The sequence below is a fragment of the Sinohyriopsis cumingii genome, chromosome 3, assembly GCF_028554795.1.
Source record: "Sinohyriopsis cumingii isolate HCF-2022 chromosome 3, ASM2855479v2, whole genome shotgun sequence".
Taxonomy (NCBI): domain Eukaryota; kingdom Metazoa; phylum Mollusca; class Bivalvia; order Unionida; family Unionidae; genus Sinohyriopsis; species Sinohyriopsis cumingii.
In genome coordinates, this window is record NC_142963.1 from 11,387,872 (window position 1) to 11,532,050 (window position 144,179).

Consider the following 144,179-nt stretch of genomic DNA (forward strand, 5'->3'; position numbering starts at 1 on the left):
ACTCCAGATGTGTACCTTTCAAAAAACCGCTATTATCACTTGGTCATTTTCATTTGGAACCAGAACACAATTGCATTCACTATATATTCTCTACATTTGTTTATCATCACTGAACTTTCCACTGTTTGAAAATCAATACAGATCATACGTTAATCTAAAATACCTTCAAAGATGGCTCCACGGTGAAGTTCTTGTCATAGGTTCACCGGCATTTTGTTTTGAGAGACTAGACTGTAAACAAAGCAACATGCAATGGAACACATATTTCACTTCCGGATCATCACCAAGGCCCTGTCGCCGAAATTCATACAGACAACTACACCTTAAGCTCATATTCTCAAGAATAAACAATTATCTTAAAATTCCTACCCAAAAAATGCATAAATATAACTCTTCTATTTCCACCAGAATGAGAGAGGGGAAAATGCTGTAAAAATAGACTAGAACTACATTCATGGACACTGAACTGGAAGTACTAATTGTGATCCGATTCCACTTCCTGGACTTCTGAGGTAAATTGTAAAATAAAAAGAGCCGATAATTTCTTTGTTTTATTTTTGTTTTTTGTTGTTTTTTATATATATATATTAGGTAACTCATCCATTGCACATTCAGAAACTGGTATTGTCTAACTGAGCAAAATTCATTTTCACTTTTTTAATAGGTGCTAATGATAGTGTATTTTAGACTAATTCATAATGATTTTTTTAGCACAAGGGAGCAGTCATTACACTTTAGTAGTGTGCTTAGAGCCTGTACAATTTCTATAAGTACAATATCTAAAGAAATATCAGCCATATTACATCAAAGCAGCATAGAGGTATGATGAAATGTCAGCTACATTACAACAAAGTAGCATAGAGGTATGCCAACATTCTCTCCACTGTGCATGTTTCAAATGCAAACGACTTCACCTTATATATGTAACTCTCTCAAAACAACTGGTGGACACACTTTCCTAATCATATGGAAAAATGGGAACCAGCCTGGAAATTATATTAACATTGCGCAAAATAGGCATTATAAAGCATCAGGGGACCAGACTATGCTCTCTTCGCGTGATCCTTATCACATGATAAACAAGATGGAGTGTTTCACGAAAACGTCGTCTGTCATTATTCTCATTGTTTCTGTTACGATGATTCATGCATCAAATGCAGGTAATTTTGACTTTGTTTCCTTATAATATTTCTAAAAAATTATTTCTCCCTGTTCTGTGGGTCCTGGGTGGCCTACCGTAGTGGTCTAAAGCGCCTCTCTTTACAGATAATATATGTGTACAAATTTTTAGTCGGTTATGAAAGGTTCGAAGGCGCTAATGTTTCTTATTATACAATGCAATTTCGACTTAAGATAAAAAATTTCTGTGTCAATGTCTGTTTGTCTAGATCATTATCATCTCAGCTCTGTCCGCATGGGGTTGAGTCTTGGAGTATTTTCCAGGACTCCGCAACAAATATGCTAGCCGCCATTGAATCTATTTTGTGTGTCAAATCCACACAAAATACCAAACACTCTGTACTGTACGTCTTGTTCATTTTTGAAATCATCATCCGCGTTTGCTTTCCTCATAATTTATCCCTTTTCCCTAAAGGACCGAAGACGGTGCTGTAGAGAGAAATAAAGCTTGAATTAATTATGTTACAATCGCTAATAATACCCTTTCTTTAAATACTGTAATTTACTTTTGCTTGGCCAGTTTACACTGGTATGTTTGTAAATGAGGACTTTCACAGGCTTGTGGCAGGGGAAAAAAGAAACCTAAAACTCTTAATCAATCCTGACAATCCCGCAAGGTCAGTGAAAATTTGGGTCCCAAAACTATTTTGAGAAAAGTTTATGAATCCCTTAAACAATGATATTATTAGACTATCACAACCACTGCTCAAAAACTTGATGTGCTCTGGGCCAAAACTTTTGTTCAAATTTTTTCATTGTTTCAATTTTTCTATCGTTGCAGAAAAAATAAAACTTTATACTGGGACCACACCATACATTGAGTAATTGATGTTTTAATCATCAAAGTTTATTGTACATTGCATACATTGCAGTGGATGGTTTAAGTTTTATTTTCCCAGTAGGAACATTACAGCAATGGTATTATGTAATAGTGAATGTCAACTTCATTGTGCAGAACTTACCTGTCAGCTGGCTACAACAGAAAGTGCAGAATGGTCTAATTAAACCAGTGTCATTTACTATCTAAAGAAATGCCGTCTAAATGCATTGACATATATAATGTGAGAGATGAAAGATACATTTCTGGTATATCAATCCCCCCCCCCCAATCTATGATGATACTGATAGATGAAAAATTTAAATGACCACAGTACAGAGGGATGTGTTACTCCATGTGGATTTACATGTCACCAAACATAGGATTTACTTAGGAAATATAATGTATATGTCACTGAAAGAACCCCTCAGGCACAAGAAATCACAGTACATGTATAAAATGTACACTGATGTATGCAGGCAAGATTGGCTGCTGATTTTTGCAGATTTTAATGAATAGGTGAAATCATCCCTAAAACCACTAGTCAATATTTTCATGGGTTGAGTGGCTGATTTATTGGACTTGTCCAGCCTCTGTTTAGGACTTCTGTGCACCAAAGATACATCAAGGCAAGTAAAAATTGAGAAAGAACAGTGCTTTTTCATTTTGTGAAGTTCATGTTCTGCGATCTCACCACAATATACATGTATGTACATATATTGTAGGTACAGGTGGTATAGCCTACATTAAGGAATTGGCAGTAGTGCAAAGAAACTTATGGTGTCTAGCCACATTTAATTACTACCCTTAACGGGACTAATGCTACTGAAAGCTAATGCTGCACTCATATGAATCAAGCTAGTGGACTTCACAGAACATATCCTAATATCATGTTTTTGTTATGTATGTCTGTATTGTGTTTTGAACTTTTGGTTGTAGGTTATAGTTTACACTAATGGTCATTAATGAACAACATTTTTAGATAGCTAACTTTTGTTAATGATGGTAGATTTTATTTTAATGGTAATTTATAATTTTGTAAACATGTTGACATTACCTTTTGAACTTTGAAGATTCTGGAAGCACTTGTTTACAGTTGTGAGTAATTTTTCATTAAGATGATTATGGGCTGTTCTTTTTTTCTCAAAAAAATGCTGTTATGTCATAAGGTCAGGGGGGAGATGTAGGTTGAGATCAAATAGATTATTCATTCATATCTTTGTGGAATCACTTTTAGTTTGGTTCAGTTATCATTTGAGAGGAATTTTTTATTTAAAATACTCATTGGAATCACTAAGTACTAATTAATTTTTGAACAAAACACTTTTGGGATTATTGTGAATTCATTGAATGACATCTAGATTATATCATTGTGATACATCAATACTTGCTACATCAAATTATTCAAGACTATTGTGTTATGTCTATGGGCTTAAATTAAGTACCAGTAACCAGACAACTTAAAATCCATTCAGTTGTCTAAAATGTAAATTTATTTCCTTAAAATCTAAAATTAAACAAAGTGAAAGAATTTAAAATAACTTAGTGTATGAAATCCTAGTACATTATCCTAAATTGTACCAACAATATCACATAAGTCTGGAAATTGTCCCAAGGTATTCTGAATGAATATTCTTATGTGTTTATGTCTTAACGTGCTAGCACCACTGAAGAATCAGTTCTAAATCCATATGTCTTACTTTAAGGTAATCCCATGAAAGTAGAATAGCACTAAAGTCCTTGAAAGTTTCATGTAATCCAACTGAATTATTTAAATATTCAAGTCCATGAATAATTTTACATAATCCTCAAAGGTCCTGTCTGTTTTAGAATAAATGTGTTTTCACTCTGCTGGTCTGATAAACAATTATAAATAAATCAGTTTCTTGTCACAGCTCTTATAAAAGCTGCATATAACTGAAGAATCCCAATATGGTGCTTTCATTCTCTTATACAGACTCTTTGGGGACACCAAATTAACAAAAGCTGAATCGCTAAAATTACACTCAAACATTTAAATCATTAAATTCTGAAATACTCAACAGTCGTGTTCTTGACTCTATCAAATTATTGAGCTATTCAACAACTAGGGCATGCATGGTAACTCTGCAGGACAAATGCATTCCTATTTTCATGTGATGTTTTTGTGTCCTCCATTCAAACTAATACACTTTTCTAAAATAGTTGTTGGTTTGATCTTAGCAATCAGTCTTGATTTATTAATGAAATTTTACACGTACACATACTTTGACTATAACACAAGCCAACCACTGATTTGAAAGAATTAAAAATGGAGATGTAATAAACCCAAATGACTTAAATAAAACTAAATTGTATTTTAATATCTAATACATATATCAGTAACAATTGGTACATCAGCGCATACAAGATTCTTGGAATTCATTCAGAACAATCTCTACTTTTGTACTTGTGATAGAACTTTTAGGATTACACTGTATTTGGGACTTAATTCATAATGCGGTAGTTTACTCTTAAATGTTCATTTATAATTTTGAGATTAAAATTATTTGTTGGGTTTTATTTTTAAAAAATTGTTTTGCTTTTTTGGTTACTGAGTTTAAGACTATGGAGTCATAACATTTCTTCAACTATCTTGAGTACTTCTGATATAGAAATTTGTGTTTCTGCTACATATATTTAATTTGTGTTGGGTGTGTGTGTCCAAAATCTAGTTAATGGTGTACCTGACCAGTGACATTTATTTTTTAAACAGCATAATACATAGCTAATATTTTTCTATCATTGTGGGTTAAATATTTAGATCATGATATGTAGTAAACATGTTTACTTCAATCTGAGTTAAATATATGGTCTTGGTTCTGACCTTAGAACCTATTACCGGTAAGTTTATAGTGTATTTTCTGACAATGGTCATTGTGACCTAGGTCAAGTAGAGGGTTATATGATCCTGTTTACCTAAGAATTATTCATTGTTGCCTTAACATCTGAAGCAAAATCAGTCTTATTGTTGGGTTCAGTTTTTAATTTGGTTGGATTTATTTATTCAGATTGTTATTCACTGGAATTACAAAGTGCTCAATAATATACTTGGACTAAAACATTAATTTGGAATTATAGTGAATTCAGTCAAGGACGCTTCAAACCATTAGCACATCTGAGACTAAATGTACTTCAGCACATTAAGTATTCAAAATTTGTTTGGAATACCACTGGAATTCAATTGGAACTTTACACATTTAGATTTGTGATAGAACTTTAAGGACTGTTGGGGATTTAGTTCACAATACTGTAAGTTCTTTTTAAATTTTAATTTTTTGTTCTTGGGAAATAAATTATTAAAATGGTACTTACAGCTGCCTCGCTTGGCACTCAGCATTAAGATGTTAGGACTGGTCTGCCTGGTGTCAGGATGTGACTGGGTGGGACATCATGCTACATGTCTGCGGCATGATGCCTCAGTGCTAGACATCACAATAAACTAACACATTGCAGACATCTTAGCGATACAACTGATTTTTTAAAAAAAAGCTACATTAAAAATCCAAATCACACACACACATACACAGACTTTCAGTCATAACCTAGCCACTTACAGTTTGTGAGCTACAAATGTACCAAGATTGCTGACTCTGAACAATAGATTCTTTTGATGCCAGTTCCCTATTTTGTGGTGACTGGATGATAATTGTCTAATTTAAATCATGATATTATTTTCTGGACAGTTTTGTTTGGAAATAAAAAGGCACTCATCTCTGTTAACCGCCTGGAAATCTAGTACTCACACTGAGCAATGTTAACATGTTGGCAAATAATTAAATGGAAAAAAAGTGTTCTCAAATCATTCTCCAAGGTTGGCATGTCATAAATGCTTTGGGATTATCCAGGACTCGTTCAAAGATACTATGGACTACATCATTGCAGTGTGTCAAGAAAACTGTTACATCAGCACATTCAAAATTCTTGGAATTCATTCAGAATATTGTTTACATTCAGACTTATGATAGAACATTTAGGATTATTTGGTATTTAATTCACAATACTGCATGTTCCAGTTAAATTTTCAATTTTTGTAATTCAAGAATTAAATTATTTGTTGATCTTACTTAACTTTGCTTGTTTCTGTTTCTTGGTTTAAGACCATATAATTGCAACACTGCAATAAAATCAGTGAGAGAGTTTCACTAGATTGAGCATATTTCCACCAGACCTGTGTCAGATACATGCTTGACACATAATCCCTTTCCCCCTGTATCTAGGTCCAAGGTATTGAGTGGACAATCCACCATACATACTGGACACATAATCCCTTTCCCCCTATATCTAGGTCCATGGTATTGAGTGGACAATCCCCTATACATACTGGACACATGATCCCTTTCCCCCTGTACTGCATCTAGGTCCATGGTATTGAGTGGACAATCCACTATACATACTGGACACATAATCCCTTTCCCCCTATATCTAGGTCCATGGTATTGAGTGGACAATCCACTATACATACTGGACACATACTCCCTTTCCCCCTGTACTGTATCTAGGTCCATGGTATTGAGTGGACAATCCACTATACATACTGTACACATAATCCCTTTCCACCATATCTAGGTCCATGGTATTGAGTGGACAATCCACTATACATATTGGACACATAATCCCTTTCCCCCTGTACTGTATCTAGGTCCATGGTATTGAGTGGGCAATCCACTATACATACTGGACACATAATCCCTTTCCCCCTGTATCTAGGTCCATGGTATTTTGTGGACAATCCACTATACATACTGTACACATAATCCCTTTCACCCCCGTATCAAGGTCCATGGTATTGAGTGGACAATCCACTATACATACTGGACACATAATCCCTTTCCCCCTGTATCTAGGTCCATGGTATTGAGTGGACAATCCGTTATTCATACTGGACACATGATCCCTTTCCCCCTGTATCTAGGTCCATGGTGTTGAGTGGACAATCCACTATACATACTAGACACATAATCCCAGTTTCTCCCTGTATCTAGGTCCATGGTATTGATTAGACAATTCAGTGTCCATGATTTATGTAGCATATTTAAAATTCAGTAAAGATAACAGCAGAAACAGTACGCAAAAGAAAGTTAAACCTGCATCATTACAAAAGAAAATATTTGTCATAGATGAGACGGGTGATAAAAATAGAGAAGTGTTAAATTATAGGGAAAGGAACCTGCCACAAAGACATCTGTTGATGAGACTAAACTTTTAGCTAGGCTGACAGATATTTATATCAAGGCTTATACTGATGCGATAAATCAAAACACCTTGCAACTTTTCAACCCAAATCAACCTTGAAGATACTTACATGGAGAGAAACAGTGTAAAATGGAGGAAAATATTGGAGAATTCAGTTGCACGTGGAAGTCTGCTTGTCAGATTAGAACCATCTTAAAAGCATTATTCTGTCTTATTGGAATTATTTGCACAAATTCCGTAATTAAAGTTCTTTATTAAGCTCATTTAAAAAAAAAAAGAAACTTGGTAATATTTTATCCCCCCCACCAAACTTCACTGTAATGAATACTATGAAGGTTTTGAGATGTTGCAGTTGTGTAATAAAGGAACATGTATATGCAGTGGCAGCTACTGTATTATTTCTGACATCTTTTCCGATCATTGGATGAACGGCCAGAGCATATTCCATTTGGAGTGTACCATATATGTGGCTGAGCGTGGTAAATCTGTATGTCAGAAAATACATTTATATAAGAGATTTTTATCATTTCAGACACACTGAGGTATTTGAAACACAAGCATAGTGCTGATGAACCAAAGCAGGAATGGGACTATGTTGAAGTTCGCAGCTATGCACACATGTTTTATTGGTTGTATTACACAACAGATCCAACAGGATATGAACATGTGCCACTTGTTATGTGGCTTCAGGTGATTTGCATACTACACAACTTCATAGTGTACAACACATATCTAAAAATAGTATAGTATATTAGGAAGTACTTTGTAAATAAACAATGTACACTCATGTAGTACAGATGTAGGCAGATGTGCTCGTAATTGCTGTAGACTTGTAGAAATTTTTACTCGTAATTGCTGTAGACATGTAGAAATTTGTACTCGTATTGATACATGCATTTTTTTAAATCCCCCAAAACTATATAAACAATATATTTGATAGGAAATTCCACGTGCAACCCAGTTTTAAAAAAAAATGCATGATCAAATGTTCTTATCTGCATGTATATTTGCAGTCATATCATTTTTAAAATAAGCATGAACCATAGGTTCACATCACAACATCGAGAGATGGGGGCAATAGGTTGTGAGTGGTAACTTACAAAATGCACTGCAGGAGCCCTGAATGGCCGAGTGGTCTAAAGCACCTTTCGTTACGGATCACTGCCATCTCACCTCAGTCTGCGTGGGTTCGAGTCTCGGATTCGGCTAATGTGGGTATGTGAGTAAGCTTGCCAGTAGCTTCCTGTGGGTTGGTGGTTCTTTCTGGGGTTTTCCTGATTTTTTCCTCCACCATTAATACTGGCTGCCATGTATAGCCTATCGTGTGCTGAAAAATGGCATTAAACCGTACAACAACAACAACAACAACAGCAGGACACCAAGTTACATCTAAATGCAAATGTCATTATTTTAAATTAACCATAATTGTAAAAAAGGGGTAAAATTAAACAGAAAGAATAGCATCCAAAGAGAGAGCAAATGAAAGGATTAAAGTCAGGGGCTAAAGGAACATGCATGCTTTGTCTTAACACCATAAATATAGATATCAAAACCTTGATTTCATTATCAGCTGAAAGGGAATTGAAAACATAATTTATAGAATCCTAAATTATTTTTTGATAGAGACCTGCATGCAGAATTATCAAAGACTGATGACTACATGACTGCACATATTTTAAGGAAAACTGGATCCACAGTACAGAAAACAATCCAGAATTTTTGTTCTTTGTTTGAAGAATCAAAAGGTTTACATGATTTTGATGTGCATTTAATTTGGTTGGGGTTTGTATGGTGCAACAACACATGAAATCAAGTTATGATTGAACTGGTGGTTGGCCCCATCCTGTCCAAAATTGCTGACATTTTCAGGTACCAAGGCAGTTAGAGACGGTTTGCCTACCATGGTGTGCCCCTGCTCAAGGCACTTCACGTATTTCAATAAATAACATGAACAGATTCAAATTTTAATATCTACAGCAGCTTGTGTACAATAACCTAAATCGCTATTCATATAAATAAGTAAACTAAATAGACTGGATTGATTGACTTAACACTAAACAAAATAGAGATATTTTAGATACTGAGATATGGTGGTCTTAATTTTCATGTCACGTATGCCAAAACACGAAATGCAAGGAAACAACTAAAGTTGGTAATGTGAGGTGTTTCTTCTTTGTTGAAAAATAAAATCTGAAAATCTGTGATTGCAGTTTAATTAAGACAGAGATGGATTAATCTTGGAATCATGGCAAGTTTTACACATTATTGTTTAATTCAGTTTAATTGTAGACAATAAACAAACTTTTGTTAATTGCTGGGTAATAATTGAGGCTGTTAAATGACACTCCAAGTGTAATATAAGTTATACCTTCCCAAGCCAAAATGGACATATTCATTTATTGAAGCCACAGTTGACATATTCATTTAATGAAGCCACAGTTGACACATTCATTTAATGAAGCCACATTTTACATTAATTTAATGAAGCCACAGTTGACACATTCATTTAATGAAGCCAGAGTTGACATATTCATTTAATGAGGCCACAGTTGACACATTCGTTTAATGAAGCCACATTTGACATATTCATTTAACGAAGCCACATTTGACATATTCATTTAATGAAGCCACATTTGACATATTCATTTAAAGAAGCCACAGTTGACATATTCATTTAATGAAGCCACAATGGATATATTCATTTAATGAAGGCACATTTGACATATTCATTTAATGAAGCCACAGTTGACATATTCATTTAATGAGGCCACAATGGATGTATTAATTTAATGAAGCCACAATTGACATTCATTTAATGAAGCCACAATGGACATATTCATTTAATGAAGCCATAATTGACATATTGATTTAATGAAGCCACAGTTGACATATTCATTTAGTGAAGCCACAGTTGACATATTCATTTAATGAAGCCATAGTTGACATATTCATTTAATGAAGCCACAGTTGACATATTCATTTAATGAGGCCACAGTTGACATATTCATTTAATGAAGCCACAATTGACATTCATTTAATGCCTAATCCTGTCTATATTTTACTGACAATGGTTACTGCTTTGATTTGATTAGGACATCTGCAGAATTTAAGTCATTCTTAAGGACAGACACATTCATTTTGTAAAGTGGAAGGGTAGCAGGGAGGGATTAGGATTAATTTTGAAAAACTTGACAAAAATTTTCTTGGTCTGATTTGTAAGAAAGGACCTTGCTCTATCACATTATACATACAACAAATTTATCTTGTAATGAAAGAAAAAATATGGTTGGAAAGAAAAATCCCCATCATGCACACACATACACACCAAAAACTAAATGGTTATTCCCTTACCATACATTATTGCATCAGTCTAGCTAGCTCAAAGTTGTGTATATTCAGCTTCATGCATAATTATGTTATTGATAGTGTGTGCGACCATTACTGCTTAAGGTTTAATCATGTGGTTCACATTTCAGTGAGGGGGCCCCGAGTGGCCGAGTGGTCTAAAGCGCTCACTGTTCCAGATCACTGCCATCTCATCTCTGTCTGCGTGGTTTCGAGTCCAAGGCTCGGCTAGCGTGGGTACGTGGGAAAGCCTGCCAGTAGCTTCTCGTGGGTCAGTGGTTCTTCCCTGGGTTTTCCAGGGTTCTTCCTCCACCAGTTATACTGGCCGCCATGTATAGCCTATCTTGTGCTGAAAAATGGCGTTAAACCCTAGAACAACAACACCACGTTTCAGTGTAAATTGTGTTTTCTGTTCCTTTCTTTATTTTTAAATAGCAGTGAATTTCATTTATAATTGAATTGTCTGTATATCTGAGGATTACTTTTTCTTTGTAATGGTCGTATAAATTTACTCTGTTCAAGGGAAGGCAAAAGGTTGGCCAGTGCTTAAGTTTATTAAAACTTCTTTGAATAAAGTAAAACTATAAAATTCCGGAAGGGTCTGTGTTCTACTTTCCATTGATCATGATGTAAACTTCTTGGGAGACATTGTTTAAAATGAATTGGAAATGTACATAAATATTTTACATTCTGAATAACTGCAAACAATAGTATATTGCATAGAAGTTATCAACCTTTTATAGACACATATATTAAAGACTATTTTGAAATGATTTTTTTTTATTGAAAGGCTATTTCAAGAGCTAAGCATCAGTTGGTCTGTCCTCTTATAATGACTACACCTATCTAACTTTAACTAAGCTTTCTTCAACACGCATGCATGTGTGCACACACACACACAAAAACACGCACACACGTTTTCCACACTGAAGTCACTGTGAGCAGCAGATATTGTGATCCTGTGAATGTCAAAAGATTCAATACACATCAACTGGAAACCATTCCTAAACATCATGCATTTTGATTTGCTTTGTTGTAGCTGTTGGCCCCATGCTTAACCAGGGCTCTGTGGCCTTTATTTCAACCAGGGCTCTGTGGCCCTTATTTCAGCCAGGGCTCTGTGGCCCTTATTTCAACCAGGGCTCTGTGGCCCTTATTTCAGCCAGGGCTCTGTGGCCTTTATTTCAGCCAGGGCTCTGTGGCCTTTATTTCAACCACTGGCTCTGTGGTCTTTGGTGTTTATTTTGACCTAGGCTCTGTGACCTTTTTTTTAAATCAGAGGTCTTGTTATATTTCAAAACACTTATCATATGGTAGCCTGGATCCCACTGTCAAAACAAGACTGGGAATAATTAGTGTGTATGACTTACAATACTCAGCATGTGAGATCAAAGCTCTCCATTTGTTCAAATGCACCACAAAGAGCTAACTTCCCCCTATAGCCTTTAGAGGAGAAGTATTTCTAATTGCATTCAATGGCTACCATTCTGTGATTCCCAACACATTTTGCCAAAACTATTCAAACCAAGGGATGGAGGTCTGGTATGACCTATCACCCCAAAGATCTCAATATGACCTGGCGGGATTTATATACACAGTGCAACAAGCTACTTTTTCAGGTCACTCAGTAGCTTTGTAGCAGTGCAAGATATGCATAAATGAACATCTGTTCTCAAGAACAAATTCATCTATCTGTGCTAAGATGGGCCATATTTCACCTGAGACTTGAAGCTTCTTGTATGCTTTAGGAGACTGTAGTCAGGGTTAGCACCAGGTAAAGTGGATGTAACTGCATCTACGTATTTCCCATTCTTCTTATGTATTATGATTGGCTAATGTGTTATGTATATTTAATTTTCATTGCTTGTTTGTTTGTTTCTTTTATTTTTTGTATTTTGTGATATGCTGTGGGTTATATAAAGTTGTATTTTCTTGCTGACCTTGTCCAAAATCAATTTCATTGTGTATCTGACCAAAATCAGTGATTTTTATTTAATTCTGTTAAAAACTGATACATATCTAATACTTTCTATATGAGTATGGGTTTAATATTAGGACCATTATCAATAGAAGTAAACATATTTATTTGGATTTGTTTCCAGGTTATTGGAATTCCCCTACAAATAAATATATACCTGGCCTACCTGATGTATTCCACATTCTGTATTATAATTTTAGTATCATACCTTATGTTATAACTAAGATTTTATATTGTAAACATTTGGAACCCTACAGAATGATTTCTTCATTAGGTAATGGTTTCTTTTATAAATGCTAATTGTGACCTGAGGTCAAGTAGAGGACTATATAATCTTTTTGTTTTCTTTCAAGAAATTTTTCATTCATGCTTTAAGATATGAGCAGAATCAGTTGTATTATTGTTGTTTCCAGAAATTCCTTTGGGATGAAATTTATTTGTCAGTATTTTTTAATTCAGATTATATTATCGTAATTCAATTAAAGACTGTCAGCACATCACCATTTATTCATTGGGATTTGTACTGGTAATTATTGTATGCTCTTTTTTGTTTCTGTTAACTTTACATTGTCAGAATTGTGCAATATTTTATGATATTGCACACCTTCATATTGCACTCACATGCATGACATGTGTGCTCAACAGTGCATTAGGAACTACTTTGTAAGCAAATCATATACACTCATGTAGTAGGTGCTTTACAGTTTGTTTGAATAAATTTGTTTCTGAATCATCTAAAGCAGATGTTTCGTGGACTGCCACATACCAGCTGCTTTGTATATATATATATAGATATTGCTTAGATCATTCATTTTACAAGGTTTTATTTTGAAACTTGAAAAAAATTGTATTTTGTTCTGTATAAGATTGCATATAAGATATTTTTCTTCTTCCCATCTGGCGGTGCTTCTTTTATGCATGTATTCATGGATATCAGGACACAGGAAAACCATTTGTCCTCTATTCCCAATTTAACGGTGCAAAGGAAAACTTGAGTAGGGGGTATTTACTGATCCCTGATCCAAGTAGATGTAGATTCATAACTTTAGAATAAATCTCTTTGCATTTTGTAATAAGCATCAAAGTGAAGCATTGCTTAAAATCTCTTGTGTATCAGCTATCAATTACTTATGCCTACTTTTCCTTCTAGTATGTGATCTCTTATATAAATAAATTATATAGCAATAAATATTTATATACTAAATTGAGAAATTGGCATTTCACACCTAGTTCTTGATTTCTCAATGGCATTTTGTTTACAGTGACATTTTTCAATAATCACTGAATTGCTTTAATGTGAGAAATTTTCCTTTTCAGTGAGCTATCCCATTTCATTGTAGGTTATGTGATAAAGTAAGAACCAGAGAAGGTCAGAATGTTGTAATATTTTAAAAAATCAAATCAGACATCTGTCACTTGCCCTGGCATTTTCAAGACTTTGCTTAATTGAATTAGGTTATGACATTTTTCATTTGAACAGTAACTACATACTTATAGAAACATCCACTGATATCTTTACTTTGGTGTGACAATATATCAATCTAGCCATCTTGAAAATACTAGAGACCTGGAGCAAACTTCACACTGTTGGACCAGAAGAGAAATACAAAAAAAATTGACATTTTATGACTTTTATCTTTAAGTTTCCACATGTCTAACTCATACAGATGCATGATAGCTTTTTGAAAAGCAAAACTTATCATTATAATGACACAGATCAGTGAAAAGAGTTGCTGTATGCATGAAATCCATTGAGAAATCAAAACTTGGTGTGAAACTACAATGTCTCAATTTAGTTACATTGGCTTATATATTTATTTAAGGGGATATATATGAGAGGAGTTTTAAACCCACTGTCTTCACTCCTACATAACATTTCTATGGTTTGGATCCATTATAATAATTACCATACATTGGATACCTGAGTATTTTTACTTATAGTAGTCTATATACGTCCAGAGTTAAGAAATGAGTATCTGCTGTAACTGAGAATGAGTATCTGTTGTAACTGAGAATGAGTATCTGTTGTAACTGAGAATGAGTATCTGTTGTAACTGAGAATGAGCATCTGTTGTAACTGAGAATGAGTATCTGTTGTAACTGAGAATGAGTATCTGTTGTAACTGAGAATGAGTATCTGTTGTAACTGAGAATGAGTATCTGTTGTAACTGAGAATGAGTATCTGTTGTAACCGAGAATGAGTATCTGTTGTAACTGAGACTCCAAAACTGGAGATAGGCAGATTTTGAAAGTTTGATTCACTTCCTGACTGTAGAGCGTGAGTAGATAGGGACACTTATGTAAATGTGCTGTTGGGGGTAGTATTGACTGAGATGGGGACACTTATGTAAATGTGATATTGGGGGTAGTATTGACTGAGATGGGGACACTTATGTAAACGTGATATTGGAGGTAGTATTGACTGAGATGGGGACACTTATGTAAATGTGATGTTGGGGATAGTATCGACTGAGATGGGGACGCTTATGTAAATGGGATGTTGGGGGTAGTATTGACTGAGATAGGGACACTTATGTAAATGTGATGGGGGTAGTTTTGACTGAGATGGGGACACTTATGTAAATGGGATGTTGGGGGTAGTATTGACTGAGATGGGGACACTTATGTAAATGTGATGTTGGGGATAGTATTGACTGAGATGGGGATGCTTATTTAAATGGGATGTTGGGGGTAGTATTGACTGAAGTGGGGACACTTATGTAAATGTGATGTTGGGCGTAGTTTTGACTGAGATGGGGACACTTATGTAAATGTGATATTGGGGGTAGTATTGACTGAGATGGGGACACTTATGTAAATGGGATGTTGGGGGTAGTATTGACTGAGATAGGGACACTTATGTAAATGTGATGTTGGGGGTAGTATTGACTGAGATGGGGACACTTATGTAAATGTGATGTTGGGGGTAGTATTGACTGAGATGGGGACACTTATGTAAATGGGATGTTGGGGGTAGTATTGACTGAGATAGGGACACTTATGTAAATGTGATGTTGGGGGTAGTATTGACTGAGATGGGGACACTTATGTAAATGGGATGTTGGGGGTAGTATTGACTGAGATAGGGACACTTATGTAAATGTGATGTTGGGGGTAGTATTGACTGAGATGGAAACACTAATGTAAATGTGATGTTGGGGGTAGTATTGACTGAGATGGGGACACTTATGTAAATATGATATTGGGAGTAGTATTGACTGAGATGGGTACACTTATGTAAATGGGATGTTGGGGGTAGTATTGACTGAGATAGGGACACTTATGTAAATGTGATGTTGGGGGTAGTATTGACTGAGATGGGGACACTTATGTAAATGTGATATTGGGAGTAGTATTGACTGAGATGGGGACACTTATGTAAATGTGATGTTGGGGATAGTATTGACTGAGATGGGGACGCTTATGTAAATGGGATGTTGGGGGTAGTATTAACTGAGATAGGGACACTTATGTAAATGTGATGTTGGGGGTAGTATTGACTGAGATGGGGACACTTATGTAAATGTGATATTGGGAGTAGTATTGACTGAGATGGGGACACTTATGTAAATGTGATGTTGGGGATAGTATTGACTGAGATGGGGACGCTTATGTAAATGGGATGTTGGGGGTAGTATTAACTGAGATAGGGACACTTATGTAAATGTGATATTGGGGGTAGTTTTGACTGAGATGGGGACACTTATGTAAATGTGATGTTGGGGGTAGTATTGACTGAGATGGGGACGCTTATGCAAATGTGATGTTGGGGATAGTATTGACTGAGATAGGGACACTTATGTAAATGGGATGTTGGGGGTAGTATTGACTGAGATGAGGACACTTATGTAAATGTGATGTTGGGGATAGTATTGACTGAGATGGGGACGCTTATGTAAATGGGATGTTGGGGGTAGTATTGACTGAGATGGGGACACTTATGTAAATGTGATGTTGGGGGTAGTATTGACTGAGATGGGGATGCTTATGTAAATGTGATGTTGGGGGTAGTATTGACTGAGAAAAACATGTGACCATGTGATGTTGGGGGTAGTATTGACTGAGAAATACATGTGACCATGTTTCTTTGCTGCAGACTTGTAGTTTTATGTCATGTTATCGGTGAAACTTTTAATTAAAAGCTTGGTATGTGAAGGAGTTTTGGAGTAATGTTTACCAGCAATACTATGATAACACTTTTATTAATTGATGACAGTTTCTTTTTCCAGGGTGGCCCTGGGGGCTCATCAACAGGATTTGGCAATTTTGCAGAAATTGGACCCTTGGATATCATGCTCAAGCCCAGGAACACCACATGGGTAAACATCAATACTTTTGCACACCCTCCCATTTCTTTTTATCTTCTCTACCGACTTTAAAATCAAGAAGCATCAAGGATATAAAATATACACAAAACTTAATCATTTCATTCCTCAATTCCTAACCCGATTGTTGCAAGGGGTCCCAACCACAGTCAACGTCAACTTGTTGGCATTTCAAAAAGTTTAGGGGTACAACCAAACAGAAGTGTGTGCGAATACTGTACCTAGGAATTTGACTTTTGCCTGTCATTGTTCTTTCACACATACTTTCTGTATGCTTTTTAAAGCCTTCATCTTGTCCCATTTGTACCAAATTATATGAGAACATAAATGTTACATTAAAAACTAAAAATTGTGAATTTCTATAATTTTGCCTGTAGTAAAGTTTGATTCATGAAAATAATAGAATTATCATTTTATACATCTGTATATGCCAATTTTCAATGATAAACATGGTTTTTAATTTTCGCGTTTTGAGCAAAATTTTATGTTGAGACAGTTTCTTGTCTGATGGGTAATGGTTTTGGCTTGGTCACATAACTCTAAAAATAGTTCCTGTATGCTGAGAATTCATTTACTTGTTTATTTTCATCAGACTCATTTTTATGCTGTTTTAAAAAAAATTTGTCATAACTGTTTTTTCTCTGATATATTTCTGATTGGATGGGAATTTCATGCATGGATATACCTCAGATAAAATGGGGACTGCACACATGGATATGCCTCAGATATGATGGGGACTTCACACATGGATATGCCTCAGACAGGATGGTGATGTCACACATGGATATGCCTCAGATAGGATGGGGACTTCACACATTGATATACCTCTGGTAGGATGGGGACTTCCCACATGGATATGCCTCTGAAAGGATGGGGTCTTTGCAAATGGATATGTCTTAGATAGGATGGGGACTTCACACATGGATATGCCGCTGATAGGATGGGGACTTTTGTCATGGCTCAATATTAGTTGGTCTTTAAATTTGTGGCTTGAAGTAGCCACAAGATCCATTTTGTTCTGTTGACAGAATCAGCATTCTTATAAAGTAGTACATTGTTACATTCTCTTTTATCTCCAACTCTAAAAAATTGGAGCAAATTACTCATTACTTCTGGGTATGGTAAGATCATTTGAAAGGGAGGTGTTTTGCATTTATTGACTGAGCTATGTTAAATAATGAATTATGTCTCTGGTTCTATAATTCTCTCAATTAATGTTATCATCTGTCTTGAAGTTGCCATAGTGTGCGTAGTCTTTAAAGGTTAAGGAGGCTGGAGGACTTGGTGGAAACCACCAGTCTTCAGTAGGTAGCTGCTTTCATTTGCATATGTTGGAGCTTGATATTAAACTCTGGACAGCTTGGGTGCAAAGTGAGTGTGTTACCACAGGCCTGTCAAACAAGATAATCCAAAAAATGACAGTTTGTTGAAGAAATTGCAACAAAATGACCATTGTTTTGTAATTCAGCTTTCAGCGGCCAGCCTACTGTTTGTGGACAATCCTGTTGGAGCAGGGTTCAGCTATGTGGACAATGATGATGCCTACACTACAAATGTAGACACGATAGCTAGGGATCTTCTTGTCCTCCTGAAAACTTTCTTCATGGAAAAAGCCACACAATTCCAGGTAAAAACTCAAATGTTTTATGATATATTCCAGCACATCCCAGTTTTGTCTGACTCACCCTTAAAATCTATGCAAAGTTTCCACACACAAGACTAGATCTATGGTCCAAATTCAGTTGCTTACTTTGAATATCTTAAAATCTATGCAAAGTTTCCACACACAAGACTAGATCTATGGTCCAAATTCAGTTGCATACTTTTAATATCTTAAAATCTATGCAAAGTTTCCACACACAAGACTAGATCTATGGTCCAAATTCAGTTGCATACTTTGAATATCTTAAAATCTATGGAAAGTTTCCACACACAAGACTAGATCTATGGTCCAAATTCAGTTGCATACTTTTAATATCTTAAAATCTGTGCAAAGTTTCCACACACAAGATTAGATCTATGGTCCGAATTCAGTTGCATACTTTGAATATCTTAAAATCTATGGAAAGTTTCCACACACAAGACTAGATTTATGGTCCAAATTCAGTTGCATACTTTGAATATCTTAAAATCTATGCCAAGTTTCTGCACACAAAACTGGATCTATGGTCCAAATTCAATCGCATAAAATTTGTTGGGTACCAATTTTCATCGTTGTTGTGCAAGATCATGAATTAAATGTCACAACAACTTAAAGGCAAAGCTGATGTATATAATGTATTAAAACAAAGAAAGAAATGAATGATGCTACCATGACATATATATATTTATTTATTAGTTTATGCATGAACTGATTTCAAACTTTGTTTTTTAAGAGAGAAATCTATACACTTTTTGGTTCATATACGACATGATTCCATGATTCAGATTCTCATTCTTTGAGCACATAATTTCAAGTTCTATCTCATAGCCAAAACACTTTTAAGTCAATAACTGTGATGAGAATGAAGTTAGACTCTTTCACTGTCAGTAACTCAGATGAGTTTAAAGCCAGACTCGTTCAACTTTTAAATTTAATTTAACTTGGGCCCCTTCACCAGAGTTCTTAATTTCAGTGACAGTGTTATATGCACTCCATGTATTGTATCAAATTTTGATCATGAGCTTCAGCATCATACCAAAAATCATTTTTAGAATATAGAGGCCTAGTTAATTCCATGTGAAAATATGGGGTCGGTTAATGCCATGTGAAAATATGGGGTCGGTTAATGCCATGTGGAAATATGGGTCTGGTTAATGCCATGTGAAAATATGGGGTCGGTTAATGCCATGTGGAAATACGGGTATGGTTATTGCCATGTGAAAATATGGGGTATGGTTATTGCCATGTGAAAACTGCTATAACTTTCTTGCATTGTTCTCTGATAAACCAACTTTCAACCATCTGAACCATTTAGATTTGACATACTTTAGTCTCTTAGCGTCATGTCACATCTAATTTTGATATACTTTAGTCTCATAGCATCATGTCACATCAAACTTTGACATACTTTAGTCTCATAGCATCATGTCACATCTAACTTTGACATACTTTAGTATCATAGCATCATGTCACATCTAACCTTTACATACATTAGTATCTTTGCATTATGCCACATTTACCCTTTACATACCTTGATATCAAGTCATGTCACATTTACCCTTTACATACCTTGATATCAAGTCATGTCACATTTACACTTTACATACCTTGATAACAAGTCATGCCACATTTAACCTTTACATACCTTGATATCAATGGTCCGAATTCAGTTGCATACTTTGAATATCTTAAAATCTATGGAAAGTTTCCACACACAAGACTAGATTTATGGTCCAAATTCAGTTGCATACTTTGAATATCTTAAAATCTATGCCAAGTTTCTGCACACAAAACTGGATCTATGGTCCAAATTCAATCGCATAAAATTTGTTGGGTACCAATTTTCATCGTTGTTGTGCAAGATCATGAATTAAATGTCACAACAACTTAAAGGCAAAGCTGATGTATATAATGTATTAAAACAAAGAAAGAAATGAATGATGCTACCATGACATATATATATTTATTTATTAGTTTATGCATGAACTGATTTCAAACTTTGTTTTTTAAGAGAGAAATCTATACACTTTTTGGTTCATATACGACATGATTCCATGATTCAGATTCTCATTCTTTGAGCACATAATTTCAAGTTCTATCTCATAGCCAAAACACTTTTAAGTCAATAACTGTGATGAGAATGAAGTTAGACTCTTTCACTGTCAGTAACTCAGATGAGTTTAAAGCCAGACTCGTTCAACTTTTAAATTTAATTTAACTTGGGCCCCTTCACCAGAGTTCTTAATTTCAGTGACAGTGTTATATGCACTCCATGTATTGTATCAAATTTTGATCATGAGCTTCAGCATCATACCAAAAATCATTTTTAGAATATAGAGGCCTAGTTAATTCCATGTGAAAATATGGGGTCGGTTAATGCCATGTGAAAATATGGGGTCGGTTAATGCCATGTGGAAATATGGGTCTGGTTAATGCCATGTGAAAATATGGGGTCGGTTAATGCCATGTGGAAATACGGGTATGGTTATTGCCATGTGAAAATATGGGGTATGGTTATTGCCATGTGAAAACTGCTATAACTTTCTTGCATTGTTCTCTGATAAACCAACTTTCAACCATCTGAACCATTTAGATTTGACATACTTTAGTCTCTTAGCATCATGTCACATCTAATTTTGATATACTTTAGTCTCATAGCATCATGTCACATCAAACTTTGACATACTTTAGTCTCATAGCATCATGTCACATCTAACTTTGACATACTTTAGTATCATAGCATCATGTCACATCTAACCTTTACATACATTAGTATCTTTGCATTATGCCACATTTACCCTTTACATACCTTGATATCAAGTCATGTCACATTTACCCTTTACATACCTTGATATCAAGTCATGTCACATTTACACTTTACATACCTTGATAACAAGTCATGCCACATTTAACCTTTACATACCTTGATATCAAGTCGTGTCACATTTAAGTTTTACATACTTTAGTATCAAAGCATCATGTCATGCATTTACAAAATATCTCATGACTAGGTAAGAATTAAATTGCAGTTATATTTTAAGACACAAAAACCATTTTGAAGGTGAAGAAATAATATGATCATTTGCATGTCTTCATAGTCTTATTAACATTAATTCTGTAAAATGACTGTATATGCTTGCTTTTAAATAGAATCTAACTGCAAGCAGCCATTGCTTAATGCACTGGTTGAGCAGGGTCTGTGTTTCTTGTTCTGTTGATTGCTTCTAACAAACTCTGTGAACTCAGATCTGCCAGTTCATTATGCAATGGCATATCTGGGCCTATTCAGTTTGCAGTTTGACTTAGTTTCTAAACAAGTAAGAACTGTACATGAAAACTGCTGGAAACAATCAACTGTCAGTGTATCAATATTATAATGAAATTAATAAATAACATAATGATTTATGTTTATAATACAGTGAAACCTGTCTTGGATGATTACCTCATCCGACAACAGAAAATGATCTCTATCGGTAGGTGGCCTTCACAGATGACATCACAAAGTATAACTGTAGAGTAGTATATGGTGGCTGACTGTCCAAACCAAAGGTAATTTAAGTCAGCAGACGTGACACAACAGTAATACAAATCTAACTTTAAAGCAAAGTTTGTTACATGCCATATAAATTTTTAATAATTTTTCAGTCCATCCCATTCTTCATTTTCTCCGAGTCCTATGGAGGAAAGATGACTGCTGCAGTAAGCAATGTTCTGTATGAGGTAAGACTCTTTGTAGATGTTAAGCAAATGTACTGATCTAAAACATGTAATATCTCGCAATGTGAGAAGAAATCTCACATGATTTCAGATCATTTTACATCACTTTCTCCCTAAGATCAGAATATGAGATTTATTATGCTATTATTTGTTCCTAGTGCAGTGGACCTACATGTTCTGGACCAGTGGGTTTTGATTAGTGGCAAGTCCTATATCTAGCATAGCAGGTCCTGAAACTACAGTGAGTTAGTAATTTGGAATATGTAAAAAAAACTGAACATTAATTCACAAGTTCACATGACATCTCACTGTATATAGGGCAGTGTGAGACAATTAGAGCAGACTGGTTGCTTAAATATTACAATACAATAAAACTTTGAAGTGCTCTGTTTGGAAACTATCTTATCATGCATTCAATCAACATGTGAAAATGTTGTAAATGCTGTCAAGTAGTAGGGGTAAAATGACAAACCTGTTCTGCATATCAATACAGTTCATGATACACAACCGTAATATGATGCATATCGATACACTTGATGGTCTTTCTATCTTTGGAAGGTAGGTGGTGCCCCTTTACATATGTTGAGATACTGGTTGTATTTCCAGTATGCAGATTACAGACAGATATATTATCGTATATTTTGTATGCAATTCTCATCGATGACAAGAAAACAAAAATACATTCACACAGACTACCTGTTGGTTGTCAGTGAGTTTCATTCGTCATTTTAGACCATTTCATAGTGGCTCCATTTAACTCACTTTAGCCACCAGGCCCTTTGTTTTGCATGGTATGAATGCTTTGAAAACATCTTATTACCAATTTCATGTCAAACTTAAACTTGGAAGACATTACGATGTTGTCTTCAAAACAGAACGAACAAAGTTGTTTCCACGTGCAAAGAAAATCTCATCTTGAACAAAACTGGGCTTGGGAATGAGAATTAATACCAACAAAATCTATCACATTGTACTTCCTGCAGATGCAAAAGACTGATGTGGCCACAGGTACTTGTATTTGTTAGTGAAGAAGGAAAACTATTGACAACACCCAGTCCTATTCTATTTTACTTTTTTTTCAATTTTACACAAGGTGATAAACTTCAGCTGGTTGAAATCAGCCCCCTTGCTGATTTTGTGGTAATTTTGTATATTCTATCAGCATCCTCATTCACTGGTGAAAAAATCTGCATTAAAAGAAAAATTCCAAATTTGTTCCCCATGTACAATTTAAGGAGAGATGCTGCCCTGATTTTATCTGAAGTGGGACTTAACCCATTGTCACCAAAAGAAGGGTAGAATTAGTGAGGGAGGGGAAGGAGGAAACAGTCATGGTTCAATATTTACCTAACACTTCAAAACTCCACTTTTTTAGAGCTTTACTGAAATCAAAATCTTTAAAAGATGTCACCTCTTTTTGTATAGGTATTAATCTGTTAATTATTTGGGGTGGCTGAGTGGTCTAAAGCGCTCTCCGTTACGGATCACAGCCATCTCACCTCTGTCTGCGTGGGTTTGAGTCTCGGATTCAGCCAATGTGGGTATGTGAGAAGGCTTGCCAGTAGCTTCTCGTGGGTCAGTGGTTCTTTCCGGGGTTTTCCCCGGTTCTTTCTCCACCATTAATACTGGCCGCCATGTATAGCCTATCGTGTGCTGAAAAATGGCATTAACCCAACAACAACAACAACTATTAATTATTTCTGAGCATAGACTGTTCCTTATTTGTGTATGAATATTTTTTTTGCTTCCTTCTGAAAGGGCATATGCATAGCTAGTTTTGTCAGCTTGAAGATTTTGGGAAACTGGTCTTTGTGGCTGTTATTTAGAATTTTACAGCGCTCAGATATTACTTGTTGAATCAGTAGTTTACTGACTACTAGGCCAGATTTCTTATCTGTTCTATGATTCTGTGTTAAAAGTTTGAGTCAGTCAATGTCATAGTCTGCTTGTACAGACAGGGGTATTCAAATAAACATCTTTACTTCATAATTTCATTTTTTTTTCATCCTTATTTAGTTTATCTTAACCCTGATATGGATATATGGTATTGTAGCATATGACTTTCAGGGCTAAATTGATTGATTAAAAAAAAAAGAAAATTGCATTCTGCTTTTAAATTGTCTATATTTTAATTCAGCTCACTATTCTGCCCTTTCTACATTTAATCTTGAAATACTGCTGACAGGGAGACTGACTGTCATGTCCTCTAATTTTGTCCATCCAACATGTAGTTCTCACTCGTATTAAACACCATTTTCTGGCTCAAAATCAGTCACTGGTATTTCCATTAACAATTTTCCACTTCCAGTAATCCAATACACTTCATAACTTTAAAAATTAGTGTGACCATCACTATCAACAGCCAGTATTTGGCAAACAAAAATGTAATGAACCACGCTGGGTATCAGACATTTTGAATTTTCTAGATAGCCTGTATTTTATACACACATTTGTAAACTTCCTTCTATGCCATAATGCTTATTCCAGGGCACAATATGCCAATCAAATTTAGTTAGCAACCATTTTTGTCATGCTTAAAGACCTCAGATACATAAACTGTTGACTACCCAAAAAACATGTCGTGACAAAAATGGTTAAATAAAAATTATATCCTTCACCTAGCACATTTTCAAGTGCGGGACTTTCAACTAGTTTGCAGGAGTTCTCACGCATCACTGTTCTCCAGGTGTGCAAATTCATACATATTTTGCACAATTCATGCAATCGCACACCCTGATAGCATCATTGTTTAAATACTTTATATTATTACTTTATATTATTTCAGTAACTTTAGAGCAAAGTTTCTCTGTTGCTTTGCTAGTACTTCCTGTCTCTCATGAAGAGAATAAGCCTTGCTGATTCCTTTATGCTGAACATGCTGCTGGATTAAGATAATTAGCATGGAATTGGGGGATGGGGGCAGATTATGAACCATGTCACTTTTTTTGTCTTTGCAGATGGCAGGCAAGTATTCTCAATAGTATTTTTCATTTTTTACTAATAAAAATGAGTGCCTAGGACTGCAGATGCTGTTGAAGATGAATTCTATATTTAAAGAATAGAAAGGCAAAATAATAATAGTTATTCATGGCTGCTGAAGACTAAAATAACTTGTATATGGTAAGTATCATTTTGTAGTAATTCTACTTCTCTTGTATCAATATGTATATAGTTCCAACAAAAGTATTGATATATCAATGAAATGTTTCACCCCTATCAAATAGTGATCAGTTTATCAAACTTGGAAAGTCTAAGCCATACAGTTTCTGGATTAGTGATACACTGGATTATTTCTTGTAAACATTGTCACAAACTGGCTAATAATCCAATGGACTACAGACTGGTAAATTCAATGGTTTTGTATTGGAAATTACTTGTTTTCACACTACTGCTATTTTCAGCTAAAATAGTGATATTTCCAACCAAAGGACCATGCCATGCAAGTATTTAAGATTAAATTGCATGTTTGAGCAAATTTATAGATTGAGTACATTAGATATCATTTTAGTCCCTCTTTCTGTGTGCTTATTCCATCTGATTGTTAGGTATATTTAATCTATTGTTTTAAGATTCATAAATACATTTATATGCATGATGAGCAGTTCCTTACCAACATAATTTAAACTTAAATTTGAATTCATACTACCATTAGCAGTTTTCTTTCTTTAATTTTTGCTACTACAAATTGTTTTTTGTTTCATTACAGGCTATCACAACTGGAGATATTAAGTGTAACTTTAAGGGATTTGCCATGGGAGATTCCTGGATATCGCCGATAGATTCCACACTTGGATGGGGTCCCTACTTATACACAAATGTAAGACAGTTTTACCACCAAACTTAAGCATTAATAAGGTGTAGACTTTATACAGTCTAAATATTCAGTGTTTTTGTCATATACATGATATCTGTTATGTCTGTCACATACATGATATCTGTTAACATCTGTCACATACATGATATCTGTTACATCTGTCACATACATGATATCTGTTATGTCTGTCACATACATGATATCTGTTATGTCTGGTATAACATGCTCTGCTATATCAATTAGGACCACCTCACAGTCATAATTTCTGGTGGCAGTCTAAGAAATTTTATTTGAAGTATTCCAATAGAATGTTAGTACATTTTATTTCTGGAACTTTCCCCTAATTTCAATCTCATGCCAAGACATGACATACATGTATTTTAATCAATATTAAAATAAAAGAAACGGTACACAACATATGTATTCTTAATGTTTTAGTTTTTGTTACTGTCTTGCTCTGATATGGTAGCATAAGTACTTCCATCAGCAAGAATGGAAATGAATTTCCTGGAATTCAGACCTTCCCTAATTTCGTCTCTCAAGACTCAATCACTTGACAGAGCAAAGTTTCATGCCCTGAGTCTGTTCTCATAATTAGTACCTAGTTTAAAGCCCATTCTTCTCCTGGAGTGCACACAGCATTTCCATATCAAAAATGGTTTTCCGTATTGGACATTGGTATAGGCTTTGTTAAAGAGAGCTCTCATTTTATTTGTTGTTGTTGTTGTGGGGTTTAACGCCATTTTTCAGCACAAGTTAGGCTATGCATGGCGGCCAGTATTAATGGTGGAGGAAGAACCCAGGAAAAGTCCGGGAAGAACCACTGACCCACGAGAAGCTACTGGCAAGCTTTCTCACATACCCACATTGGCCGAATCCTGGACTCGAACACACGCAGACAGAGGTGAGATGGCAGTGATCCGCAACGGAGAGCGCTTTAGACCACTCGGCCACTCGGGGCCCCTTATTTGTTTTGCATTTCATTCTCATTTAATTTTGAAATGGTCTTTCCAAGTGAACTGTCAGCAACACTAGTTTCTGAATTTTCTGCATATGCTGTCAAATTTCATGCATATACTGTGCTGCACAATCTTTCACGAGACTTGCTTGATTAAATCTTGAATTTGTCAATTCTCTTTAGAAATACACTAGATGAATTTGCAACCTTTTTTTCTTCTCTAGTTGTGTCATATTTTACATTTTTGCTGTCACAGAATCTGGCTTGTGTCTCTTGGAGGGAATAGATTCAGTGGGAACCTTTCATTCTTGTCCTTCCACTTTCACTTGAATTTACTGAATCTTCCTTATGATCTTCCATGCAAAAATAATTTAGTAAATTCATTTTATACAAGAAGGAAGATCACCTCATTTGACAACTACTTGTACCAGCGTGATTAGAACTAAGTTTTTGTTGTTTAAATGCAGACGCTGGCTGCTCTGTTAGCATGATTTTTTCTCTTCAGATGCAGTACTGTACATTGACATTAACCTTCTGTGTAATCAGTTAAAAAAATGAAAAACTCATTACTGTCATCTGATCAGTACATAAAGGAAACAGACACTTGTAGATTTATTTTATTGGATTAATTATATTGATTCAGTGAACTGAAATCAAAGCATCATCATGGGGATAGATTCATGGATTCATTCATTCATTATGCCCAGAGAGAATAAATGGGGATAGATTCATGGATTCATTCATTATGCCCAGAAAGGATAAATGGAGATAGATTCATACATTAATTCATTATGCCCAGAGAGTATAAATGGAGATAGATTCATGGATTCATTCATTATGCCCAGAGAGGATAAATGGAGATAGATTCATGCATTCATTCATTATGCCCAGAAAGGATAAATGGAGATAGATTCATACATTAATTCATTATGCCCAGAGAGTATAAATGGAGATAGATTCATGCATTCATTCATTCATTATGCCCAGAGAGAATAAATGGGGATGGATTCATTCATTATGCCCAGAGAGTATAAATGGAGATAGATTCATGTATTCATTCATTCATTATGCCCAGAGAGAATAAATGGGGATAGATTCATGGATTCATTCATTATGCCCAGAAAGGATAAATGGAGATAGATTCATACATTAATTCATTATGCCCAGAGAGTATAAATGGAGATAGATTCATGCATTAATTCATTATGCCCAGAGAGGATAAATGGAGATAGATTCATGCATTCATTCATTATGCCCAGAAAGGATAAATGGAGATAGATTCATGGATTCATTCATTCATTATGCCCAGAAAGGATAAATGGAGATAGTTCATATATTAATTCATTATGCCCAGAAAAGATAAATGGAGATAGATTCATACATTCGTTCATTATGCCCAGAAAGGATAAATGGAGATAGATTCATACATTAATTCATTATGCCCAGAAAGGATAAATTGGAGATAGATTCATGCATTAATTCATTATGCCCAGAGAGGATAAATGGGGATAGATTCATGCATTCATTCATTCTGCCCAGAAAGGATAAATGGAGATATATTCATGGATTCATTCATTCATTATGCCAGAGAGAACAAATGGGGATAGATTCATACATTCATTCATTATGCCCAGAGAGAATAAATGGAGATAGATTCATACATTAATTCATTATGCCCAGAGAGAATAAATGGGGATAGATTCATGCATTCATTCATTATGCCCAGTGAGAATAAATGGGGATAGATTCATACATTTGTTCATTATGCCCAGAGAGAATAAATGGGGATAGATTCATACATTTGTTCATTATGCCCAGAGAGAATAAATGGGGTTAGATTCATGGATTCATTTGTTATGCCCAGAAAGGATAAATGGAGATAGATTCATACATTCATTATGCCCAAAGAGAATAAATGGGGATAGATTCATACATTCGTTCATTATGCCCAGAGAAATAAATGGGGATAGATTCATGCATTCGTTCATTATGCCCAGAGAGAATTAAATGGGGATAGATTCATGTATTCATTCATTCATTATGCCCAGAGAGGATAAATGGAGATAGATTCATGCATTTATTCATTATGCCCAGAGAGCATAGATAGAGATAGATTTATGCATTCATTCATTATGCCCAGAGAGAATAAATGGGGATGGATTCATGTATTCATTCATTCATTCATTATGCCCAGAGAGGATAAAGGGGGATAGATTCATGCATTCATTCATTATGCCCAGAAATGGCCAGATAAAGTGATTAAAGTATGAAAATTAGCTTTTGCCAGACTTTTTGTAAAATAGGAAAAAAGCACTTGTCCTGGTTGGCTTAGAAAATGTGTTGTCCCAAATGTTGTGCTATGGGATTTGAACACTCTTCTTATACTGCTTCACCACAGTTGTTGTGAAATATAATGTCAATATAAAAAATAGGTTTCTGTTATAAAATATAATGGCAATATAAAAAATAGGTTACTGTTGTAAATTGGCAACAGTTTTCCATTGCAGAAGTCCATTTGTCATACATCAGAATGATGAAATATTGGATAAGTGCTTACCATTTATTAGTAATGGACATGCATATGTCCACTGGGTCACAATTTATTTCAGGTTGGGTTAAACAAATTAAATTTTTCACTTGTTTTCCAAGGTTCATGTATTATTTGTGCAAGATGATAATTCTGTCAATAGCATTATAATTACAAGATGATAATTCTGTCAGTAGCATTATAATTACAAGATGATAATTCTGTCAATAGCATTATGATTACAAGATGATAATTCTGTCAATAGCATTATGATTACAAGATGATAATTCTGTCAATAGCATTATAATTACAAGATGATAATTCTGTCAATAGCATTATAATTACAAGATGATAATTATGTCAATAGCATTATAATTACAAGATGATAATTCTGTCAATAGCATTATAATTACAGGATGATAATTCTGTCAATAGCATTATGATTTCAGGTATTTATGACCATAAAAATAGCACCAAAATTGACTGAAGTGAATAAAACTTCTTTTTCAAACTTTCTGCCTTCCTCCTTGAAGGGAAAACTGACTTGTATTGACATTTTAGGTTGATTATTAATGCACTATTTTGAAACAAAAGGGAGTCAATGCAAGGCAAAGTAAACTTCACTTTTTGGGTCAAGGCAGATGATTTGCTAAATAACCCCCTAGCATGGACACTGATTATTCATTATCATACATGTGTTGTCAAAAAAGTGACAAATGAACAGATAGATCTTACGTGTTCATAGCGGTGGATATGTGTTCCTTTCTTAATAAGAATTTTTTGGGGATAGTTCACAGTACATATTGGTAATGACTGATACACAACTTTTGTGCTTGAATTGCCCAATTTTGTTCATTTCTGTTGTTTTACTCTTGCTTGTGTGTGGTGTGTGGGAACATGTCATATAATTAGTGTATATATACTTCATTTCTATTCATGACACTGGACACAATATAAATGTAAAACATAGTACTTGTTTTTTTTTATCTTATATTATAAATACACGATTGAAGGACATTTATTTTCAAGTGTTTATGAAATAATTGTTTAAGCATGTGATTGTTTCAATAAGAATGGTAATCAGACTCAATTTAATTTGCCAAATGTTTGCCAAGACATTATTAGACAAGTTTTTTTTAACTTCATAGTTTTCTTTAGGTTCACACTTACTGTATGTTCTAATAAACATTTAAACATGGCATAGTGTGTAGAATCCATTCATTCTGTCTGTTTAGTCCCTTGTTGATTTGAGTGGGTATCTGGCAGTGAACAGTAGCCTTGAGAAGGTGGCACAGGCCATACAAATGGGAAATTGGACACAAGCCACAGAAGCTTGGGGGTCTGCACAGGATGTTGTGGAACAAAAATCAAATGGAGTCAATTTCTATAACATTCTGCAATGGGGAGGATCAGAACCAACAATTGAAGGAGAAAGGCTTCTTGGTAAGAATGAAATTAACTGTAGAATGCTTTCTTACTGTAATGCTCTCAATATATCTCTGGTCTTCATTGATCCCATTAAGTTGGTATGGTAGAGTCCTGATTATCTGACCTAAACAGGGTGGATAAGTGGTTGGAATACCGAAAATATCGGAAAATGCAGAAATGGAGGTGGGTGGGGGGCAAAACAAATTGCAAATTAAATGGAAGTGCTGTATAAGTATGAAATCAGATCTATTAATATTTATTCTACAGTACAACTAAGATTATAATAGAGTACAGAACTAATATTTGAAGAAATAAATTTCAATCAAGTAAACTGAAAAATGGATTTAAATTGATTAAATGCAAAATTTAGTATACAGTGTGGCAAGATGCAAATGTTATTGTTTAACATAATGAGTAATGTTTGCTTCCCAGCTTCACTTCTCTTCCTTGCAGTGAGGTCGTACCAGCATCTCAATAACATGATATCAGTAGTAGTTGCCTCCTCTTGTTGTTCAGTGTAAGCCAGTGACACCTCAAGTGTATTGACCTCTTTGCTATGAATAATTCTTTCCATGTTGTCCAGTCCCAGTGTCATTATCTTCATCAGCTTCATTGTCATCCCAGTTCACCAGAGCTATTATGCTGTGGTCAGTCAGTTCTTGTTGCTTGTCTTTCTCCATCCATTCCTGTACATTATCATCATTAACTTTCTCACCGCCTGGAATTTTTGTAACAAAGGTACCACAATTTTCTTGCACCATTTCTTGTAAATGCAACTTTCTCCATGATCTTGACTGAATTTGGGATTCAATTTCTTCCCATGATTGTGCGATCCAGAAAAAAACATCTTTTAGGTTCACATTCCTTATCTTATCTACCATACCATCTCCATTATCTATCACCTCAGTGAGCATTGTTAAAAGCTTGCAGTGATATTTTTTCTTTAGTGCTTGTGTTACGAGTCTATGTATAAGTAACAGAAAAGAGCGAAAGACAACAGGGTTTGTAAAATTTAACAAATAATTTATTTTCCTAGAATACAAAGTGAAAATGAAGAAAAAGAGCTTACAGTATTGTGAATTAATCCCAAAATAATCCAAGAATTACAAACACAAGTCCTAATAATATAAAATCCTAAATAAAACTCAGTACAAGTCCTGAAGAAATCCAAAAATGAAGGTGATTATGTGTCTGTTATAGCTTATGGAGTGCAGATGTGTCAGCAGTCTTTTGTTGAATCACAGTAATATAATTCCACGTCTGAATATATTATAAATCCCAGTGAATGACTTTATTCAAGAATTTTATCAGAGCACTTTTGTATTTCAAGAGAAAATAGTCACTTGAATTCAGTAATTTGAAGAAAATAAAATTCAGTCCAAACTGGTCACAACATAATACAACTTGAAGGTGCTAGATGTTAAAGCATGAAATACCAAATCCTCACAATCACAAGATTATATTGTTCTCTACTTGACCTCAGGTCACAATTCTTTATTTAAAAAACCATTACCTAATAGAAAATAACCTTCTAGTATGATCTAATGAGCCTTGTTTATTTACAACACATTATCCTGTAAAATTCACTGAGGAAACTCCAAAACCCTGACCCAGATCAATTTATTTACTCCATCTTGTTTACCTGAATAATAATCCTGATATTAAGTTCATAAACGTAGAGAATAATGAAGCTATTATTAGTTGTTTTCATAAAATGAAAATTAAAAAAATACAAAATAGTCAGGTCAAGCAGAAATGAACTCAGTGTTGGACAAGGTCAAGTCCAGCAAGCAATGTTACATTACAATTGCATGTAATGAAATCAAACAATATTTAAAACTACCAAAGAAACAATTAAATTAAATATGCATAATACTTGTACACCCTGACCCATAGGCTGACACAATGAGGTGACATTAGGAGGATGAAAAATCACTTTAAGGTCCCCACTGCTCAGTTCACCCTCATTAAATAGTGCATGAGATAGTGCATTATCAATGTACTTGATTTTAGTTTTGGCTGATGGAGACCAGACAAACATTGCTATATTAGAGTTTTGTGAAGAGAGGGACCAGATTCATAGCCATTCATGTATTTAATTATAGATGTATTAAGTTTACAGTGTTCTGATAACTGATTCATATAATAAGCAGTAAATGTTGATTTGATAACCTTCTTATGTTTTTTAATTTTCCTATGTGTGCATGAAGTAATTACTTAATGTTTGGTAATTTTGATGGAATCTATCAGGTATTGTTTGTCCCAGAGACATTTGGCTTCATCTGTAGATATACTTTGTTCATATTACAATATCACCCTACCAAGACTAGGTCACCAAGACTTACATTTTATGGTTATGTAAGAATGGTTAAAGTTTGCATTTAGATCATTTTCTTAGCTTTATTGGTCACAGATTCATACAGCATCATATGTAGATGCATATTGGTCAGTACATCATCCTACCAAAAGTAGGTCACTCTGACCAGTATTTCACATGTAAGTGACTGGTTCAATTTTGCATTTATGTCAGTTTTATGGTATTTTTAGCCAATGTGGCATGCAACTTTATATGGGATGAATCTTGGTCAGTAAAATAACACCCATTGCAAATTGGGGCACTTTTACTTATTTTTCACACAAGTAGGTAATGTTTATTTGTGCATTCATGTCAATTCCTCTGACATTATTTGCCAGAGTCATGCAACTTGCTATGTAGATGTGACTTGTTGAGTACAACACAAATTTACCAAAAATTGGTTACTGTGACTTGTATATCATGTTTCAATGACTTTGGTTAAGTTCTGTGCTTAAGCCAGTTTATGTGGCATTATTTGTAACAGAGGCATGATTTGTGTATTTAAGGAACCTTTTAAGTGTGTGACTTTTTGAACATAAAACAAACAGTGCATATAGAAACAGTTTTTGGAAAGATAGGATTGTATAATGTATGGTTAAGATAGGATTATATAATGTATGGTTTAGATAGGATTATATAATGTATGGTTAAGATAGGATTGTATAATGTATTGTTAAGATAGAAGTATATAATGAATGGTTAAGATAGGATTATATAATGTATGGTTAAGATAGGATTGTATATAATGAATGGTAAAGATAGGATTGTATCACGTATGGCTAAGATGGGATTATATAATGTATGGTAAGATAGGATTATATAATGTATGGTTTACGATAGAATTATATAATGTATGATTAAAATATAATTATATAATGTATTGTTAAGATAGGATTGTATAATATATGGTTAACAGAAGTACCATCAGAAACTTTGCTCTGTGATTAGCACAAACAACAAGTATCTGTTTCAGCAAAAATCATTCAAGTACAACATTTTACAATTAATAAAACAGGTATCATGTTTTCATTTAGTCACTGATCACTTTTCTTTAGATTCTCCTTGGACTTGTAATATATAGATAATCCATGCTGTCTTTTTCATTTTCTGCCCCTAAGCGTTTTATCATTTCCCCCTCTTGTTTATATTACAACATGATGACTGATTATATAATTGAACTATGATTATACTTGACTCATATGTCATACAGCTATGGCCTGACTATTGATTATATTTGACTCATATGCCATACATCTTTGGCCTGACTATTGATTATACTTGACTCGTATGCCATACATTTATGGCCTGAGGGGGCCCCGAGTGGCCGAGTGGTCTAAAGCGCTCTCTGTCACAGATCACTGCCATCTCACCTCTATCTGTATAGGTTCGAGTTCGGGCTCGGCCAGTGTGGATATGTGAGAAAGCTTGCTGGTAGCTTCTTGTGGGTCGGTGGTTCTTTCTGGGGTTTTCCCGGGTTCTTCCTCCACCATTAATACTGGCCGCCATGTATAGCCTATCTTGTGCTGAAAAATGGCATTAAACCCTATAACAACAAAAAGAATCTGTGGCCTGACTATTGACTATATTTGATTCATGCCATACATCTATGGCCTGACTATTGATTATACTTGACTCGTATGCCATACATCTATGGCCTGACTATTGATTATACTTGACTTGTATGCCATACATCTATGGCCTGACTATTGATTATACTTGACTTGTATGCCATACATCTATGGCCTGACTATTGATTATACTTGACTCGTATGCCATACATCTATGGCCTGACTATTGATTATACTTGACTCGTATGCCATACATCTATGGCCTGACTATTGATTATACTTGTCTCATATGGCATACATTTACGGCCTGACTATTGGTTATAATTTCTTCAATGAAGTTTTGTTGTGTTCAGTTCTGTTCATTAGCTTTAAACATTTTTTAAATACTTTAAATCAGACTAGTTCTTAGTGACAGGTGAACTGAAGAAATATAAAACACCTGCAAAATCCACTGAAATACAATTTATCATTTGGGCTTTCTGTGTTTTCAGGACTTTTAGTAAGTTTTGATTGTGAACAGTGAACTATAACCGTATCTGAGCATCCCATATGTGGTGATGTCAGTATCATGACTTATTCACTTGTATTGCTTTGATCTTTGCAAGCACGCTTATTATAATCACAAAGGATGTTAACCATTAATTGTTTAAAGGGGTTTCGATATCAGAGGAAGTTTCACTAGACAAGATGTTTTTACATTATGCAGTCTATCTTCTGTAAACATACCAAACAAAAAGAATTTAAAAAGTCAGCCATTCCTATTTACATTTTATGGAGAGATAGTATCTGATAATATACAGAACTGAAACAGTACATTTCCAAACTTCAGTATGTTGGGGTTGCTTCAGTTTGGGTATTTCAGGTTTTACAGCTGTTTGCTTTAACTATGTGATAGATTGCAGGTATTTTGAACAATAGTCCACAGTAGTTGTGGTGCCAGGAGGGGCATGCACACTGAGTGGACAGTAGAGTCCCAGTTCAAGGGGAGTAACCTAGTTTCCAAAAAGGCCTATATGTAGATCGTAATAAAAATGTTGTATCATGGAATTGCTTTTAACACTCTTTGATCATAATCAGTGAAATATCACTGATTAATATAAACCCAAACATCCACTTGGAAATGCCTGTGCATGTCTTCATCTTTATGTTCATTTACAATGAAAAGATCAACTGCAAATATTCACCATTGTATGATTCTCACTGAACATGGAATAACACAAATCCATTTCTGATATTGCATAAAGCAATGGCAGATCACGATCTGATTTATTACATTGTATTTCAGTGAAACCTTACATAAAGGACAATCAAAGATGTACTCTTTTCAGCTTTACAGGTTGTACAGTTGGGAGTGTTACATAACATACAAAAAAGTGGAGGTTCTTGGGGATAACAGGATTCCTTCTAAAAATCTGTACAGAACAGTTGCATTCTGTAGTAAAGAAAATTATGCGCTGTCAGAATCCAGTGAAACTAATAACTGCTAGAATCCACTGAAACTAAACACTGTCAGAATCCAGTAGCAGTGAAACTAAACAATGTCATAATCCAGTGAAACTAACCACTGTTATAATCCACTGCAGCTAAACACAGACAGAATCCAGTAGCAGTGAAATTAAACACTGTCAGAATCCACTGAAACTTAACACTGTCAGAATCCTGTTGCAGTGAAACTTAACACTGTCAGAATTCTGTTGCAGTGTGTGTGTGTGATTTGGATTTTTAACATAGCTTTAACAATTTTTCAGTTATATCACTATGATGTCCACGGTGTGGCAGTTTATAGTGATGTCTAGCACTGGGGCATCATGCTGCAGACATGTAGCATGATGTCCCATCCAGTCACATTACCCTAACACCAGGCCAACCAGTCCTAACACTAACCTCTTAATACTAAGCGCCAAGCAAGGCAGCTGTTGTTACCATTTTTATAAGTCATTGGTATGAATTGGCTGGGGATCGAACCCATGACCTGCCACATCCAGGGTGGATGCTCTAACCACTAGGCCACTGGAGCAGTCCAGTAGCAGTGAATCTAAACAGTGTAAGAATCCACTGAAACTAAACACTGGCGGAATCCAGTAGCAGTGAAACTAAACACTGTCAGAATCCAGTAGCAGTGAAAATAAACAATGTCAGAATCCAATAGCAGTGAAACAAAACACTGTAAGAATCCATTTGCAGTAAAACTAAACACTGTCAGAATCCAGTAGCACTGAGACTAAACACTCAGAGCAGTGAAACTAAACACTATACGAATCCAGTAGCAGTGAAACTAAACACTGTAAGAATCCAGTAGTAATGAAACCAAACGCAGTCAGAATCCACTGAAGCTAAATAGTATTAGAAAACAGTGAAATTAAATACTGTCAGAATCTGATAACAGTATAACTAAACGCTGCCAGAATCCAATAAAAATGAAACTAAACAATGTCAGAATCCAATGGCAGTAAAAGTAAACAATGAAAGGTGCCTAACAATAAACAAGGATTTTAAATTGAAAAATGTAAAAATAAACAGTGAAAGGTGCCTAACAGTGAACAAGTATTTTATAAAAATTTAATGCATTTGGACTTTAATCGTGGTTATCAGCAAATAAATGTTTTAACTTAAATACAAAATTTGGTTTAAAGACATTTAGTCTCATCATAATGTTGAAGGTTAGCATGATATTATTTAATTCTAAAGCATAGTAGTGCCATCAACAGTGATTTAATTCTAAAGCATAGTAGTGCCATCAACAGTGATTTAATTCTAAAGCATAGTAGTGCCATCAACAGTAATTTAATTCTAAAGCATAGTAGTGCCATCAACAGTGATTTCATTCTAAAGCATAGTAGTGCCATCAACAGTGATTTAATTCTAAAGCATAGTAGTGCCATCAACAGTGATTAAATTCAGTGATTTGATTCTAAAGCATAGCAGTGCCATTAACAGTGATTTAATTCTAAAGCATAGTAGTGCCATCAACAGTGATTTAATTCTAAAGCATAGTAGTGCCATCAACAGTAATTTAATTCTAAAGCATAGTAGTGCCATCAACAGTGATTTGATTCTAAAGCATAGTAGTGCCATCAACAGTTATTTGATTCTAAAGCATAGCAGTGCCATCAACAGTGATTTGATTCTAAAGCATAGTAGTGCCATCAACAGTGATTTAATTATAAAGCATAGTAGTGCCATCAACAGTGATTTGATTCTAAAGCATAGCAGTGCCATCAACAGTGATTTAATTCTAAAGCATAGTAGTGCCATCAACAGTGATTAAATTCAGTGATTTGATTCTAAAGCATAGCAGTGCCATTAACAGTGATTTAATTCTAAAGCATAGTAGTGCCATCAACAGTGATTTAATTCTAAAGCATAGTAGTGCCATCAACAGTAATTTAATTCTAAAGCATAGTAGTGCCATCAACAGTGATTTGATTCTAAAGCATAGTAGTGCCATCAACAGTTATTTGATTCTAAAGCATAGCAGTGCCATCAACAGTGATTTGATTCTAAAGCATAGTAGTGCCATCAACAGTGATTTAATTATAAAGCATAGTAGTGCCATCAACAGTGATTTGATTCTAAAGCATAGCAGTGCCATCAACAGTGATTTAATTCTAAAGCATAGTAGTGCCATCAACAGTGATTTAATTCTAAAGCATAGTAGTGCCATCAACAGTAATTTAATTCTAAAGCATAGCAGTACCATTAACAGTGATTTAATTCTAAAGCATAGTAGTGCCATCAACAGTGATTTAATTCTAAAGCATGTTAGTGCCATTAACAGTGATTTAATTCTAAAGCATAGTAGTGCCATCAACAGTGATTAAATTCTAAAGCATAGTAGTGCCATCAACAGTAATTTAATTCTAAAGCATAGTAGTGCCATCAACAGTGATTTGATTCTAAAGCATAGTAGTGCCATCAACAGTTATTTGATTCTAAAGCATAGCAGTGCCATCAACAGTGATTTGATTCTAAAGCATAGTAGTGCCATCAACAGTGATTTAATTCTAAAGCATAGTAGTGCCATCAACAGTGATTTGATTCTAAAGCATAGCAGTGCCATCAACAGTGATTTAATTCTAAAGCATAGTAGTGCCATCAACAGTGATTTAATTCTAAAGCATAGTAGTGCCATCAACAGTAATTTAATTCTAAAGCATAGCAGTACCATTAACAGTGATTTAATTCTAAAGCATAGTAGTGCCATCAACAGTGATTTAATTCTAAAGCATGTTAGTGCCATTAACAGTGATTTAATTCTAAAGCATAGTAGTGCCATCAACAGTGATTTGATTCTAAAGCATAGCAGTGCCATCAACAGTGATTTAATTCTAAAGCATAGCAGTGCCATTAACAGTGATTTGATTCTAAAGCATAGCAGTGCCATCAACAGTAATTTAATTCTAAAGCATAGTAGTGCCATCAACAGTGATTTGATTCTAAAGCATAGCAGTGCTATCAACAGTGATTTAATTCTAAAGCATAGTAGTGCCATCAACAGTAATTTAATTCTAAAGCATAGTAGTGCCATCAACAGTGATTTCATTCTAAAGCATAGCAGTGCCATCAACAGTAATTTGATTCTAAAGCATAGTAGTGCAATCAACAGTGATTTGATTCTAAAGCATAGTAGTGCCATCAACAGTAATTTGATTCTAAAGCATAGTAGTGCCATCAACAGTGATTTAATTCTAAAGCATAGTAGTGTCATCAACAGTGAATTGATTCTAAAGCATAGTAGTGCCATCAACAGTAATTTAATTCTAAAGCATAGTAGTGCCATCAACAGTGATGTAATTCTAAAGCATAGTAGTGTCATCAACAGTGATTTGATTCTAAAGCATAGTAGTGCCATCAACAGTAATTTAATTCTAAAGCATAGTAGTGCCATTAACAGCGATTTGATTCTAAAACATAGTAGTGCCATAAACTGATATGATTCTAAAGCATAGTAGTGCCATCAACAGTGATTTAATTCTAAAGCATTGTAGTGCCATCAACAGTGATTTAATTCTAAAGCATAGTAGTGCCATTAACAGCAATTTGATTCTAAAGCATAATAGTGCCATCAACAGTGATTTAATTCTAAAGCATAGTAGTGTCATCAACAGTGATTTGATTCTAAGCATAGTAGTGCCATCAACAGTAATTTAATTCTAAAGCATAGTAGTGCCATCAACAGTGATTTGATTCTAAAGCATAGCAGTGCCATTAACAGTAATTTAATTCTAAAGTATAGTAGTGCCACCCAACAGTAATTTAATTCTAAAGCATAGTAGTGCCACCCAACAGTGAATTGGGGTGAAATCTAACTTAAAATTCTTGTTATTTAAATGATCTGCCCATTTTGTAATGTACCATGATCCTTTATAAAGCAGAGATTGCAATAAAACGAAAATACATGCTATGTAGACAAACTCATGGTAACCTTCAATAAATTTTCTTGACTAAAGTCAGCATTGAAATCTATGTATTTTAATTGAGAATTCTATTCAGATTATAATAAATTTGAGACTGATCTAGCCACCCATACTCACTTATGGTCCATTTAATTTGTAAGATATTCAGAGCGGCCATTTTTTACCAGTAGGGTGTCAGTCACTGTAACTACTCTTTTTTATTCAGATTCAAGCTAGATTATATTAGTTATAAATCAGTGCTATGCAAGATTATATCAGTTATAAATCAGTGCTATGCAAGATTATATCAGTTATAAATCAATGCTATGCTAGATTATATTAGTTATAAATCAATGCTATGCAAGATTATATCAGTTATAAATCAATGCTATGCAAGATTATATCAGTTATAAATCAATGCTATGCAAGATTATATCAGTTATAAATCAGTGCTATGCAAGATTATATCAGTTATGATATGCAAGATTATATCAGTTATAAATCAATGCTATGCATGATTATATCGGTTATAAATCAATGCTACGCAAGATTATATCGGTTATAAATCAATGCTATGCATGATTATATCAGTTATAAATCAATGCTATGCAAGATTATATCAGTTATAAATCAATGCTATGCATGATTATATCGGTTATAAATCAATGCTATGCAAGATTATATCAGTTATAAATCGATGCTATGCAAGATTATATCAGCTATAAATCAATGCTATGCAAGATTATATCGGTTATAAATCGATGCTATGCAAGATTATATCAGTTATAAATCGATGCTATGCAAGATTATATCAGCTATAAATCAATGCTATGCAAGATTATATCAGTTATAAATCAATGCTATGCAAGATTATATCAGTTATAAATCAATGCTATGCAAGATTATATCAGTTATAAATCAATGCTATGCAAGATTATATCAGTTATAAATCAATGCTATGCAAGATTATATCGGTTATAAATCAATGCTATGCAAGATTATATCAGTTATAAATCGATGCTATGCATGATTATATCGGTTATAAATTGATGCTATGCAAGATTATATCGGTTATAAATCGATGCTATGCAAGATTATATCAGTTATAAATCAATGCTATGCAAGATTACATCAGTTATAAATCAATGCTATGCATGATTATATCGGTTATAAATTGATGCTATGCAAGATTATATCGGTTATAAATCGATGCTATGCAAGATTATATCAGTTATAAATCAATGCTATGCAAGATTACATCAGTTATAAATCAATGCTATGCATGATTATATCGGTTATAAATCAATGCTATGCAAGATTATATCGGTTATAAATCAATGCTATGCATGATTATATCAGTTATAAATCAATGCTATGCAAGATTACATCAGTTATAAATCAATGCTATGCAAGATTACATCAGTTATGCTATGCAAGATTATATCGGTTATAAATCAATGCTATGCAAGATTACATCAGTTATAAATCAATGCTATGCATGATTACATCAGTTATAAATCAATGCTATGCAAGATTACATCAGTTATAAATCAATGCTATGCATGATTATATCGGTTATAAATCAATGCTATGCAAGATTATATCGGTTATAAATCAATGCTATGCAAGATTATATCAGTTATAAATCAATGCTATGCAAGATTATATCAGTTATAAATCACTTCAGTTTTCTGTTTATTTTTCCCTTATGCATGGGAGGAGAGGGGGAATGGAAAGCAGAAAGGATTGCAATGAAATTATGTGCCATATTAAATTCATTTAGAAAATGGGGAATATTAATACTTTTCATCGCTATTTTCATACATCACACAGTTGGAAGGGCTTCGTTGTAAGAATGTTTATATATGTGTATTATTGCGCCATGGGCAGATCACAGTTTGATATACCAATTGTATATATGGTACACACAATCTTGCCAGTTGTTTTATTGCATTTTTCTAAATACACAATTTTTTGCACATAAGAAATTTGTCTTATTTTGGTCGCTTTGTAATTTTGTTTCTGTCCAAATTTTTTTCCAGATAGGATGACCAAGCGAATGCTGGGAAAATTACATAATGATCCTTTGTCTGAGTTGATGAATGGTCCCATAAGACGCAAGCTTAAAATTATTCCTGAACATGTTGTATGGGGAGGTCAGTTGATCGCCAGTCTTTTATTTAAATCTACTTTAGTACAGTATTCTTACCAGGGTCTGTCAATATAGTAATGCCAATATGCTATCATTTCAACTTGCATTGCTTTAAACCCCACTGATTCACAAAACACCAGTGCCAATATGTTTTAATGTTTCCTGATATCCTTGGAAACTGATTGTTATGTAAACATCCAGTCAGAGCCCAATCATTCAGATGGCACCTGCTTTATCTCATCTTGGGTATGTAATTAAGATAATTCAGGATAATTATTCACTCACTTAGCAAGTATTGTACCTTGGATCCCATTGGCTGGGGACAGAGTGTACTCCATTCTCCAAAATTAGGGTGACATTTAAGATTTTAAAGGGACAAAGGAAAACAGTAGGTATAGTACTTAATGCACTGGTAGTTCTAAAAAATGAATTATCTTATTTACTTTGACAGTTTTGCCAACTTGTAATATCATCTTTTCATTGGACACTTGAATTTTGTAATAAACATTTATCAAGTACTCAGTTAACTTTTGAAAACATTATGTTTTGAATATCTTTTTCACTTGAAGTGAGCATCACCAAAGAATTTTCCATTTTGGATCTTACTTTCATGTTCACTCATTATACACAAGTAGTTATTATGACAATTCCCATTATTTTCTGAATTCATTTTCTTGTAAATTAATAGTTAATGGATTAAATGACCAATTGTATATTTACATAAATTTAGTCACTTTTCATGATTAATTCAGTCCCATATTAATCATTAATGGATTAAATGACCAATTGTATATTTACATAAATTTAGTCACTTTTCATGATTGATTCAGTCCCAAATTAATAATGGATTAAATGACCAATTGTATATTTACATAAATTTAGTCACTTGTCATGATTAATTCAGTCCCATATTGATAATTATTAGATTAAATGACCAATTGTATATTTACATAAATTTAGTCACTTTTCATGATTAATTCAGTCCCATATTAATAATTATTGGATTAAATAACCATTGTATGTTTACATAAATTTAGTCACTTTTCATGATTAATTCAGTCCCATATTAATAATTAATGGATTAAATGACCAATTGGATATTTACATAAATTTAGTCACTTTTCATGATTAATTCAGTCCTATTTTAATAATTAATGGATTAAATGACCAGTTGTATATTTACATACATTTAGTCACTTTTCATGATTAATTCAGTCCCAAATTAATAATGGATTAAATGACCAATTGTATATTTTCATAAATTTAGTCACTTGTCATGATTAATTCAGTCCCATATTAATAATTAATGGATTAAATGACCAGTTGTATATTTACATAAATTTAGTCACTCTTCATGATTTAATTCAGTTTAGTCATCATGATATTTGAGCTTTCAGTCTCAAAATATGTTATAATAGTGGCCATTGAAGACTTGCAAACTCAGCACATACCATTCGTTTCTTGATTGCAAAATGTGTTTGTTCTAAAATGGATGTCAGTTGCTATCTTACATTTCTTATAGCCACTGGTAAGTTCCAACATACACATGGATGGACATCAGCCAAAAGAAATACAAGGCATATTTTTATATTTTCTGATGAAAAAGGTGAGCTGTAGAGGCTCAATGTTGAGCATGCCTGACTTCTGAAGAAAAGGGTATGTGTTCATATCCTGCAAACCGACCAGCCTGGGTCAGCTACTGTGGTGTGTCCTTGGGCAAATCACCTTACTCCAAATGCCTCCGCATTAAATAACATACTCATGTTGCTGAGCTGTAAAGCATGAAATCGAACCAAACTTGAGCAAAAAGCGAGTACAGGGGTCAATATTTTGGGAGATATAGAACAAACAGATTGCACAGGGGTCAAGATTTGGGGAGATATAGGTCAAAAGGCATGTACAGGCATCAAGATTTGGGGAGATTTATGTCAAAAAGCATGTACAGGGGTCAAGATTTGGGGAGATATAGGACAAAAAGCATGTACAGGGGTCAAGATTTGGGGAGATACAGGTCAAAAAGCATGTACAGGGGTCAAGATTTGGGGAGATATAGGACAAATAGCATGTACAGGGGTCAAGATTTGGGGAGATATAAGACAAAAAGCATGTACAGTCAAGATTTGGGGGGATGTAGGACAAAAAGTTGCAGGAATTCTTGCATTCAAGGTACATTACTGCTTAGCCACAATCATTTGTACCTGGCTTGGCCCGCTTGCTGGTGCACGAATCTTGATGATGGTTTTCTCTTTACACTGACATGGTCTTTTGATCGGCCAGTGATAATGGAGTCTACTGACAATGTGTGTTATATATATTTCAGATTCCACTACAGTAAACTGGCACAAAATGTTTGACATGTTATCTTTTAAGTTAAGCAAATTCTTCACAATCATTCAGAAAAATGAACACGCCACTTTCAAAAAACATAAAATTATCCAATGCCCTGCTAGTCATATGATAGCCTGGCTGGTCAGATCAAAGATTGGTGATTCTAATTAAGTCTGTGGAATTTCCTCAAAGAGAGATCATAAGAAACAACAAATTGAAGATTTCACATCAGCTTGGGTGAGATTGGTGAATCAAATTGTAAATTGTCCATGTTGTAAATTTTTGCTTAGATCTACTTAGTTACCGGTGGGTGAGATGAAAGGATGCGGGGCGGGGGATATTGTACAATTCCTAGACCATTAAGTGTGTTGGATTATAATGCATGACAGTATACAGTAAGTGTGTTGGATTATAATGCATGACAGTATACAGTAAGTATGTTGGATTATAATGCATGACAGTATACAGTAAGTGTCTTGGATTATAATGCATGACAGTATACAGTAAGTGTATTGGATTATAATGCATGACAGTATACAGTAAGTGTCTTGGATTATAATGCATGACAGTATAAAGTAAGTGTCTTGGATTATAATGTATGACAGTATAAAGTAAGTGTGTTGGATTATAATGCATGACAGTATAAAGTAAGTGTCTTGGATTATAATGCATGGCAGTATAAAGTGTGTTGGATCATAATGCATGACAGTATAAAGTAAGTGTCTTAGATTGTAATGTATGACAGTATAAAGTAAGTGTCTTGGATTATAATGTATGACAGTATAAAGTGTGTTGGATTATAATGTATGACAGTATAAAGTAAGTATGTTGGATTATAATGCATGACAGTATAAAGTAAGTGTGTTGGATTATAATGTATGACAGTATAAAGTAAGTGTCTTGGATTATAATGTATGACAGTATAAAGTAAGTGTGTTGGATTATAATGTATGACAGTATAAAGTAAGTATGTTGGATTATAATGCATGACAGTATAGAGTAAGTGTGTTGGATTATAATGTATGACAGTATTAAGTAAGTGTGTTGGATTATAATGTATGACAGTATAAAGTAAGTGTGTTGGATTATAATACATGACAGTATAAAGTAAGTGTGTTGGATTATAATGTATGACAGTATAAAGTAAGTGTGTTGGATTATAATGCATGACAGTATAAAGTAAGTATGTTGGATTATAATGTATGACAGTATAAAGTGTGTTGGATCATAATGCATGACAGTATAAAGCAAGTGTGTTGGATTATAATGTATGACAGTATAAAGTAAGTGTGTAGGATTATAATGCATGACAGTATAAAGTATGTTGGATTATAATGTATGACAGTATAAAGCATGTTGGATCATAATGCATGACAGTATAAAGTAAGTGTGTTGGATTATAATGCATGGCAGTATAAAGTGTGTTGGATCATAATGCATGACAGTATAAAGTAAGTGTCTTAGATTGTAATGTATGACAGTATAAAGTAAGTGTCTTGGATTATAATGTATGACAGTATAAAGTGTGTTGGATTATAATGTATGACAGTATAAAGTAAGTATGTTGGATTATAATGCATGACAGTATAAAGTAAGTGTCTTGGATTATAATGTATGACAGTATAAAGTGTGTTGGATTATAATGTATGACAGTGTAAAGTAAGTATGTTGGATTATAATGCATGACAGTATAGAGTAAGTGTGTTGGATTATAATGTATGACAGTATTAAGTAAGTGTGTTGGATTATAATGTATGACAGTATAAAGTAAGTGTGTTGGATTATAATGTATGACAGTATAAAGTAAGTATGTTGGATTATAATGCATGACAGTATAGAGTAAGTGTGTTGGATTATAATGTATGACAGTATTAAGTAAGTGTGTTGGATTATAATGTATGACAGTATAAAGTAAGTGTGTTGGATTATAATACATGACAGTATAAAGTAAGTGTGTTGGATTATAATGTATGACAGTATAAAGTAAGTGTGTTGGATTATAATGCATGACAGTATAAAGTAAGTATGTTGGATTATAATGTATGACAGTATAAAGTGTGTTGGATCATAATGCATGACAGTATAAAGCAAGTGTGTTGGATTATAATGTATGACAGTATAAAGTAAGTGTGTAGGATTATAATGCATGACAGTATAAAGTATGTTGGATTATAATGTATGACAGTATAAAGCATGTTGGATCATAATGCATGACAGTATAAAGTAAGTGTGTTGGATTATAATGCATGGCAGTATAAAGTGTGTTGGATCATAATGCATGACAGTATAAAGTAAGTGTCTTAGATTGTAATGTATGACAGTATAAAGTAAGTGTCTTGGATTATAATGTATGACAGTATAAAGTGTGTTGGATTATAATGTATGACAGTATAAAGTAAGTATGTTGGATTATAATGCATGACAGTATAAAGTAAGTGTGTTGGATTATAATGTATGACAGTATAAAGTAAGTGTCTTGGATTATAATGTATGACAGTATAAAGTGTGTTGGATTATAATGTATGACAGTATAAAGTAAGTATGTTGGATTATAATGCATGACAGTATAGAGTAAGTGTGTTGGATTATAATGTATGACAGTATTAAGTAAGTGTGTTGGATTATAATGTATGACAGTATAAAGTAAGTGTGTTGGATTATAATGTATGACAGTATAAAGTAAGTATGTTGGATTATAATGCATGACAGTATAGAGTAAGTGTGTTGGATTATAATGCATGACAGTATAAAGTAAGTGTGTTGGATTATAATGCATGACAGTATAAAGTAAGTATGTTGGATTATAATGTATGACAGTATAAAGTGTGTTGGATCATAATGCATGACGGTATAAAGTATGTGTGTTGGATTATAATGCATGACAGTATAAAGTGCATTCGATTATAATATATGACAGTATAAAGTAAGTATGTTGGATTATAATGCATGACAGTATAAAGTAAGTGTCTTGGATTATAATGTATGACAGTATAAAGTAAGTGTGTTGGATTATAGTGCATGACAGTATAAAGTAAGTGTCTTGGATTATAATGCATGACAGTATAGAGTGTGTTGGATTATAGTGCATGACAGTATAAAGTAAGTGTCTTGGATTATAATGTATGACAGTATGGATTATAATGTATGACAGTATAAAGTAAGTGTGTTGGATTATAATGCATGACAATATAAAGTAAGTGTGTTGGATTATAATGTATGACAGTATAAAATAAGTGTGTTGGATTATAATGTATGACAGTATAAAGTAAGTATGTTGGATTATAATGTATGACAGTATGGATTATAATGTATGACAGTATAAAGTAAGTGTGTTGGATTATAATGCATGACAGTATAAAGTATGTTGGATTATAATGTATGACAGTATGGATCATAATGCATGACAATATAAAGTAAGTGTGTTGGATTATAATGTATGACAGTATAAAGTAAGTGTGTTGGATTATAATGCATGACAGTATACAGTAAGTGTGTTGGATTATAATGCATGACAGTATAAAGTAAGTATGTTGGATTATAATGTATGACAGTATGGATCATAATGCATGACAATATAAAGTAAGTGTGTTGGATTATAATGTATGACAGTATAAAGTAAGTGATGATATTTTTTATCACAATTACTATGCATCATCTTATTTGTCAGAATTGCAGATAAAATTGTATTATCTACAGTCCTCATAATTGCCACAGATGAACTTAAAATTGTTATATCTTTGGCATTTGGAAAAAATATAACTTGGATAGTTTCATTGTTTATATAAATTACAAAATGAAGGAGTTTTGACATGAAATCATGTTATAATTTAAGGAAATAAAACATACAATGTAAATATGTGTACTTTGATATTTCATTGATATTAATGTTTTCACTTTTATGAGGATATGGTGCATGTTTTAAAACATGTTTTGACACTACCACCCATTTATTAGTGAGATAGTGAATAGTAATAGTTAATAGTAATAGTGAAATTTGTCTTAAAATGACTTTTGGTTATTATGGACAGATCACCTATATATAAAGTTGAATTGCGTATGATAACATATCAATACTTACTGTACTGCTGAAAATGATGTAAACATGATTTTACACCTAGATGAATTGCAGCACTAGGAACTCTGGGTGATATTGGACATAAATTGACATGGTTGCTGTATGAACTCTGGATACAAACCAACATGAACTCTATGAACTCTATGAACTACATGGATATAAACTAACATGTTTGCACTAGGAACTCTGGGTGATATTGGACATAAACTGACATGGTTGCACTAGGAACTCTGGGTGATATTGGATCAATACACTAGGAACTCTGGGTGATATTGGACATAAACTAACATCATTACACTAGGAGCTCTGGGTGATAGTGGACACAAACTAACATCAATACAGCAGGAAATCTGGGTAATATTGGACATAAACTGACATGGTTGCACTAGGAACTCTGGGTGATATTGGACATAAACTGACATGGTTGCATTAAGAACTCTGGGTGATAGTGGACACAAACTAACATCAATACAGCAGGAAATCTGGGTAATATTGGACATAAACTGACATGGTTGCACTAGGAACTCTGGGTGATATTGGACATATATTGGCATGGTTGCACTAGAAACTGTGGGTGATATTGGACATAAATTGACATGGTTGCACTAGAAACTCTGGGTGATATTGGACATAAACTGACATGGTTGCACAAGGAACTCTAAGAGAAATTGGACATAAAATGAAATGGTTGTGTTAGCAACTCAGGGAGATATTGGCCATAAACTGGCATCATCTTATACCAAGGTGTATTACAGCACAAGAAACTCTGGGAGAAATTGGACATAAATGGAAATAGTTGTGTTAGGAACCAAGGGAGATATTGGCCATAAACTGGCATCATTTTATACCTAGGTGTATTACACCACAAGAAACTCTGGGAGACACTGGATACACACTGACATTGTTGCACTATGAACATAAGGAGACACTGGACATGAACTGACATGGTTACTCTAGGAATTTGAGGAGAGATTGGACAAAAACTGACATGGTTTTGCAAAGAACTCTGGAATAAATTGGACATATTAATCTGACATGGCTGTACTAAAAACTCTGGGAGAGATTAGACATAGACTGACATATTTGTTCTAAGAACTCTGAGAGAGATTAGACATAAACTGACATGATTGCACTAAGAACTCTGGGAGAGATTAGACATAAACTGACATGATTGCACTAAGAACTCTGGGAGAGATTAGACATAAACTGACATGATTGCACTAAGAACTCTGGGAGAGATTAGACATAAACTGACATGATTGCACTAAGAACTCTGGGAGAGATTAAACATAAACTGACATGATTGCACTAAGAACTCTGGGAGAGATTACACATAAACTGACATGATTGCACTAAGAACTCTGGGAGAGATTAGACATAAACTGACATGATTGCACTAAGAACTCTGGGAGAGATTAGACATAAACTGATATGATTGCACTAAGACTCTGAGAGAGATTAGACATAAACTGACATGATTGCACTAAGAACTCTGGGAGAGATTAGACATAAACTGATATGATTGTTCTAAGAACTCTGGGAGAGATTAGACATAAACTGACCTGATTGCAACTTCTACATTTTACTAAATAATGAAAAAGAAAACTGCTTGTACCATAATATCTGCAATAACAGTTCTGTGAAAGATAAAGTCAATACAAAATTAAGTATATGAAACCTTAGAAAATCCATAGCAATTTACACCCTGCAATAAATCAACTGTACATGGCTTTATGTTGCAGAAAATTGATGTGATATCAGTTGTAATTTACAGCCTGCCATAAATCAGCTGTACAGGCTTCTGTTAAAGCAAACGAATTGCAATATTAATTTACATCTTGCTATAAAATATCTGTACAGGCTTTCTATTGCTAAAAACTGATGGAATCTCAATAATTCTAAAACATTCACTCACCGTCATAACCTTTTCTTTGTGTATTTAATAAGAGGAGTATATCATTGTTGTGTATTTGATAAGAGGAGTCTATCATCTTTGTGTATTTGATAAGAGGAGTCTATCATCTTTGTGCATTTGATAAGAGGATTCTGTTATCTTTGTGTATTTGATAAGAGGAGTCTATCATCTTTGTGTATTTGATAAGAGGAGTCTATCATCTTTGTGTATTTGAGGAGTCTGTCATCTTTGTGTATTTGATAAGAGGAGTCTGTTATCTTTGTATATTTGAGGAGTCTATCATCTTTGTGTATTTGATAAGAGGAGTCTGTTATCTTTGTGTATTTGAGGAGTCTATCAACTTTGTGTATTTGATAAGAGGAGTCTGTTATCTTTGCATATTTGAGGAGTCTATCATCTTCAAATCTGTGCAGATTTTATATATTTTTAAAGGTGCCCCAGGTGGCAGAATGGTCTAAAGTGCTACCTTTACTGGTCATTGCCGTTTCACCTCTGTCCAGTGGATTTGATTCTCTGGCTTGTCCAATGATGGGTATGTGAAATAACTTCCTATTATCTTACCTTGGGTCAGTGGATCTTACTGGTGTTTCCAGGTTCTTCCTCCACCAGTTATACTGACCACCATGTGTAGCCTATCATGCGGAAAAAGATGGCGTTAAACTCAATATGAAAGCAAAAACTTGAATATTTAAATGCTCATTTAGCTATTAGTTTATGGGCAATTTATGACAATATACTTTTCTTGTACTTTTGTCTGTAATGACCCTTACTTGGGGATAGATAATTATGTAAGAGTTTCATGGGCGATTACTGACCAGATACTTTTCTTGTACTTTTGGTTGTTCTTGGGGATAGGTATTTATATACAAATAGCACATGAAAATGCAAACCAACTTGGTTATTTTTTGGAGGGAGAGGGGTTAATTTTAAATTTCTTGGACCCTTAACTATATAAATATTTAAACTTTTAAAAAGAAATAAATATTCTAACATTTCAAAAGTGATCATCCTTAATAAAAGAGGTCTATAAATGTCTTTTATGAACTTGTATTCTTTAAATAGATTATGTCTGCTGACACAGGGTTCACTGTATTTTATTTATTTGCCAACCCAGGGTTAACTGTATTTTATCTGCTTGTTGGCCCTAGGTTCACTGTATTTTATCTGCTTGCTGGCCCAGGCTTCACTGTATTTTACCTGCTTGCTGGTCCCAGGTTCACTATTTTATCTACTTGCAGACCCAGGATTCATTTTATTTTATCTGCTTACCAGCCCAGGGTTCACTGTATTTTGTTTGCTTAACAGCCCAGGGTTCACTGTATTTTGTTTGCTTGCCAGCCCAGGGTTCACTACATTTTATATGCTTGCAGACCTTTGTTCACTGTATTTTATCTACCTGCTGACCCAGGGTTCACTGAATTTTTTAATCTACATTTGACCTCTGAATTTTTCTTTATTTGAGATGAACATGAATAGTGTCTTGCCATACAGAAGTTTACAGCTACATGTGCAGAGCTGCTTCTTTTGTACAAATTGTGGTGTCTGCAGCTGTAGGGGAGATATCTTGTCAACCATATCATCCATAGTGAATTGTGTAAACATGTCTTGCATTCACTCTTGTCAACCATATCATCCATAGTGAATTTTGTAAACATGTCTTGCATTCACTCTTGTCAACCATATCATCCTTAGTGAATTTTGTAAACATGTCCAGCATTCACTCTTTTCAACCATATCATCCTTAGTTAATTTTGTAAACATGTCCAGCATTCACTCTTGTCAACCATATCATCCATAGTGAATTTTGAAAACATGTCTTGCCTTCACTCTTGTCAACCATATCATCCATAATGAATTTTGTAAACATGTCTTGCATTCAATCTTTTCAACCATATCATCCATAGTGAATTTTGTAAACATGTCTTGCATTGACTGTTTTCAACCATATCATCCATAGTGAATTTTGTAAACATGTCTTGCATTCAATCTTTTCACCCATATCATCCATAGTGAATTTTGCAAACATGTCCAGCATTCACTCTTGTCAACCATATCATCCATAGTGAATTTTGTAAACATGTCCAACATTCACTCTTGTCAACCATATCATCCACAGTGAATTTTGTAAACATGTCTTGCATTCACTCTTGTCAACCATATCATCCAAAGTGAATTTTGTAAACATGTCCAGCATTCACTCTTGTCAACAATATCATCCATAGTGAATTTTGTAAACATGTCTTGCATTCACTCTTGTCAACAATATCATCCATAGTGAATTTTGTAAACATGTCCAGCATTCACTCTTGTCAACCATATCATCCATAGTGAATTTTATAAACATGTCCAGCATTCAGTCTTGTCAACCATATCATCCTTAGTTAATTTTGTAAACATGTCTTGCATTCACTCTTGTCAACCATATCATCCTTAGTGAATTTTGAAAACATGTCCAGCATTCACTCTTGTCAACCATATCATCCATAGTGAATTTTGTAAACATGTCCAGCATTCACTCTTGTCAACCATATCATCCTTAGTGAACTTTGTAAACATGTCTTGCCTTCACTCTTGTCAACCATATCATCCATAGTGAATTTTGTAAACATGTCTTGCATTCAATCTTTTCAACCATATCATCCATAGTGAATTTTGTAAACATGTCCAGCATTCACTATTTTCAACCATATCATCCATAGTGAATTTTGTAAACATGTCCAGCATTCACTGTTTTCAACCATATCATCCATAGTGAATTTTGTAAACATGTCTTGCATTCACTCTTGTCAACCATATCATCCATAGTGAATTTTGTAAACATGTCTTGCATTCAATCTTTTCAACCATATCATCCATAGTGAATTTTGTAAACATATCCAGCATTCACTGTTTTCAACCATATCATCCATAGTGAATTTTGTAAACATGTCCAGCATTCACTCTTTTCAACCATATCATCCATAGTGAATTTTGTAAACATGTCTTGCATTCACTCTTGTCTACCATATCATCCATAGTGAATTTTGTAAACATGTCTTGCATTCACTGTTTTCAACCATATCATCCATGGTGAATTTTGTAAACATGTCCAGCATTCAATCTTTTCACCCATATCATCCATAGTGAATTTTGTAAACATGTCCAGCATTCACTCTTGTCAACCATATCATCCATAGTGAATTTTGTAAACATGTCCAGCATTCACTCTTGTCAACCATATCATCCACAGTGAATTTTGTAAACATGTCTTGCATTCACTCTTGTCAACCTTATCATCCAAAGTGAATTTTGTAAACATGTCCAGCATTCACTCTTGTCAACAATATCATCCATAGTGAATTTTGTAAACATGTCCAGCATTCACTGTTTTCAACCATATCATCCACAGTGAATTTTGTAAACATGTCCAGCATTCACTCTTGTCAACCATATCATCCACAGTGAATTTTGTAAACATGTCTTGCATTCACTCTTGTCAACCTTATCATCCAAAGTGAATTTTGTAAACATGTCCAGCATTCACTCTTGTCAACAATATCATCCATAGTGAATTTTGTAAACATGTCTTGCATTCACTCTTGTCAACAATATCATCCATAGTGAATTTTGTAAACATGTCTTGCATTCACTCTTGTCAACCATGTCATCCATAGTGAATTTTATAACACATGTCTTGCATTCACTCTTGTCAACAATATCATCCATAGTGAATTTTGTAAACATGTCTTGCATTCACTCTTGTCAACCATATCATCCTTAGTGAATTTTATAAACATGTCTTGCATTCACTCTTGTCAACCATATCATCAATAGTGAATTTTGTAAACATGTCTTGCATTCACTCTTGTCAACCATATCATCCATAGTGAATTTTGTAAACATGTCCAGCATTCACTCTTGTCAACCATATCATCCATAGTGAATTTTGTAAAGATGTCCAGCATTCACTCTTGTCAACCATATCATCAATAGTGAATTTTGTAAACATGTCTTGCATTCACTCTTGTCAACCATATCATCCATAGTGAATTTTGTAAACATGTCCAGCATTCACTCTTGTCAACCATATCATCCATAGTGAATTTTGTAAACATGTCCAGCATTCACTATTTTCAACCATATCATCCATAGTGAATTTTGTAAACATGTCCAGCATTCACTGTTTTCAACCATATCATCCATAGTGAATTTTGTAAACATGTCTTGCATTCACTGTTTTCAACCATATCATCAATAGTGAATTTTGTAAACATATCTTGCATTCACTCTTGTCAACCATATCATCCATAGTGAAGTTTGTAAGCATGTCTTGCATTCAATCTTTTCAACCATATCATCCATAGTGAATTTTGTAAAGAATCTAAAAGGAACTCATTATTCAGATGTTTTGAAAAGTATGCCTGCATACCAGTCTGATTATGTTAGCCTTCATATGGGTCAAATTTCTATAGTGGTCCTATTCACAGGAAAGATATATTACTGTGTCAAAGAATTTTTTATGCTGATAAATTCTGTGGACTAGATTTTGTTCCATTTCCAGACCATTTAATGTGAAGCTTTATCTATACCAACCCCTTTCATCCATGATAATAACAACAGCCTCCACCCACCTATCGCTGTGATTTCTGATAAAAATTTACAAATCCCACATTAAAGTCACCCATTGGAAGTTAAAACAATGAAATTGCAGGCATTCCTGCACTCCACACTTGCCCCTTTTTCTGAAGAAAGTGTATTGCAGGCTTTATAACCCAGTCTTCAGAAATTATTGGATTTCACTTCAACAGTATGTCCCAGCAGCTGTTATTAAAGGTCAGGATCATATGACGAGCAAGGGATCTCCCTAATAATGGACATGAGTTTGTTTTGAAAGATCGAAATGCGTAGAAAGCAAGAAGAACAATGAATGATATAATAATATGTGCCACACGCAAGTGCAATGTCAAAAACAGGAACAGTCTGGTTTAAAAGCAATCACCAATTTATTTAGTTAAACAAATCATCATAACAAGCTCCTTAGATAACTGGCATGACCCACTCTGACCCACTGCCCTAAATTACTATATAAAACTCAATGACTATTGGCTAACAAAGATGGAGCTAAGAAAACTTGAAGCTACCTAACAGTGAATGCTTTCCTGAAGAAATCAGCTGATATGATGACAGAAAGGATGTAAATTGGAATTATAAGGATTAAATGATCATGGTTGTTTATTTATTGATACGTAAATTGTTACCTAATCACTCACAAATTTAAAATCATTGCGAGTGATTAGGTAAAATTTACACATTGATAAATACCTAACCATGATTATTTAATCATATAACACACACACACACACACATATATAGATATGTATATATATAATTTGAGATTGGTTGCCTTGTGTATAGTATTGGGACCTGCATCAGATTTTGATACTTGTGAGGTATCACTATATGAGGCAAAATCTCTCAATACTTTGGCAGTCTTACAATCCCATCACATTGCTGGTGATTTCTCACAAAACATTAATTCCTTTAGCGTAAACTTACCCTCATCACATATATTGAATACCCTAAATTCATTTTTTTCACAGGTTACCAATGTCGTTGTTTAATGAAAGGCAACATTTTATTTTATACTTGAATCTGTGGATTTGGGAAGTCCTAGTGGTTTTTTTTGACATTTATTGTTCGTGGTGGCTGCAAATCTGTGTACATTGATATACTACTCCCCAAAAAATATTTGTGGTAAATTGATTGACTTGCAGTATACAAGTCAATAACTACTGGCCATTCATTACAGGTGTTATTACTATTTTGCACCTTTGAAGTTACAATTAGTGACCTGTTGATAATCAAATTAGGATCATTTGGATCATTGTCACATGCCAAAAAATTAGTTATTAACTTAGGTCTTGTGAAAGTGAATCCAAAGTGCTATATGATTGGACTTGTTTGATGCTGTACATTTTAGTGATGCCAGTTGTTGCACATCTGAGTTTCAGTTTCAGCTTTGTGGGTGTTTTGTATTATGGTTGATGTACCTAGAACAAGATCATGTAATAATAAGAATAATACACATCATGCTATATGCACATATTTGCCAGAGTATTCAGAGTCTAAAAACCAAATTTGTACAAAACAAAATAAATGATAGACTGGTACATGGAATAGTTTGTCAGTGTTAAAAACCAGATGGTTGCATTTTTGTTGTCACAGGATAGATATCTCCCATCTAGATAGCATGAGTCATGTGGAATAGTAATAACTGTGGCAGTTATATTGGATGTTCTAATGGAGATATTTTCAGTTAGAACAGTTAGACATCATGTGAATATGATTATATGCTATGGTGTGACTACTTACACACAAACAAATCTACCATGAATTTAATTCAGAACTGGGACATTATTCTTACAGATTGCATTGGAGCATGGTGACAGACCAGTGTGCACATAAAGTCTTTGTCAAGTTTAAACAGCCCATGAAATGAAGGAGTAGTTTCACACACAAGTGTTTCAGGATATGAAATGAATGGATAAACCTAATACTCTATGTCTCTCCATAACTCAAAGAGGTCCCAAATATTCCAGACTTTTTGGAATAGTTCTGAATGTTTCTCTGTAATTATGCATTCTCACTAATGTTCATGAAATTAAAAGAAATCAATATTTAATGGCATAAAATTTTGGACAGGATTTTTCTGTATGGACACTGGTAGCAAACAAGTATTTAAGTGCTAATAAAAGATCGACTGGTACATGGAATAGTTTCTCAGTATTAAAAACCAAATTTGTACAAAACAAAATAAATGATAGACTGGTACATGGAATAGTTTCTCAATGTTAAAAACAAAATATGTACAAAACAAATGATAGACTGGTACATGGAGTAGTTTCTCAGTATTAAAAACAAAATTTGTGCAAAACAAAATAGGTGATCGACTGGTACATGAAATAGTTTCTTAGTGCTAAAAACAAAATTTGTACAAAACAAAATAAATGATCAACTGATACAATGAAATAGTTTCTCAATGTTAAAAACCAAATTTATACAAAACAAAATAACTATTATTTAGACTGTAAAGTAAACTGCAATGGGTGAAAAATGTGGTGGAGATAAAGAGAAAAGAAGGATGTAGATAATTTGCGTGGAAATCTCGTGTTCATGGTTTTATATTTGGCAAAAAATGTTCAAGGTGATGGAGTTAGTGGAATGAATATGTCATTTATTCTCACCAGACCTTAATTGTTGCTGTGTATATTTATGTAATCTTCCATAGGAAAATTCAATATGATTGTATAAAAGTGTAACTTTTAACAAATGTGTTTGTCTATTCTGGATAGCTTCCTAAGATTCCAAAACTTTTAAAGGAGGATTCCTGATAAGCACTATTATGGTTTAGCATTATTAAAATACATTGTATTGCATACAGTATTTTAATCAGACATATTACATGTATTTCACAAAATTTAATACTATGGAGCCTTTAAAACAGGGGTCTTAAACTCAAACCACCCTGAGGGCCACATGAGGGCATTTTTGATAGCTTGACTGCACCACCTTTGTTATCTCTCATGTCAGCTTGTGATGCCAATCATTTTGCGGATCACAGGATACGGCTTGGCAGGCCGCATGCAGTCTGCCGGCTGTGTGTTTGAGAAACCTGCTTGAAAATACCACCCTTGCACTTAAAAGTCATATTTTAGTAGATACAGGAAGTGATTGTCTTAAGTCTCCTTATCTAATTCTATGTCAATACAGGAAGTGATTGTCTTGAGTCTCCATGTCAAATTCTCTGTCTATACAGGAAGTGATTTTCTTAAATCGTTATCAAATTCTGTGTCAATACAGGAAGTGATTGTCTTGAGTATCCATGTCAGGAAGTGTTTTTCTTAAGTCCTTATCAAATTCTATGTCCCCTACCTGATTTATTTTCATATTCATGTTGTTGCATTGAACACCTTTTCTCTTTACAGGGCAGTCCGCTATGGTCTTTCAGAAACAGACAGAAGATTTCATGAAACCGGTAACAGATATAGGTGTGCATAGTTCTAAAGTAACCTAATGTTACATTTTCTAATTTTTGCAAAAAATAATCTCATGACTGTTCACTTAAACCTATTGTAAATGTCTGCAAAAAGTGCACCAAAATTGCTCAGTGAAATGGTATGATATTTATTTACTTTACGAACTGTATCAAAAATAATGCTTCTCCACCACAGTAAAGTGCCAGATATTTATACTCAATTTAAAGTTTGAAAATAAATTAGCTTCATATTAAGTCTTTTTTTGGCAAAAGTTTGTACTTTAATTGAGGTAAATTTTATTAAAATTTTCAAAGATTATACTTTAATTGATGTAAATTTTATTAAAATTTTCAAAAGGTCCTTGCATGAACCTAAATGACTGGAAAGAATGCTCATAGTTTGGTTTGTTGGTTCTAATTTACTGTTAGGCAACTTTCTTGCTTGATACTGAAAGCAGGGCATGAGCAAAAAATAGATGCTTCATATTTAAAACATCAATAGGTCTTTATACCCATTTTTATGGATACATGAATTTACTTTTGTAGGCACTTATTAATTAGACGCAGCATTTAGTTAACATGCTTTGGAATTGTTTCAGGAAGTATTTTTTATGAGACCTTGTAGTTCTTTTATAATGATGGGATTAAAACAATAATAAAGTAGAACTTATGCAGAGAAGTTTCTTTTTTCAGTGTATTTGAACCAGCTTTATCTCTTTCCTTTACAGTGAATTCACTAATAATGAATACCCCATTAAAAGTAGTAGTATACAGTGGACAGCTGGACCTGATTGTGGAGACAACAGGTGAGTGTATAAAGGTGTTTGATCAGAACATTTTCACAAGCAAACACTTTCTGTATGCCATGAAACCTGCCTTAGATGACACCTTCATATAGCAGACATCTGTCATAACAAGCACTTTCAGGGATCTCCATTTGTATTGTATATTTAATTAACATTGTGAGCTTAACTTTTGTCATAATACTGTAAGTATTGCATGAATTTTCAATTTGTATTGTAGGGAAATACATTGTTGATTTTATTAATTATGTGTTTCACTTTCTTTCTGTTAAATATTTTAAGACCTAGAGTCAACAGAAATTGGTGGCTCATCCATATGACTTTTTGAGCTTGCCAGACATGATCTTTATGACAGGAAAGCATCTTTAACAAAGCAAGAGATAAGGAAAAAATTTTATTCAATAATTGGTGGGAAAGAAATTTTGGAAAATAGTGCTTTGGATTTGATTGCAAAGACTCTTATCTGGTTTTGATGAGAAATTCAAGGAATTACAGCTAAAAAAAGATTTAGATGGAATTGGAATTAAGAAAACTTCAGCTTTAGAAGGAAATGATGGAAATGCAAATTCAGATAGAGAGAGAGAAAAAAAGGGAAATGCAAATGCAGATGTGGAGAGAAGCTGAGAAAGAAAGGCAGATTCAGAGAGAATGAGAAGGAAATGCAGATGCAGAAAAAGAAAGGGAAATGTAATAATAATAATAATAATAATAATAATAATCATTTAATAAAGCACCTGATCTTTAGAAGCTGCTTTACAATAACACACAAAAACAAAAACATATACAACAACAAGATTACAAAAACAAACAATGAAATTACAAAGCAAAAACATGCTGAAAATAATTAAGGAAGTAAACATTTTAAGTCTGTTCTTGCAGTCAGAATAGGTGAGTTTTAAGAGCACTCCTGAATGAGGACACCTTGTCCTTGTGTCTAACATTAAAGGGCCTTGGTAAGCTAAAGAACATTGTCTACATGAATTTGTTTTAACAGTGTGAACAATGAGAATGCAAGTGTTGGAAGAGTTCAGATAGGTATATTGCAGCCACACATTGAAATCTAGCATAGTGAACATATTTTGTGTTTGCTTTTGGATTGAATGGATAGTCAGTGAAGGTTATAGAGCAGAGGGAGGTGTGCTCAATTCTTCATACACTAAGTATGATCTGAGCAGCCATGTTTTGCAGTTTATGAAGTTTCTGTAGTAGCTGAGATGAACCAGTTAGAAGTGAATTATGATAGTCCAGTCTTGAAAGTACTAAGGAACACACAAGTATGCCAGTGGCATCAATGGAAAAAAAATTGTAAATGGAGCTGACATGCCTCAGTGGCAGTGGCATGTCACACTGACATGCCTCAGCTCCAGATATACAGCCTTGCATATGTTTATTACATGTTGTAACAAGAGCATACTGTTGAGAGTGGCACCTAGGTTTTGTACAGTATACAATGAATGTTGGTATTACCGATACTTATTATTTGAGGTAAAGAATGTGAATGAGAAAGTCTTTGCCTGATGATCAGGATGGCTTGTATTTTATCATCATTCAACTGCAGCTTGTTACATCAGAATTCATGAATTCAGATCACCTCTCTACGCCTTGGAATGTAGCCTCAACTTCTGCTGGGTAGCTAGATTTGTATATATGAATGTCATCTGCGTGCGGTTACTGAAACACCTGATGTTGATTTATGACACTTTAGAGTGGCTGAGTGTATTGAATGAAGATTAATTGGCCGAAAATAGAGCCTTGTGGAACACCAAAACACAGATCAACTAGGCTGTCATCATTTTCCATTTACAAAGACATGTGTGTCCTGTTGAGTAAATATGACTTGAACCATAATAAGGCTGTATCATGAATTCCAAATACATACTGGAGATAGTGAAGTAATATATCTTGGGGTATTGTGTCAAATGCCGCAGACAAGTCAAGTAGGAGAGTACTGTAATCTTTCCTTTATCCAAAGCAGAGAGGTCATTAACTATTCTCAGAAGTGCAGTTTCATTACTATGGTGAGGGCAGTATGCAGACTGTACATTGCTACAAAGACTGTTTGAATTCAGATGAGGTTCAAGTTGGGATAGAACAACTTTTTCTTAGATTTTTTAAATGAATGAGAGGTTAGAAATAGGTCACTAGTTCTTTAAACCATTCAGGTGTCAGTTTCTTCAACAGAGGCTTACCAGTGACAGTTTTGAAACATGTGGGGAATTTCCTGGATATGAGAGGTTAGAAATAGGTCACTAGTTCTTTAAACCATTCAGGTGTCAGTTTCTTCAACAGAGGCTTACCAGTGACAGTTTTGAAACATGTGGGGAATTTCCTGGATATGAGAGGTTAGAAATAGGTCACTAGTTCTTTAAACCATTCAGGTGTCAGTTTCTTCAACAGAGGCTTACCAGTGACAGTTTTGAAACATGTGGGGAATTTCCTGGATATGAGAGGTTAGAAATAGGTCACTAGTTCTTTAAACCATTCAGGTGTCAGTTTCTTCAACAGAGGCTTACCAGTGACAGTTTTGAAACATGTGGGGAATTTCCTGGATATGAGAGCAGTATTGATAACATCAGTTAGTGAAGGCAGTATTGATCTGTGAACCACTCCAGTGGCCTAGAGGTTAGAGCGTCCACCTCGGAAGCGGGAGGTCATGGGTTCGAACCCCGGCCGAGTCATACCAAAGACTTTAAAAAAATGGTACTAACAGCTGCCTCGCATGGTGCTTAAGAGGTTAGTGTTAGGACTGGTCAGCCTGATGTCAGGATAATGTGACTGGGTGGGACATCATGCTACATGTCTGCGGCTTGATGCCCCAGTGCTAAACTTCGCTATAAACTGTCACACTTCAGGCATTGCAGCAATATGACTGAAATTTTTTTAAAGCTATATTAAAAATCCAAATCATACACACACACATTGATCTGTGCACTCAAGTTATCTATATTTAATTTCAATTTGTTAGTTTGTTTTCGTATATTCATTATATGCTATATACAATTTTAGTTTAGACATGACCTTGTCCAAAATCAAGTTCATTTTCTACCTGACTTGAATCATTGATCTTTTTTAGTCTTTAAACAACTAATATATAGCTAATATTTTCTCTGAGTATGTTTTTAATAATAGGATCATTATTAATAGAAGTAAACATATTTATCTTGGTCTGAGTCAAGGACATTGTGTTTTCCATGTTCTTTATTATAATTTTATTAACAGACCATCTAATTATAACTAAAATTTTATCTTGCAAACATCTGGAATCTTATTAGGTAATAGTTTTGTTTAGAAAATGCTAATTGTGACCTGAAGTCAGGTGGAGGAATATATAATTGTGTTACTGGAAAAATTATTTATTCGTGATTTAAGATCTGAGCAAAATCAGTTGAATTATTGTTGTGTCCAGTATCTGTTGTGGACTGGAGTTTATTTGTTCAATTATTTAACTAGAGGTATTCTACTCTGAAAATACAAAGTGCTCAAAAATAGCATTTTTGGAAAGAGAGAATATATTGTTGGATTGTATTATTGTGATTAAGCAAAAGACTGTTGGCACATCACTACAACACAGGCCACCGCAACATCAACACTTCCAGCACTGGATTTTTTTTGGAATATCACTTAAGTTTTTTCAGAGCTTTAAATATTTTTGACTTGTGTTAGAAATTCTAGGGAAATAATTTGTTGAATTTTACAAACTTGTTTGTTCTCACTCTTATCTATTACTTGTTTTAAGACCATAGAGTCTTAATACAGAGATGTCCAAATCAGATCGAGTTCACAATACTTTCAGGCACTCTTCTTCACAATTGTATGTAACAAATCCATAGAGACAGGTTCAGATGATGTTATTGGTTGCAGTGATTAGATTAATTTAATAGAATTAGAAGTGGCAAGTGGGGCACTCCCCCACATGAGTTCAGGTTGTGATGTTACCAGAAATATTAGATTAGTAACCCCTTTTCAGGAAAAATAAGTAGATAAACACTTTCTTAACTTTGAAAAAATTGCTGAAACTTGAAATGGACAAGAGAACATTGGACTTTATTATTACAAAGTGATCTTATTGGCAAAGCAGTACAACAGATTACTAATTATGATCTGGTTGAAGAATATATCTCAAAGGATTCTGAGGTGCTATTTGAGGCATATCAACAAAAGTTTAGGAATTGTAGAAAATAAACTATATAAACCCTTGTCAAATTTGCCTGGAAAAATAAATAACTGTTTAATAGGTAGTGCTCAGCCTAGCAGGTTGATAAATATTGTGATAATCTCAGCTCATACTAAATAAAGAGTTCATGAATTGCATCCATAATGATGTTACGACCTGTCTGTATGAGCAAAAAGTGGAAACGGGGGAAAATGCTGTACAACTGATGATTATTTCTTTGACTCAGAAAACTTCATTTGTCAGCAGTTCTTCCTCTCAGCAGTTTTTTGTTTAAAAAATCATATCATTCTCATCTAAACAATCTGGTACAACTTCTAGAAATCAAACATCTGAAAAGACTGATCAGAAATCATTATCTCTACCTATATGCACCTATTGCAAGAAGAAAGGGCACACCATTTCTGCTGCAGGTTGAAAAATAAGCAACAAAATAAAAGTATAGCTATCCCAAATGCTCTTATTTGAAAGAGCTGAAGGTCATGGTCTTGTATTGAAAGCAATATATTTTTTGGGATCAAACAAACCCCAGTCTGTCTAAATGCTCTCTATCACTTATTCTACCAATCCTATTCCTATTATAATATTACGGGACACAGGTGCTTCTCAGTCTTTTGTTATCAGGTACTTTCTCTTTTTGTGGGAAGTTTTCTAATAAAAGTGTTCTTATTCAGGAAGAAGAGTGTGGCTTTGTTAACATTCCTTTCCATTGTATAAATTTGTTATCAGACTTAGTTTTCAGGACTTGTGACAGTCATAACAGTGTCTACTTAACCCATCAAGGGTATTCATTTATTACTGGGCAGTGACCTAGTTGGAGATATGCTTGTGGTTAATCCACCTGGAAGTTGCAAGCCTTGTGCAGATCAGAAAGTTGATCCTAATGAAAAAGAAATCCCCGATTTATACCCAGCTTATGCAGTTATTAGAGCTGTGGCAAAGAAATTTCTTGAGAATGATGTTGATAAGGAAATTATTCCTTTAGCTGACACATTTATTGGTCAGGTTTTTGATGATATCATTTTTGTTCCTAGCGTGGAACAATCAAGAAGTATTGATCACAGTGATCATCTTTTTACTGCTCATTCTCTTATTCTGATCAGGATGACAAATGACAATTACTACTTGTCGAACAGGAAAAAGATCCAGAGATCTCCTTTCTGTTTCAGGAAGCTATTAGTGAAACTGAAGTCACAGAAGTACCTGTTTGTTACATTGTTAAAAATGGGCTCCTTATGAGAAAATGTAGACCACCTGCTGGTGACAAGTGGTCATTGAGCTGTCAAATTGTTGTTCCCAAGTCATATAGACAGCAAATTCTTACTCTAGCTCATGAAACTCCGTTGGCTGGTTATTTAGGGGTCAATAATACTGATCACAAGATCTTCAATCATTTTTACTGGCCAAAAACTAAAAGTGATGTTTGTGAATACTGTAGATCTCGTCACACTTGCCAGATGGTAGGGAAACTCTACTAGAAGATACCTATTCCTGCATTTGACGAACCATTTAGCAAAATAGTGGTTGACTCTGTCTGTCTCTTTCCTAAGACCAAGGCAAAAATTAAATTAAGGTATGGCATAAATACAAAGGAAAGGAGTTTTCAGCCTGGTAATAGTGTACTGGCTCATTTGCTCATAGCTCAAAGTCCTCTTCATGATGAGTATTATGGTCCTTATAATGTTAGAAAGTGACTTAAATTACATCATTGATACTCATGGGATGTTACTGTTATTGGAGTATGTCAATAGACTTAGCCGTGTTAATCAATTTAGTTGTACCCGTCTGAGGATTTAAGTGATGGAATGCAATTGGACTGTAGCGACATTGGTGTAACCATTCTTTAAAATTCAGAAATTATGAATCTGAACCAGAAACTGTAACATCTTTAGCTACAAATATAGAGTGAACTAAAACAGCTATTATTTGAATATGTGCGCTTGTTTCCAGATGTTCCGACATGAACAAATAAATATACCATGATGCTGAAATTGTAGATTCCACTCAAGTGCAACACCATCCATGCTTGATGAACCCTCTCAAACAGGAATACTAGAAGAAAATGAGTTCACAGCGTATTCTAGTGCCAACACCAGATAATACTTTCCACATGTGCACTGATTATAGTAAAGTGAACAGTGTCACCAAAACAGATTCATTTCCATTGCCAAGAATAGATGACTGCATGGACAAAATTGGCAATGCAAATTGTCACATTTGACCTTTTTGAAAGGATCCTGGCAAAATCTCACTGAGTATGCAAAGGATATTTTGGCATTCATAACTAGAGATGGACTTTATCAGTATAAAGTGATGCCATTTGGGATGAAAGGTTTGCCATGTACTTTCGAATGCTTAATGAACATAATTATATCTAGTCTAGATAATTGTGATGCTTAATCAATGACATCATCATCATCATCGACACATAGAAAGATCACTTGCAAATCATTTGGAAATTCTTTGGTAGACTCAGAGATGCAAATTTGACAATGTAAGTAAAAGTGAGTTTTGCTGTTCTTTTATTATATTTCTAGGACATGTTGTAGGACATGGACAAATTAAACCTATAGAAGTTAAGGTTAAAGCTATCTCTGAATTTCTGAATTTAGTAAAAACAAGCTGATCTGATTTTTTTTTTTATGGCTGGATAATATGAGAAATTTTCTACTAATTTTTCCATAATTATTGAACCCTTGACCAAAATGTTGAGCAAGAAAACCAAAACCCATTGGTCAGAAAAATGTGAGGAGATTTTTGACAATTTGATACTTTAGAAAGCACCAGTTTGTTCAGCTCCAAATTTCAGTCAATCATTTACAATGTCAATGGACCACTCTGGTAGCATAGTGGTTAGAGATCTTCCTCGGATGCAGGTTCAAATCCTGGCAAAGTCATTACAAAGACTTGTAAATATGGTACTAACAGCTGCCTCACTAGGCGCTCAGCATTAAGAGGTTAGTGTTAGGACTGGTCAGCCTAGTGTGACGATAATGTTCCTGGGTGGAACATAATGCTACATGTCTGCAAGATGATGTCCCAGTGCTAGACATCGCTGTAACCTGCCACATCGTAATGAAATGACTGAGAGAAAAATTTTAAGCTATATTAAAAATCCAAATATACACACACAATGTCAATGCAAGTGATTTAGTGTTGGTGGAGTATTGATTCAAGAAGAAAAACATTGTGTAGATCATCCCGAGTACCATTTTTCTAAAATAATTAAACAAGCACCAGAGAAATTATTCCAACAATTCAGAAGGAATGTTGGCTTTGATATTGGCTTCTCAACACTTTTTTTAAGTGTATTAGTTCAGCTCCTTTTCTGATTATTGTATTCAGTGATTACAACCCCCTTACATTGTCATTGGCAAGATGAAAAACAAAATCTTATTTTTAAGGTGGAGCTTGATGTTCCAGGAATACAATATTGTAGGCACATCAAGGGAAAAGATGATCTAATGGATAGAAGTATTATATTGCTTCATGTATTTTTGTGTCATTCATAAGACTTCTTCTTATGTAATTTCTAATCACATGTATATTTGACTAATATTTAAAAGAATGCTTTATTTTCTTTAAAAGGGGAGGTGTTATGATTATTGTATTTTGTAATTAATCTTGGACCAAAATCAAGTGAACGTTACTAGGGACATTGATTTTGTGAACAGCCAAACACATAACTGCGATTTTCTCTCTACGTGTGGTTTAAATATTCAAATCAATATTAACGTAAACATGTTTACCTGAATTTGAGTTAAAAGATAGTCTTGATTCTGACCCTAGAAATTTCTAGAATGTCTAGAAGTTGCAACAGATGTTAAGTAGATGGATATGTAATCTAGTTTATCTAGGAATTCCTCATTCTTGCCTTAACATCTGAAGTCTTATTGTGCTCATCTTGGACAGAAACTTTGGAATTAAAGTTAACTCCCACAAGGACATTTTAGACTATATTTTTTTAATACATCATTACACTCCAGGCCATTGACACATTACCGCACTTGGGACAACAGGCACATGAACACATTCAATATTGGAACTTTTTGGGAATACCACTGGAATTTAGTTGGAACTTTATACATTTCGACATGATGATAAGACTTTTAGGAGTCTGGGATTTAGTTCACAATACAGTAAATTCTTCTTAAACTTTAACTGTATTCAAGGGAAATAAATTATTTGTTGAAATTTGCAAAACTTGATAGTTTTTGCTCTTTTCTGTTGCTTAGTTTAAGACCATGCGGTCTCAGTATTTCCAGAAGTTAAATATGGACATTTATGATTTTGTGTGATACAATCTGTTGTCAAAGACAATGTCTATATTATGAAATAGCATCAATACGTAGTACTGGGCCACATTTTAGTGGTATGTTTTTAGTGAATGAGACATACCGCCAATGGCAGAACATTCTTTATTGGCAAGCAAGGATTAATGCAAGCTGGTTTACCTACCTCACCCTCTTCTGACCACGAGCTTGGCACATCAAATAGACAAGCATGGCAATTAGGATTTCAATTTTTCAGGCCAAATATTTTGGGAAAATGATTAATTTTTATTATGACAGGAATTATCTAGACACAAAGGAAGTTGTTTGGGTTGATGATAATAAATTTAGTTCTTGTCCATGCACATCAAGCTCATTTTAAGGAGGTCTTACACATAAGGTATGGTCGAGGCCTAATGATTTTGAGGTCAAATATCAAGGCCATTGTGACTCCAATAAAAATGGGATTTTGCAGTATGGCTTTTGGTCTAGAGTAATTTCTTTACCCAACCTTTGTGGATGGCTTGTACTGTTTTTGATAAAGAAACTACAGATTATGGTATCTTAACATCCAAGGCCATGGTTGTGAAAATTATGAGAAAATAAGATTTACTGGACTGTTTAGTTACAGGCTTACCTTGACCAAAGGTTCATCTCATTGAGACTGTTCGTTGGTCAGTAATCTCCAGTGTCAACCATGCCCAGGCAGTGTGTATGTAGACAACTGTACCACGTGCCATACACTGTACTCTAGTCAAAATAATTCTCTGTACTTCAGCATCCATTTCTAAGTTCTAAAGAAAACTAATCATGCTGACACGAGTACACATTCTTGACAAATCATGGAATCACCTCAAATTCATTAAGAAGAACCTGCACACTGGAGGTGGTTGGTGGGTACTTGTTTAGAAAATGGAGGTCATGCCACATTGTGTGTTATAAAAAGTGTGAGAGCTGTATCTCAACCCTCCTGGAAATCCTTACAATAGGTCCCCGTTTTGGGGAATTGGAATTATTCTCATACTGCTTTGTCAGGGAAGGAATTTAAAAAAATCACAAGACTGTTATTGGGGGATAGTGAAGACAACAAACTATAATTTCATGTAGAATTGAGAAATATTTACAGGATACAATTTGTAGCAAAGATCTGCATATGGTTCCAACTGACTTAAATACTGACAAGACTACATAGGACATTTTTATCTTTTTTTTCATTTAGACCGATGTCCCTAGCTGTTGAATTCAGCATAGTTCCTCACGTAAAAGTCACTAGCTGTTGAATCCAGCATAGTTCCTCATGTATACATTCTGTATCGGCCCACCCCAGGTTAGACTTAATCAGCAGCATCTCAAGGGACTCTGCCAAAAGTCCAGCCGAGTTGTTGGCAAGATTTGCATTGATTTTATTGTAGATGTGACTCATTTGGTTATTTGTTTAGTACATAAAGGCATAAAAAACCTAGATTCCATTCTACCAGTAAAACAACTAAACATTGATCAGATAAATCTCAACACAGTTGTCCCCATTTTGCATTCCCCACCCCATTTTATGGACTGAATTCCTTGGCACCACCAATGAGTTTGTGTTCAAAAGTACTTTCCTAGACTGGCTACCCAACCAGCATACTGATGCAGAAATTTACCCCTCGTAAATGGACACTTGTCCAGGTTTGAAGATGAAAATATTGAGAATATTTATTTCTAAATTCAACTTTGACATGTGTTCCAACATGCTAATAAGTACTCAACTTAAATCCGTACAAAGAGGTAAGAATCTGATCATCCTTACTGATGTATATTCCTTAGATTAAGTTTTTCTCACATTAATTACTGGGTAATTACCACATATAATTATCAAGACGCATAATGCCAACATATCAGAAACATGATATTTGTTCAGCTCAGTTCAGAATAACATCCAGTTATCATGAAGCAAAAATGGCCTGTTACCAGTTGTGACTTGGCTGTCAGAGATTATGAAAGGTACTTGAAGGGGTACCTGATTATAACCAGTTGATAGGCAGGCTCACCTTGTAAACACTTAACATTTCACATAATAGTTACATATTAGTTTGATAGTGGTATATATATCAGTGGCAGAATAATTTTAATGCAGAAAAGTAGAAAATGTCATCAGTCTCAGTTTAGAAGAAAAAGTGACATAAAAATTTTAAGACTAAAGGCATTTTGTATGATCATTGTTGCAAAATTTAACATCTAACAATGGTTCAAATAAAGTTAAACATTTTAGAGAAGTTGGAAAATGGGATAAACAGGGTATATTTATAACCAAGTGTTTGTTCCCCCAATTTTATTGCCAATGTTTTTGAATGGTTTTACAATTTATAATTTTTAAACCTATTTTGAATAACATTAATATAAATTGTATCACATTTTTTCCATAATATGCACATGTACTTTAAATGAATATATTAATATTAAATAATAAAAAATTAGTTACGCTATTCTTATTTGATCTTTCATTTTTTACTCACATCTGTGATTACCCTCCAGAAAGGCCATTACGCTGCTGCAGAATTGGTGGCTTTGTAGAGTGGGACTATGTGCTAGCATTTCTACCCACACCATGTAGGTGCCAAGTCTTAATAGTCTGCTGCCAGTCTTATTAAAAGAATTATACGATGGACTTCTTTTTTGGCAAGTGTGACTTGACATACATTCTATGCCTCCAAAAATGTGCAACTCCTTCATATTTCAAGGCTATTTGTGTTAGGTTTACTCTGTGGCTATTTGTGTTAGGTTTGCTCTGTGGCTATTTGTGTTAGGTTTACTCTGTGGCTATTTATGTTGTTTACTCTATGACTGCCCATTACTTTGCAGGCCACTTCTTTTGTTGCTGACTTCACAAATGAACTAGGGGCTGACAGATTTGCAATGCTGGTTGTCCAGCTGTCACTTTAGAGAAAATGATAATCCGGAATAAGACAAACTCCTTCTGAGAGAGTAACTGGTTTTCCTTGAAGGTACATCCATAAATTACATATGCATGGAGGGCATGGGAGGTTTAACAAAAGCATACACCTGCATATGGGGTGGGGGGAAGGGGTGGACTGTTAAAAAGTATGTACGTTCTGCACACAGTGTCCGGGGGGGGGGTCAACATGCTGCATAAGCTTCTTTATTATGTTTGTTCTAATATCTTAGTCTGTAATGCAGTTGTAACAAGCCAGTAACAGTCAGTTTATGGGATAAAATGCAAATTCTACCGATAAAAATTTAATTGTCCTAACTCTGGTTAAAGTATGGGGGGAGTGGGGTGACTCGCAAGCATACATACACGTGGGGGTGGGAGTTACAAAACAAACTGTATGCTGTGCCACCCAGTGGGGGGGGGGGAGTCGAAAGTGGCCGATTTTTGTTTACTTTATGGATGTCCCCTTGTAACTTATCAGAATTACTTGCACTGTGTCAGTTCACATTTTATAATGACAGATTCTGCATCAAAGGGAATGAAATTTTCAGGTGCATCATGGTGGAAGCTTAGCATGCTAGATCTTCATAGTCAGTATTTTCACAGATTTGACTTGTGTTTGAATTTATGGCATGCGAGTTTGAGGTAATAATGAAATGACTTTGAAGTGTTAGTCAATAATGAGCACTATTTGTGGTTACCATATTTGAACTTTTAAAAAAGAAGAGAGTGTATCTGTAGCAGTATAGAGAATTAAGGACCAAAAAGAAGGACATATCCAGAAAAAAAAAACAGGACGTACAGCAACCCTGTTACTATTTAAAATGGATTATACATTTGCATTACAACATTTTCACAAACCTGCTTCCATCTGTGCACTATGCTGTGAGAAAGTTCAAAACATTTACATTCTTGATTTGAAAACGTGATTTTGCTAAAATATCATACATGATCTCATTCCATCATCCAATGTGTCCTCTAAGGTGTAGTATCGCTAAAATATCATACATACATTATCTCATTCCATCATCCAATGTGTGTCCTTTAAGGTGTAGTATCGCTAAAATATACATACATACAACATCTCATTCCATCATCCAATGTGTGTCCTCTAAGGTGTAGTATCGCTAAAATATCATACATACATTATCTCATTCCATCATCCAATGTGTGTCCTTTAAGGTGTAGTATCGCTAAAATATACATACATTATCTCATTCCATCATCCAATGTGTATCCTCTAAGGTGTAGTATCGCTAAAATATACATACATTATCTCATTCCATCATCCAATGTGTGTCCTCTAAGGTGTAGTATAGCTAAAATATCATACGTACATTATCTCATTCCATCATCCAATGTGTGTCCTCTAAGGTGTAGTATAGCTAAAATATCATACGTACATTATCTCATTCCATCATCCAATGTGTGTCCTCTAAGGTGTAGTATCGCTAAAATATCATACATACAACATCTCATTCCATCATCCAATGTGTCCTTTAAGGTGTAGTATCGCTAAAATATACATACATTATCTCATTCCATCATCCAATGTGTATCCTCTAAGGTGTAGTATCGCTAAAATATCATACATTATCTCATTCCATCATCCAATGTGTCCTCTAAGGTGTAGTATAGCTAAAATATCATACATACATTATCTCATTCCATCATCCAATGTGTGTCCTTTAAGGTGTAGTATCGCTAAAATATACATACATTATCTCATTCCATCATCCAATGTGTCCTCTAAGGTGTAGTATCGCTAAAATATCATACATACATCATCTCATTCCATCATCCAATGTGTCCTCTAAAATATCATACATGATCTCATTCCATCATCCAATGTGTATCCTCTAAGGTGTAGTATCGCTAAAATATCATACATACATCATCTCATTCCATCATCCAATGTGTGTCCTTTAAGGTGTAGTATCGCTAAAATATACATACATTATCTCATGCCATCATCCAGTGTGTCCTCTAAGGTGTAGTATCGCTAAAATAGCATACATACAACATCTCATTCCATCATCCAATGTGTGTCCTCTAAAATATACATACATCATTCCATCATCCAATGTTTGTACTCAAAGGTGTAGTATCGCTACACAATCAGCTATTATTTCAGAGTGAACTGTCTTCTCAACTAACTGTATCTTCTGTTTGTGACTTTGGGCACTTGCATGAGGAAAAGATTTTTGGCAATCTGTGGACACGTACTCTAAATTCAAGGTCACATTGGCATTATTATTCAGGGACAACTAGCAACAATATAAATTTATCTTCTTTTGTTCCCAGTCCGTTATAAAATTGGTCACATCTGGCTAACAGAAATAGTGAACAATGCAATTTTATTCCTCAGGATTTCAGCTGTTGACTGGTTTTATAAATGCTAGATTCTCTCCAACTAGTTGTTGTTTAACACCATTTATTTCAGAGCTTGATGGCATATACAAGGCAGCCAATATAATTGGTGGCAGCAAGAACCACCAACCTACGGGAAGCTAGTGCAAGCTCACATACCACATTGGCTGAACCCATTTTATGGACGTCACCAACACTGAAATCTTTTCAGCACCATGTTTGATTTTTAAAAAGATTTGTACATGTACAGCATCTCGTTTACAACAGAGGATTCTGAATTCTCATTCATGCATTTATTTTTTTTAGAAAACGTGGAATATCAGAGATACGAGGGTCAATGGTCATGATCCACAATGGTCACAATTGTAGACGATACTGAATTTTCAATTGATAGTCATCCCTGCAGAAACAGTGCACAGAGTATTCAGTCTATCTACCATAATACTTTATGGAATAAAATGCAAAATGACTTATTTCATGCTATGCTTCAAAAGACGATTTTACAAGTGCTCATTTCAAATTTAGCTTATTAAAGAAGATATACAAATGGCAATGAAAAAGAGAAATATAAAAATTTGATTTATTACATGATGAAAGTCATCAGTTTCCCATTTTCTTATATTTTATTCCTCTACAGAAATGGCATTGGTCCAAGCATTGTACCTGGCTTTACTTTTGCAGGCAAAACTTGGTATTTTGCTGAGCACTGGGTTGACTATAACCATCTTTTTACACATGTTCATAACAATTCATGCATTTTTAAATGTGTTTTTACAAATGTTGATATTTCCATCTACACAGTTAAATGCCAATTATCCAGACTTGATGGGTTATGTATGAGTGAACTGCTGGTTATAATTCATTTTCATAGATACACATCTTTTTAGTGATGTGAAAAATTACCATAGTCTCATCACTTCGTGGTTGTTTGAAAAAGTTAACCATTGGCACATCAATCTGTGGTCCTGTGAAAAACAACCCTTGCAGTGGTCTGAAATTCAACCCTTTTCTCATAACCTAAATTTGTGCTTGTTTGGAAAACAACCCTTTTGTCAAAACTTAAATTTGTTGTGGTATTATAAATTACCCTTTTTATCAGCACTTAACAATATCTGGTTGTGTGAAAAATGACCCTTTAGTTGACTTAAATTTGTTGTGGTATTATAAATTACCCTTTTTATCAGCACTTAACAATATCTGGTTGTGTGAAAAATGACCCTTTAGTTGACACTAACATTTATGGTTATAAAATGAAGTTTTCCAGTCTACATGAATAATGGTGAATCCATGGTGTGCATATTCGTGTGCAAGCTTACAGAAAAAGATTATAGATCATATCTGAAATGGAGACATCTCCATATAAAGAACACCTACTCATACAGGAACTTTTAGAAGCAACTTTGCTTGCATATTAGATCTCTCTATAAAGGATACCTGTGAATGAGGAAGAAAAACTGTACTATCCCTTGTGACTTTCAAAGATAGGTTTCACTGCACTTTTATGTATACATAGCTTGTATTCTTGTTCATTTATATATATTTTAATTTTTAATACAAGGAACATCTCTCTCATTTCACTGAGCTTTAAATTTCATTCAATATTATGTTTATTTCAATCAGGAACTGAGGCCTGGGTATTCCATCTGGATAATATTGTTTATTTCAATCAGAAACTGAGGCCTGGGTATACCGTCTGGATAATATTGTTTATTTTAGTCAGGAACTGAGGCCTGGGTATACCGTCTGGATAATATTCTGTTTATTTCAATCAGGAACTGAGGCCTGGGTATACCGTCTGGATATTGCTGAGGACTTTAGGAAAGCTACAAGGATACCGGTATTGAATCCTACTACAAAACTAACATCTGGCTTTGTCCAATCAGCCAAAAACTTCTCCTTTTACTGGATACTGGATGCTGGACACATGGTAAGCATTTACCATACATACTGTGCACTTAATCATCGACAAAGACAAGAACTTGCTGATAACTATGCCATTGGGTCTGTGCCATTTGTTCTTTTGACAGCATAATACACCGGATAATTATTGCGATTCATTATCAATACATCAAATACATACACACTACAGTTTTTACCTGGCAATTCTTTGACACTCTATCATAATAAAAGTAAATATGAAGATGAAACATAAATATCTTCCTATTCTGTACATGCAAGCCATTGCATAGTACCTTTATTAAAGTGCTACACAATTATCAACTATATCAACACATTAAAAACTTGCTTGCTAAAATAAAACAAAAAAGTTTTTAAATTTAAAGAAAAACAAAGATTAACTCTGTTCCATTTAAACATTTATGGTATCTAGGAAAGGCACATTTTTCAAAACAATATGCAAGGGTATTCACCGAGTTCATATTAAAATGACACAAAATTCTAAATTGCATCTGCTGGTGTGACTACTCCACACTGAAAGTGCCTTTCCCAAAGTGTATGTTTTACTGGAACAGCCTTTTTAACAAAATAAACTCCATGTTGTTTTACTTCAGGTACCATCAGATAATGGCGATACTGCCCTGGCCATGTTGAAGATGGTCATCAAGATGCCAAGAAAATAAAATCTGATCAGCCAGGTTACCTTACTCCATCTTGTACCCCGAGTTGTTACAGCGGTTTCACCTTGAGCTAGTCAAAGCTGCTGTGGATGAGCCTTTTAGATTTACGTACAAGTAGATTTTATTCTGTGTAACAGCATCATAGGAATTAAAAAGCTAATTAACATTCATGTTTTTGTGTTAGCATGCATTTACTCCATGAGAAAGAAAAATACTAATGCATATAATAAACTCCCCTCTGCTTGAATTTGATGAATAATATAATATATAAATTAATATTGTTATGTGTTTTATCTTGAGGCCATGTATGCAATTTTGACATTGTGCCCTGCTAAATACTGCTTCATTTCCATGTGCTTAATCTCATTTCAAACCTCTCAAAATATTGTGTGTGTCCGTGTCTACACACAAAAGCACTGCACAGTCAGAAATGTTCAAGTCTTCAGGGCATATTTCAATTCCATTAATTTCAAAATTAATATCCACAAATTTATGTACCACGAAAAAGAGTACTGGTAAACAAGGATATGGTAAAACTGACCCCATCAAGGAATATCTTTCTGTATTACAATTTAACTGATTACTAGCTAACATAATAGATTTTCTAATACCTAAAGGAAACAAAAAAGGTATTTTGAGGAATTTTGGGGTTGGGTTCTGCCCTAGCAGGATAAATTCAAAATGAAATAGAAATCTCGTGATAAATGTCTATATATGTGGTATGATGTCACATCATTACAATCTGGACTATACAGAGCTGATTAAAAGGGAAGTTATATAAATCTGAAGATAACCAAATAAATGCAAGCCTGTAGTCCTGCAAGATAAAGAACAAAGTGATTTATAACCAAATTATTTGAGTAGCTTTTCATCAAACTACATATTCAAGTATGTAACAAGAACAAAGTGATTTATAACCAAATTATTTCAGTAGCTTTTCATCAAACTACATATTCAAGTATGTAACAAGAACAAAGTGATTTATAACCAAATTATTTGAGTAGCTTTTCATCAAACTACATATTCAAGTATGTAACAAGAACAAAGTGATTTATAACCAAATTATTTGAGTAGCTTTTCATCAAACTACATATTCAAGTATGTAACAAGAACAAAGTGATTTATAACCAGATTATTCTAGTAGTTTTTCAATTAAATTTTTTAAAGATAACAGTCTTGCATTTTTTCTTCAGGTAAACTAATTTGCAAAGTTCATAATTTTCAATCACCATAAGCACCTGAAATCTAGCCAATCTCAATATCCTTCATCACATTAGTTTGGATTATTTTGAGCTTTTCTGTATCAGCTTTATATCAAGGCCAACTAGTACAAGTATGTCAAATAACCATGGTCACTCACACAAGAAAACCAGCCAACTAGTACAAATATGTCAAATAACCATGGTCACTCACACAAGAAAACCAGCCAACTAGTACAAGTATGTCAAATAACCATGGTCACTCACACAAGAAAACCAGCAGAGATGCAGCAAAGTGACAACTTTAGTGTCTTTGATCCACTATATTATTTAAACAAATCAGAAGGAAATACTTATCTTGAATCAATCTATTTTTCTAGATAGTCTAATAAAAAGTATGCTTTTGCCATAATATTTTTATCTGCAGTTTTTCAATAATGATGTAGCACAACAAATACAATAGTAAAATGAATTAATCTTGATCCAGCTTCTTGTCAGTGTCTCATAATTCTTCAAACACTGTGGCTAATTGTTGCAAGCAGATGACACATAAAGCCCCTACCAAAAAGCCCAAGTTGTTCTGCATGCTTGTGATGTTGGATGGTGATTTTGTAATGGCACATCTTCATGCAAATAGACAAAACACAAGTCTCCCTTCAGTACAAATTAAATATTTATTCCACATTTGAAAATTCTTGTTAGCATAAAAATCAGGTACACTGATGTGAAATAACAATAATATAAAAGTAACTTGAAACAAGCATGCATTGACATCATCTTTTAAAATAAAAAGTACAAGTTTACAACATGCATGTCAAATCATGTTTAATTTCCTGAAAAGAAAAATAAATTGAGACTGCATATGATGAAAATCAATCCTTGTTTCTTCCATGCTGATCTGAATAATTACAAATAAACTTCCTGAAGGAAATCACTCCATGAATCTCGCCCATTCGATGCTGCAGAACAAAATGAACATGGTGCACATGATTGACACCTGCAGCAAGTACCACTAATTTAAAATGTTCAAAATGAAAACATCCAGTTAATAATCACTGACAATGTCAATGGAAAGATGATGAAAGAAATTCCATTTTGATTTATTTCTTTTTTAACTCCATGTTCAATGTTCATTATGTCAGGCCAAGAAAATGTGAACTAGGTGCCTCTGCGTAGGACACACTAATGTGGCTGCCTGCGGAAGTATCAAATCCAGAAGCCTTGAGTACAACTCCATCACTCTACCAACTTCGCTATTGTGACTTTCATTACACTCGCAAGTTCTAACTTCATGAATCAGCATAATTTACTCTTCACAACATGAAATTTCCAGGCACTCTGAATATCTGGAGACTGGTATCCATTTCTTCTCTGCCCAAGCCACAAGTTACATCATCTTGAAAAAAATGTTGAAGTGTTTCTCCTCATCAGCAACTTTGAACAGGACAGTAAAAATGTAAGATACCCATTCAAACTTGAATAAAGTTTGAACTGAAGGTAATATTTTGCCTTGAACTTGCACATTCTTACTCTCTGCACTTCCTGAATAGCTCAGCCCAAGACAGATGACTTCCATGTTTATATTGTTTATATTAAAAAGATCAGGGGGAAGAAAAAAATATAAAACAAAAGAGACATAATAGGGAAGACAATGACTGTTTTGATGTGGATGTGAACCCTCCCGTCTGCTGGCGTGTCCTAGTCACCCCCTGTCCCTGACCAGTTTTGTTACTATTCTAACTCATCAGAGGGAATACTAAGGGTTGATTCATTTGTTCTGGTCAGGGACAGGGGGCGACTAAGGCACCCCAGCAGATGGAGGGTTCACTTCCTTATCCAAACAGTCATTATCTTCCTTAAATTTATATTCTATCGGAAGTGAAGGCGACCCTCGGCGGGATTCCATCTACATAATCCCAAAACCACTGAGAGCCCAATGAGTCTATACGAGAGTGCATCAGTACTCATGTCCAGCTCTTCTACACATACAAGAGAAATAAGACTTCAAACAAATAGAGAAAACTGGAAGAACCAGTCACAGAACACCCCGAAGTGAAGAGTTTGCTACTACCATCCCAATCAATTCCGCTTTATAAAGAAGCAAGAAAACTTCTTTCCAAATATGAAATTAAAAAGGTGTCTGACTAGCCCCAAGAGTGCGGCCTTAAAAGGAAAATTGCTCGAAGATTAGAAGTTAATCTGTGCTAGAGATTCACTAATACTTCCAATCTGTCAGTGCTTGGAACACCATCCTCCAAGAGGCCTAAACTAAGAGGACACTATACCAAACACGTCGTCTATTTAATCACCTGCACAAAATACAAGAATGTGATTCTAAAAGGGAATTTCAAGTGAGAATAAAGAGGGATATCCGTAATCATATCGATTCCCTGGTGTCGAAGCATTTTAATTTATCTGACCATAACACAGATTGTTTTAATATCAGATAACAGAAGTTATTAAATCTGATCCAGAACTCTCTAACGGCTCTATTTTAAGATAGAACTTAACTGGATATACCAATTACATACTCTACAGCCAGTAGGGATTAGCATCTTGGTCTAAATGGGAGTTCAGGCATTTTTAACTTAAGAAGATAATAACCAACAGTGAAACAGAGGATATGATGCAAAAGTACCATAAATTACTACTTTTGTGTTCACTTTAAATGGAAAAATCCCACATACCCTACTCCCTTCGAGATTTTAATGCCCATATTCACACAAAATTCTGCAGGATTTTTTGGGTTTACTATCTGCACAGCCAACAATAACAACCAAGAAATTTGCAACACACACATACAGTAGCAATGTAATGTTACCCAAAAGACTCGGGTTTATTGAGGTGTTTATTCTATGCACATCAGCAGACTAATGTGTAACACACTACAATAGTTTTCTCTACTTCCATATTAAGAGCTTTTGTAAACCAAATTTACTTGCTGACTGCACTTTTTATTATATTTGGGGATTTTAATAATTCTTACAATATTGTAAGTGAAAACCTGTATTAAAAATGCAAGTTCTGAGCTAATTAGCAAAATTATTTAAGACTGCTGCAGGATTCCAGTACCTCAATAAAGGGTGCATGTTTGTGTATGTGAGTGAGAGAAAGATGTTTGCTTGCGTCAGATTTGATGTTTAAAACTACTCAAAGTGAGTTAAATAATGTAAAATACTTAGCTATATCAAAATTTAATAAACCATTAAACCTTATAGTAAGCAATGCAAACAATATGTCAAAGTAGGTTTACTGGCTCATCAAACTACACATTCACATCAACAAGGGTCTATAATCGTTTTATTACGTGACACAACTTGTTTCAATGTAGAGACAATGTCATTTCAAGTACAAGGGATACTGCAAATCATATGATGTCACATTAAAATGCTACTCTTGAGGATCAGGAAATAATACATATGAAATAATGTTACTGCAACAAGCATCTCTAATGGAAATGAGAATTTCTATTTGGGGCTGTTCCATTTAAAATAAATGGGACCCAGGGAAGGTACTTTTTTAAGAAATATATGAAGGGTACTCTGATTATTTAGAGTTCATATGAAATTGATACAAAGTTCTAAATTACATCTGTGGGTGACTACATGACATTAAAGGTGCCTTCCCTGGGTCCCAAGTATATTTACTGAAACAGCCCTAAGCCAAGATGAAACCATTTCTTCTATTTAAATGCTTAAAAGCCAAGCATCAAATGTATCCGATATTCTTCAGAAACTACAATATGATAAATTTAATAACAAAACCATTTTCTTAACATCTGAGTGAACATGCTCACAAAAACTGGATATACAGTACAAAATTCTTTTTTTTATGCAAAGTTAGTCAAAGCATTAAGTTTTGGAAAGAAAAAGATATTTTGAGGTGATATCATTCATAAGCTCAATTAGGCAGAAAGCTGCAAGCTTTGACATGACCTCAAAAGGCGATCAGAACTTTTAATCTTCAAACTGCCTTTAAAACACGTTATTGGTTAGATCTTAAATCAGAAACAAAAACTGCAAGAAGTACATAAATGAAAGCCCCACATCCTTGCCACCATTCATGAAATACATACAGGATTTTAAACTCTGTGCTATATTGAAGGTAAAATGAGCAACATTTTCATTAATCTACATATTGCATAGAACAATATAGACCTCACAAAAATTCATGCAGTGAAAACCCCATTTGTCTGGATGAGTAGCAATAGCGAGTCTCAAGACGGCTACCATGGCAGCCACAATGGATTTCCAACTGGCACATTCTGATTTGGAAATCTGATAATCTGTTCTAGAGAAGCATAGATATCAAGATTTCAAGATGGCATTAATGGTGGTCATATTAAATGTCCAAGGGTTACCATTTTCATTTTGGAACAACTAGAAGAATGTGTTGGCAAAGTTAAAGTTTCATAAAAAGTAGCTTGGGAAGAGTAGTGATAACAAACCTGTGGAAATAGAGCGTGGATGAAATGACATCAAATAAGCTCTTCTAACTAGTAAAGCTAATGAAATATAGTGCTATAAAATTGGGGGATGAGATTGCAGGTAAAAGAATGTAATTGTGACTTTAAACTTTTTAAATGAAAAAAATATAATCTATAATATGAATCAATTGTAGCAATAACAATTCTGTAAAACAAAGTGACAGAAGTCAATGGATAGTTAAAGGCATCTTAGAAAGTAGAGAATTTACAACCTGCCATAAAGTGAGATAGGACCAGCATTTTTGTACCAATTATTGCAATAGTGCTAGTATATCGTGAACAGGTGTAAATTTGTACTTACTTTGCAGACCTTTAAAAGCACCTCAAAATTGATCTTTTACAGGTATGCATAATAAAGGCTGCTCATGTAACATATAAATGGGAGGCACTTTCAATGTAAAGTAGTTGCCTGCTGATGTAAATTAGAATTTTGTAATCAGAGTACCCTGGCATATATATTCTTATGTAAATCAGAATTTTGTAATCAGAGTACCCTGGCATATATTCTTAAAGAGTCCTATGAAGGACTTAGAATGTTAATCAATCTGCCATAATGAATTTCCAGAAAAATACTTTTTATAATGTCAAGTTGGTCCAAAATGGAAAAGGAACCAGTCTGATATCCAATACTGCCTCCAGACAGCCATCTTCAAAATGTTGTTATTGCTCCTCCGAAATATATTAAAATGAGGTTTTCACAACTCCACTTCTTATGAAATCTAGTCAGTCCTAAATGAAAATAGTACCAATTGTACATCAATATGGCTGCAATGACAGCCATCTTGAAATGTTGTCACTACTCCCCCTGAATTGATGGTCTTCTTGAAATAGGGCTTTCACTAAAATATTTCTGATGATGTCTGCTTGGTCTGAAATGAAAACATGGCCACAACAGCAGCTAATTTGAAGTTTTATGAACTAGAGATCATAAAAAAGCCTTGCAGTGAAAATCCCTTTACCATTCAGGAGAGCTAATGCTAAGATTTTCAAGATGGTAACCGTGGTGGCCATATTTTGATGCCTGAGTAGCGCCATTTTCATTTAGGACAAACTAGACATCATGAGAAGTCCTTAGTAAAAACTCCATGTTGATAAAACCATCCATCTAGGAGAAGAGTAACAAGATTTTCAAGATAGCCACTTCAGTTGCCATACTGAATTTGCAAGTGGCACCATTTTCATTCAGGACTAGCTAGACATCATGAAGAAGTATGGTGAAAACCGCATAACAAACGGACTTTTTTAAAATTAGGAATAATAATAATATTTTTAAGATGACTGCTGTGGAGGCCATATAGGACATCAGATCAACTACATGTAAAAGCCTTCTTTCAGTTATATGATCATTATTCAGTCTGGAGTAGCAGGAATAACAACAGCTGAAATGGCATCCATACTGGATGTCTGAACATCACCATTTTTCAGTCAGGACCCACTAGACTATGGAATGAATGTGTCTAGACATTCAGGGCCCACTAGACTATGGAATGAATGTATCTATATATTCAGGACCCACTAGACTATGGAATGAATGTGTCTAGACATTCAGGACCCACTAGACTGTGTGTCAAGTTTCATGTCATTTATGAGAAGGAATGATAACAATCTTGTGCTAACAGATGGTTGGTATTAGACAAGATACCATCGCATAAGCTCTCCTGATATATGACCAGTAATGGTAATACAGGACAGCCTTCCCTGGGTACCATGTATCTTTAAATGGAACAGCCTCATGTAAAAATCCACATCTGTTTGGTGACTATTAGCGATGGTGAGAACACATCCTTGATCAGTAGACTTCCTCGTTCAAATCTCAGAATTTAGATGCCAAAGACACAATTTCCACAAAATGCATAACATACACTAAACAATTATTGGTTTCTGCCAAGTTTGATACATTGTTTTTATCAAGCTGTGAAATATATTAGCTGACACAAAACATAGGGCCATATCTGTATTTTACAGCTCAATAAAACAATATACTGAGCAAAGAACAAAAGACCAAGATTACTTTCATACTTTGATCATTAATATTTCCCCAAACAAGAACAATTTATTTAGTACTGTTGACATCACTGAGGAAATCAATACATTTTATTATTGTTAAGCATTCATGCCCTGTTCATCCAAATCAGAATAATTCTTATGAAAATAACAGCTTTTTTATGCATCTCATGAGAGTAATTAATGACCTTTAAACAGTGCAAATTTCACGACTTTTACATAATCCTTGAGCAATTATGTTCTGGGAACTCTGGTTACAAGCCATATTTTTAAATGTGACTAACCATTTATAAGGATATCAACTATATGTACTCGCTTATATGTTGAGTCTAACTGGAAACAACACAGACCCTATCTGCCATCACACAAACTGGGAGTTCATGGTCTGTGACGTTTGTTTTACTGATTACTTTTAACAAACTGCACAGACCCAGATCTGCTGGCATATAATGTGACAGCAGGGCAGATCAGGGTTTGTGCAGTTAGGAGTCAAACTCAACTTAAAACAAGTGAATAAAATACAAACCAGCCTTTTGAATCACCTTATTGGATTTTGATGACTGTCAAATACATAAACATATACACTTCACTATGAGTTAAATATACTAAAATTTCACCAGTGTTCACCCTTAATGAAGCACAAGATTCAAGACTGATGTTATACTAGATGTCCTTCTTTGGCCACTAAACAAAATGTGACACAATTATCATCTCAAGCAACATAAAAAAACAGAACTATATATTGTCAAACCTGCAATAATTGTAGAGAACAGTGATGAGCATAGCTCAGTAAAAAGGAGTTCGTTCCATCAGGATTACACAACTGTACCTTTATGGCTATCTAACTTCTGTCACCGACTCTAGACCTAAAACATGTGAACATGTCAATAGACTTGACCAAATTACTTTTCTTTTCACACATATGCATGCAAACACACATGAACATGAACACACGCACACACACACACATGCACATACATACATACACGCACACAAACACACACACACACTAACTTGAGCATGCAAATTTAAAATCTAAAGACGGGTTATATCTTTCCAAGAGCAAACAAAACTGCCAGCTAAGATCTCAATACAACTGGTCACCAACAACAGTTGGGGGATGAGTTCCCAACAGCAAGCAAAAATGCTAGCTGTGACCTTCCCTCCTGACTTAAATACAAGCACCTACCGGGAAGGTACCTACCGCTTGTAGACCAGAAAACAAGAGCATGGACTTATTTCACCTACATCACCATCTGAACAAAGAGAAAGTTTAAACTACAGTTAAAGCAATTCTAGCCCAATGATCTCTTTTCAAAAAACATTGTTGCAATAGTCTATTACTGAGAAAGTCAGTTTCAATTCTATGCCAGACAAGAATAGTATGGACAATCATAGAATAAATACAATCAGAAGTGAGTAATTAATCCTTCATTCACATCTGAATTCTCTGTCTACCTGCCTGCTTTTCTTTCTCTCATTTATCTTGGTTCTTCAGATCATATCATGTGAATATACATCAATATTTCTTAATTAGCTAATATTACCTAGTAAATAAATATTACCTATGAAGAAGTCCCTCAAATGGATTGACACTCTACTGGCCAAAAAGAATTTTAAGGAATCCTATTTCTTCAGACCTTTTATTCTTTGTTTAATAGCAGAGTACTGAAACCATCTCTGATTTTCTTGAGAAACTCGTACCAAATTATTAGCAAAATACTTTTTACACATGTTAACATGTTCACAAGACACCTGTAAGCACAATACAAATATGAAATGGCTTTGACCTTGAACCTGATGTCATGAATAAAAGATCGCTGAACACATATCTGACATTGTTATGACTTACCCACATAAATCTGTAAGTAATAGGTCTATGATGTAGTAGAGACACTGTGCTGATGTCTGCAAACATATTCTTTCAGTGACCTTTTGACCCTGAAATCAATGGACTTCTTCATTACCAAAGTGCAAGCCATCCACAAAGTCTGGTAATGGCACATGGTGGAGAACTGAAGATATTGTGTGGAAATGAACAATCGGCTGGCCAGGTATCATCATAAGATAATTTGTCCTAATGGCAGCCATACAAAACCATGAAGCTACTTAACTGATATCATTCAAGATATTCTTCAAGATATCCACAAAACTATGTATAAAAATCCTTTCATACCTATTTGGGTTGTGATACAAACCAAAACAGGTAAAGTCCACAAGTCTAGTCAAAATTCACTTGTACAAGTCAATGTGTTCATAAGCTTCATGAAGTATAAAAATTAACGGTTTACTACTTGATAAGTTTTCAAGTGAATGTGAAAATGAAAATTTAAAGCAGCAATAACAAGATTTTCACAGCAGATATATTTTACGTCTAATAAGCAAAACCTTTATTTAGGACATTACCAGAAGTCTTTCAGCGGCAATCTCATGTTCATTCATACAAGCCATCTATTCAGAATAAAAAGTTAAAAGGATTTTAAGAGGGTAGCCATATTGGATGGGTAAAGAACACCATTTAGATTACCAGAGCCATTTTAGAGATCCATGTAAAAAAGATCAGCTGTCCAGGAAATGCAGCGATACAGATTTTCAAGATGGCTGCCACAATGGCTATTGGATGTCAGATCAAAATCTTTTATGAAAAAGTTTTATGATAGATTTAACCATCCAATCAGGATAAGTAGTGACAAGATTTTCATGTGGCAACTCCATTTTGACATCCAAGGGGCTGTCTGATAAGCAAGAGTTTCATTTAGGATCAAACTATACATCACATCAAGTCTTCAAGTGATTATCCCTTATCAACATGACCTTCCATTCTGTAGTAGCAGTGAAAACAAGATTTTGGATGTCTAATGGACACTCATTTCTATTTTGGAAAACAAATAACGGACAATAGGCCATAGCATAAGCTCTTCTGGTCTATGACTACTAGAAATGAAAATCTTAAACTGGATAACAGACAAAAAATGAATCTACTTGTTGCACACAGTAGCCAGGGGCTCTATGACAAATCATCAGGAAATAAAAAAATTGTATTCCCCTTCAAAAAACTCCATTTACAGTGCTGAACTCTTTCTCCCATGCCCTGTCCCCTATTTCCTTAGTACAATGTATCTGTACCTACTAAAACAAAGATCAATGTAAATGTAACTAGAATCCCATCACATACCGAGTTAAGTCTGATCCCAAGTCTTGCTTAGTCATTACCCAACCCTCATCCTGACCAACTTCAAACATGCTAGCCCTGTAGCAAGAAAGATGGCCTGAAAAATGCTCCCTTGAGTCATTAAAAATCACATTTTAATCATTCTACGAGTCATGGATTTGTACATAACAGTACATGAAGGAGATAAATTAAAATTTATATTAACCACATTTCAATCATTTCCAAAATATTACAGACTGGAATATAGCAGTAATAAATACATAAAAAAACACTAAATGACAAATTAGTGTCGATTTTCAAACTAGTTCTTCATCTACACAAAGCTTTCATTACCCTTTTTATTATGCATTACACTGCTACTATTTAATCCTTTGGCTCTCTCTGACCTTGACCTCCAAATTCAAAAGGTATAGTTCACTTTTCTGGTACAACAGCAAGCCTTAAAATCAAACTAGCACTGATTTTTGGTTCATAATTTAACTGCATACAAAAATATTTCCCTTGCCTGTGTCGAAATATTTTGACTGACATCTGAGATTATGAACCCAAATTCAGCATGTATTTTCCTTGCTCAATTTGCAAGCCATCCTTTAAATCTGGTGAATATATCCTGACCATAAATAAACTTATCATGCAGATATCATTTTTTGGCTTAAACTGTTGACCTCTCTCAACCAAAATCAATAGGTATTTTCCTTACCCCAAAACCCATGCAACCTGTCCAGGTACATGGTCTGCAGTTAAATTTCTGGTGCTTGAACCCAAATGAGTGGAAAGAAGGATGGATGGACATGCAAGCACTACCAGAACATGATACACGTATCCACCACCCTATGGCTAAGGTAAAGATAAAAGCTTTGATCAAGGGCAAAGTTCAGAAGAGAATACATTAGCTGTACCATTTTAGACCTTTTATATGAAAAGTATGAAAGCATATATTGGGAATGTACCATCTGCATGAAATTTGACCCAGAGAACATATTTTTTTGTTTCTGTTGGTTTGACAGCACTTTCAACACGTAACTGGCTATATCATGCTGAAGAAATGGGAGCCAAGTGTCTGTTCCAAGGGGCCCAATCAGACAGCTGACCCAGGATAGCCCAAGTGGGTACTGAACCCACAACCCTGGAGCAGGAGTCTGATGCTCTACCAAATGATCTGCCATGGCTCCCTCCAAGAGAATGAGTTAGTTCAAGTGATACATCACTGTAGAGCAATACTGAAATACGACAGGAAGAATTTTGTTATTTTCCTCCTTAATGAAGCAAGTTTTTTCTACGTACATTAACAAGCAGAAAGGCTGGTTCACAATAACCCAAATTCACTGGATTTCCAAGAAATGAAAAGATCTTTATAAAGTATTGTCTTTATTTTGTGATCATAAACAGTGAAACCATTGCACGCCAATATTCTAGAAAGCAACCAAAATAAAGGAGACAATCTTTTAAAAAAGACATGAATCAGTACTTTGCTGCAAGTCAAAACGAATTAAAAGGAGTTTATTCAACACCGATAACAGATAAATTGAACTTGCCCAAGTTTCCGGACTGAAGCACAAACGTGGGTCAAATCTATTTCTATGAAGTATCTCTATAATGATCACTCTTTGTAATTATTTACAGGAGCCATTAAAAACTACTGCACAATAGTTAAGCATACCCAATGCTGAGGTAAACAGACTAGGTCATGATGGTTATGTAGTATGCAAAACCACATTATGACGGGGCATTTTCTTTCATACAAAAGTCACAAAATATAGGTTTAAATCAGCTAAGAACTCATAATAAACTCAAGACTGCCAAGTACTTTGTCTTACATGCACCCTGTGTCTGCCGAAAGGATACTATTTGCAATAACTTTAACTTCAGGTTGATCACAACTCTGTCACAATTCACAAATTGCATCATAAAAATAATCACGAAGAATGTGTTCAAAATTCTTTTCTTAGAACCAAAAATGTCCAAACATTTCTAAACATAGAATGAATAAAAACTACTTTACTGACCTGAAATCTTATTAGGTCAATTACATATCAATGCAGATAAATCAAACTTCATTTGTCTACTTCAAGTGGTCTTTGTTAAACTGAGCTCACAAGGCTTGTATCAAAATGTCTGATTTCCAAAACGTTGACAAATGTTAAAACAATTGTAAATTTGCTTTAACCTGAAAATCTAATCTGGTTATCTATTAATGTGTGATTAAGTCTTTAAAATTTCACAACTCCAAGTCTAAAAAATGGATTCAGGATGAATATACTGACCTTTGGTCCAGCAGCATTGTAGCAAGAGCATAAAAATAGAATTCAACCACTAAAGTGGGATATACAACTATATCTATGTTATCTAAGCCAAAGCATCAGCAAGATATTATATTAGATGGAACCCTATAAACTGCACAAAATTAGTTCTCATCAATCAACTGAGTGTAAAAGAAAAAAAGTGTTTCTGTCAATCCTTTTGATTCAGTTGGTAGGGAAATAATTGCTTTATGTTCTTCACGTATGCATGAAGTTTTTTCAGAAGAGAATAGTAATGCATTTATCAAATAATCAGCTAGACCTAAAACAATATTTTAATTCAACATTGTTACAAACAGGTTCTTCTCTATATGGAAGGAAAAAAAAATTCAGAAAATATTTAAAAACATTACAAAACTGGTCGCCAACAACAGTTGGGGGATGTTTTCCCAACAGCAAGCAAGCCTGCAAGCTGTGACCTTCCCTTTTAATTTTATTTCATAAATATATTGACCTACCGGGAAGGTACCTACCGCTTGTTGACCAGAATCGAGGGATGGACTAATTCAACCTGTTGCTTCATCTGAACAAATAGAAAATTTAGAACTGGTTGGAGTATGTGGAGTACCAATCAAAACAACCTGGCCCTAGAGTCATAAAACTGTCTGAGCACAAAACTTAATTGTGCTCAATTTAATAACATAAATAGATTGTCAATAATGCCTCTCCAAATAGAGTTTAAGAAAACTCAAACATGATATTGTATTTTTAAATCCATAAATATATGCTGCCAAATTTCAATGATATCAAGTTTCATTTTTCATTTTGGTATTTGGAGATTAATTCTGCACTCAGACTTTTATGACTACAGAGCTGCATCTAATCGACTCCGACAACTTCCCATCACACTTACTTTTCTTCCCGATTAACATCACTTAAAAATAAACGACTTTATATTGTTACCAACTACAGCTTAAAAAATGTGTACTCTTTTGAGGAGATGTCTGATTTTACAGTAAAAGTTATATTATTCATCAGTCTGCAATCTCTACATTTTACGATAACCTGATTCATAGAATATACGATAAATGAATGAACTATTATAAACATAATTTACAGAACTTAGACTAAGCCCATGATTACATAGAAATTAAAAGCTTGTTGTTTTCAGCTTAAATCAATCCTGTCCACTCCGACTACCCTCTTAAGCTTATGGATTATATAAGCAGAAAATATACAATAGCAGGGATTTATTATGCTTATGACTGCATGTTGTCAAACAAGAGAGCTACATTTCTGTTAAACAGACTACTTTGGATTTAAACATTGTGCCATCATATGGCGTGCATTTTGTTTGGAGGCAATCATCTCAAATAGGACTATCTGCTATGTGAGAAAAATCAGTCTACTAGTTGTGAACTGAAGGCGGCACTTTTATCTCAGTTCTCTGTGCGTGTATGAGTGAATGTGCATGTGTGTACATGTATATAAAAAGCTTAAACAACTAATAATAAAAATTCCTTGTTCTTTTTAGAGTACCAGTGGGTCAAAAGATGCCACGCGTATTTATATCATTAGAATGTCTGTTACACCACTAAGGCAAACTATTCCGAATGGGGAGAAAAATGTCCATTACACTATAAGGCAAACTATTCTGAATGGAGAGAAAAATGTCCATTACACCACTAAGGCAAACTATTCCGAATGGGGAGAAAAATGTCCGTTACACCACTAAGGCAAACTATTCCGAATGGGGAGAAAAATGTCCATTACACCACTAAGGCAAACTATTCTGAATGGAGAGAAAAATGTCCATTACACCACTAAGGCAAACTATTCCGAATGGGGAGAAAAATGTCTGTTACACCACTAAGGCAAACTATTCCGAATGGGGGAGAAAAAAGAAACTTGGCATTAAGAAGATTAAGGGCTGTTAATGTAAAACATACTTAAGATCCAGGGAAGGCACTTCATATGTGGAATAATCACAGACAGATGCAATGGATAATTTTGGTATTAACCCACCTTAACTCTTCAAGTAATAAAAGTGCCATGTCATATTCTTACAAACTGTCTTCCCTGGGTACAGTGTATGTTTAAATAGAACAGTCCAAAGCATTACACACAGTAGTTACTGACCTTGTCATAGTATAATATTACACAAAAAATGTCTGCTACACAAAAGTCTAAAATAATTAAAGGTCATTAACTGGTTTAAATATTTATGGAAATTGTAGTGAACCAAATTTTAACTGCACCCCATTTATTCTGGCAAAGTCTACTGGATACTTAGATCATTCAATAAATGTTAATTAAGGTGAACTGAGGCTTAACTCCATAAACTATTGCTATACGATGATAAACGAACTTGACTCGTTAGTTAGATCGATCTTGTCATTCAATTTTTTCATCACAATCTCTAGGATATAAAGTATGGCTTAATCGAGGTATGAAAAACCTTTGTCTTTTAAACTTTTTTCTCTTTCACATGATAAACATAGAATATCTTTTCTGAAAGATTATCAAATGGTAAGTACAAAGAATGCATTAGTTTTCTTCAAAGAAAAGGATAATTTCAAATCTCTATTTTAAATACTTAAAATTTATTACAACATTTTTGAGATTACACTGTCATGTAAAAACATAAACTTATATAATACACAAGTTTGAGATTATATAGCTAGTGAACCTTGTCTGGGATTTTAACAAAACATTTTGTTTTCATGTTTCAACTATTTAAGTACATATATAATGCTTTCTTTTTCAAAAGGTACCAGACATTAAATTAAAAATCCTTGTAATTTCAAATGTAGGATAGATAGCATCAACAACAGGACTCATGTTCTACAGCAATAAAGAATGTGGACCATGAACCTTTTATCATGGACAGAAAATTACTGATATAACATATACATAATATAACCACATGGTCAGCTAGCTTAAATCTTTAACATTATTTGGGTAAAATAATTATATTAGTGGTAACATTCAGCATTTATTTCATCTACACTCAGTCTGGGTTAAATGATAAAAATCCATTCATACTTTCTTGTCTTGTCGTGTTTACAAGCCAGTAAATTCAATCATACTTTATTGTCATGTTTACATAGCAGCCAACCTCCGAGTACAAAATTACTGACTGCTTGTGACAAAAATACTGATTTTCAGGAACAAATACTGATTTTTAAAACTTTAATGTATATTTAACTATTTACAACTTATACAACCATCAGTAAAGTATGACAGTGCCTTACAGTTATTTAATGTCAAAGATGCACGTGTTGCACACTTATACCTTCTGGACAGGCACCATGCTCCATTTGGGTGCCCATCCAGAAGGTACAAGAGTGCAACACACTCAGACACAGGCTGTTTATAGGAGCCTTTTCTACACCTTTTTTTCTCCAATCTTTGTTGATTCCAATGTACCAACTTTCACTGATGATCAATTCTGTGTGATTTTCTTACTGAACTGTTTTCGTTCTAGCATACAAGTAATCCTTTGCAATTTTACTGTCTGGAAAACATGTGCGAAATAAATTGCCAGCAACACTAGTAACTGAAAACGGAAGGTTCATTTCTAAAAGAAATTTAATAAACCGAATTTTGATTGAATTACATCAAGGTTCTCTCTGGTATTTATATACGTCTTAAGTTCAGGCTGAGTTGTTGATGATGAAGCAGCAAGATGATGTTTATTAGCTTTTTCGTGCTCTTGTATTTCATGAGCATCTCCATGTCCAATAGTGAAATCACATTACACAATTTGCAAAATGTAAAGTTTTCTCCTTTGCTCGATGGTTTCACAAATCTAAACATGATAGCACAACTGTCCTTTCAGTTCTGATTTCTTGTCTTTCCTGAAGAAAGTTCTGAATATTCCGCTTTCCTATTCAATATGATTAGAAGTTGAATATTACCAAGATGAGATACAGTGACAGCGGTAACTGTTTGCAAAATCCAATATGGCGAATAAAGAGAGGCATGGTAACGTCGATTTTGAATGAACCAATCATACTGAAGAACTGTATTCCTATATACATGCGATACATTTCTATCAGAATGGAACTGAGTGCCTGTTCTAAACTGAAAATTACAAGGAAATTTTTTTTTTTTTTAATTAAAAAAAACAATTTTTGTATATAAAAAATGTACACCCGTATTTAGATCCAAAATATGGGACAAATGCGGGGAAAAAACGGGACATTTGGCAGCTTGTGTTTACAAGCCAGTAAATCCATTCATACTTTCTTGTTATGTTTACAAGCCAGTAAAGCTCACCTTAAAATCAATGTCTTAGTGCTAAATATCAACAATGTTTCCACTAGGGGAGAAAGATTGAGTCAAAAATTTCTTTGGTGTCAGAAGGAGGTGGGGTAGACTGAGTAAATATCAAACACTGATTTCAAATGTGGGGTGGGAAGCAAATTAAAAATTTGTGGGTCTCTAACACACAGATGAGGGTAAAAGGAAACACCAATCAACCTGTTCACTGCAATACAAATTTTGGTAGTAACTTTGCTTGTATATGTATCAGTCTCTGTTCAGAAGTTCAGTGAAGTACAAATATGCAAGCAATTAACTTTGACTATACCGTAAGGACAATCAGCTCTTGTTTTCAAAACTCCTTCACAAATGTGTGGTGGTCAGGTATGGCCATTTTTATTCAGAATAAAATATTGCACTGTTTAATGAAACTGGCTAGCTAATGCCACAAATCATTCATGAACAGTAGTGATAACACAATGTTCAAAATGGCTATCATGCCATGCTGGAGGTCAGATCAGCACCATTTTCATCTGAACATGCTATGTATTTTCTATAGTGTTTTAGTAAAAACCTATGTTGATATAAAAGTCCAGAAATAACCATATTCTGAATTACCATCAAGGTAGCTAGATACATAGGGATGACTATATTGAAAAAGTTTGGGGTTTTATAAATTAAAAATGCTGGTATGGCAAACCATTCTGAGAATGTAGTGTTACAAGATTTGTCAAATTTTGGGAGATTATAATGGCATCAATTTGATTTGGACAAACCACAAATAGAGAAAAGTGTTTTGGTGTAAACCACATCATTATGACCATCCCTTTAAGAAAACTTGTCATCATGTTGCAGGTTTGATTTGCACCAGCTTCACTCAAGGACCAAGCAGATATCATAGACCCATGTTACTGTGACTCAGCAGCTATATTTGGCTGTCGGAACAGCATCTTATTCATTCAAGACCAACTATGCACCACATTAGTCTACAATGAAATTTCAGTGTCGCTACAGCTATCCATTTTCAAGATGACTACCATGCTGACCATACAGAAGTCAGACGTCATTTTCATTTAGTACCAACCACACATGATAAGAAGTCTTTTAGTGAAAACCCATGTTAAGTTAACAGCCTTCTGTTTAGGGGTAGTAATAACAAGATTTGGTGGCAATAGTGCAGGTCTGATTGGCACCACTGTCATTTAGTACCATGCAGACATCACAAGACTTAAAGTAAAAATGCCATGTAGATATGACCATCCATTCAGGAGTGTTTGTTGACATTTTCAAAACTGCTACAATTTTCGGACTAATTGGGCAAAAACCTACACAACAGAAGGACTACCTGCAATGACACTTGCCCTTCTGAACTCAGGAGGCCCATGGTTCCTCACTTCTCACCTAGCACTCTCTCACTCACTCTCTCTCTTATAAATCTGAATTAATATGTGCAAATGTAGTCCTCAGCCACTTGTCCTGGCTTGATAAACACAACAGACAAAATTCAGCAACTTGTCTGGTAACTGAAAAGCAATACACTGCTTGAGCATGAAAAACTTAAGTGAGATGAATTTACAGCTTTATTAAAGAGCATTATCTGTACAAATTTGACCCAGATCATATTTCATGAATACAAACAACTGCTCAAGATCCAAGCCAACGCAAATATAATTTTAAGTTAAAATCCAATTTATCATTAAAAATGTCTACATCAAAGTCCACTGCAAGACTTACCATTTAGTTAATGTCGGGAAAGTACTGTCTCAAGTATGTCTTCCCTTACCTTACTATGTCCTGCAATCATATGGAGTTTACACAACTGTTCCCATAAGTGTATATACTGCATCACATGATAGATGATCAAATACAAAGAAAATCACAATGACAAAATTAAGTTTGTAAATCCTCAGTGAACACTTAGCTTAACACTGGTGTAGATTACATCCTATATCTCTCCAGAACTCTGTCCGTTGCTATAGTATTCAACCGGTATGGCTGGTCCTTGCGATGCCTAGGAGGTCTTAATATCTGCCTCCACCTTGCTGTGGTCTAAAATTACCTCCACTCCCTGGGTAAGGCATATTGTACATGGGTGGCCCTCCCTGCATATTCATTCCTTGCGCCATTGCCATCATTCCTGAAGAACGAAAAAGGTTTGATTCAGTCATGTTGTTGTTAAAATTATGTGTGGAAACAAATGTTTAAAAAAATATAATTCATAAGCATTTCCTCAATCTTATTTCTGGGAAATGGGAAGCATTTTTTGCTGGTTTAATTTAAGATTGTCAAAAATCACACAAGTTTTGCCCCACATAATTAAAAATAATTTAACAATAAAAGTCAATAAAAATTAAAAAACTGCAAACTTTAAACATAGAAATTTCCCAAAAATTAAATATGTATAAACTGAATAAGGAAATTTCCCATTAAATGGTATATGTTCATTATTACATATGCATGAGTGTTTGAATCAAGCAAATGATAGAGACAGACATCAGAAATGGATTAAGAAAATACCGGCATTTCCCAGTCCATATTATAAATTCAAAATTCATTTTTATGCAATCAACATAAAACATCTTCATTCAGAAGTTATGTTTATTTGGACACATCAGTGCCAAAAAATAATGTCTAAGCTCAACACCTTCCTGACTAGCCATTGTTAACAAGTGTAGTGGAAGATGTTAAAGTAAAAAATGTAGCTCCTCAGCTGGTAATTGATAATAGATTCATGAAAAAAGTAGAAAAAAAATTTGGCACTATAAAAAACAATTATACCCTCAAAAAATCAGTCATATTCTAAGTCTCTGGATAAAGGTCTTTGTGTACCACAAAGTTTAGCCATGCATTAAGGCTATTAGACCTATTTTTTTTAAAATTAAGCTAAACAACTAGTTTCCAAATGGGAAATAAACAAGAATTATATTTAGTTTTTGGTATCATGCTTGTGACCTGTTTTATGCGATAATATGAGAACATTAAATGCGTTTCTCAGGCCCAATTTATTTTTTACATCGTAACATTAGGGTGTGTGGTTTTGTGATATCTTTCAATAGTTTGGCCACTGATAAAGCTGTCAACATGTACCTGCCCATTCATAATTAGCCAGGTAATAAAATAAAGTTGAGAATCCTTCTGACTGGGCCTGTATACATTCTCACTGTGCCTGTTTACATTCTCACTGTCAAGCAGAAGTGTGACTCTTCCAGTAAATAATCGACCTTAATCCCACAGCATTGTTTCCCACGTGACAACCCCACACATACTAACTCCACCCCACCCTGAGAGGTATAAGCGTAATTATTGGTATTGTAAGTGGCAAAAAAGCACAATCTGGGTGTAAAAGGCATAATCTATGTATTACATGCCTGAATTACAACCCGTATGAAAACTATATTTTCTTTTACTAATAACTGTTTCTGCTGCTGTTGTTAAAATTATTTTCACAAACGGCAAAATTGATATGGGTTAGAACCAGAATACAAACATAAAATATGGCCACAAAATATACTCAAAAATTATTAATATTCAGCACTCACTTCAACTTGTCTACATGTGTAACTTTTACCGAGTGATCATAAACTGGAATTCTACAATGATCATCGTCAGGTGCTCAGAGGGCTGCATACAATTATTTTCATATTCTACTTTTAATGTTTGTAAAGCAATGTTGATTATCACTTTTTCTGATCTAACATGCTTTAAAATTTCAAAAGATCCATCTGCTTTAACATTTTCTATCACATAACATCCACAACTCACATCACAAAGCATTTCACTTAACATCTGGCACCATTTTCTTTAAAAGTACAGACTGGTTCACTGACTAACTAGCTTTCAATAAAATGAATCTGTTAAGCAAAGTTCACGTTTGAAGAAACCTGTCTGTTTTCTTGGAAATGGGTCATATAGTTGCTATAAATAGCAAATAAGGAAAGTACTCTTTTGCAGTAGTCACCTTTTTAAGAATATTCTCAAATTTATTTAAGTGGAATTAAAAAGATGATAATAAAATGACAAAAGCAACATTTTATTGCTTTATTTTTATTTTTATTTTGTAATTTAGCAAAAGGTGCAATCCATATGCAGTTTCACAAGAAAACTTAATTTGGTGAAAAAAGCGGAATGATTACACCAAAAGCATACAAATTGGCAAGTAGCATAGAGTGGCTACTTGAACTTGCCACACAACTGACGGGTTCGGCTGCAACCTTTAATAGATTTCAGAAACAGTATGATCAAAGTGTTACTTACAAAGCTCATGTTCAGTCTCTAAATAAGCATCCACATGACAGTGAAACCAAGGAAAGTGAGTAGCGCAATATTTCTTATGACTATACCGACCAGGACAATTTACCAGACGATGATGGAGGATTTAAAAAATGTATCAGGCAACATAAAATATGCATGTTTCCTACTGTACTGGTTTTAAAATTAGGGTAGGAGTTGTGTTTTTTTTAAACATTATATGTATTATAATGATTAGTATAAACAATGTACTAAGTGCTTCAAGTACTGGGCAAAACTGGCTCAATTGGATGCACAAATCAATTCAGGATTTTTTGTACAAAAAATTTTACCCTGTGGGTAAAAAGTGCTAGGTCGGCAACACAAAAAACAAACAGTCGGTCAAAAGGAAACAATTTTTTTCGGCCTCAGACATTAGGAATAATTCTTGGCCTTTGTAGCAAATGACATTAGGTAGTGAAATAAATACATACTGTGAATTTACAAAAATGCCAACTTAACTTCAGGTCTGTACACATTTAATACAATTTCCTTTGATCAGATACCCAGTCAATAGGATTGAAGGGTTTGAGAAAAGAAATGAAAATTGCACTCTACTTTTAAGTTGTCTGTATTCTGCCTATTGTACATTTAATTTTGAATGGTAGGTTGACCAGCACGCCATCTGTTTTTGTCCATCTAGCATGTACATCAGACTAAAGTTTAACACCATTTTCAGGTTCAAATTCACTCACTGGTACTTTAATACCACTTTCCCAGTTCCAATAATCTGATACTCCATTACCACTTTCCCAGTTTCAATAATCTGGTACTCCATTACCATTTTCCCAGTTCCAATAATCTGGTACTCCATTACCACTTTCCCAGGGCCAATAAACTGGTTCTCCATTACCACTTTCTAGTTCCAATAATCTGGTATACTTCCTAACTTTAGAAATAAATTGCCTTCATCTTTATGCTCAGCCAGTATGAACCATGCCAGGAATCAGCCATTTTGGGTCTTCTAGGTAGGCTGTATTATAAATGCACATTTATAAAACTTTGATATAAGATTCAAACAATGATGGGATGTTTGTTCAGGGGGCTATTGTGCCGATCAAATTTAGTTTAACAACCATTCCATGTCAAGCCAAAGAACCAAAATGTGTAAATAAAAAGGGGTGTTGAAACATGTACTACAATACCTTTACTGGTGTGACTTGTCATGACAAGCACTTAAGGATGAACTGCTGAATAAAAATTGCATACTGCACCAAGTATATTTTCATATATACAACTGTAAACTAATTTGTGGGAATTCTCACACATCATTGTTCTCCAAGTGTACAAATTCATACAAATTATGCAGGATTCAAGCAATCAAGCACCCTGGCAGCATCTCTGTAAATGGTATTACCATTCCTCCCATTCCAGAACCCTGAACATTCTGGTCCAAACAACCATAAACATTACTTTTTCTCATATCTGCATCTCCCTTTTTTCTTTCTCTCTGCTGCCTTTTTTTAAATGCCTATTTACAGTCCTTGACTTGTGCACTATTTTTACACTGAGAAACTATATTCTATGTACAAGTCTAACATATTAGTGCAAGTACTTCCTGAAAAATCTAGTATTGTTTCTATTTCTGTCCATGTAAAGACATGCGTGGAAGGGAAAGAGATGGGAAAAGACCAAGTGGTATGACCCATAGATTTTAATCTGAACATCCCACCAACCAACTCCTGTCAAACCAACTGGGAAGATACCAAAATGTCAAGCTTTGGCACAATCTACATGTACAGGACTATGAATAGTCCAAGAGTTCAAGGATTTTTCAAACATACGTCAGCTTGAAAGGACCATTTCATATTATCCTTCTCTGAGAACACAGGGATAAGGATTCTTTTTTTAAAAAAAGCTTTGCATGTGACCAACCTTGTGGTGGTGGTACTGGAGGCCTCATCCTTGGATTTCCTTGTGATGGTGGTGGTCCTGAAATTGCACAATTACATTTCACTGTAGTGGGTTCAATTTCACCAAACATCAAACATTTTAATAACAACAACACCAGAATGTAATTTTTTACTAGAGACACTGTCAAAAGATTCATTAAAACCTTTTCATCAATTTAAAAGTTGAAAATCGACTACAATGTTCAGAATGTTTTCATCCATTAAATGCAATTCTATGTTTACCTTTGGAATAGCTACACCCATTAAATGCAATTCTATGTTTACCTTTGGAATAGCTACACCCATTAAATGCAATTCTATGTTTACCTTTGGAATAGCTACACCCATTAAATGCAATTCTATGTTTACCTTTTGAATAACTAAATCCATTAAATGCAATTCTATGTTTACCTTTAGAATAGCTACACCCATTAAATGCAATTCTATGTTTACCTTTGGAATAGCTACACCCATTAAATGCAATTCTATGTTTACCTTTGGAATAGCTACACCCATTAAATGCAATTCTATGTTTACCTTTTGAATAACTAAATCCATTAAATGCAATTCTATGTTCACCTTTGGAATAGCTACACCCATTAAATGCAATTCTATGTTTACCTTTGGAATAACTACACCCATTAAATGCAATTCTATGTTTACTTTTTGAATAACTTTATCCATTAAATGCAATTCTTTGTTTACCTTTGGAATAGCTACACCCATTAAATGCAATTCTATGTTTACCTTTTGAATAACTTTATCCATTAAATGCAATTCTATGTTTACCATTTTGAATAACTACATCCATTAAATGCAATTCTATGTTTACCTTTGGAATAGCTACATCCATTATATGCAATTCTATGTTCAAGCTGTTAAACAAGAGTGTAGCAAAAATTGTTACCTGTTTTATTTCTTCAAGATCTACATACAGTAAACATCACTCATCCGGAAGTCAATTTTCTGGATTAATCACATGTACGGACTAACACAGTGATCCCAAAAATATTTTATTTATTATTGTACATCTATAAATAAAACCGATTTGATAAATATGATACCAACACAAAATGGACTAAGTGAATCATAAACAAACACAATCAAATTTTATCTTGTACAGTTATAATTTATAATGTTATCATGAAAAATTAAATTATCTCTTTACAATAAAAATAAATGTATTTTCGGACAAGAGAGCAAGAGATACAAGAAAAATGTTCATTTTTACACCCATATGTCAAACATGGGGGCTGCTTTGACAATATGTAATTTGCCTTAACAAAAATCCCAAGGTAATCAAGAATGGCATAAGACTCGTAATGATCTTATCACTGGCATTCTCTAAACAAATTAACTGTCAAAATGATCAACTGTGACTTAATGGGTGGTAAAAGTTAATCAACTATGGCACTGATGTTAACAGAATCCATATAAGCTGAACTGACTTTGATCAAACCCTGCTAATATTTATGTTTGCAAAAACACACAAAATGACTGTCCATCAGAAATATCTCCACTTTCTGACCAAACCAATTATCCAAACAATATGTATCCTAAATTTGTAAGAATAATCATTACACTGAGTAAGTGAATCAAGAGACATCAGTGACATCAGAGAAAGTTTTTCAAGATGTGTTTTTTCAAATTCTTAGCATGATCTGTGAGAGAACCAAACCCTATAGCATATTAACTGAGAAGGCTGTCTCATAGGATAGATAACACTTTCATAACAATGCTCACTTTCCAAAACAAGCCTAACAACTCAAAATTCATCTTACCTTTGTGCACTATCTCCACATGTCTCTAACCATGACCATTATAATCCAGACATATCTGGAGATATAAACTGTGTCCAGATAATTGGTTTCATCTGAATAACTGATCATTTTAAGAGAATAAAGTCTGTCTGGTAAAACTTAAATTTAGTGTTTATCATCACTAAATTAACATAAGCAATGTCTAGATGATGGGCATTTTACAGTGCCAATTTTCCTTGTGTAAATTGTTGCTGTCTTACAGACATTTTTCAGCATATGGTAGGCTATACATGGTGTCCAGTGTAACTGATGGAGGAAGAACTTGGGGAAACGTTTCCCAGTAAGAACAACCAACTCATGGGAAGCTAATGGCAAGCTTCAGTACATACACACATTGGCCGAGCTCAAGACTTGAACCCAGGCTGACAAAGTTTAAACGGCAGTGATCAATAAAGGTTGATCACTTTAGACCCACTGGCCACCCACAGCCATGTTGTGTAAATTATATCCAACCACAAACAACAAAAAATCAGGTATGCAACTGCAAAATATCCTAGCATGTCTTTTAGGGTCTTTGCCATTTTTTGTACCCATGATAAAAGTTCACAGTTCAATATAATTATACACCAAGAAGTTGGGGTTCTTGCTGACTCAACAAAAACAAATTCCATTAATTTTCCATGGCAATTTCACAAAACACAAAGACCATAATAACTGGCATTGTCAAGTAAAATTAACTGTCATGTTCAAAACAAAATATATGAATCAGTACTCAGTGCTGTATGAAATTAATTTATCAATTTTGAACTTCACCATCATAAACTCCATGGCTTATGCAAAACTTTTCCAGGGCTATTTCACAAAACTCAAGTACCACAATATCTGGCATTGTCAAGTAAAATTAACTGTCATGTTCAAAACAAAATTTATCAATCAGTGCTCCGTGCTGTATAAAATTAATTTATCAATTTTGAACTTCACCATCATAAATTCCATGGCTTTTCCAAAACATTTCAATGTGAGAAATCCCAGGACTTTTCAAGGCCCTGGAAATTTATTTTTTTACATTCCAAAACTTTCCAGGATTGCAAGATCTGTGGGAACTTGACAGTAATATGCATTATGAAGAGGGATACAATGAATCTGCCATTACTAAAAAGTGAATTTGCATATTTAATGTAAAATAATATACACGTTATAACAGGGATAAAACCAAGTATAGATATCTTGAACAATTTACAAGGTACCCATAAACTTGTCATGTTTTATAAAAGCATAGTTATGAGGTTAACGGTGAAAAGTTTGACTTACCTCTAGAGACTGGAGGCATGCCCTGTTGTATGGTGTTTTTACCTGGAATCAAAGCCTGGTACTTTGGAAGGCTGGCCCTTTTCTCCTCCTGGATCAAACATAATGACCAAATATTTGAAGAATATGACAAGCCAGCTATTAAATGCTTTACAAACTTGTGAGGTATTTTAAGGACTAAATAAATAGCAACAAGTACTGCGAATGGTACATTATTTGCCCACCGTTTGTTTAATAGTACTCTACGTATGTGTTAGTATGACATGACTGATTGGGGATTACAGGCCAATGGGTCTTAATGACTGACTTTTAGTCAAGGTACACAACCTTGAAATAAACATATGCAGAAACCAATATCAGCCTTCCATTACCTTGTTAAAAATTAAAGTTATTATGCAAAGGCATTTTGACCAAGAAGTCTCTAAGACTTTGATGATTTTTGGCCAGGGGTATGCAGTCTTCATCTAACTTGCTGTGCAGAAACCTTCATTTTCTTATCAGACTTATCATGACCATGACCTCTCATCTTCAGTCTCAAAACTACAGGTTTTTCCTTACCCAAAGCGCAAGTCATCCATAAAATTTGATCAAGAACATCATTCTGCAAACCCCATTTTCTGGAGTCACATGGACTTACTTTGGACCCAAGAATCAATAGGAATCTACAATCCCTGTAGTGCAAGCCCTCCATAAAGCTGGTGACAGTGATCCTGACTGCATTCAGACCCACAAATCAGTAAGGCTCTTTCTTAGCTAAGTGTACACAAACTTCCACGAAGGTATGCGGTAAGATCTAAACATTCTGTGCAGAAATAATTTATTTTCTGCAACTGACCTTGCCACACACACAAATTATTTTTTAAAAAAAATTATTCTTTGCGCCAAGTACAAGCCTTCTGCAAATTTTATTTCAGGCCCAAGACGAGGAACTAAACTTATTGTACAGAGGCCATTTTTCATTTTTTCTTCTTTCAGTTAATGCCCATGACCTTTGACCTTCTTACACCAAAATCAATAGGTTTCTTCCTTACTCTGAGTGCAAACATTCACAAAGCTTGGTGTGGTCTATGAGGTAAAATGATATCAAGTGCAAACATTCACAAAGCTTGGTGTGGTCTATGAGGTAAAATGATATCAAGTGCAAACATTCACAAAGCTTGGTGTGGTCTATGAGGTAAAATGATATCAAGTGCAAACATTTTGATGTATCTTTGCTTAGTGACCTTGATCTCTGACCTATTTTAACCCCAAATTACTGTGAGTTATTCTTGTCTCATTATAAACCAGGTACAAGTTTGGTCAAGGTATCTGTAATACATGTCAAGTTATTGAAAGTAACACTTTCGTGCATGACTTTGATCTTTTGAGCACAAAATCTATAGGTTCATTTCTTTCAGCCCAAAATGAAAGCTACTTAGAAACTCAAGTTACTGTGCAGAAACAGATCAATACCAGTAATGCAAAGTGAACAAAATATTTCAAAGCAAAATAAACGAACAGTTTCCCTTTGTGAACATCTACACAGTACTCATTCTTTTCACAAGCTTACAAGTATTTTAAACACATTTCAAACAGGAAAGATTCACCTTGGGTAAAATCTGCACATGGAGAACTTTTACAGTTCAAACATTCTACAAATCGTTTTGAAACATTTTCTTTCTAAATGAGAACTCAATTACTGTACTTACAAATGCACGTCATTTCATTCATAGTATCTGGAGAAGCAGTGTTCCTCTTCTACTCCTGGTAAAACGTCTCTTAGGAATACAATAGTAATCATCTACAATTCAACCATGCCAACAGTTATGTACCCATATATACAAATCATAAAGCACTTACCAAAGATATATCCTCATCGGGGTGCATCAATTTGGATGTCAAACCTGAGCTAGATTCTGGCTTTTTTATGACAGGTGCACCAGTGATTGTAGCATTAGCTGAGATAGAGGATGCTGTTGAGCTAGCAGTGGTGATTGCTGCTGCTGCAGGGAAGGTTGGCTTCATGGAAGCGGACATCTTGGGGGAACCACTTACTTCTGTTGACTGCTGCAAAAAATTATTTACTGTAAGCACCTCAAAAGTTGGTTTCAAATTCCTATAATGACAATTGTGCTAATTCTTTAATGAATATTAGGTATTCTTACATCATTAAGTCCATTTCAACTGGTTTTGCACATGTTATATTTTGACACTCAAACATGAGACCTGCACATGAAAACTGAGGAAAGACATTACCTATATCCTTTTTGAAAGTAATTCACAAATAATTTACTTATCTAATAATCATCATGTACAAAAGCAATCTAACATGTCTTCTTAAAATCAATGAATTACCAAAGCACCTGAGAGAAAAAACATTCAGGTCCTCAGGCTTCAATACAGGCAACAATTATCTAAAGTTCCAGCAACACATTTGAACTTGCTGTATATTCTATGTTGTTGGACTGTTTATCGGCACCAATTTTCTTTGCCAAAATAATTTTTGATCCCAGACATCATTTTAAAATATTTTTATACACGTATTTATGTTTTCAGACAAAAAAGTAAATCTGCAATAATGTTAAAAAGAAAGAGAAACTAATACAACCTTAAAACATTAACCCCTAGCGACGACTTAATGGGGCAGGAGGTAGTAGCCTACTGCCAAGCTCTGTGGCGTCATGGTCATGCATGATACACTAAAGTGGGTGGTATTATAGAAAGGTAGACAGATGTAGCTCTACAATGATACCAAATAATCTGGAATATCTAGTTGCATTACAAAATACAGATACAAAAATCTCATTTTTTGGACCTGGCTTTTCTCTACAGAAAATTTGCCTGTGGTCGGAATCCAATTTTGTGTCCGGATTTTAGACTTTTTGGTCTCAGATCAAAGGCAAACCGGTATGAACTGCAAACAGACAGATAAGCCTTTGCAAAAAGTAGGATAAGATGGGCTTTTGGAATAAAGAGTGGTCTTGATACAAAAATAATGGCTCCGTTTAGCAAATTTTTTTATTTAAAAAATCCAACTTTTACCCTTCTGCTCATGTGCGAGTCAAATAGCCAATGAAAAACTACGTTTCTAACATTCTAACACAACTAGGCAGTATGTTATTGAAAGATCACCAGGGATTTGGTGTTTTCGGATCTATTCAAAAATAGCTTTCAAAATGTGTTTTCTACTCAATTTTCAGGCAAAAATGACAAAACCTCCAGGGGTTAATGTGTTAAAAAAATGTAAGAAAATATTGAAAACTGGTAAAAAAATATTTCACTATTCCTTAGGTTACTGATACATATTGCAAATAACATGTTTAAAACTACATTACTGACCTGATGAGAAAATTTGAATTTCAATCATTAAAACATTAACAAACCATGTCATCAATATTAAATTAGAAAGTTCTTAAAGTCAAAAGTGACTTTCATGTGGAAAATGTTGGCCTAACATTGCCGTTGTGGACAATAATTTTAACTGCATCCGCCCATGTACTGGTGACATGCAGGAATTACTTTCAATAGATAATTTATTTACAAAAATTACTATAATACAAAATGGATCTTTATATTTCATGTCTTATATGCTTTATCAATTTATACATAACTGGAAATCAACTGAGATATAACTGGAATGTATGTTATTTCACTATTTTACTTCTGTACAAAAACTAGAATTGGTTTAGTGGTTTCGTAGCAATACACAAGACCAAACTTCAACTCTTCCACCTGTTACTGAAACAAACTCTTACATTAACGACCGGGCAAAATTACAATCATGACAGGTACTATTATATAAATTTTCTTTACTTTTATAACTGCAACCAATCTGAGTTGTTTCTCGTTCAAATTATTCACAGGTAGCAGATAATGTCCAGAGATTACAAGACTAAATTCTTTTGTGTGAAGATGTGTTGATCAAAATTTTCAATTTAAAATGTGATTACTCTGCTGTGTGTCTTAAGGGATAGCATAAGGTTTTATGTATGTATCTGGTTGCTTGGTCCTGGATTTTTTGGTTGTTTTTTCTTTGTTTACAATGAATAAACAAATATTGTATGCTTTTGGACAGAGTGAAAGTTAGTTGCTACTGTGTGAATGCATGTAGAAAACCCATGTATGACCCCAGGAATTATAAAGGACAAAGGTTAAAATGTAATGAGACACAGCAAAACAGGTTTACAGTGGCCAAAGTCTTTCACGAGAAGGTAATAAAGTACAGCAACTCAATGACAAGATGTAAATCCGTTTTCTATAATTTACTTAAATATGTTTTTGAGTGGTGAGAAATGATACCCCAGTGTAGTTCTTAAACACAATGTTGATGGATGTATGCAGGACACATGACCATAGCATAGGCTCCAATAACTTTGGACCTGTAAGCTAAAACACTTTTTATTATAAAAAGGGTGATCAAATCTTACAATTGCTGCAGCTGCTGATGGAAAGAGAGGTTTTGATGCTGTGGACTGAGGAGGCATGGCTGGCTTATGTGGCATAGGAGGCACTCCTGGCATGAAATTTGGAGGTCGTGGTGGCATGGGCATATTAGGGCCTGGCATGCTGTAACAATAAACAAACAGAACAATAATTTGAACCTTAAAGATAATTTATCCAGATTTATCTACATGGGTTGCAACAATGACGAACTCCTTAACTCTCATAAGTGTTTTTTCATCTGAGGCAATGACACATGAAAAACCTGCAAAAGACCATATTTACAATACTGAACTAATCAAAGGATATAGGGTTATTTTTCCAGAAAAGATTCAATTAAATATTCCATAAAGTATTGATTGTACGCACTCTGCTCATCAGCCAATACAGATATTCCAGATAAACACTAATTAATAATAATAATAATAATAATAATAATAACAATAATAATGGTTCATTTCAAAGAATGATAAATCCTTTTACTTGAAGTTGCTGCCATTTAATGCACAAACAATTCTAAAATACTATTCCTACTAGTTTGGTTCTGATCTGATGTGATCCACAATAAAATAAATAAAAACAAGCATCTAAGTCCTATCAGCAGTTAGATCACCAAACAGCTGTATTAACTGCAAGATATTTTGTAAGTTGATTTATCAACACTAATCAATGTTACACATAAACTTGTCTAATGAATTCCCTTTTAAATATGAGAGTAGCACAACTTGCAAAATTATGTAGAATCTGTATGTCTCAGAATGTCAGGAGTAATTCTACTTACCCCATGTGTCCCATCTGTCCTGGCCCTGAAATGAAATTAAAATTCTCTTAATTCACTTTTCCAAGTTTCAATTTTCATGGAATTTGTTGCAACTACAAATGCTACCGGTAAATTTACAACTTAGCAAAGAAAGATCCTAATTTGTTCTTAAAAAAACATATGAAAATATTAATTTACTGTACCAAACGTGATGAAAGGAAAATATGAAGGCAATTATTTATACTTATTCAATCAGTAAAATATAACTCACTTTGCACAGGCACTGGCTATCGGAATTCAAATCTGATATTTTAACACCAGGGAAGAAATGTGCAATTTAATGCATATAAAAGACAATGGGAAAGAAATTAAGTTATTATTTCAATATGAATATCCAAAATAAATATCACACAAGTACTTTCTGATCTATATTAATGATCTACAATTAAATAATGAATCCACAAATATATACAGATTTGTTGGTTGCAGATGATGCAACCTTGTAAACATCTAGTTCTAATACTGAAGTTATCCACACAAGATTAAACCCAGACCTTATTAGAGTCCAAAACTGGGCACAACAAAATAGGATGGTAATTAATGAAGGTAAAACAAAATTTATGATTTTGGGGACATCACAAAAGCTACACAATTCAGGGACCCCAGAACTATCTCTTGCAATAAATAATCATCCATTAAAAAATATCAAACATGAAAAGCTTGTAGGTGTAGCCGTAGATAATAATTTATTATGGGATGACCATATTGATAAGCTCTGTAAACAGTGTCATCCAAAATTGCTCTACTTAGCAGAATCAAGAAATATTTACCTATGGAAACTCGCAATCTATACAAGTCATATATTCTTCCAACAATGGATTATTGTTCAAATGTATGGGGAAACTTTGCTAAATCCGAGCTTGACAGGATTTATAACCTTCAGAAACGAGTAGCATGCATAACTTTAGATGCATCTATTTAATCATCCCTCAAAAGCATGGTTTACAGAACTCAAATGGCTCACAATATATGACAGGATTGATTTTCACAAGGCAGTTCTTTTATCTAAATGTCTACATAGAACAGCACCAGAGTATCTTCAGGACTTATTCAGGCCTTTCTCAACACAATACCAGTTGAGATCAATATCACATGGAAACCTTCAAGGACCAAAACCAAAAATAAAGCAATTTAAAAAGAGCTTCCAATACTCTGGTACAATTCTGTGGAACAAGCCCCCTACATGTAAAATCTGCTGACAATATTAGAGAATTTAAGAAGAGATATCATGAGCATGCATGTGCTTCTAACAGATAATGGAAATTAGTATTTTAATACTAAACATGTTAAAATAAACAGTAATTATTGCTATCCTCATATAATATGCATTGTTATACTCTGCTTACGAGGGTCTCAAGGGAGAATAGTCTTTGATCAATGAGTCACCCTCTATAAATAAAGCATTATTATTATTTTATTATTATTATTATTATTGATTTTATAGTAAGTTTAACTGTATACGCTTTATTTTATTCAAGTGCAATGATGGGACTTTCAGTCTTGGGGTACATGTTTTCAAAATTTCCAATCATCGAAGTCCAAAAGTGAAAACTAATGGAACCCATGAACATAATTTGGAATCTGGAATTTTAACTACATATTCAGTATAATTCTGCAAAATCTGGAATAGTGGAAAGTTCCATAGCAAAAGTTGGTCTGTTTTTAGCACAGCACTGTAACCTAAACCATACAATCCTGGACCAAACACAAATTTTTTATATGCATGATATCTGAAGTGTTTGACCTTCTGGATAAGAATAAGTTACATAGAGAGTAAAGATGCAATGAACCCTAACTGTCTATTTTTCCAGGCTGCCATTCAGAAAGTTTCATATTTTCTTCAGCAGCAATGATCAGAATCCGGTAAATCTCATCATTATGGCAGTGTAATACTCTAGTAATCTAGTCAGACAATAAAAAATGCAGAATCACCTGCAAACCATTCATTTTCTTTACCTTCCTTACATGTGGCTTACAAACAGTATCTTATTAAGACACCTTGGATGCCAGAAAAATGAGTTTTGTATTTCCAGATGTGAAATAAACTGCATGCAACTTCATTTTAAAGTCATCTAACCCAACAATACAATTATTATGATGTTATTATTATATGTTTACATGGCAGTGCAGTTTAAAAACTGGTTTTATCTAAGGGTACTTCAACTTGAATAAGTATTTTGATTGGTTCATTTAATGTAAAGACCAGAAATCAGCACTATGAATTCCAAATGCAAACTCTAAATTTATTACTTTATTGAGAGTACTGATGCTAACCTTAAGACAGGATCCAAAAAGGTGGTTCATAACATATCAAGAAAAGATTATATATAATTTGCATCATTTGCTAGTTATTTTTCCAAGTTTTTTATTATTTCATTTTGTGCTATTGATCATGTAACATTGTATGTTGGACTTGGCCTTGAACAAAATGAAGTTCATTTTCTACTTGACTTGAATCATTCATTTTTGTTAATTCTATAAACAGCTATTACACAGCTAAATAGTTTCCTTATGAGTATGGTTTAACAATGAGGATTATTATTATTGCCCCAGTCGCGGATATTATGTTTACTACATTTTAAATTATAATTAGAACAACCTTCTAAACGTTTGGAACATTCTAGAATGTTATTTGTATAAGTCTTTTATATGACACTTGAATGGGGTCAAACTTGCGATGTGCTTCCAAGGCAGACAATCTAACCACTTAGGCCAAAAGAGCAGAGCAACCACAGAGTCGTAATATATATATATATACACACACACACACACACAACGCTTTATCCCCTAAGTCTCAAAGGTCCTAAAATTATAGAGTTTAAGTGAAAATAGGATGGAAGCTATATTGAGCCATACAAATGACCTTCATGACAGAGCCCCAATTTGGTAATTAACATACGTTCTAATGATAATGTATAAGTCTACAAAGTTGCATATCTTAATTGCAAATGGTCATAAGGTTATTAAGCTTTAAGAAAAGTGTCATGGAAAATTAAAATACTGAAATGTGACCATGACGTCAAACAGAGGAATCCTTCTGTAGCACAGAACATAACTGCTTCAAATGAGGTACAAGTATTCAAAGTTTTATGTGTCAATTTCAAATGCCATTCAAGTTATAAACAGAACTGAAAGTGTGATGGAAAACATAAAATAGTGAACCATGACCTTGACCAGAAAGATAACACGCACACCCTTTATTTAAGATGTACAAGGATACCAAGTTTCATTCCTTAATATTAATGGCTTTAAAGTTATGGACTAGGTAGGAAAGCAATGAAAACTTCAACCTTGAAAATGGGAACATCAATGTGACACGTAACACACCTTCTTGTGATGATGCATGACCACTGAACAGCTTTAAAGTTGTAAGAGAAAGGGTGATGAACCACTCAAAATACTGACCCATGATTAACATTAACCTTGACCATGAAGACAGCACCACCAATGTGACACACCTTGTAATGATGTATACTACATATGTTTCATACCCTAATCTCAGATATAAATCTACAGTACAGAAGTGCTCAACCTTCTGTCACTGAATAAGCTGCTCAGGACAAAAGGACTGACCCCTAGATTTCTAGTTCTCCAGACTGCCATTCAGAAGGTTTTATTTTCTTCAGCAACAATGATCAGAATCCGGTAAATCTCATCATTATGACAGTATTCTGCTCTAGTAAACTAATAAAGACTATATAGAATTTCAAAACAAGATTCCAATTATTGTACCTTCACTGCATGTGACCTTGAAAACACCTGCACAAAATCTTTATTGTTCAATATAATTTGGCTGCCACCACAAAAAAACATTTCACCTAGGTTGTGCACGAGTGATATAAACTGTTGCGTAATTGTTTTTTCTTATCCAAGATTAATACTATGTATTATTTTATGCATAAGCCAAATTAAACAAAATATTTCTCTGGTTACCCAAAAAGAGGTCTCACTAGAATTTTAAAACTAGGAGTCCAATACTCTGGTACAGTTCTGTGGAACAAGCTTCCACTACATGTAAAATCTGCCGAAAATATTAGAGTATTTAAGAAGAGATATCATGAGCATGTACGTGTTTCAAATAGAAAATGGAAATTAGTATTTTAATACTAAACATGTTAAAATAAACAGTAATTATTGCTCTCTTCATATAATGTGCATTGTTATACTCTGCTTAAGAGAGTCTCAAGGGAGAATAGTCCTTGACTAATGAGTCCCGCTCTATAAATAAAGCATTTTTATTATTATTATTATTATTATTATGATAGGTTTAACCGTACATGTATATGCTTTATTTTATTCAAGTGCAATGATGGGACTTTCAGTCTTGGGGTACATGTTTTCAAAATTTCCAATCATCGAAGTCCAAAAGTGAAAACTAATGGAACCCATGAACATAATTTGGAATCTGGAATTTATACTATATATTCAGTATAATTCTGCAAAATTTGGAATACTGGGAAGTTCCATAGGAAATGTTTGTCTATTTTTAGCACAGCATTGTAACCTTAGCCATATTTTCTCAACAATCCTGGACCAAACACAATTTTTTTTTATATGCATGATATCTGAAGTGTTCGACCTTCTGGTGCCTAATAAGAATAAGTTACATAGAGAGTAAAATGGCAATGAACCCATAGAGAGTAAAAAAGCAATGAACCCTAACTGTCTATTTTTCCAGGCTGCCATTCAGAAAGTTTCATATTTTCTTCAGCAACAATGATCAGAATCCGGTAAATCTCATCATTATGGCAGTGTAATACTCTAGTAATCTAGTTAGACAATAAAAAATGCAGAATCACCTGCAAACCATTCAGTTTCTTTACCTTCCTTACATGTGGCTTACAGTTTTACAAGGAATCTTATTAAGAGACATTGGATGCCAGAAAAATGAGTTTTGTATTTCCAGATGTGAAATAAACTGCATGAAACTTTATTTTAAAGTCATCTAACCCAACAATACAATTATAATGTTATTATTATGTTTACATGGCAGTGCAGTTTAAAAACTGGTTTTATCTAAGGGTAGTTCAACTTGAGTAAGTATTTTGATTGGTTCATTTAATGTAAAGACCAGAAATGAGCACTAAGAATTCCAAATGCAAACTCTAAATTTATTACTTTATTTAGAGTACTGATCCTAACCTTGAAGACAGGATCCAAAAAGGTGGTCCATAACATATCAAGAAAAGATTATATATAATTTGCATCGTTCGCCAGTTATTTTTCCAAGTTTTTTATTATTTCATTTTAAGCTATTGATCATGTAACATTGTATGTTGGACTTGGCCTTGTACAAAATGAAGTTCGTTATCTACTTGACTTGAATCATTCATTTTTGTTAATTCTATAAACAGCTAATACATAGCTAAATAGTTTCCTTATGAGTATGGTTTAACAATGAGGATTATTATTATTGCCCCAGTCGAGGATATTATGTTTACTACATTTTATATTATAATTAGAACAACCTTCTAAACATTTTGGAACATTCTAGAATGTTATTTTCCATTAGGTTTTATCAGAAAATGTTAATTGTGAAACCCGATATCACTCACATACTTGTACAAGAATGTCTCACTGTGCTGTGAAGATGCCACTCATAATCAAACCTCTTGCAGACCACAGTAATGAAAGCTTATGTCTCCAGTCTGATCAAAATCCAATCAGAAATAAAGCTGACAGAGTAGTAACATGCTCTGCCAATCATATCCCAAATTGCCTCATTAAAGTGAGCAGACTTTGTTATAATTAAATCTGACCAGAAGCTTAATCATGTAAGCCTGATAACTGAATCTGGTCTAAACTATATTTGGAAACAGAGCCTTCACAGTGGTAATATGTATTACACCTCTATGGTCTTAAGTAACAGAAAAGAGCTCAGAGTTTTGTACATTTCAACAAATAATAATTTATTTCCTTAGAATACAAAGTGAAAATTTAAAAAGCACTTACAGTATTTAAAAATCCCAAATAGCCAGTCCAATGAATAAAGTTCTAATTAAATTCCAGTGGTGTACAAAATAAGATCCAGCACTGAGTGTTGATGTGCCTGTAGTCTTGAATACTTGTCACACAGACATTCATGTACCAAGTTTGGTGAAATTCCATCCCGTGGTTTTGGAGATGTGATTTTGAACATAAGGAAGTCATGGCAAGGGAAATCATGACAATTTCTTATGTTTTTCTTATGCAGAACATCCATCAAAGATGTATCTTACACTATGTGATTGCTGTTTTTAATAACTTGCATGTAAATTGGCAAAACCTCCAACATTTCCACCATCACTAAAGCATTCTTTCACAATAATCAAGATAAAAATTACTCTCATCATTTACATACTGAAACAAGCAGTGATTGAAGTGAGTGTCCTGCCAAAAGATTGTTTCACTGATCAACATAGCTACATGTATAGCTTCTGTAATTCAAATCCGATTTGACAATGCTGTTGTTGTAATCTTTTAAAATTAATATTCTCATTATGGATAAATCATTTTTAGACTGAAATTAAATAAAGGAGGATATCATTCATATTTTGTCTGCCTAAATTAATCTTAGGGTAAGAATGGACTTCATTTTCTGTCTGCCTAAATTAATCTTAGGGTAAGAATGGACTTCATTTTCTGTCTGCCTAAATTAATCTTAGGGTAAGAATGGACTTCATTTCCTGACTGCCTAAATTAATCTTAGGGTAAGAATGGACTTCATTTTCTGACCTGTTCACACTGCACAACCTATCTGTGACATGAAATCTGGACACTGTGTATGCCATTACCTGAGCAGTCTCAGCCATTGTTCTCTGAACAGTGATAGATGTTTAAATATTATTTATAGTATACACAAATATTCACTGTAAACCAGACATTTTCTGCTACTTAGGTGAGGATATTTTCAATGGGTGTTACGGTGTTTCACTGTTATGTCAAGATTCACAATTCAAAACGCCATTTTTACCTTGACTTTCCATTTTTTTAAAGAATGTATGCATAAAAAGGAATCCTTCATTTAACATTGTTGTGGGAAATGAAAATTCCACACTCAGTATCAGAATTTTGCATCAGACACAAAGAAAAGCCTTATGTCTGATACAAACTCTGACCTTGGGAGGAATTTTCCTATCCTACACCAATCCACATGAAATATTACCTAAAATATGCACCAGAGGTTCCGATAACGCAAACATCGGTCTTTCCATCTATTTTCTATCAAACTCACATATTATTTCTTTTGCCTGCTGCTTTCCTGCATAGCTACCAACCTTCCAGGCTCACAATTAGTGAAAATAGGGATAAAAAGTCGTGAATTTGGACATGAATTAGTGAAAAATACCATGACAATAACTCCATCCACTCTGACCATCAATACTACACTGTATCAAGATCGCAACATAAAACTAAAACACTACATATATGCAGAAATATATTTGCATTTCTATTTATTACGGTATTCATAAACTTCACTTGTTCTTGTGGTTATTTATCAAGACATGATACTGTGGCAGACTTGAACTACCTCAACTGCTTGATGGTAAATTTGTTTTCTAAACAGTTCAGACTTTTTGCCTGCTGGTTGATCTCGGTGACTAAATTGCTGACAAATTTTTTGCCGCTAAGGAGGCCCCAAAGTCAGTCTTATTTTTCCTCACTAGAGAAAAACTCTTTCACTGTCACTGTTGCTGTGAGGAATGCACAGGAGCTGCAGCACTTCTGGTTCTTCCACAGGAAAATTTCGAAGAGATTTTCGAGTCCGGGAACATTTGTCAGAACAAATGTTTAGCATGGTCTCCAGCTAATAAAGGTAAATCGTGTTCAACAAGAAAACTCACAAATAATGTTTCAGCATCGGTAGCCTGCAGGTATTCCGCCGATGGCTTAAAATATTCCAGAGCTGAAATCGGCGAATTCTTAATTTTCCCAACTTCTACGTGTTTTTTGCAACCGACATGCTTCCTCACATCATCTCTGCAATGGCACACTGAGTGCAAAAAGCATGGTGAATATCAATGTTTAATGGCAGAATGCACGGCCAATTTTTGATATATTCCAAATTAAACTTCACTTTTTGAGTAATACATTTCTTTTTCCTTGGTGGTGAAGACATTTTCAAGATCTTACATGCGATGCTGAATGGAAACTCAAATCAGTGTTGGTGATGTATGCGCGGAGCAAAATTCCGGTTAGCCCTCAGTTTCTCTCAAAAGCATTTGTAAGACTGCTCTTATATATATATATAGATTAAAATAGGCTAAAATGCTTACTACCAGGTCAACTGTACTAATCGGCTGTAGATCTAATAATATCGCGACCAGCAGTACCGGACTGTTTTGGCAACTAGAGCTTAACGGGAAATCGGTTATTTTATTAAAGATTTAAAATAATGGAGAATTGGAGAATTCGTGAATTTTTGGTTTGCAGCGTGAATCCATGAATCACTGAAAAAGTCATGAAATTCACACCAAATTCGTGAGGGTTGGCAGCTATGTTCCTGGCATGATGAAAAAAGTTTATGAGCATGTTAAAAAAAGAACAAATAATTTCTTCCTTTTCAATGCAGAGTGCTGAAATCATCTTTGATATTCTTCAGCAATAACAAGACTTTTAAATTGGTGGACATACTGCATGTCAAACTGGCACCATCTTTATGAAAGGCAAAAACACCATTAGAAGTCTTCTGGTGAAAACCCTATGCCATGTTCATCCATTCAGAGGAAGCAGTAGTAGCACATTTTTTGAAGACAGAAGCCATGACAGCCATAGTGAATGAACAACTCGCACCATTTTGGTATCAACTTGGTATCATAAGAATTCCACTGATGAAAAAAAACCATGTTGATAGAGCCCTGATGATATGACTTTCCATTTAGGAGGACTAACAATAACAAGACTGTCAAGATGACTGCCAAGGTAACTACACTGGAAGTCAGATTGGAACCATTTTTATTTAGTACCAACTAGACATCACAAGTATTCAGGTAAAACCCAATGCTGATTTGACTTTCCAGCTAAAAGCAGTGGTGTCAAAATATTAAAGATGGTGTCTATGGTAGCCCTACAGGATAACAGATAAGCACTATTTTTTTTTAAAGATCAACCAGACACCATCAATACTCCAGTGAAAACCCTATGCTGTTTTCCATACAATACAAGTAGCAATAATGAGACTTACAATATGGCTACTGTGGAGGCCATATTGGATGCCAGATTGGTATCATTTTCATTTAGGACCAACTAAACATAAGTCCAAAGGAAAACCACATGCTGATTATTACCATCCATTCAGGTGAAGAAACTTTAACAACATTTTTAAGATTGCTGCTGTGATGGTCATTTCAGGAAAAAAGCAGAACCATTTTGATTTATAACCAACCAGAACCGGGAGTAGTAACATTTCATGGCACTCTTCCAAGTAGTTGAGAAGTAGCAATAACAAACTTGTGCCAACAGACAGACAATAAGCCATTCCACAAGATCTACTTGTCTAAGGCCAGGAGAGTTAAAAATCTACTTCCATCACAAACCCTCCCAGTAGAGTGATAATTAATAGAAGAAGAAAAATAATTACCCATTGGAGGCATTGGGCCCATAGGACCCATCGGACCCATTGGCCGCATGGGACCCATCATGCCCCCTGGAGGCAGGGGTGGCATTGGGGGTTGTGGCATGTATGGCCCTGGTCCTGGTCCTGACGTGGGCATTGGAGGCATTCCATTCATGAACTGGTTTGGCATGGGAGGCAAGCCATTACTATCATCATCATCGTCGTCGTCATCTTGTTGTCCACTTCTTTGTGAAGTGCCTGCAGAAATAAAATAAAAATACTATTTACAGTCCTTCTTGCAAAAAATGTTGCCAATAACTTCATGCAACAAATGGACCAAGAACACTGTATTGTTTGCTAGATTAGACAATACACTATTAACACTATACATGATGCTGCATTAAATTGCACCATAAACACTGTGCTGGATGCTAGATCAGACAAAAGCTCTATAAACAGCAGCAAACAATTTAAGAATATAAAATCATATATTAGTATACTAATTAAGATTTCACCTGCCTGTCAGTTGAACAGAAAAAACACATATCTAATTTCCTATGAAATGGCAAGTTACAAATCTTGTGACAACTGCCAATGCTGCCTTGTCAAAGTCAACAGCAGTCCTTGTGTAATTCTAACACACATCTAGTAGTAGACTTGAGTCTTGGTATTACCAATATCCATTCTACCTGTATTATCAACATTATCTGATAAGCAAATAGCCATGCCAGTCCATAATTTTAAAAAAAAAAAACTTACTATATTTCATAAAGCGCAATTTCTTCCAACAATGGATTATTGTTCAACTGTATGGGGAAACAGTGTGAAATCTCAGCTTGACAGGACTTAAAAACTTCAGAAACAGACAGCACACATAATTTTATATACATCTATTGATCATGCCTCAAAAGTATTGTTTACAGAACTCAAATGTTTCACAATATATGAAAGGATAGATTTTCACAAGGCAGTTCTTTTACATAAATGTCTACATTGAGCTGCACCAGCGTACCTTCTGGATTTATTCAGGCCTTTTTCAACACAATACCAGTTGAAATCAATAACAAATGGAAACCTTCAAGCACCAAAACCAAAACCACAGCAGTTTAAAAAGAGCTTCCAATACTCTGGTACATTTATGTGGTTATGTGGAATAACCTTTCACTACATGTAAAATCTGCTGAAAATATTACAGTATTTAAGAAGAGATATCAAAATTATATGTGTTTCTAACAAATTAAAGTGGAATTTATTATTTTCATACTAAAAACGTTAAAATAAACAGTAATTACTGCTACCTTTCATGTAATGCACATTGTTTTACTCTCCTTAGGAGGGCCTCAAGGGACAATAGTCCTTGACTAATGAGTTATCCTCTATATATAAAGTATTATTATTATCTGCAACCCTCAAAACAGCTTAAGATGAGAACAAAATACAAGGCAGAGTGTTCTTCATTTCACTGTATTGCAGGGTTAATGCTGCAAATTGTAAAAAAAAACTTTCTTGACCTTTACCTTTTCCATTAAAAAAAAATAAAAATTTCCAGACCTAACAAGGTGACAAGTTTATTGATCTGATAAGGCTGTTTGGGGGGGGGGGGGGAAGGAGAGCCTGGTGGAAGAGGCTTTCATCAAAAGCATTGAAATAAATGAATATTTTGGTACCTAAGTTGATCTTGATGTACCTTTGACATATTTTAATGATTTTATAAGGCTTTTAAGAGCCCCCTGTTGAAAATATCAAATTCTTTCCTGTGTAACTGACAAGAAGCTTTGGTCTTAATTTTGGAAGGCCCTATCCAGGCTTTAGAGTCTTCAGTTTCTTCCCATAAGGAGTTATAAATACTATGTCCATACATTCTTTAAACAAAAATATTAGGTCCACACAGACACAAAAAGATCAGCCCAAGAACAGCAAACCAAATCAAATACACAGAGATGAAATTTGTAAGAGGTGAACAGTCGATTGTAAGCAGGATTTAGACTGAGACAAAATAAGCACTGGAAATTGTTGTTAGATGAAGACAAAACTAGTCAGAAATACACTTGTATATTGACAACTTGCACAATCGATGTTACATTAAGTCAATGCACGTATGTGAAAAATCCATGAATTAGAGTATAGGTTACATTGTAAGAAAATTCATGTATCAATCACATCCTGTTAGAAAACAAATAACACATAAAAATGACAGACCTCATCTGATCTACATTCCACTGTCAATAAACACGTCACTGAACAACTCACTATGATACTGATTGTCACCACTAGTATGTAGCTGCAGTACATGTACATGTATTTAAATTGGCCTAGATTCTGGTGTACCTGAGACAACTATCAGCTGGCTAAGAATATCAAGGAGATGAAGCTATTCATGAGACAATCAAAATGTGTGAACAAAATAAAAAAATTGGAAACATATTTGTGAGATGTCGCACTTTCAATTCATCAAAGAGTTTCCTCTGACCCTTGGGATGGCATAAATGTCCAAATATCGAAAACGGGGTGGCAGGGGTCAGAGGAATTTCAGATTAACAACCTTCAATTAACTTTATGGACAGATATCTAGTATGAAATGGATGGAACTTTTAATTTGTGTTTTATGTTGCTATTAGTAGCCGTCATAGGCATAAATTATTTTCTTTTTAAAAAAATCCATTCACATCACAATAAACGTGTTCCATTCACTTTGGAAAATGCTATAATCGATCAGACTCAATTGCTTTTATTCAAGTTTTGGGCTGACTTCCTCTGATTATTGGTGCATTACTCTTATTGAAGATTGTAGCTGGCTTGCTTCGACAAAGGGTGCACGTGTTATTGAAAGGAAAGGCTAACTATGGAGGACCAAATAAATGCCCTTTTGTTATTTTGGTGGCAAAATCAAATAATTGTATACCAAAGAATGAGTCAGAACTGACAGCTTGTCAACATAAACATTTATAAAAAACATGATTTTGTTCAATTTGGGATCTAGGGCTTCTGTCAACACATACGTTCATTTATCCCAAATGCAGAAGTCCAGTCACGTTACCAGTTTTCACAATAACGAACATTGTTTACTTTTTCAATACTTTTAAGTCAATTTTCAATTTTTTCGGACATTTTTAAGATTTGGAAAAGCAATTTTTAAATTTAAGACTTTTTTCCAGACTTCCAGTCTTGTGCAGGAACCCTGAAATTACCTATGTGCTTTCTGTAAATAAATACCTCATTTATTTGCTTTTAGGTAATATATACCCAATTTAATTGCTTTCTGGTGATACATACCCAATTTAATTGCATTTTGGTGATACATACCAGATTTAATTGCATTTTGATAATACATACCTGATTTATTTGCTTTCTGCCTTTCATGTTCCTTGAGATCCTGTTCAGGAATGCCCTCCATTCCATAGATTTCTATTTCTGTGTTATTTCTACCTGGTAATGCATTTGGTACTTTATCAACTTTGTCTTTATGAACCTGTGTGTTTAATGTAAAACAAAATACATTATTATTGGAAGTAGAACTATAAGTTTCAAAGTTTAGAAACATCTGAAAATATTGCATGTCTCTCTCAAAACTGGCTTTTCTAGAACTCTCCTTAAGAGGAATTCTCAGTATTTTTAAATTTGACGACAATGCTAATCTATTCTACTCATTATTTTTTTTTGTAGAGATAAAATCAAGTGCAAATTCATGGAACAAGATCCAGAAACATCTTATGATAATCAAAACAAATTTCTATTTTTTAAGATGGTGCAAAAGTACTGAAATCATTTACTGAGATTTCTTTACTTTATTTTGGATATGTTAAGTTTGGTGCAGTGGTGTCTATTATTCAAGTCAAAGGTTGTACTCCATTTAGCATAAGTTAAAATCTTCAGTGTACATGCAGTAATGTCATGATATAAAGCTCACTAGACATGAGCACTGTACCAAACACTATTGCTGTTTGTTGTTGACTTCATGGTATCACCTTTTAAGGAGTCAGATATTTACACTTTCAAGACAAAAACATAATTACTGGTGAACTGAAACAAAATTCTAATGCAATAATGGATAAACAAACTGTAGTAAACAAGAAACAAAAGGGAGAGATTACTTTTATAAATGCATACAACAAACCATCAATGATCAATTCTTGTCATCGTCCAGTCAAATTATACATTTTTGAATTAGGCAGAAATAACAAGAAAACAAGAAAATTAAAATATATATAATGACTCAACAAAACAAAATATTAATTTATAACATTTTCCATCTAATAATTCACAATGATAGTCCTTTAACCAGAAAGTAAGTTTTTTTTTTTAATAATGGCATTATGATCAATAAAATATGCCAATCAATCAGTAGAGAAATAATGTCAAATGTGTATCTCATTAAATCTGATCTTTTATGAACAAAATAAATTAAATAAGCTAATAAGAGATATACCGGTGTACTGCCGTGGAATTCAGCATAAAAACATGTCAAAATTGAAGAAAAAAAATTAAGAATTCAAAGGCAGCAAGACCGGGAGAATGAGAATACAAAAATGCATTACCTGCATACAATGTATAGACAATCCTGGACCCGTGTATAACTTTTTGTGACATATGTGACATTTGAAGTGCTTGGCCTTTTGATGCTGAATAAGAATTTTCTCGTCATCGAACTCTCTGTTACAATACCTGAGGTTTTATTAAGGAAAAAACTGAAAAAAATTATAGTAAGCTCAAATTTATACACGTAAAACGATCAAAGTAAAGCAAAGCAATGTGCCTTTAGATCTTGGACCCTTTTGGGAAGCCTGTTCAAATCAACAGTCTCCTCTCTTGTCCAATTTTTTTTGTACATATCCACATACTCTGGTGAACGTAAATGATCATAACTTTATGAAGAAACCATGTTTCTTCTTTCTGTCACAAGGACCTATACCTTTATTCTCTTGAACCAAAAAGTGATAGGGTTCTTCCTTACCCTATATGCAAGCTATCCACAAAGTTTAGTCCCAATCTGTCACGTTATTGTGTATAAACCATTCTCTTCATTTAGTCAGGGTTAGTAGCATATTTCATTCCAACCTTTCAAGGTTCAAAACAGTGTTTTTCAAGGTGCATTATTACACATATTTTAAAGGATACATAAATGAAACTATGTAAACACAAGTTAACACTTACTATTACTTCATACGAGGAACATAAAACAAAATAAAACATGTCAATAGTATGATCATGGATATCTTTCCCATTAATATTAAACATCCTACAGCTGGGCATTAGAATAATGTAGTCACTGAACAAAGTTCATTTTACTCTGTCTACACTACACTATTTACAAAGTCCAAAATATTTTAGAGGGAATTTTTCAGTTCTTGTAGCTTGTCATCAAGCTGTTTTTCAAGAGCTCTAAGTTTAGCGATTTTGTCCTTTTCACTTTTCCTCATATTATTTTCATGCATAGTCAGCAGCAGCAGTTGTCACTGTCTCAATGTCTCTTTCAGTACCTTCCTTTCTTCTTTATTTATCCCCATAATCAAAAACAAGGTAAATATATTTTTTATATTATTGCTTATTTAAAAACAGTGTATGGATATTTTAAACTATTTCATATTAGTTATATTAATATTTCTCTCAGCTTAGCTGTATTCTATACTTTTAGATTTATCGTGTTCATTTCAATTATCATCTGTCCTCTTTCCACTCAATCCCAAAATAGAACCGGATTGAACTAATTTCATAATTAAGACTATATACAGTTTCTATTTTAAAACTTGAATCTCTGTGTTCACAGACATACCTCTTTTGTCAAAAATGATTCCATGCTGAAGGCTTTATGTTTTGCCTGTATTAAGCGCCATTACAAGAACTCGGTTTTTAGCTGAAAAAGATCTCATGATCCAAACTTTATATTTTTCTTCATCTAGCCACTGAAGTTGTAATTGGCAGCCAGCCATATCAAAGCAAATGATTCAAATTTAAACCACTGCTACAGCCGGGCTTTGTAAACTCGGAAGTTCACAATGCGTGACTGCACAGTGGCCAGTTGTGGAAACATTTCCATTATGGCATAAAATTAGCGAGAGATTGTTTTGGGGTGTTTTTTTCTCCCCTTTTCTTTTTATTTAATTCTGTAAAACAAAAACTATTTATTAATTATTTCTGGTTTCAAGAAAATCAAGGCTTTTCAAGGTTCCCAGACAATATTTAGAATTTTTAAGGGCTTGAAGGAAGAATTCATTTTTCAAGGCTTTACTAGGTTTTCAAGGTCCCCTATGGACCCAGAGTCAGTGACCTTGACCTTCTGACCAAAAAATTATAAGATTCTTCTTTAACGCTTTACCTCAGAGTGTATGGCTTTGTAGGCAGTTGATATACATGTATCAAAGTTACAAAGTGCAGTTTACTACAAACAGAACACTGTTACCTTTTTGACTCCATACACATAGGACTGCCATATCAATGTTACAGCAGTGTAGTACATTTTATGTTCAACATCAATTTTAACCATTTTATAATTCTAGTTCACGTCTAGTATATCCACGAAGATTTAAGAGAAAAATCTGATCGTTTTAGTTGTATAATTTTTTTATGTACTTTAAAATCTTGAGAGAACTCATTCTCCGTAAAGCCAATGAAGCCATGTGACAAACCAGAGCTGCAGTTTCTCATACTCAAAATTAACCAGTTCTTTGTCTACATCTACATTGCTAAATCACATAGATTTGATAAATTATAAAAACTATGTGATGCCCACATCAACATCTGAGCCTTTGCCTAACTTACTGAACCTTTAATAGTCATGATTCAAATCGTGCGACCTCCAGAATGTACTAAATGAAATCAGTGGCCTCCATTTTGGAGAGTGGAAAATCTGACCCAATTACTTTAAATTGCAGATTATGACTAGAGCTTAAACAGGGACCCATCTGATCTGATGTAATGGTCATTCTTTCAATGAATGTAGTATCTAGGGGTAAATAGGGGTTTTTCCCAGAAGGTGCTGCTATCAAAACCCGCTCAAAATGGCTGATGTATACAGGAGCATCTGAACATGCTTCCATGAAAATGGTGTAGAAGCTTCAAAAACTCACTTCTATGTGAATTGGGTAGAGGCATCCAAAGGCACTGACACGAGGTAAAGGGCCTATGTGTATGGAGTCAAAAAGGTAACAGGTGTTCTATTTATAGCACACTGCACTGTGTAACATCTAGCATCTGAACACGCTTCCATGAGAATAGTGTAGAAGTATCAAAAACTCGCTTCTACGTGAATTGGGTAGAGGCGTCCAAAGGCACCGACATGAGGTAAAGGGTTAATCCATGTGCAAGTTTGGTCCAGATCTTTAAAGTAGAGCTAATGCTATTTTCAATTTTCTTCTTTCAGTTTCAGCGATCTTCACTTCAGACCAATAGGTTGAAAAACTTTCACAAAAACTGAAGAAACATCTTTAGATTTACATGTCTTCATTGTGATAAACAACAGTGATCTCCCCAGCAATTGCTGAAAGCATCAGATTAAGCAGTCTAATCATAGTGCTAAAAAAAAAAATCAGACACAGGCCAAGAGCAAATGGCTTTAAAAAATTCACTTGCACAGAAGTGGTAATCAAAGGCATATTCTGTCACTAGTATTGTGCCCTCCCTCCCTATTAAATGCCAAGTTGGTTTAAGCGTTTTTCTCCGACAAAATGAAGAAAAACATAGTAAACATAAGTTTGGAAATTGTGCAAATTTTGAAAATATTAAATGAAAGTCACAAAATTCTCCACATATTCAACAATCAGATACCTCTCGCTATCAGAGAAAAGTAGATTTATCAAGAACAGAGCTTTCTGCTTGATGAATTTCACTTTGTCAAGGCTGCCGCAACAGCAAGAGATTTCTAATCATTGTTCTAGCAATAATTATATTAAGAATTATGTGACCTTTCGTTCTTTTAAAAAAAGGATGCAACTTTAATATTTCAAATTTTTCCACTACAACATCAGAAAGGGGTTTACTGTAGATATCACATGATCTGTTAGTGGATTAAAAACATAATAATTATAATACTAGCAGTTTCTCATAAAATATATTATTTTTCTATCAATTTCATGCTGGAATGTCTTGATATAACAGTGTTCTTAGTTTGATATAGCCACCCCTGGTAAGTGTCTACCCTAAATTTCTGTTGCACAATGGCACCATTTTCCAACTTTCTCTATGTAACTGACCCTAAACACTATCATAAATTTCCAAGTATCAAAAACGAGATAGGGTCAGATGAAAACAATAGGCAACCACTAATCCAAGTTTCCTCTGATCCATCGCACACAATTTTTTATATTTGCACATTTATGTTGGGGTGTAGGGTCAGACCCAATTACCTGTCGAAAAGCTGGAATTCGTCAACACTGAGTCGTGACGGCATAGAGTAGCCACTTACTAACAGGCCTAGTAAACTGAAAGGATCTTGTATCTAGGCATTCTTGCGTGAACTCAACAGGATGAAATTTCCTGAGAAACTGCGACTATAACATTTGTCATGTCTTTAATAAACTGACAGATAATACAAAATTACAGCATTAATAACATTTGACTAGAAACCCACCATTTTCATTATCACATGACCAGTCAATCTAGCAACCTACATGTCCATGACACTGAGATCTAAGAGTCACATGATACAAACAATAACCCAAGTTGCTGTAGGAAAAGAAATTGAAAATATCACTGAAAGTCATGTAATGTTTACAGAAATATTAAGGAACACAAACTTCTCAGCGTATTTATTCCAAGAACAACAACCAAAACCAGTCACTCTCAAAGCAACCTGGAAAAAAGTTTCACCAAGCAGGAAGCAAATGTCAATGCAGAAATCATGTAATACCAAGAAATACATCACCGACACATCCTCAATGCTTGGTGACTCTTTCTCCAGGTTACTGCAATACCAGCATTTCTAAGCACTGTTCTGGGAATAAACATATTGAGAATTAAGCATTCATTCATTATTTTTACAAACATTATGTAACTTTCATTTATTATTTTTCACATTTTTTGTATAACATTGGAAAATTGTTTATTGTTGCTATCACTATTGGACCCCTGATGTCATGGACTTGTAGTAGTCCTACAGCACAAGACATGATATTTTTGTGCGGTCTTACTGCTGAAATAAGTCTTGTGTAGCATGTTCTAAAGCTGACTCAGGAGAACAATACGTAAAATTTTCAGGAATATCTCACACACTTGGCATCCCGTATCAACTCTCTTCCACACATTTAAATATAATTGATTATACTTGCTTTGCCATGTTGATCCTGATGGAATCAAAATCTGACAGTAGCAATTGGACACATTTTCATGTTTAGTTCAGCTGGTTGGAAAGTGGCAGATGGGAATGCCGGAATAAGAAATAGGCTGAAGAATGTTTCATTAACGAAATGAATAAAAATATACTAATATCTTAGAAAGTGTGTATATAACTTTGTTTCATTTATGATTATATCATCCATTTCCCCCTTTCCATCACATTCCAACCAACTGATGCCAGTAGCTTCTTTTGGGTCGGTGGTTCTTTCCAGGGTTTTCCATGTTTCTTCCTCCACCATTAATACTGGCCGCCATGTATAGCCTATCTTGTGCTGAAAAATGGCGTTAAACCCTACAACAACTACTAATCAACTGAAGTGTAGGTCAATGGAACTTGAAAACACATCCATTTGCTTGTGTGAGAATTTGAATTTATTCAAATAAAGACATCAAGAGAAAGTAAAGTCTGCCTAAATCAACATTACTGTAACTTGTAGAAATTAAATGATATGTGCTTCCAAGTGTGCAATATATTCTTGAAAATTTTCTTTCTCATTCTGATATCTGTCAGCATTAAACTGAGCTACACAAGGCCGTTTATTAGGCAGTAAGATGTAGCATCAAAATATAAATAGCATGTCTTGCAGTGTAGGACTTGGACATGTAGATGGTGAGTTTTCGGTAGTCTTGCGACTAGCAAAGCATATGGTGAGATCTAGGTCAAATTGTATCAATGCTATAGTGTTGTCTCGTCTGTCAGTGAATAAAACACAATGGTTATATGAAAATAAACCATCTTAGATCAATTTCATGCTTGTATGGCTCTGTGTAAGGTCGTTCAAGTTTGCAAGGCCGGCTAATAAGCGGCTACCATCAGCGAATTCAAATTTTCGATAGGTAATTGGCTCTGACCCAACATAAATATCCAAATATCAAAAATGGGGTGCGATGGGTTAGAGTCAACCCCGATTAGGTTATCACGTCAAATTAAAAAACTTTGAACGAAGATACGAAAGTCCGATTTTTATATATAAAAAAATGGTGAAAAGAAGTGAAACTTTTTCATGCAAATTTAAGCAATATCGTGCTTATATTTAGTCACATGTTGATAGAGGGGTACAAGGTGTGGAGAGACAGGAGAAAACGTCGTTATGCAGCGTAGGGAACCCGTTAAATGTTTCAAATGGATGGAATTAATTTTAAGGTGGTTCAACTACTGTAGTCAAGACCAAAATTATGAAAGGATACCAGCACCAGGGCTTTAGTTGCTTCTTCTTTTTCCTACCCATTCTGTGAAATTATGACTTTATCTATATCAAACGCACTTTCTTCCTTTTGATAATGCAGGAAATGGCGTGTTCAGTGCCCGTATGTAAGGGAGAAGAACACATGAATAATTAACATAATGAATTTAATGCGCATTCGTTTTCAAGAAATACACAGCAAAATAATATGAATAAACCATAAAAAATAAGGTATATATATTTTCCTTTGTGGATAATTTATGAAAAGCTTGAATATATTTTTACTGGCTCATAAATTAATAATTACTCCCTAAGTGTCGAATAAATATCGGAATGACGTTCCCAAAAGAAGATGAAACGTACTATGCTCAAGAGAAGAATGTCCGTTTAAAAAAGACACACAACACGAGAGCAATAATAATAATAATAATAATAGTAACAAAAATAATAAGTAAATATTAGTAGTATGGAGCTAAAATAAATTATTTATGCAGTAGGGGTGCATTAGGTGTCGCAAACAGCCGATGACACTGGGTAAAGAATATTGTAACGGAATTCCCTTGTCTACATTACCCCGCTATTTCGGGTTCATTATGACTGGTCTTTGTATTTGGAGTATTATCCTGATGTATCTGTATGAGGAATGGCGTTTGAGAGTGCGACAGATTTCTACCCCAGTGGGATACCGTCTTTTTCCTAACATCTTGTCTTCGACTAGGTCGTCAACTGAGTTGCTGAGTCGTTGACTGGTCGTCCTGATTCAAAATTAGTAACAGTTCAAGTAAACAACTTCTTTTCTTTTTTATTCTTAATGTATGATTTATATGGTGGAATCGAGGCCATACTGGGAGTACGTAACAAATATCATGTATCAATTAGGGTACCCAGTGGACTGACCCATATCCGGGCATCTGTTTTGCGCAGTAATCAGGTTTTATACCAATGTTTAGAGAAATAATCTCAGTTTGGTATTTTACCGTGACACTGAAAGGTGTTTTGCTGTGACCAGTTGAGTTACATTTTAATTTGTCTTCAAATTATTTGGATTCTAAAATATTAATTCTTTTCTCTGGGAATATTTAAGTTTCAAACACAAAAGTCTTGGACAAAGACATTTATTGAAATTTTATTTGGAACTCAAGCACTGGAACATTATTTTAAAACAGAGAACTGTAGACACATCAGTACTATACTAGCAGCAGAGAGGGTGAACAGCCTCTAATTGACTCACTCAAATCGGAAAAATAAGCCTTCCTGAAAATCGCAAAAAAATATCGCAAATAAAAGATCGCGACGGTGACTGGGGGTGCCGTGGCTGCACCCTTGTTGCTGTTAGTATCCAAAATTGTTATCAAGACCTATACGATAACGCGATCGTGGGTCATGTAAGTTTATTGTTATAAATTCATGCGGGGTTGACTGAGCCTGACTAAATAAATTTCTAAACTTAATTATGTCCATATCTCCGCTGCACCAAATCTGATGAATATTTCTCAAAGTATGTGTATCAACACCATTAAATACAGCTAAAATATTACAGTTGTCTCTGACCACTTTAGGTATTTGTGTATATCACTGAGTAAGATAAATTACATCTGTGTTTTTATGTCTACCGCGTGAAAATATTCTGACAGGATTTGACTGCTTATCCAGCATTACATCATCGTATACAACTAAATTATTAATAAATACATCAATATCATCTACAGATGGCGCTTCATTAATAGCAGTAATAAATTCAATAACATCATCACCGTTTTCATCCAACAATTTTGCGTTTTCATTAAAGTCTTTATGTACATCAGTAGTGAAAGGGGTCACCCTAGCGACAATGGGAATTAGCATTACAGAGACCCCTGGGTCACTCTAGCGACAATGGAAATTTAACATGGAGAAAAATCGTGGGTCAATCTAGCGACAAGGGGAATTAACATGGGAAAAAACCCTGGGTCACTCTAGCGACAAGGGAAATTGAACATGGGATTTTTTTTTTTTAAATTTTTTTAAAAAAAAAATTTTTTAAAAAAGGGGTAGGCAATTCAAAGACTATCTCTTTTCGAGAAATATGGCTGGCCCTGAAAAGGGCCTTTGGGTTTTCTTCTTCTAATTTCTTCTTTTCCTCCACCAACTTCTTATTTTATCTCCTACACTCTTCTTCTCTTTCTTTTTTTTCTCCTTCTCTTCTTTCTTCTCTTCCTCTTCTTCTTTCTTCCTCTTCTCATTTTCCTCTTCTTTTTCAATTTTTTCGTTCCATGTTCTTATTCTTATCTTTTCCTCTTCATCCTCCTTCTCCTCCTTGATCTCTTTCATGACACCACTAATCTTGTCCTTTGCTTTCCTTAAGTTATTAATTTCCATCTTCACACGATGGGGACTATAGGAATAATGGTCTTCAACCAGTCTTATTAGCATCTGTTCCATTATTCCTAAGTTGTCTAAAACGTCTTGCAAGGTTTGTAATTTGTCCATTTGGTTTGACGCCATCTTCTTTGTATTCTTTGCAGAATGGTTTGAACGACGAATACTGTGGGTTCTTATACGAAAAGCGCGTACGTGAAGGAAAACATCCCCCTAAAACATAAAATGGATCTTACCTAGATGATGACCAAACATCGCGCGGACGTGAAGGAAAACATCCCCCTACTTTCTCATTTCATATAATATAACCCTAACTATACTCTCCACATTTGCTAAGAAACCCATAATCTACTATTCACACAAACATACCTGAGCTCTTACAAACACACTAACACACTAACACATACCCTCACAATATCTTAATAAAGAGTTAGTGTTTATTTTCACACTACTCTACCTACACACATTGGCAAATTAATAGTTATTTCTTTTCTAGAGTATTGGGTAGCCCTTAAAAGGGCTGTTTTTGTTTGGAACTTCATGGACACCTGGTTAATGGTGGCACCTTCCAGGCCTGGCGCCACATACACATCTTATCCCCCAGTTACTTTTTACCTTTTGGGGGGAGAGAGCAGAGGCAGGATATGTCGCTTCAGAATCCCAATTTTCACTCTCTGGGATTCTGAAATTTTTTCTTCTCTCCTTTTCCTCCTCCTCCTCTTCTTTATATCTTCTTTCCTCCTCTTCTTTTTTTCTTCTTTCCTCCTCTCTTATCCTTCCCTCCTCGACAATGGCTTCAGCGGCCAGTTCATTTAATATGCGCCTGGCATATTCCAGATGCACATGAAGTTCCAACAGTTTCTCCAGTCTCGTGTTCATTTTTGGTGTTGATCAATCAACAAGGGTAGCTCGACTGCCCAACGAGTTTCAATTTATACTGAAAGCGCGAACGTGAAGGAAAACATCCCCCTAAAAACATAAAATTCATCTTACCTAGATCATGACCAAAAAAAAAAAACAACAACAACGCACGGACCTAAAAGAAACACTCGCTCACTTTTTTATGCTACCCATCACTTCAATAGACTATCCACATACGCAAAGCAATCCAATCTAACCCAAAATATACACCTCAAACAGCCCAAAAAACAAACAAACATCATTTTAATCTACTATCCACACCAACCTATTTTTTTCACTTACAAACACAATCACACAAACACACAAACTCATACTCTCACATTTTTTAAGAAAGAGTTAGTGTTTATTTTCACACTACTCTACCTACACATTGGCAAATGGATCGTTATTTCTTTTCTAGAGTATTGGGTAGCCCTGAAAAGGGCTGTTTTTTTGTTTTGCTATGGCATTCTTTTTTAGTTTCTAAGAATGCGATGTCCTCTGAGGATAGACTTTCTGGCGATAGGTCTGCTTCTTCGGAAAGAGAAGAAGAATTCTTTGGTGTCGATACGACAATCGACAAAGCCTCTGTCAGCTTCAGGTTGCTGCTGCTGCTGTTGCTGTTGTTGCTGCTGTTGCTGCTGTCTCTGAAGTCTGTACTTCTCTGTCCATTCTTCTTTCTCCCTGTTCATTTCTTCTCTGAAGAGCTCTTCTATCAGGTCTTCAGTGATTTTTAACATTCTCACATTCTCTATTTCTTCTGGCTTCGGTATCAGACTGTGTCTGACCCTATGCAAATTCACGTAGGCTTCGTTGAGCTTAGCTAGTTTGGAGCACATCTTCTTAAGAGGATGAGTCGACAATGGATGGCTAGACTGGGAACAACCCGGTTCTTAAAGTGAAAGCGCGGACGTGAAGGAAAACATCCCCCACACGGTTTTCGAGCCGCAACGTTCATGAGAGGGATAGTAAGAAATGAAAGAGCATCAATCCAACATTCTTCTAGCTAAACAAAAGACAAAGGCATTTTTTTCTAAACACAACATTTTTTATTCAAAAAATCACTTAACACTAAACAATAATCCAACACTATAACATCAAACAATTTTTTCAAATCACAAACATTTTTTTCTTCAAATACAATCTACTTTAAACAAGGCTGACAACGTTGTGAATGAAATTGTGATTTCCACTGTTGGAAATCATTAGGCCATTGATGGACACTACGTTTCCTAGCTTGAGACAAAAGATAAGCATAATGGTCACAAAACCATCGATCTACTTTCACATCGTTTCTAGCAGAAGAACGAGGATCAAAATGAGTCACTAAATGTTCTAAGGAATAGCCCAGGCTGCGATGATGCAGAAAATACACACAGTACTGTCCACACACCAAGGAATCTGTGCCTTGTAATTTCACGTTATTGAATCGGGTGGTTTGAGCATTTCTTCTCATAAAGTCGATGATATCGTCTTCCAAAGGGGGCAATCCGTACGAATCGAAATATTCCACACAGCCTTCTTGAGGAAAGTAGACGGCTACCCAGTGGGTTCCTGGGAGATGACTGTCGTCCGTGTTGATCACGTAAGCTTGATGGTCTTTAGGTTTGCGATGAGGGAGTTCATCTTTAGCACAGACGACGGGATTCCAAGAAGACGTATACGAACTGTGGTTCAAAAGGTAATAAAGTTCCCAGGTATCCATTGATTTGTGTTTGTTTTCTTCTTCTTCTTCACAGGTAATAATAAGTCGTCAATTCGATCCTGACTTTTTGCTTGAAAATGTCTGACGAATAAACGGTTATTCGTTCTGTTTCCTCACTCTGATTCAGGAGAGCTTCGATACGATGGATCTCTTGAGTGGTTAATGCTGGACAAGAATGTTCACGCAAGTCTTTATACCACTGGTGCAACACGTCTTTGTTCGAGATGAGACTCCAAGCTTCGTCCAGATACTCGTCCAATTTTTCTTCTTGACTCAACATCAGGCATTTATCGTGTTGAATTTGACTGGGATGATCGTTTTGACATCCATAGCAATTTTTCTTGATCAATTCCGTCATTTTGTCGACCAAGTGTTTGGCAAAACAGGAGACTAAATGGGCTTCTTGTTCTGGCCATCTCGACTTCATCATGACAACTTCTTCGTCTTTATCTTGAGATTCTTCTCCTTCCACGGTCTCCTCACATTCCATCTCCAAAGTTTCTCCACTTTGTAAAGAGGGATAACAGTCTTCCATGATTTCTAGTAATCTAGAATGACTTCTCTCAAACTGTTGATTTCTATGGTATTATCGAATTCTGCATACAGGATGACGTTCACTGTCTGTTTCAGTTCTGCTGCAAACTGAAGTTCCACACGAATCTGGCCAGATTTTATAGGGTGGAAATGTCCCTCGTCGCTGCCTTGGTCTGGAGTGAAATCGAAAGCCCACAAAGCATAGCCTCCTGCATAATCCTTGTACTCAATGCCGTGACTGGTGTTGGTTCCTAACTGACCGGTGGCTTCGTACAGGGACAAGTACGATCTCAAGTAATTGTTGTTGGCAAAGTCAGTTTCGAAAGGTCGGGTACACAAGGTCTTGCCATCACGACTGACTTCGACTTTCTTCACACCGAAGTGTTGAAAGTTGAAAGGATTTTGATTGAAGGCTCCGTTGAAGGCTGAATTCGTGACCATACCAAGGATCAAACGTTTGGGTAACTGTCCTTGGAACAGATGATCTTCGGTTATGGATTGCAGTCCAGCAGAAATGGTGAACGTTTTCACTTCCACACGTCGGATGGGATACTTGGCGGTCGTTCTGCTCAACGTCTGACTGATGTCGTTTGCCACTTTGGGTAACACTTCTACGCGTCGTACGTACAGTTTGGCCTCTAAAATTGTGCTTTTAGGAGGCTTAGTAGGATCAGCAGCCATCAAATGGAAAGCGGTACTGCTGCGATTCAGTCTCAAGCGGACATTGACTCCGTTCAGCAAATATTTCTCTTGCAACCACATGTCCAAATGCAAACGATCCATCAGTTCTAAAATGTTCTTGTTTATGATTTTGTCTGCTCTTGCCTCAAAGCTGGAATTGGATGTATCTGTTTTTTCTAAGTCGCCCGCTTCGTCAGCTACCCACAGCACACAGGCATTGAGATGACTATCCTTGGCATCTATTCCGTACGTCAAGAGATTTTCCAAGTAGGCACGGTAAGGGTATGTATCCATGCTGCTGCTGACTAGTTTGTTATTCAAGTACAAATCCACTGAGCTGAACAAGGAATGCATGAAATTGTTGACGGGACCTATTTCGTCATCGTCTTTTACTCCATTACCATCCTTATCTAGAACTTGGACTTTCAAGTACAAGTAACTGCTATTCAGATCGATGTAATCTTCGGGCTGTGCCTTGATTTCAAACTCGATGGGAGCTGAGGCTGTCAATGAGGAGACGGGATGAAATTCCACCCATTGGGATTCTTGCATGGTCATCATGGTGGGGGGCATGGCAAACAGATCCAGTTCCGTCTTGGAACAGGCGCAAGACTCTCGGTGCATCATTTTTTGTTGTTGCTGTGTTTCAATAATCGAAAACGTCTAAGTCTCGAACGGTTCTTCTTTTCTTGGCCTTTCTCGCTTGAAGTCTGGTGAAAGGGTGTTTTCTTCTTCGTCGTCTCTTTCTGCCTTGTCCTTGCTGAATGCTTGACTCGGTAGCGTGCAGGGCATTTATAGGTGTGTCTCGTCGGCCCAAAATGTCTTTGCCCGTTTGCAGCAAGACATTTTTACCTGCCCTCATGAAGGCTTCTTTAGGGTTTTGTTTGTCGATGATGACATTTTGGAGAAATTCTTTGCCTTGTGTCAGTGCCGCATCTTTCAAGGCGTGCAATCCGCGTGTCACCATCGGTTTCAACACTGGGGCCACCGAACGAAAGGCCGATTTTAACATGTCTCCTAAACCGTGTCCTCGCTGTCGAGCCACCCCTCGGTACACTGGATACATGACTTACTTACGAGTCGTGAGAGAACCGTTTTCGAAAATGGAGTTTCACCGTGACTTTTCCTTTGGTGAATGGAATATTTTGTCCCAAATCTCCTTTTATAGTAATGTTGACCGTGTCCAAATACGACTTGCTGACCGGCAAATAGTGAGGATGGACAAATTCGCGGTGAACGTGATAAGTGTTTCCACCTTCCTCGTCAGCGTTTGTGGCAGAATCCACTTTGAAAGGAATGACACGCAATAACGGCACGGAGGTGTGTCCCACCACGTTGTATTCCACCACATCGGAATACACAAAGATCAAATTCAGTCCTTGGTTCAGTTCTACCGGGGCACGAAATAACTTGCTAAAAGACTCGTTGTCGTAAATGATGGGTAATTCGGGTGGTATTTTTTGTTCTAATTTCTTCCTCATCTCCGTGTCACCGCCCAACATGTCAAACAAGTCAGGACAAAATATAATGGAGACGATTTTACTTCGCTCAAATTTCATCAAGAAGCGACGAGCTACTTTGTGGTACTCCAGGGTGACACTTTTGTTCCTGAAAGTTTCCTTCTTAAAAACTTCCCCAAACACACCATTAAACTTGGAGGCTATGGCGCTGACCAAATGATGACCACTGAAATAATAGCCTGGCAGAATGAACAATTGGTAGGTCCACGTTTTAAGTTTTTCATCATAGGTTCTATTGGTAGATGTGCCAATTTTATCCAACTCCACTTGCAATGGTTGGTCATGAACTTCCACCTTAAACCAATTTTGATTGGGAATGACATTGTGGACTTGGGTCGGGTGAATCATTTCCACTAAAGCCACTTCCCAATGGGCTTCGTGATCTAACGGGATGGCTTGAGGTAATTTGGCCGTGTAACAGCACAACGTGTTGTTGGGAAACACCTCCATGGAACTGTCACTGGGTAAGGTTAAGTAAAATTGGTTTTGGTGACTCATAATTCTAGAGTTCTGTGGCTGTCCGAGGGGATATTACTGGATGTCAGAGGCGTGTCTCCGCCCAAAATGGGGTTCTGGTTGTGGTTGTTGGAGTGGTGACTGGCACTGACACTGGCACTGGACACAACGTTCCCGTTCGAGGAGAATTTCAGGGAGGGATTGGGAAGCAGGTAACCGATGCAACTGCTCAATAAAATGGTCCACAATTGTTTGTCTCCTTGTTGCAAACTCAAATTGGCGATGGCTGCCCCGATGACACAATACACCACGAAGATTTGGCAGAAAAAGACGATTTGCGTTTTAGGCACACGTTCTCCACACTACACCCACAAGGGTTGTTTTTGTAAATCTTGCACAGAAGAACTAGGGGAAGAAGGAGTGGTCGACGTAGCTGCGTCTGCTGCTGTGTGAAAGGGCATGATGGTCACTTCTTCTTTTTATAGTCGATGACTTGCGAAGCGTCGATCCAAGAATCGAAACTGGGTGGATATCCTTTCCAACGTACTTTGACTTCTTTGACACGTCGTTTGCCCACTTTACGGGTTCTGCGTTCGAGAATGCTTTCGATGTCGAACACGTCGTCTTCTTTTTTGGTGACACGTTGTAACTCGGGCAAATAAAACGTTCCTTTGAGCACTTCTCCGTTCATGTCTTCCAATTTATAGACGGCAGGATGACGGCCATGTACTCGTCCAGTGACGCGAAACAGTTCGGTCGTCCAGTTAGGTAAGTAACCTTTGTCGAAAGTGCGTTTGGTTTTGCCAATGCGCACCCAATCTCCTACGGTCAACTCTCCACTTTTCTTGGGGACAGCCCTCGTCGGGGACGTACCGAACAGGCGCTCGAACACCAGCACTTCGTTGTCGGGAGTCACGTCTTGCGGGGCACGTCCGATGCTTCGATGGTAAGATTGGTTGTACGCTTGCACCAGGTGCGGTAAGATGTCGATGTACTTCAGAGTGTGGTGATGCGTAAAATATTTCCACATGCGTTCTTTCAAAGTGCGTTGAAAACGTTCCACGATGCTGGCTTTGGTTTCGGGATTCTCGGTGGTAAAAAAATGAATGTCACGTTTCTTTAATTCTTTTTGGAAAGCTTGGTTCAGAAATTCGGTGCCTTTGTCCGTTTGCCATCGAAGAGGGCGACGACCGCTTTGTTTCAACACCCGTTGCAGGGCTCGCACTAACTCGCTGCTGGATCTGGAAGTCAAGGGTACGACCCAGGCAAATTTGGAAAAGACGTCGATGACACAGAACAAATATTTGTAACCACGATTGTAGCTGGCCAAATGAGAGACATCGGCTAAATCGGCTTGCCATTGATGATCGATGCCTTCCACTCGGGTGCGACTTCTGGCAAACTTGCGTCGAATGGGTTTGTGTAAAGTGTAGGTAGCTTGTTCTTGTAACCATCGTTGCACTTGAGGTAAACGGAGACTTTTCAGTCGCGTTTTGGCAGCACGATACAATTTTTGAACTCCTGCGTAACCTGCAGGATGGGAGGGATCGTAGTAAATGCTAGCTAAGACTTTTTCCATTTTTTTGTGTTGATTGGTGTCTTAATAAGGCACCCACTCTTGGAAGAGGCTACTCTTTTTCTCTTGGGGTATTTTCTTGGATTGCAATGCTTTGCGTGTGCGGCCAGCAATAGGTGTCGAAGAGGAGGAGGAGGATGTCTGAGCAGGGGATATCGGTCCTTGTTTCACTTCTGTCTTCACTTCTGTCTTCACTTTCTTTTTCTCTTGTGAGGAAGAAGGGGTGGCCATCATCTTTTTAATCCATCCAATTCTGGAAGTAGGTGGTGTTGTTAACTTGCGTACTTTTTCTGGTGGAGTTTGAAACCCTTCTTCTTCTTCTTCTTTTCCTTTTTCTGTCTTGGTCACGGGTACTGGTGGTACTGGTACTGGTACTGGTACTGGTAATGGTGCTGGACTTTTCATCAAGGTCTTAAAATCTTTCAGAGTGGGTAAAGCTGTTTCGTCTAAAGCTTTCTGGTGAAAGAGTTGCAGTCTTTGCAAGAGTTGACCGTACTTTTGCGATTTTTCTGTTTCGGACAAATCTTGGCGATCCAGCAAGGATTGCAATTCGTGTTGTAACTGGGACATCTCGCTCAAATTGGGATTGGGAGGTAAATGCGGGGTGCGTTGTTCTTGCCACCGATGGTATTCCATCCATCGTTTGTAAGGCACTAAAGCTAGTTTTCGTCCTTCCATGGGGTTGTCAGGGGTGAATTCTGAGATCTTGGGACTTCCGAAGGCCTTTTTATCTTGCTCCCATCAGTCCTCCCAACATGGTTCCCAAGACTCCTTTCAGTATGGGGCCTAACAAGAGAGGTAAAATGCCTCCACGTTGGACCAACATCTTCTTTTTTTGACGAATGGGAATTTTCTTTTGAACCATTTTCCGAAGAACGTGACGATGTTTGCCTAAGCATTGTTTCTGGTGTTTGGACAAAGGGATCGTGCCTTTCAAAACGTTCAAACAACATTCGCACACGGTATCGATGACCTCTTTGGAAGCCGTTTGAATGAGTTTTTTTCGTAGAGGTGGAGAAGCTTTGGACAGGACAGATAACAGGTCCCCATGTTTGGCTAAACGTGGTGGCAGTCCTTTCCGTTTCTTTCCTTGGGGTTTTCTGGAGGGTGACATCTTTGAGTCTTTAGGAGCACCTAAAAACACTGATACCCTACTCGGTCACAGGCCTTTTTTATACTGGAACGCGTCGCCACTGATTGTCTTTACGTTTTATCAGTTTGAGGACAGGCATGACACGTCGTGCAGGGGTACGTAACGGACTAAATCGAGCCAGTTCTTGTTTGGACAAATCCAGTAAACTTTGTAACATGCCTGATCTTTCTTGGACTTTGATTTTGGGAGAAGGTACTTTGTGAGCAGCAGCCACTGTCGCTAAATGGGAAGGTCCTGCCACTGGGGAAGTTCTTTTGGGGGTCATCAACGGAGAAGTTCTTGGTGTAATCAACGTCTCCAAGTACTCTTCAGTTCCTGGTGACATCAACGGAGAAGTGGACAAACGTGAGGCTGCCGGAGACGCAGTCACCGCTGTGGCAGGTCGTGGCTTGCGAGTGTAAGGTTGCGTCCTGGCCGAAGTGCCTCTCTTGCGACTAGTTTTCTTCTTCTTCTGTGGACTTTTCTTTTTCTGGGGACTTTTTCTCTGTTTCTTTTTCTGGGGGCTTCTTTTCTTTTTCTGGGGTGGTGTCTGGTAAGAGGAGGGTCCCGCCACTGGAGAAGTTATTCTTCTTGGGGACCTGGTCTTTTTCTTTTTCTTCTTGGGGCTTCGTTGGACTTTTGTCTTGGGGATAACTTTGAGGGCATTAGGATCCCATCTTAAGAGTGAGCGAATGATGACCCCTCCTAGAGTACCGCTCCCTCCAGGTTTCAAAATGATTTGTTTTTTGGTTTGAGTGTCGATGCGGGGATCGGCCAGTTGGACCAAAGCGACTTTGTTTCGATCGAAAAAGCGTTGGGTTTGATGAGGAATCTGAATGATTCCTTGGAGTATTTGACGTGCCGTCACCGTGAACCATCGTAAGACTTCTTTGAGACTAGCTTCTAAGACACGAGCTCGTGTTTGTGGATCTTTTTCTCGACTGATGCCATACAAGGCACGAATCAATTTGACGGGAAGATGCGACTGAAGGGACGTCATGTTCACACTGTGTGAGACAGACGAAAAAGGGTCTGAGGTTTTTATAGATTTTTTTCATGGGAGGAGTGAAATGAAGTCGAGGACGGAGACGTGTACAGGACAGGCCCTCCGTCTTGGCACCAGTGGTGAAACAAGTGGGTACGAAATCGCAAATCCTCGGGGGTCGTAGGTTTCAAATCGACGAGTAAATAGGCGTGTGGCGTTTGAGTGGCATCGTCGTACGCCTGAGTCAGCCAAGGCGTTCCTAACTGTTTGGCTAAGACTTGCACTTGCGATTTATCTCGAGGGCTTTTAAACAAGACTACGTAATGCGCATTGAGACTGATGGTGCGATGGGCTTTACTTTGTTGAAACAAATTTTGGGTGATGTAAACGACACTGGCATTACGGTGATGCCCTTTGCGCGTAAACCACAATTTAATTTCTTCTTCGTCTTCTCCTAACATGTCGTCGAAAATGACCAAATGGGTTAGACGGGAGTCAGAGACGATGCCGTCGTCTTCTTTAGGAATGCCTTCCACAAACACGATGGAATCGCCTTGACTTTCACGCAAGAGGCTGTACGCCGATTGCCACTCTTTGTAACACCACACGATCCGTTGAGGGGGCCGATCGATCAAATGATGTTTATGTTCGATCAAACGTTTGACGAATTCGGTTTTGCCTGAACCGCTAGGTCCAGCAATGAGCATGTTAAAGGGATGGCGAAGATACAAAGCCTCCCAACTGGCACGATCTAAGTGTTCGTCGATGACTTTGACAGTAGAGGAAGAGGGAGCAGAGACAGCAGAGGTAGCCATGGTATGAGAAATGTCACTTGTGACACGAAAAACAAACAAGACAAGAGTTTATATACTTTTTTCAGAACACGTTTATTGAATGTTTCAAATATGAACACGAAAGACAAAAATACATACAACCCAAATAGTGATGTACAGGAATATAAAACACAGCAAAGCGATCAAAGTGGAATATAAACAAGTGTCTGTACAACATGTTTTGGTTAACCAAGATGTCCTAGGGACAGTGTGTAATGTTCTTACAGTCTCTACATGAGGTATTGTCACACAAGTGTCCTCCTGGAATGACCTTTCAGGAATGTCCATGACAGTCCTGTCCTGAAGCGAGTGGTTGTTCTCGGTGACGGGTTCTTCTGGCACCGTCACTAACACAGGTTGAAAAGTAACTTTTTTCCTTGAACAACTCTTGTGCATACTGGGCCACTTCTTGGGTCCAAACCTCAAAACCCCCCTTTTTCCAGTCACGAACATCTGTCCAATGAGGGTGTAAGTCACAAGCTACACACACATCGTCATACACGTCTTGGGTAGCTAAAAGTTGACGAATCTTTTTTTCCTGTTGAGGTCGAGAAGTATCCAGATGAAATCGCAAGGCTTTGAGCAAAAGGAGTTTTTCGTGACCATTTAAGGCCATGGAGGTGGTAAGTACTGATCGTAAAGAGTCCACAAAGAATCGGCTGGTAAACGAAATCCCAGAAAACAAGTCACTAAGACACACACCACTTGTCGTCCCAAATTGAATGGATAAAGTTCTTGTAATAATCGATGGTAATGATCCACGGTTTGAATATGGTCATTGAGTTCTTTCCACGGAATCTGTTGGATGACATACGACATAAGTCGTGGCATAACTGCCTGTTTTTATAGTCTCTTTGTTTCGAAAAGAATACACGTACTTTCTAGCCAGTGATCTTCGTTCTCCAGTAGGGAATGTAAATCTTGCATACTGTAACCGAAACGTCAGAGTTCGATTAGAAGTTTCCTCTTCCGCTAAGTAGATTCCACGTAAAATATGTTGGTAATCCTTTACCTCGTCTTCCTCAATGGGTTGCTCTAGGTGAATCTCGAAGTAACCAAAATGATCAACACGTGAATCATCGGGGGCCTGGAAGTATTGAACAAGGTCTGACCACTGAAACAATTTCTGACGAATCAGTTCTCTTATACCCTTCAGGTACCAGTGGTTAAAGATCTGGTGACGTAACGGATGCAATTGTTCTTTACGTTTCACTTGTATTTTGACCAGCTCTCGGTAAATGCGTTCTCTCAACTCCACAGGCAAAGCACGAATGTTCTCTTGTAAAGTATCCATGAATAGGTCATACTAAATCCTCTTTGGTCTGACACAAGAAATGTACTCTTTGCACAAACATGGTTTCACTTCAGTGTCGAATTTAAATCGTTGAGTCACTAATCTACACATTACAATTCGTTCAGAAGTTTCCTCTTTCACCAAGTTGACATTGTGTTCAAAATGTTGGTAATTCGTTAACTCTTCCTCTGGAATTCGATGCAGTACGTTTACAATGATGTAACTACAATCGTCCATACCAAACCAATCCTTTCTAAAACTAGAGGATCGTTGATTAATGTCTGTCCAATGGAACACTTTCAATTGAATCAGTCCTTGTATAGCCTTCAGGTACCAGTGGTTCAAACACCGGTGACGTAACGGATGCAATTGTTCTTTACGTTTCACTTGTATTTTGACCAGCTCTCGGTAAATGCGTTCTCTCAACTCCACAGGCAAAGCACGAATGTTCTCTTGTAAAGTATCCATGAACAAATGATTATGGTAAAGAAGTTACTTCAATGTCTCGGTCCCACTAAAGGTAAGTAATGACAATTCGGTGACCATCGAGCATGTTCAACGTAGGCTGAATCTTGCGGTTCCCAGTGGTGAAGTGACACACCGCAACTGAAGCACTTGACTTTATCTCCTTCGCCCAAGTAGAAAAATCCGGCTCTGGCTAATTCTTCGGGGGTCGGTCCTCCCAGATACTTTGGCCATTTTCCTTTGAACGATTGAAGACGATTTTCAAAGTCGCAGTATTCCGACGAACGCACAGGAAACGAATATTCGTTTTTCACAGGTTCGTTTCGATGAGGGTTGGGTGACAGGAACAGGAGTTTGCTCAGGGCTGGATGACATCCGTAGGGGGGTAGACGTGAAGGTGAACATTCCCCTTTAAAACGAAACCCAGTAAAATGTCTAAGAGGACGAGTTGCATCGCTTTCGCATCCCTCAGGTTTGACACGCACAGCATCACTTTCCATGACAGGGGCAGTGAGAACAAAGTTCCCATGATGCTTTACGGCATCGCTCAGGTCACAACGTACAGCATCGGTCCCATCGCAAGGCTCACAATCGCACTCGTCTGCAAACTCCGTTACGCAATTACAATGGTAACCACATGGACAATCGCAGTTTCCTTCCGGACATTTTCCGTCGCAATGCATGGGTCTTATCCATCCAGTATTAGTCACACTAGAGGAAGATACAACTTTTTTACAATCCCCAAACTGAAACGATGTCTTTTTCAAAGTATTCATCTTGTTCGCTCGGTCTTGGTAGTCACAATGAACTATCGGTCTTGCCTAGGGTTCCTTTTTTATATACAGACCAATACCGGTGTGACCGTACGGTAAGGTGAAATGATTGGGAAGTCGAACTCGCTTCTGGTACACGATTTGATAGACTTTTTCCAAGGGCCGACTGACGATGTGGTGAGTGGGTAAACGTACAATCTTGTTCGGTTGGTAAGTGGTCACTTTAAAGTTTCCATCCTCTCCCGATTGCAAGGCTTCTTTCAATACCCCAAAGTTGACCACACGACTGGTACGATAATTCAGAGTCAGTCCTTTCACTTTGCACGTCGTGTGTACTTCTCCTTGTTTGTCACGGTATTCGTAGCCGTAATTTTTGGGACCGCCACTGACGAAACTTAGAATCTTGTCGTCGGGATGCTCGTCTGTCCAGGCTCCTAAACGGTCTCCTTCGATGCTAGGGTGATGTTGAATCGGGTGATGGATGTAAATGCAACTGTCCGTGTCAAAGTACAGGACGCGTTCTTCTAACAGTTCTAAAGCTTCGTACAATTTTAAGCGAGCATGGGCTGTCACGTAAGCCGCAATGATGACATTTCCAAAAGGGTCGTCTTGTACAAAGTCCAGATCTTCTTCGTAATTGACCAAGATCAAATTCTCTCGAACGACGTCCACGTGTTTCATGTATTTGGTTTTGTCGTGAATCATCTGGAAGTAGCGGGAAGGTTCTGTCAAATATTCCGTCTTGGGTAAACACGGTCGTTGTGCCATTTTACCCCACAAGCAATTTAACATCACTTTGGCAAACGATCGCCTGCCTTCGTTTTTCTCGATGTGGTCTAAAGTGATGCCTTCTTGTTCGTAGTATTTCTCTTTGAATTGTATTTGGTCTTCGGGAGTGTGACACCAGGAAGGATAGCCGCTGGCTTCTTGCTTCAGTTTCAAAAAGGTATCCACGTAGTCGGCGAAAATGCCTTTCTGCGTGGGGTCACCCTTGCGGTATTGTTGTGTCTTGGGAAAGTGGCAAATTTCGTACACTTCTAACAGTTGGTATCCCATGTCCAGAGCTTTGAACAATTCTACGCTGACCCAGGTTCCCGTCAAGGCCCGTTCTTCCTGGCTGTGATGGCAAGGTTGGTCTTGGTTGCACGTTTCGGCACAAGTACGGCACAAGGGAAACATCAGTTTGCCTTGACAAT

At 35.3% G+C, this 144,179-nt stretch overlaps 2 protein-coding genes across 5 annotated transcripts; one reads left to right on the plus strand and one right to left on the minus strand.

Annotated features, from left to right (window-relative positions):
* Positions 1-1,009: 1,009 nt before the first annotated feature.
* On the plus strand, positions 1,010-76,038 carry LOC149802457 (retinoid-inducible serine carboxypeptidase-like). 3 transcript variants are annotated; one of them, XM_089951692.1, is made up of 12 exons: positions 1,010-1,160; positions 7,743-7,900; positions 16,764-16,853; positions 18,328-18,486; positions 22,147-22,221; positions 25,925-26,035; positions 30,753-30,960; positions 42,308-42,421; positions 58,700-58,762; positions 59,478-59,555; positions 75,069-75,223; positions 75,807-76,038. In XM_089951692.1, exons 1-12 carry the CDS (start codon positions 1,046-1,048, stop codon positions 75,873-75,875), a joined length of 1,395 nt encoding a protein of 464 aa, XP_089807818.1. In that variant the 5' UTR covers positions 1,010-1,045; the 3' UTR covers positions 75,876-76,038. The 3 variants fall into 3 exon arrangements, with proteins under 3 accessions (XP_089807818.1, XP_089807819.1, XP_089807820.1); XM_089951693.1 differs by lacking the exon at positions 42,308-42,421; XM_089951694.1 differs by lacking the exons at positions 75,069-75,223; positions 75,807-76,038 and adding an exon at positions 70,836-70,923.
* Positions 76,039-94,806: 18,768 nt separating this feature from the next.
* LOC149802458 (uncharacterized) lies at positions 94,807-127,903 on the minus strand. 2 transcript variants are annotated; one of them, XM_089951696.1, is made up of 10 exons: positions 127,776-127,903; positions 121,796-121,922; positions 120,594-120,729; positions 117,285-117,518; positions 107,687-107,711; positions 106,893-107,031; positions 104,326-104,529; positions 102,490-102,577; positions 99,402-99,458; positions 94,807-95,376 (listed from the first exon to the last, which is right to left on the minus strand). In XM_089951696.1, exons 1-10 carry the CDS (start codon positions 127,814-127,816, stop codon positions 95,261-95,263), a joined length of 1,167 nt encoding a protein of 388 aa, XP_089807822.1. In that variant the 5' UTR covers positions 127,817-127,903; the 3' UTR covers positions 94,807-95,260. The 2 variants fall into 2 exon arrangements, with proteins under 2 accessions (XP_089807822.1, XP_089807821.1); XM_089951695.1 differs by having other exon boundaries at positions 104,326-104,532.
* Between the last annotated feature and the right edge of the window lie 16,276 nt (positions 127,904-144,179).

Coding starts and splice junctions, on each gene's coding strand:
- LOC149802457 (XM_089951692.1), top strand. CDS start 1,046: ATGCTCTCTTCGCGTGATCCTTATCACATGATAAACAAGATGGAGTGT. Junction 7,901..16,763: donor CACTTGTTATGTGGCTTCAG/GTGATTTGCATA, acceptor TTCTTTTTCCAG/GGTGGCCCTGGGGGCTCATC. Junction 75,224..75,806: donor TACTGGATGCTGGACACATG/GTAAGCATTTAC, acceptor GTTTTACTTCAG/GTACCATCAGATAATGGCGA.
- LOC149802458 (XM_089951695.1), bottom strand. CDS start 127,816: ATGGGTAGGAAAAAGAAGAAGCAACTAAAGCCCTGGTGCTG. Junction 120,730..121,795: donor TGTCTATACATTGTATGCAG/GTAATGCATTTT, acceptor TTAAACACACAG/GTTCATAAAGACAAAGTTGA. Junction 102,578..104,325: donor CCGATGAGGATATATCTTTG/GTAAGTGCTTTA, acceptor TGTTTGATCCAG/GAGGAGAAAAGGGCCAGCCT.